The sequence below is a fragment of the Cricetulus griseus genome, chromosome 10 (assembly GCF_003668045.3).
Source record: "Cricetulus griseus strain 17A/GY chromosome 10, alternate assembly CriGri-PICRH-1.0, whole genome shotgun sequence".
NCBI lineage: Eukaryota > Metazoa > Chordata > Mammalia > Rodentia > Cricetidae > Cricetulus > Cricetulus griseus.
Window position 1 is genome coordinate 22,095,993 of NC_048603.1, and position 144,179 is coordinate 22,240,171.

At 45.0% G+C, this 144,179-nt stretch overlaps 1 protein-coding gene across 1 annotated transcript; it reads left to right on the top strand.

Annotated features, from left to right (window-relative positions):
• Positions 1–3,221: 3,221 nt before the first annotated feature.
• LOC113837505 (protein tilB homolog) lies at positions 3,222–88,364 on the top strand. Its single transcript, XM_035449666.1, has 12 exons — positions 3,222–3,399; positions 6,592–6,759; positions 12,633–12,710; positions 25,095–25,267; positions 31,032–31,252; positions 37,110–37,301; positions 38,807–38,884; positions 43,709–43,774; positions 47,139–47,208; positions 47,814–47,909; positions 82,679–82,764; positions 88,187–88,364. Exons 1-12 carry the CDS (start codon positions 3,222–3,224, stop codon positions 88,362–88,364), a joined length of 1,584 nt encoding a protein of 527 aa, XP_035305557.1.
• The last annotated feature ends 55,815 nt before the right edge of the window (positions 88,365–144,179 follow it).

Consider the following 144,179-nt stretch of genomic DNA (forward strand, 5'->3'; position numbering starts at 1 on the left):
CCCTTGCTTCACCCCCGGGGACCCCCGCAGTGTGGGTGTGGCCCGTGGTCCACCCCGGGGACCAAGGGAAGAGGAGGGGAGGGGACGGACCCGCCCCAGGAGAGCCTCCGGTGGGGGACGGGGGCGGGGTCGGCTCGGGATCCACCTCTTTCCCCCCCTCCCCGCTTCTATTGGGGGTCAGGACTTGGCGCCGCCTGACCTCCCGCGGCCACCGTAGAGTCCCTGTTGCCATGGCTCCCGCAGTGCAACCTCCAAGCGTCCAGCGCAGAGGTGGTGCTGGAGGGAAACCCTGCAGCCCGGATTTCCCTGAGCAGAGATCATCATGGGCCTGAGTAAGCGACCCCACCCCACCCCAGCCACGCCCCAGCCCACCCCACCCCATCCCAGCCACACCCCTCGGCACCCCTGCCCACGCCCACCCGAATCCCCCTCCAGACACCCCGGGTCCCTCTCTGGTTCACTGAGGACCCTGAAGTCCCACAGTGACCTCTCATGATCACACAGTTCCCCCAAATCCTGTGTCACACACACAGCTGTTGAGGCCGTGATGTCCTGTGTCACACACATGGCTGTTGAGGCCGTGATGTCCTGTGTCACACGCATGGCTGGTGAGGCTGTGGAGTCCTGTGTCACACACACAGCTGTTGAGGCTGTGATGTCCTGTGTCACACACACGGCTGGTGAGGCCGTGGAGTCCTGTGTCACACGCATGGCTGGTGAGGCCATGGAGTCCTGTGTCACACACACAGCTGTTGAGGCTGTGATGTCCTGGGTCACACACATGGCTGGTGAGGCCGTGATGTCCTGTGTCACACACATGGCTGGTGAGGCCGTGATGTCCTGTGTCACACGCATGGCTGGTGAGGCTGTGGAGTCCTGTGTCACACGCATGGCTGGTGAGGCTGTGATGTCCTGTGTCACACACATGGCTGGTGAGGCCGTGATGTCCTGTGTCACACACATGGCTGGTGAGGCCGTGATGTCCTGTGTCACACGCATGGCTGGTGAGGCCATGGAGTCCTGTGTCACACACACAGCTGTTGAGGCTGTGATGTCCTGGGTCACACACATGGCTGGTGAGGCCGTGATGTCCTGTGTCACACACATGGCTGGTGAGGCCGTGATGTCCTGTGTCACACGCATGGCTGGTGAGGCTGTGGAGTCCTGTGTCACACGCATGGCTGGTGAGGCTGTGATGTCCTGTGTCACACACACGGCTGGTGAGGCAATGATGTCCTGTGTCACACACATGGCTGTTGAGGCTGTGGAGTCCTGTGTCACACACACGGCTGGTGAGGCCGTGGAGTCCTGTGTCACAGGCATGGCTGGTGAGGCCGTGATGTCCTGTGTCACACACATGGCTGGTGAGGCCGTGGAGTCCTGTGTCACAGGCATGGCTGGTGAGGCCGTGATGTCCTGTGTCACACACATGGCTGGTGAGGCCGTGGAGTCCTGTGTCACATACATGGCTGATGAGGCCGTGATGTCCTGTGTCACACACATGGCTGGTGAGGCCGTGGAGTCCTGTGTCACATGGCTGGTGAGGCCATGGAATCCTGTGTCACACACATGGCTGGTGAGGCCGTGATGTCCTGTGTCACACACATGGCTGGTGAGGCTGTGATGTCCTGTGTCACACACATGGCTGGTGAGGCCATGGAGTCCTGTGTCATACACACGGCTGGTGAGGCCTTGGAGTCCTGTGTCACACACACGGCTGGTGAGGCTGTGATGTCCTGTGTCACACACATGGCTGGTGAGGCCGTGGAGTCCTGTGTCACACACATGGCTGGTGAGGCCGTGGAGTCCTGTGTCACACACATGGCTGGTGAGGCCGTGGAGTCCTGTGTCACATACATGGCTGATGAGGCCGTGATGTCCTGTGTCACACACATGGCTGGTGAGGCCTTGGAGTCCTGTGTCACACACACGGCTGGTGAGGCTGTGATGTCCTGTGTCACACACATGGCTGGTGAGGCCGTGGAGTCCTGTGTCACACACACGGCTGGTGAGGCAGTGATGTCCTGTGTCACATACATGGCTGATGAGGCTGTGGAGTCCTGTGTCACACACACGGTTGGTGAGGCAGTGATGTCCTGTGTCACACACATGGCTGGTGAGGCCATGGAGTCCTGTGTCACATACATGGCTGGTGAGGCTGTGATGTCCTGTGTCACACACATGGCTGGTGAGGCCATGGAGTCCTGTGTCACACACATGGCTGGTGAGGCCGTGATGTCCTGTGTCACACACATGGCTGGTGAGGCCATGGAGTCCTGTGTCACACGCATGGCTGGTGAGGCTGTGGAGTCCTGTGTCACACACACGGCTGGTGAGGCCGTGATGTCCTGTGTCACACACATGGCTGGTGAGGCCGTGATGTCCTGTGTCACACGCATGGCTGGTGAGGCCGTGATGTCCTGTGTCACATACATGGCTGGTGAGGCCGTGGAGTCCTGTGTCACATACATGGCTGATGAGGCCGTGATGTCCTGTGTCACACACATGGCTGGTGAGGCCGTGGAGTCCTGTGTCACATGGCTGGTGAGGCCATGGAATCCTGTGTCACACACATGGCTGGTGAGGCCATGGAGTCCTGGGTCACACGCATGGCTGGTGAGGCCATGGAGTCCTGTGTCACACATATGGCTGGTGAGGCTGTGATGTCCTGTGTCACACACATGGCTGGTGAGGCCGTGATGTCCTGTGTCACACACATGGCTGGTGAGGCCGTGATGTCCTGTGTCACACACATGGCTGGTGAGGCTGTGATGTCCTGTGTCACACACATGGCTGGTGAGGCCGTGGAGTCCTGTGTCACACACACGGCTGGTGAGGCCGTGATGTCCTGTGTCACACACATGGCTGGTGAGGCCTTGGAGTCCTGTGTCACACACATGGCTGGTGAGGCTGTGATGTCCTGTGTCACACACATGGCTGGTGAGGCCGTGGAGTCCTGTGTCACACATATGGCTGGTGAGGCAGTGATGTCCTGTGTCACATACATGGCTGATGAGGCTGTGGAGTCCTGTGTCACACACACGGCTGGTGAGGCAGTGATGTCCTGTGTCACACACATGGCTGGTGAGGCCGTGGAGTCCTGTGTCACATACATGGCTGGTGAGGCTGTGATGTCCTGTGTCACACACATGGCTGGTGAGGCTGTGGAGTCCTGTGTCACACACACGGCTGGTGAGGCCGTGATGTCCTGTGTCACACGCATGGCTGTTGAGGCCGTGGAGTCCTGTGTCACACACATGGCTGGTGAGGCTGTGGATTCCTGTGTCACACACATGGCTGATGAAGCCGTGAAGTCCTGTGTCACACCATCTGTGTGTCGCCACCTCACTAGGGCAGACACGGTGCCTGTTGCAGGAGGGCACCGGGTCCAGGGCCGTGGTTAGGCACAGGCACTTCCCCAGGATCACCCCAAGAGCTCCATGTCTGTGCTCTGGGACCTCGTGTGTCAGCCCCGTGCTCCACCTCACTTCACAGCTCAGTTTTATTATACAGACCTCGCAAAGGTGTCTGGGAGGTGATGGGATGAGCAGGCGTGTTTAGGTGAGACGGAAGCGTCCCCGTGATGAAGACACGCTAGAGGCTGACAGATGGCATGTGCATACATACAGTGTCTTAACATGCCAGTTATCATTGTTAAAGTGTCGCAACATTTGTGTGTGTGATGCATGTGTGTGCACGTGTGTGTGTGTGTGTGTGTGTGTGTGTGTGTGTGTGTGTCTGTGTTCACACGTGTGAGTGCGTTTGGGGCCAGGAGGTTGGCATCTGGTGTCTTCCTCAGTTGTTTTCCACTATTTTTTTTTTTAACCCATTTGGCAAAACTGGCTGATAGACAAGCTGGAGGATCTGCCTGCCTCTGCCTCCCGAGTGCCGGGATTAAAGGCCTGCGCCACCAACGCCCCGCTTAGTTGCGTGTTTTCTAAGAGAATTTGTGTAGATGACACTTCAGAGGTGATGATTTTAATTTACACAGCTGGTTTGTTATATTCTCACCTTGGCTGTCACTACTTATACACTGTCCAGTGGTTTAACTTAATTGAACACGACTAAGGGTGTGGTTCCATGGGTAACACGCCTAGTGGCAGGTGCCCCGGGTTTGGTCCCTACCACAAAGGAGAAAACAACAACAACAACAACAACAACAACAACCAAACAAGAAAACGAACCCCAAAATACACAGAAACAAACAAAATAACCCAACTTGGTGCGTGCATGCATGTTTGTGTGTGTGTGTGTGTGTGTGTGTGTGTGGGTGGGTGTGGGTGTGGGTGTGGGTGGGTGGGTGGGTGGTTGTAAGGAGGGTAAGTTTAATATCCCGTTTTAATGTTTAGTTAAAAAGAAGACCTTTTTGTTGCTGTTGCTTTTGTTTCCTGGTCCTTTTTCTTAAACGGCGTGTGTAAGCCAGCCTATACATGCGCAGTGACATTTCACACATAGCAGAGGGATCCAACCAGCTGGGGCCCTGTGTCCTCCCGACTCCCACGGGAAGGGGCAGAGATTCTGCACACTACACACAAGCCCTGGGGGTCACGCCTGTCTGTGTCTGTTAAAGAGGCAAAACCCTGACTCTGAGAATGGAGTGGAGGTGTGAGCTGCCATGAGAGCCAAGACCCGAGCTGGTTGCGGGAACTGCACGCCTCCGTTCCTCTCCCTATGAGGGTAGTCAACTGCTTTAGCTCACTCAAGGCATGTAGACTAGTGCCTGCTACATTAGACATGACAGAAAACACGCCTCCCTTCACACATCCTATGGGAAAATGTAAGGTGGGATCCAGGAAAAGAAACGTGTTTACTGACACTGGAGATGCAGAATGTCTCCCTCACTGTTGCCTGTTCCCTTCCAGCCCAACTTGTAAACACGGTTCACGGTTTTGCTCCTCGATCCCGCAGTGGAGCGTGGCGTTGTCTCTGTCCCCTTGGTGCTGTTGTTACTACGTTCTCCTGACCTGGGTCTTGGCAGTCGATGCTGCACATCATATATATATATATATATATTATATTGAGAGAATGGAACTCTCATTTTTGCTCTCTCTCTCTCTCTCTCTCTCTCTCTCTCTCTCTCTCTCTCTCTCCAGGAAACACAGCAAATAAGAGCTACTTTATAAATCTTCGATACATCTAAAATCTTTTTTTTAATTTCTTGTTTCATTTCAGTTACAAACAAGATTGAATTACATGACAATCCCAGTCCCCTTCTCCCTCCCGTCCTCCCCTACCACCCCCTAACTAAAACCCTACCTATCACATATCTTTTCTTCTAATCTTCCCCTGACTCAACCTTTCTGCTCCCTCAGGACCTCTGCATCCTTCCTCTTCTTCCCTTCTCATTCTCGTAGCTCCCTCCCCCCTCTTCCCATGCTCTCAATTTGCTCAGGGGATCGTGACCCTTTCCCCTTCTCCAGGGGACCATGTATGTCTCTCTTAGGGTCCTCCTTGTTTACTAGTTTCTCTGGCAGTGTGGATTGTAGGCTGGTAATCCTTTACTCTATGTCTAAAATCCACATGTGAGTGAGTACATATCATGTTTGTCTTTTTGTGATTGGGTTACCTCGCTCAGAATGGTTTCTTCCAGTTCCATCCATTTTCCTGCAAATTTTAAGATTCCATTGTTTTTTTCTGCTGAGTAGTACTCCATTGTGTAAATGTACCACATTTTCTCTATCTATTCTTCGGTTGAGGGGCATCTAGGCTGCTTCCAGTTTCTGGCTATTACAAACAATGCTGCTATGAACATGGTTGAACAGATGTCCTTGTTGTATCAATGTGATTCTTTTGAGTATATGCCTAGGAGTGGAATTGCTCTGGCAGATCCAAAATCTTGTAGCAGCATCTTGCCGGTGAACCTGTAAAGGTGGCCACACCCCTTTGGGCGTGGTTTCAGGCTGGCGAAGCAGAAAGAGGGAAGTGTGAGGCGTGGTCTCGCTTGGGCGGTCTCTTTTGTGATAGGAAGGGCGGAGACGAGCTCCCGAGGTTCTTTAGTATTATCTGTGTAAGTGCTTCCCCAATAAACACCCATTTATCATTTATTTTGGGTCCGGTGGACTCATTACACCTTCGCCACCAGAATCCAGGTTGTTCTTTTCTTTCTCTGAAGCTCTGGATGAGCAATGATGGGTTAAATGACGAGTGGCCTTCCCTAGTGGATTGTAGACGTTTGTTATGTTCTGTCCTTTGTCAGGGAGACTGTGACTCAGTTGCTCTGTCTTAAGTCCAATAGTGGATCTCACCAGTTTGGTCTGGTTCCACCAGGAGAGCCTGGGTTCGTATTCTTACAGCGGTCAACTGTCACGTCTTCCCCCATCTATGCAGAAAAACTTACGTAGATCTTGCACATTCAAAGGTAAACCAGACTTGAGGGTTTGTTGTGTCTCTTTTCTTTGCTCACACCATGGCTTTGCAGACTCCATGAAGTGGGCAGCAAGCAGCATTTATCTGCTCTCACTCTGTGAAAATTTCTTGGGCCCGAAAAATCAACACTTAGCTTGCAAAAAAACCCCCAGCCTGTTAATAATGTAATAACTCGACCCTGAACAATGGAAACGGGGACATAACCCGCTGCAAACTTTGTTTCAGTCACTGAAGATCTTATTAGACGGAATGCTGAGCACAATGACTGTGTCATCTTTTCCCTGGAGGAACTCTCCCTGCATCAGCAAGAAATAGAAAGACTGGAACATCTCGACAAATGGTGCCGGGATTTAAAAATTCTCTATCTTCAAAATAACCTCATTGGAAAAATTGGTAAGACTCTTTCATTTGCTTCACGACCTTCTGAGTTGGAGTACTTTGGGAAACAACTGAACACGAAGGCCACAGGGAAAGAGACACACAGCCACCTCTCAGGAGCTGCTGGCAGAATATTGCCCAGGCCTTCCTGTGTGAAGCTGGCCGTGGTACCCAGGGGGATGCTGTCATGGGACCGGAAACAGAGTTATTAAGTGTGCACGTGATCTCCTGCCAGCTTCCCAGGGAGATGGATATGAATCGTGCATTTGCCATAGCTATACATCTCTCTGTGAAACTGGAAAGATCATGTTGGAATTCAAAGGTTCCTGTCACCTATGTATACCAATAGGTTTTTTTTTATTATTTTTTGTTAAAAAAATAAATCTCAGATGCCCAAACTTGAAAGCAACCAAGATATCCTTCAGTTGGTGAGTGGGTCAATCCATAAAATGACGTATCACTCGTAGCTTAAAGAAATGGGTACAGAACCATGAAAACACACAGACAAACCACAACGTACATACTGAGGGAAACCAACCAACGTGGAAAAGCTAAGCCTATGTGAGTCCAACTAAGATGTTCTGGAAAAGGCAGGGCTACAGAAACTGCAAAAAGATCAGTGGTTTCCAGGAGCAAGAAGTAATGAAGGGCAAAGAGTCACAGCCTGGAGTTTGTGGTGGATACACGCAGCTGTATGTTTGTCCAGATATGCAGAATGTCTAACACCAAGAGTGAATGTGTGGGCGGCGACAGATCAAAGCAGGCTTGTCAGTTGTAACGAGTCTACCACCCTGGCATAGGATATCAGTGAAGTGTTGAGGGCAGTAGCTTGGAGTTGGGTAGGGAAGGACTGGGGTATATGGTATCTGTAAGTTTTGACCAATTTTTTTTTCCCCTACGAACATAAATTTGCTCTGAAAACTAAGTCTATGTTTTTAAACGTCACACCACCACAGACTATGTTAGCCAGTTATGCCATATGGCTGAGTACAGGGTATTGTGGTCGGTTTGGTATTTTAAAGGGCTTTTAGTTTGGAATGGCCTTGACAGGTAAATGCAGAAGTCGTGTGAACCAAGATCAAAACGTCAGCATTGTAACTGATTATCTTAGTTGCTTCTGTGATGCCATGAAGAGGCACCGTGACCAAGGCAGCTTCTGGAAGAGACAGTTCACTGGGGGCTCCCTCACAGTTTCAGAGCGTTAGTTCATGACCACCATGGTGAGGAGTATGGCAGCAGGTAGTCACACATGGAGCCAGGGTAGTAGCTGAGTGCATACGTGTTGAGACAATAACTACAAGGTAGAGAGAGACACCGGGAAAGGCATGAGCTTCTGAAGCCTCCGAGTCCATTCCCAGTGACACACCTCCTCCAACAAGACCACACCTCCTTACCTTCCCTCCCATCCTTATCAAATAGTTCCACCAACTGAGGTTATGAGCCTATGGTGTCGGCAGCCATTCTTATTGAAACCACTAAACTGAAAAAGCTCTTTTCCGAGTTGCAGCACAGGCTAGTGAGGAGATAGGCTCGCTCACACTGCCCTCAGAGTAAACCAAACCCCTCAGTTACAGGCCAAGCTGAGTGCCCACAAGTTTCCCCCAGCCAAGCAGTCTTGTGCTTTGTGGCAGGAACTGGGTCATGAGTTCTTTGGCAGGGACATCCCCAAAGGATGGGAGGGGAAAAAGGAGGGAGGGAGGGAGACAGGGAGGGAGGGAGGGAGGGAGGAAGGAAGGAAGGAAGGAAGGAAGGAAGGAAAGAAGGAAGGAAAGAAGGAAGGAAAGAAGGAAAGAAGGAAGGAAGGAAGGAAGGAAGGAAGGAAGGAAGGAAGGAAAGAAGGAAAGAAGGAAGGGAAGAAGGAGAGACTTAGCATGCCCAGTTTCTTCTCTCAATTTACCCGTTGGACAAATTGGTCTTTCCCTGTGCCCCGAATCCCCCCTTGCCCTAACAGTGAATTAAGTGGAAGGTAGAAGGATGTTCCTCAGAGCCATTTAATGCAGTCCTGCCACACAGGGGCCCCACTTCTTGTTGAAGCAGCCCTCCTGCCTTAATGGCAAAAGCACGCATGGGCTCTGGCACCAGGTAAGGTTGTCTTCAAACCTTTCCTCTGTCACTTTTGATCCAGGTAAAGATGAGTCAACTAAGCTGACCAAGACTGACTTGGGTTATTCATTAAAAAAAAAAATGTAAAGACCACCTCCTTATGAGGGGTGCAGGTTGGCATGGGGCTCTGTAGGGATTAATGTGCTTAGCCCAGGCTGACTTGGGTGGCCAACTGAAGCCAGAGGCTGGAGAGAGAATCGGAGGAATAGACGGGGTGAGTTGAGATAGAGAGAGCCTCCACTGGAGTACAGGGGTCAGCGTGGGGGTTACAGTGGTTCTTAGCAGGGACAGACGTGTGTGTGTGTGTGTGTGTGTGTGTGTGTGTGTGTGTGTGTGGTGTTGGAGGTGTGTAAGCCACCGGGCCTACTCGGAGGAGGTCAGGGACATGACTGCACAGGACAAAGAATTATCCAGCTCAAAAGGTGAACGTTGCTGAGGCTGAGAAACTCTAGCAGTGCAGGGGCCTCCGACTCTGTGGGTAATTAAAGATTGGCTCGAGGATTATAAAAAGCCCAGATTTGCATCATTTTGGAAGATTTAGTAAAACTATGTATTTTCTCCACATAAATATCCTTGGCATCCTTGGCCTTATCAGGAGCTGGAAACTCTGGCACACAGTTCAATTAAGAAGGCAGTTGGAGAGAACCGCCAGCCTTTATTATTTGTGGGCTCTTTAAAGAACGGCGCTAATTGTACGGACCTCAAAAGATGCCGAAATTTTCATCTCCACAGCTGGGTCCGTCACAATCACTAATTAGTAGCATAGTATTTCAGGCCTTTTCAGAGCTGTGAGAAAGCTTAATTTTTTTTGCTTCCGAAGTATTCTTAAATTAAACACTTTTAAATTCTAATAATGGGATTTTTCAATGCTGCTCCGCCCGTGGGCATTTAGGCATGTATTTAGCAAGTAAAAGTACTTCTCTAGGATCCACACATGCTGTCCTGCCATTGAGGTGGGAGCTTGCAAAGCAACTGCCTTTCCTGGAGCTCCCTGGCTCACTGGGTGGGACAGATGGACGGTGGGAGGAAGGCTCTGCTCAGCCATGAAGCAAGTGTGAGCCAAGGACCATCTGGGGTTCCACCAAAATGCAGAGCCTGTAGGGGTAGCCGCCAGTGATCCACTCCCCCGACAACTCCCCTGTGGGCCTTGTGAAGATGGAGGCTGGGGTGGCTCACAAGCTTTCTTTCAAGGGTGAAGGGATTTGGTCAACCAGAAGTCTGTGGGCCTGTCTGTGGCAGTTGGTAACAACAGCTCTCAAACCCCCTTCAGGACACTGGAGAGGGCCTACGCAGTTTTTATTTACAGTCTTTGTCTTTCTCCTGGCCAGTTTGATTCCCTGCTCCTTTGGGGTGTTCTTCTTGTATGACTAGCGTGTGGATTTCCGCTGGGAGACTCCACCCTCAGAGGGCTACACAAATAACCAGGGCAGGAAAAAGAGCTCTTTGCAAAGCAGTTATCACCCCCATGGAATGGCAGTTTTAACAGGAATGACTGATCAGTGTCTGTCTGTCCGGGATACAGACAGACTCTGCCTTTCCTGATTCTTGGCCCACAGAAACCTCCCAACATGTTGACGACTTGGATGCTCAGATGTTGCTGGAGACCCTTTTGTAAACATTAGTGCTAGTTGGATAATTTAATTACCGAGAGAAGATTAATTTATCTTCAGAGTCTCATTTTACAAAAGAGTGGACTGGAGGCCCTGGGGGCTAATGCTGCCGTTGTCAGATCTGTGAGGCTATATAAATGATTTCAGTTTAGATGAGCTCAGAGTAGAGTTCAGTGCGATGATAGGAAGTCATGCTTGCTTTTCATAATATCTCCGAGGCTCTGGGAGAGCAGCATCGCTTAGACAAGGCCGCCCAAAATGGGCGTGTTGTCACAGGGATGCTGTCTTTTCTTGTCTTAAAAAAATATTCTTTTAAGGGAAAGTGTAACTATTTAGCGCGCAGCCCCGGAATCAAATTCTTTTGGCTCTACCGTTTTATCTTGGACATGTGTGTGAATTCTCTCTACATATTGGCATTCTCACTTGACAAAAAGGAGACAGCAATAATTTTTACTTCATGTAGTTTTTGTTAGGTTCAAATAAGAAAAATATAGCCCGTAAGATGGCCCAGAGGCTTACAACCTGGGCTCAAACTCCAGGATGCACGTGTTGGAGGAAGAGATCTGACTCCCACAAGTTGTCTTTTGATGCCCACACTCATCCTATGGTACCTTTGCCCACACCCCATACAAATGCACAGAACACTTAAATGCAATTAAATGGCTTTTGAAATGTAATATAGGCGATAAGTCTAGGATATAATATGGCATAGACAAAACAGTTAGCTGTGTCTTGTCTTCAACAGTGACTCCTTGACTAGCTCATACTTATTTTGTGTGAATGGCCTTCCAGATTTATTTAAAAAGATAATCCCATGTCAGGTTAATTTTGGCTTTAAGTAAAGGAAATCCCTTTCCCCATGGCTTAAGGGTCTGGAAACCTATTATTCTGTGGAGATAAAGTGGATTCGAGAAGCTTTTCTCTGCTCCCCCACCACAGGGTCGATATCATTTACAGGCAGTTCCCTCACGGCTCACTGCTACACGGAATATTGCTACCATCTTGTAGTAAAAAGAGACAGGCAGAGAGCACTGAGTTTTTGCCTAACTGACTGAATATTTGTGATGTGTGTCCGTTCCTCCAGCACGTGGCTGCCACGAGACACTCTGGGCTGGTTGGTTTAACCCTGAGCTCTGTTCCTTTGAAACTGAACAGGAGATACTGAGTGTTAAGCACTGGCAAGCATTCCTAAATATATCCCAGTGGAGTTGGAAATGGGTAGAGACATTGGTGCTCTTAAGGAGTCAGGAAGAGAGGAAAATGTTGCAGGCAGCCTAGTGTCTGTTGTACAAGTGTGCTGCCTAGTTTTTTTTTTTTTTTAATTAGAAACAAGATTGTTTTACATGTCAATCCCAGTTACCTCTCCCGCCCCTCCTCCCCGACAACTCCCCCATGCAATTAAAACCCTACCCATCACATATCCCTTCTGCTCCCCCTGGAGGGTGAGGCCTTCCATAGGGTGTCACCAGAGTCTATCATGTCCTTTGGGATAGGGCCTAGGCCCACCGACATACATGGTCCCCTGGAGAAGGGGAAAGGGTCAAGATCTCCTGAGCAAATTGGAAGCATGGGAAGAGGGGGCAGGGAGCTACGAGAATGAGAAGGGGAGAAGAGGAAGGGAAAGGAAGACATGAGCGAGCTGAGTAGTTTTGTGTCAACCTGACACAAGCTAGAGTCATTTGGGAAGAGGGAGCCTCAACTGAGAAAATTTCCCCAGCAGATTGGCCTGTGGGTATGACTTTTGTGCATTTTCTTGACTGGTGATTGATGTGGGGAGGGTCTAGATCACTGTGGGTGGTGGGTGGCGCCACTCCTGGGCTGGTGGGCCTGGATGGCCTAAGATAACAAGCAACGCCAGCCGTGGGGAAGAGTCGGTAGGCAGCCCTCCTCCAGGGCTTCTTCCTTTGCTCCTGCTTCCAGGTTCATGCCTTGTGTCTCTGCCCTGGTTTCCTTCAATGTTGGAGTGTTATCTGGAAGTGTCACCCTTTCCTCCCCAGGTTGCTTTTGGTCCCGGTGTTTTAACACAGCAATAGAAACACCGACTAAGATAGCAACAATCTGAAAAGCCAGCCACTAGCCACATGTCACCCCCTGTTTCTCTGTGTCATTTTCATGATAAGCTATGAAATAGTCTCCTCTCTTGAAGGCCAATTAATTGTATTATTTGTATTTCAGAAAATGTTGGCAAACTCAAGAAACTTGAATATTTGAATTTAGCGTTAAACAACATAGAAAGGATCGAAAACTTGGAAGGTAAGAATTTTCCTGCTTTTGTTCATGTGGTAAATGAAAACTCGAAAGTAGCTTTACTGTACTATAGAGATAAAAAAAGTATGTTTTAAAATTATATTTTATATAACTCTTGCTCATCCCAGTTCTTTCGAAATTCAAACAACAAAGTGATATGTGAATTCAAAGACAGAAATGTATTTCATCCCTTCCTAGCCTGGTCTCCTTGCTAGAGGTAGCTGGGGTCCACATCTTGGAATGTGTGGCATGATTCTCTCTTGTTTTACTTTCTAGAAGACCATATTGTATATATCATTCTTAACATTTTTTGGCGTGCACTTGTGTGTGTGAGAGTGTGTATGACTGTGTGAGTGTGTATGAGTGTGTGAGTGTGTGAGTGTGAGAGTGTGAGAGTGTGTGTGACTGTGTGTATGTGTGAGAGTGTGTATGTGTGAGTGTGTGAGTGTGTGTGTGTGAGTGTGTGAGTGTGTGTGACTGTGTGTGTGAGTGTGTGTGTGAGTGTGTGAGTGTGTGTGTGAGTGTGTGAGTGTGTGTGAGTGTGTGTGTGAGAGTGTGTATGAGTGTGTGAGTGTGTATGGTGTGTGTGAGTCTGAGAGTGTGTGAGACAGAGTGTGAGTGTGTGAGTGAGTGTGTGAGAGAGTATTTGTGTGTGAGTGTGTGTGAGAGTGTGAGTGTGTGTGAGTCTGAGAGTGTGTGAGACAGTGTGAGAATGTGAGTGTGTGTGTGAGAGAGTGTGAGTGTGAGTGAGTGTGTGTGAGTCTGAGAGTGTGTGAGACAGAGTGTGAGAATGTGTGTGTGAGAGTTGTGATAGTGTGAGTGTGAGAGTGTGTGTGAGTGTGTGTGTGAGAGTGTGTGTGAGTGTGTGAGTGAGTGAGTGTGTGTTTGTGACCTCCTGTGGATGTCAGTGAACGACTTATGGGCGTAGATCCTCTCCTCCCACATTGTGGGTTCTGGGGACTCTAACTCGGGTTTGCAGCAGGCACTGAGCACTCTTTCTCCCTAGTCCTTGTGATGAGTATTTTGAAAATTAATTTCTTCCTGGAAATTACCTTATGTCTTGATATCCAGGCAAAGGGACCAGAGGCTGTGCAGGCCATAAATGTGGAGGTGGTTAGCTACGCGTTTGTCTGCAGATGGACGTTTGAGGTTTCATGTGCTTTGCTGGCGACAGACAGTGTGCACTCTTCTTTTTTTCATTTTTTTTATTTTTTTGATTTCATTTTTCATTCCAACCACAGTTCTCCCTCCCACACCTACTCCCATCCCCTACCTTCCCCCAGCCCACCCCCTCTCCACTCCTCCTCACGGGTGAGTGCTCCCATGAGGAATCTGGCACAATAGGTTAGGGCAGGGCCAAGCCCCTCTCCCATGCATTAAGACTGAATATGGTATCCCACCATAGGGATATTCAAAGTATATATTTCTTTTTTAAATTATTTGTTATTTAATTTAAAAACAATCTTATTTTATATATGAATCCCACTTCCCTCTCCCTACCGTCCTTCCACTTTCCCCATTTTTCCATCCCATCCCCCCATCCACTCCGCAGAGAGGGCGAGGCCTCTCATGGGGGATCACCAAAGTCTGTCATATCGTTTGGGGGAGGACCTGGGCCCTCCCCCTGTATGTAGGCTGAGAGAGTATCCCTCCATAGGGAATGGGCTCCAAAGAGCCAGTTCATGCACTAGGAATAAATACTGGTTCCAATGCCAGCAGCCCCACAGATTGATCAAGTCCTCCGACTGACACCCATGTTCAGGGTGCCTGGTTTGTTCCTATGCTGGTTTCCCAGCTATCAGTCTGGGGTCCATGAGCTCCCCCTTGCTCAGGTCAGCTGTTTCTGTGGGTTTCCCCAGCCTGGTCTTGACCCCTTTGCTCATCACTCCTCCCTCTCTACAACTGGATTCTGGGAAGTCAGCACAGTGCTTATCTGTGAGTGTCTGCTTCTGCTTCCATCAGCTACTGGATGAAGGCTCTAGGATATCATTTAAGGTAGTCATCAATCTCATTATAGGGGAAGGGCATTCAAGATAGCTTTTCCACTGTTGCTTAGATTCTTAGGTGGGGTCATCCTTGTGGATTCCTGAAATTTCCCTAGTGCCAGGTTTCTCATTAAGTCCACAATGGCTCCCTCTATCAAGGTATCTCTTTCCGTGCTCTCCTCCTCTTTCCCTCCCCCAACTCAACCTTCCGGATCCCTCGTGTTCTCCTTCTCCCCTCCTTTCTCTCCTTCACCCCTCTTGCCTCTCCCCGCACTCCCAATTTACTTAGGAGATCTTGTCCCTTTCCCCTTCTCAGGAGATCCATGTATGTCTCTCTTATGGTTCTCCGTTTCCTAGCTTCTCTGGGTTTGTGGACTGTAGGTGTTTAGTCTTTGCTCTGTGTCTAATATCCACTTATGAGTGAGCACATACCATGTTTGTCTTTCTGTGTCTGGGTTACCTCACTCAGAATGGTTTCTTCCAATTTCAGCCATTTGCCTGTGAATTTCAAGATGTTATTGTTTTTTTTACCTCTGAGTAGTACTCCATTGTGTAAATGTACCACATTTTCTCCATCCATTCTTCAGTTGAGGGGCATCTAGATTGCTTCCAGGTTCTGGCTACTACAACTAATGCTGCTATGAACATGGTTGAACAGATGTCCTTGTTGTATGAATGTGCTTCTTTTGGGTATATGCCTAAGAGTGGAATTGCTGGATCTTGTGGTAGACTGATTCCCATTTTCTTGAGGAGTCACCATACTGATTTCCAAAGTGGCTGTACAAGTTGGCACTCCCACCAGCAGTGGAGAAGTGTTCCCCTTTCTCCACATCCTCTCCAGCATAAACTGTCATTGGTGTTTTTGATTTTGGCCATTCTGACAGGAGTAAGATGGTATCTCAGAGTTGTTTTGATTTGCATTTCCCTGATGGCCAAGGATGTTGATCACTTTCTTATGTGTCTTTCTGCCATTTTAGATTCCTCTATTGAGAATTGTCTATTTAGTTCTGCACCCCACTTTTTAATTGAATTATTTGGTGTTTTGGTGACTAGCTTCTTGACTTCATTGTATACTTTTGAGATCAGCCCTCTGTCAGATGTGGGGTTGGTGAATATCTTTTCCCAGTCTGTGGGTTGCTGTTTTGTTTTGTTGACTGTGTCCTTTGCCTTACAGAACCTTCTCAGTTTCAGGAGGTCCCATTTATTAATTGTTGATCTCAGTGTCGGTGCTATTGGTGTTATGTTCAGGAAGCAGTTTCCTGTACCAATTAATCCAAGGGTATTTTCCACTTTCTCTTCTAAGAGGTTGAGTGTGGCTGGGTTTATGTTGAGGTCTTTGGTTCATTGGGACTTAGGTTTTGTTCATGGCGATAGACATGGATCTACCTCACACACACTCTTCTTCAGCCCCTTTTCGTGCATGTCCTCCCTCCACCCCTGGTTTTATTTAGACTTGAAATTCCTGGGCTTAAATATGCAGATTTTGAAATATACTGCCAATTTTTCTTCTGAAGGATTGCATCAATTTCTCTTTGCACCTGCTGGTCCACGCCAGTGTCCTTTCTGTTTGTCTCCATGAAAGCCTCCCTCTCACACACTGGGATACACTTGGGAACATTGCACTGCTCATCACTGTCTGTTTTCAAGTTCTGTATTAGTATTGATCTTGACTACAGTGTTCAGACACATGTAGAATGTCCACATTTCTTCTTAGGTGAATTCTAAATGTTTCCTATCGTTTGGTCCATTTTTTGATTGATTTGCCATTTTGGAAAGTGTACTCTTATATATTCTGGCTCTTAAGCCATTGTCACATGGTATAGATAGTTTCCTTTTATATACCATTTTTTTTCATGTATTTCTGTTTTGACACTGCTATGCAGAAGTTTTATGCTGTACTAGCCTAAGCTATCAATCTCTTCTTTTACAGTTTTTAAATACAGTCTATTTTGTGTTGAGTTCTACTTTCAGTGACTTAATCTTTCACACATCCTCTATAATCCACCCCAAGTTTACCGTGAATCAAAAGATAATTTTCTCAAAATGTATCATGGTTGAAATAGTTGGACCACGCTTTAAAATTGAAATGTAAATTACATACCAAAGTACTCACCAGGGTGAATGCACTATCCAACAGTTTTCAGTACACTTCCGTGTTCCGGAATATTTTCATCGTGGAAAAAGAAACCTCGTTTCATTTAGCATTTACTGCACATGCGCCCCTATCTTCCCCACTGAGGACAGCTTTAGGATCAGATCAGTATCATGAACCCACGTGCTTTTATGAATTCAGTTCTTTTCTGCGTTGCCCTCAGCTGGGCTGGCAGCACCACTGTGGATACATTTTCTATCCCTGAACCCTTTCTTCAGGACATCATTGACTTTGATTTCGCAAACCCCAAACATAGACATTTGGGTCCTTGCTTCTTTCAGAGGTGGTGGTGGAGGGAATTCTTCTGTGAGGCCCACACTGCTGGGCCTCCCTGTTGGTTCACACTGTTGACACACATACCTGGTAGACAATGCCGACCCACAATACTGGTCCACACTGCTTGGTTTGCCCTGTCCATGCTTCTCAACTGCCAACCTTGCTATGGCAATAGGCTCTGTGTTGGGGCTGAGTTTCTTGAATGACATTTGCCATCCACTCCCCAGCTCAGGCCCCCCATAGTCCAGTGTCCCAGCCAGTGTGGATCAGGAAGCTCTCTCAGCCTTTTGTCTGTGGCTGCTCCAGCATCGGGAAGACATCTTAGTCAGACGGGATTCCATCTTGTTTCGTACATTTAGCAGTCAGTGCCCCTGGTAGATTGAAATCCTATCTGTCGATGTGGTGGACTCAACTCCCCCTGCCTCCACCAGAAGGGGTGGCTCTCCCCAGTGGCACTTTGGAAGCAAGATTGGAGTAGCTCTTCCATGGAACCAGGTCCCTGGATGACGGGGTCTGAGCACCCAGTGGCTTGTGGCCCTGGAGTTCACTGTTGTGCCTGCAAATGCTCCATCCACAACAGCTCTTGGCCTGGTTCTGATATTTTTATATGAATTTGATCTACTCTCCAGTGTCTCCATTTCAACCCAAATGATGCCACTTAATGGGGTTTTTTTTGTTTTTATTTTTATTTTTTTGTTTTTCTGTGTGGTAGACTGTCTGTTGACAAAATCTCAGTTTTTGTTACTTGCAAAAAATATTTCAAGGGGGTTTTTCCAGATAAAGAGTTCTTAGCATTTTTTTCCTTTCTCCCTCTATCCTTTTTCTCTGTTCCTCTTTCTATCTCATTTTCTGTCATCCTTCTTTTCTCTGTCTCTCTAATCGCCTATATCTCTTTGTCATGGCCTCTAGTCTATTAATTGGATTTGGTTATACTCAGCTGACATCCCATGCCTCTTAAGCTGCACGTCTATTTAAAACGAGTTTGTCTTTTTATTCTGCAGTCTGAGACATCTCACCAGATTTAAATCCCAGAATAATTATGCTATGTTAATTCTTTCCCATTCTAGAATTCATTTCGCTTGCAATTAACCCTTTGCTTTGGCCACAAGTTTTCATCCTTCTCGCTCACTCCTGTGTTGATTGCTGTTTGCCTGCGGCGCTATCGTCATTTGAGGGATGGAGCATCACCTAGCATATGTGTTCATGTAATTAGAATTCTGGTTTTAATCCCTTCCGTCCCCCTAATGCCTTCTCTCCATCCCCTGCTGTGTTCTATTCTGGGCTGTTTTCTTTAGGTGGTAACTCGGTGTCCCACAGTATCCACAGAGGATCTGGTGTGTCCAGTAGCTAGTGTGGGCTTGCAGTTGCGAGCTTCAGTTTCCCCGGCCAGCCTGCCTTCTACATGGCAGGGCTGTGTGCCCTGAGAGTGGGTGGAGCATGTTGACTGGCAGCTTGGCTGCAGAGTGAGGGGCGTGGAGCAGAGGCCGGCAAGCTGCTCTGACACCCCACTCCCATCTGTCAACCGCTAAACTGGGAGGATGTCACTTAGGACACAGTGGGTTCAGTCTCTTTGCCTCCCCACGTAGAACGGGCATTTCAGTGACGTGTCTACAGACATAAATATACACTGCCCTTATCAAAGCCCCAAATCCAGTGTATCAGTGCCGAGATTCAGAACACTGTCGGCGGCTTCCTGTTGTAGAGGAATAGGGCACCACCGTTTCCCTGTACACAGCAGCTCTGTCGCTGTTAGCTTGCGGTCACATAGAGTGACAACAGTTACTCAGCATGTACGTTTATGGTAATACATTTTTAGTGCAAATGTCAGAAAGTTAATGACGGCTCTCTCTCTCCCACCCTCTCTATTTCTCTCTCCCCCCTCTCTCTCTTTTTCTCTCCCCCCCTCTCTCCCTCTCTCTTTAGGGTTATCTAAGGGCTTGTTTTTGTTGAGAAATGGTTATAGGTCTGGGAACTTCCCTTTTAACCGATGTTCTAATCATTCACCACTAGAGGGCAACAACGCAGCTATTGTATGTTGTACTCTGTAAATGCCTCAGTGTGCCACCTGTGCCTTTCACCCATCTGGACAGGTGCTCCCGTCTGTGCTGTGTCTCCCAGCTCTGAGGACGGGTGCTCCCGTCTGTGCTGTGTCTCCCAGCTCTCTGGACGGGTGCTCCCGTCTGTGCTGTGTCTCCCAGCTCTGAGGACAGGTGCTCCCGTCTGTGCTGTGTCTCCCAGCTCTGAGGACGGGTGCTCCCGTCTGTGCTGTGTCTCCCAGCCCTGAGGACGGGTGCTCCCGTCTGTGCTGTGTCTCCCAGTTCTCTGGACAGGTGCTCCCATCTGTGCTGTGTCTCCCAACTCTCTGGACGGGTGCTCCCATCTGTGCTGTGTCTCCCAGCTCTCTGGACGGGTGCTCCCGTCTGTGCTGTGTCTCCCAGCTCTGAGGACGGGTGCTCCCATCTGTGCTGTGTCTCCCAGCTCTCTGGACGGGTGCTCCCGTCTGTGCTGTGTCTCCCAGCTCTGAGGACGGGTGCTCCCATCTGTGCTGTGTCTCCCAACTCTCTGGACGGGTGCTCCCATCTGTGCTGTGTCTCCCAGCTCTCTGGAAGGGTGCTCCCATCTGTGCTGTGTCTCCCAGCTCTGAGGACGGGTGCTCCTGTCTGTGCTGTGTCTCCCAGCTCTGAGGACGGGTGCTCCCGTCTGTGCTGTGTCTCCCAGCTCTCTGGACGGGTGCTCCCGTCTGTGCTGTGTCTCCCAGCTCTGAGGACGGGTGCTCCCGTCTGTGCTGTGTCTCCCAGCTCTGAGGACGGGTGCTCCCGTCTGTGCTGTGTCTCCCAGCTCTGAGGACGGGTGCTCCCGTCTGTGCTGTGTCTCCCAGCTCTCTGGACAGGTGCTCCCATCTGTGCTGTGTCTCCCAACTCTCTGGACGGGTGCTCCCATCTGTGCTGTGTCTCCCAGCTCTCTGGAAGGGTGCTCCCGTCTGTGCTGTGTCTCCCAGCTCTGAGGACGGGTGCTCCCATCTGTGCTGTGTCTCCCAGCTCTCTGGACGGGTGCTCCCGTCTGTGCTGTGTCTCCCAGCTCTGAGGACGGGTGCTCCTGTCTGTGCTGTGTCTCCCAGCTCTCTGGATGGGTGCTCCCGTCTGTGCTGTGTCTCCCAGCTCTCTGGACGGGTGCTCCTGTCTGTGCTGTGTCTCCCAGCTCTCTGGACGGGTGCTCCCGTCTGTGCTGTGTCTCCCAGCTCTGAGGACGGGTGCTCCCGTCTGTGCTGTGTCTCCCAGCTCTGAGGACAGGTGCTCCCATCTGTGCTGTGTCTCCCAGCTCTGAGGACAGGTGCTCCCGTGTGTGCTGTGTCTCCCAGCTCTGAGGACGGGTGCTCCCGTCTGTGCTGTGTCTCCCAGCTCTCTGGACGGGTGCTCCCGTCTGTGCTGTGTCTCCCAGCTCTGAGGACGGGTGCTCCCGTCTGTGCTGTATCTCCCAGCTCTCTGGACGGGTGCTCCCGTCTGTGCTGTGTCTCCCAGCTCTCAGGACAGGTGCTCCCGTCTGTGCTGTGTCTCCCAGCTCTGAGGACAGGTGCTCCCATCTGTGCTGTGTCTCCCAGCTCTGAGGACGGGTGCTCCCGTGTGTGCTGTGTCTCCCAGCTCTGAGGACGGGTGCTCCCGTCTGTGCTGTGTCTCCCAGCTCTGAGGACGGGTGCTCCCGTCTGTGCTGTGTCTCCCAGCTCTCTGGACGGGTGCTCCCGTCTGTGCTGTGTCTCCCAGCTCTCTGGAAGGGTGCTCCCATCTGTGCTGTGTCTCCCAGCTCTGAGGACGGGTGCTCCTGTCTGTGCTGTGTCTCCCAGCCCTGAGGACGGGTGCTCCCGTCTGTGCTGTGTCTCCCAGCTCTCTGGACGGGTGCTCCCGTCTGTGCTGTGTCTCCCAGCTCTCTGGACGGGTGCTCCCGTCTGTGCTGTGTCTCCCAGCTCTCAGGACAGGTGCGCCCGTCTGTGCTGTGTCTCCCAGCTCTGAGGACAGGTGCTCCCATCTGTGCTGTGTCTCCCAGCTCTGAGGACAGGTGCTCCCGTGTGTGCTGTGTCTCCCAGCTCTGAGGACGGGTGCTCCCGTCTGTGCTGTGTCTCCCAGCTCTCTGGACGGGTGCTCCCGTCTGTGCTGTGTCTCCCAGCTCTCTGGACGGGTGCTCCCGTCTGTGCTGTGTCTCCCAGCTCTGAGGACGGGTGCTCCCGTCTGTGCTGTGTCTCCCAGCTCTCTGGACGGGTGCTCCCGTCTGTGCTGTGTCTCCCAGCTCTGAGGACGGGTGCTCCCGGCTGTGCTGTGTCTCCCAGCTCTCTGGACGGGTGCTCCCGTCTGTGCTGTGTCTCCCAGCTCTGAGGACGGGTGCTCCCGGCTGTGCTGTGTCTCCCAGCTCTGAGGACGGGTGCTCCCGGCTGTGCTGTGTCTCCCAGCTCTCTGGACGGGTGCTCCCGTCTGTGCTGTGTCTCCCAGCTCTCTGGGCACTATGGGGAGATGTGGCTGGGGTGGGTGTGGCCTTGCTGGAGGAAGTGTGCCACTGTGGAGGTGGGCTTTGAGGTTTCATAAATGCTCAAAGTACATCCAGTACCTCAGTTTACCTCCTGTTGCCTGAAAAATGTAGGGCTCTGAGCTACTACTCTGGCACCACGTCTGCGTGCACACTGCCATGCCCCACTGTGATGATAATGGACTCAATCTTTGAAAATGTAAGATTAAATATTCCCATTATAAGTGTTACAGTGGTCATGGTGTTTCTTCACAGCAACAGAAACCCTAAGACTTGTTTAAGATGATTTCCCAGTGTCCAAGGAGGTCAGATTATAACAGAAAAAGCTAAGTTATAAACATCCAGTCACAGTGCAAGAAAATATCAGAAAAGACAAAAGTTGGAAAATTAAAACATCAGAGAATGTCTGAATGTCACAACAAGAACCAAAGGACAGTCAGAATTTAATTTGTCAATCTACTGTATAGCTCCTACGTTTTATCTTCTGGTTAATAAGCAATTGATGGGAAGAGATTATGTGACATTATGGGACTATCCTGTCACTTACCATTCTTCTATGTGTTGACTTTAATAAACTCGTTCATGATCCTGCAGTTCTGTTGTTCTCTATTTGTTGGGTGATGTTATACTTTAAACAAGAACTTCACCTTCTACCCACTTATTAGTTCATTATTCCTTGTATCATTCTGGGTACACGGACCCTCACTTTATTCAGTAGATTCTGCTAGTACCATTTTGTTTTTAGTTTGGTGTTCACATTGTTCTAAGCATGGCCACCACAATCCTTCCAAACATACTCCCATGTCTTCCCGGGCTCTTCACAGTCTCTGGACGTGAGCTTGCTCGGTGGCATGTCAAGATGTTGGGTTCTCTCTGTCGTCTATCTACTGTTTCTCATTTTTCCCTTTCACATATCCTTGTTATGGGCAAGTTTAGAAGATTCTCTTTCATGCAAAAGTTAGTAGGAACCAAAATTAGAGTGCTCCTAGCAGGTTTTGTAGAAAGGAAATATTAAAAAAAAAAAAGAGAGAATGGAGCTATTGTCACCAGTGGTCTAGCCCCTGGCAAGCTGCCCTGGCTACAGTAAATGACTTCCTACCCAGGCCAAGATGGAGTCAAGTGCTGAAATCAAGGAAATGTGAAGAGGGGGAGAGGAAAACTACCATGTAATAATTCAGTTCCCTTATACAACTTTGAAAAATGAGGTCACTCCCCAAATGTGACAAGATTGCAGAGCTCTGGACCAATCTGAATTGAGTTCGTTTTGTTGACATAACCAAGTTTACTTCAAGTTAACTATCCATAGGGAAACAGTATAATAAAAATCACAGGGGGGTCACACATCCAGGCCCATTCCTCTGGTGGCAGCCTTCTCTTTCCCCAGAGGCCAGGCCAGCATCTGGGCCCTAGAGGTTCCCAGCAAGATCAGAGGCCATGCACATACATAGCCCAAGTTCATCCACAAACTTGGGCAGTAACCCACTGTTGGCCCCAGGCCCTCAGAAGTTCAGTCCCCAAGATGGATGGAGACCTCTCCTCAAACACAGGCCACAGGATCTAGAAGACCAGAGAGGAAACAGAAACTAAGGGAGAAAATGCTCCCAGACACAGACAAATCCAGAAATTGGCATCTAGACCTATAATCCCTCCAAATCCAGATGCCTAAAGGTGAGAACACAAACAACAACATTCAGGGCAATATGTCACCACTAGAGCCCAGTCATCCCAATACAGCAAGCCTTAAGTATTCCAACACAGCCAAAGCACAAGAAGATGATCTTAAATCCAACTTTATGGTGATGATTGAGATCATTAAAGAGGAGACAAAAAACTTCCTTAAAGAAATGGAGGGAAAAACAACAAAAAACTTGGAGAAAAATCAACAAATCCCTTAAAGAATGCCAAGGAAGCTAAGAATAAAACTAAACAAACATGTGAAGGGAAGTATTGAAGACATGAAAACCAAAATAAAAGCAATAAAGGAAACATAAACTAAGAGAATTCAGGAAATGGAAAATCGGTGTAAGCAAACAGGAACTACAGATGCAAGCATCACCAACAGAATTAAAGAGATGGAGAGAGAATCTTGGGTGCTGAAGATAAAATAGAAGGAATAAGGTCATTATTCAAAGAAAATGTTAGATCTAAAAGACTTCCTACACAAAACTTCCAGGAAATCTGGAACAACATGAAAAAGTAAAATCAAGGTCAGATACACAACTTAAATAGACCAATAACCCCTAAGGGAATAGAAGCCATCATTAAAAGTCTCCCAACCAAAAAAAAAATCCCACATCTACAGACACCCTATTTTTGACAAGAAAAAAAACCAAAATTATACAATGGAAAAAGAAAGCATCTTCAACTAATGGCTCTGGTATAACTGGATGTGAGTATATATAGAAGACTGCAAATAGATCCTCATCTATCACCCTGCACAAAACTTAAGTCCAAGTGGATCAAAGACCTCAAAATAAATCCAGATACACCGAACCTGATAGAAGAAAAAGTGGGGAATAGCCTTGAATGCATTGGAACAAGAGGCAGCTTCCTGAATAGAACACCAATTGTGCAGACACTAAGGTCAACAATTAATAAATGGGGCCTCATGAAACTAGAAATATTCTGTAAGGCAAAGGACACCACCAACAGGACAAAATGGCAGCCCACAGAATGGGAAAAAGATCTTCACCATTCCCACATCTGTCAGAGGGTTGATTTCCAAAATATATAAGGAACTCAAGAAACTAGGCATCAAAAAACGGAATAATTCCATTAAAATGAATTGCAGATCTAAACAGAATTCTCATCAGAAAAAACTCAAATGTATGAAAGACACTTAAGGAATTGCTCACCATCCTTAGCTATCAGGGAAATGCATTCAAAATGACTCACACCTGTTAGAATGGTTAAGATCAAATCTCAAGTGACAGTTAATACTGGAGAGGGTGTGGAGCAAGGGGAATTCTCCTCCATTGCTAATGGGAGTACAAAGTTGTACAACTTTGGAAATCAATATGGCAGCTTCTCGGAAAATTGGTTATCAATCTACCTTAAGACCCAGCTATACTGCTCTTGGGCATATACCAAGAGGTGTTGAGTCATACCACAGGGACACTTGCTCAACTATGATCATAGGAGCCTTATTCCTAACAGCCAGGTCCTGGAAACAACCTAGATGCCCCTCAACTGAAGAATGGGTAAACAAAATGTGGTAATTCACACAATTACTCAGCTGGTAAAAACAACAGCATTATGAAATTCAAAGTCAAATGATAGAACTAGAAAAAAAATCATCTTGAGGGAGGTAACCTAGACCCAGAAAGACAAACTTGGTACCATAAGTGTCATTAGCTATAAAGTGAAGGCTAACCATGCTTGCTACAATCCACAGACCCAGAGAGGCTAGATAACAAGCCATTTCCCTCTGTTTTTTCTTTTCCCTTTTTCTTCTTATCTTGACAGGATGTGAATGGCTGACAAAACTTGACTTGACTGTCAATTTCATTGGGGAGCTGAGCAGTGTTAAAACCCTGAAGCACAACATCCACCTGAAGGAGCTCTTCCTCATGGGCAACCCGTGTGCTGACTTTGATGGCTACAGGCAGTTTGTGGTGGTGACCCTACAACAGCTAAAGGTACGCTTAAAGGTGCAAAAAAATAAAATAAAATAAAATAAAATAAAATAAAATAAAATAAAATAAAAAAAGGAGAAAAAAAAAGAAAGCAGGAAAAGAGGAGAGAGATGAGAAGGACCAACCATGGTAATCCCTGGTTTCTTCCTGGAATTGTTGGCGGAAATTTGTCGCTTCAGAGATGAGGATACTGTAGAGAGGAAAATCTTTTGCGTTCATTGATTTCTAAACCTTGGCCACTGTTTTTGAAACTTTATCAAATGTTGAAAAGGTAAGTCGCGTATTTCTGTCTTCCTCCACTGTCTCATCCAAGCACACAAGGTAGCCATTCTTTGACCAGTTGAGTCATGCTTTGACTCAACCCTCCAACACTACTACCTTGTCACCACTGCAATCCCAGCTCGAGAGAGGCGGAGGAAAAGCAGGACTGGAGTGGGTTCAGGGCCAACCTGTTCTACACGGTGAGTTCGAAGCCAGCCAGGGTTACCCCATGAGACCTGTCCTCAAACAGCAGCAACCAATCAAACCAAAGTAAACAGATTGTCATGCCCTACCCCCGAGACTTCTGAGTTGGGTTTGAATGATGGATGACATGGGGCATGAGGTTTACATATCAGGACACACCTCTTCTGAGGCAAGGTGTCTCCCTGACCTGAAGCTCACCAATCAGGTTACATAGGCTGGTCAGCGAAACCCAGGATCCTCCTTCATCTGCCTCCCTAAAGGGCGGGAGTAAGCATGTGCCACCATGCCTGGCATTTTTATGTGAAGTCTAAGAATCTTTATGCTTGTGAGGCAAGCACTATACCAATTGACTTGCCCCCCAGCACTATACCAATTGAATTGGCCCCCCAGATCTAGAGAATTTTGCCATGATCCCCTAAAGGCAGCAGGACATTATAGATGTTTCAGGACACACTTTGGGGAAGGCCCTATATATAAGTCAGGGACAACAGTTAAAACGAACCGTGTACCGTACTGTGTTCATATTTTGCCACTATATTCCCCAAATCTAATAATGTGAGAACTAACATTATTTAGAATAATTTTTGATACACTATTTAGGAAAAATTGATTCTAGAAAAAGTATGCAACTGAGAATATTAAAGGGAGGGTGTTAGTTTTCACACAAGTCCAAAATTCTCAGCCCTTGTGTGGCTCTAGGCTTCTGCAACAAGAATACTGGAATGCATTGGTTCTGTGACATCGATTGGCTTAGTTCTCAGAGGGCATTTGTTCCTTCATCTTCTCTGTGGTTGAGAAATCACTGACACTCAGAGTCTAGAACACGTTTCTTCTCATGTAAAATTTCTTAGACTATAAAAATGAGCTGAACCTAGAATAAGAGATGAATTATTCAGCATCATCACACGGGGTCTTCCTGGAAAAGGAATGGTGTGAAGACATTTATGCTCGCAATGGATCCTGGAAACTGAGGCTGGAATTCACTAACCTGAAGGAATCAGGGACTGGAGCCACATGGTCTCCACCATTGAGGTTGTCTGTGCTCAATGATCAGGCCAAAGTTGCAAAATGTCACTAGGTACTGAAAATGGCCATGAGTAGGGCAGGGCGCCTTGTATATCATGCCTGTGATGTCCCAGGCCCACGCAGGAGACAGTGAAGTGCATTAGTGACACAATGTTGGTGCCAAAGATTTGCCCCTCCTTGTTTGTTTGGCCTGACACTCCTGGAAAATGGAACAGGAGGTCCCTGCTCTTCCTGTGTCTGACTGTGAGACCCCCATTATCCAACACACACACACACACACACACAATCTCTCTCTCTCTCTCTCTCTCTCTCTCTCTCTCTCTCTCTCTCTCTCTCTCTCTGCTGTTCTCTGAGTTATGTAAACCATTGGATCAAGTCTTTCTGAAGACTGCACTCACACAGCCTCTCCAGAAGGTCACTGGTGCTTGTAGACAAATAGTATTAGGAATTGTGTTTACTGCTGTTTAGAAATGAGCAATGCAAGTTCGAATCTTAGTTACCATGTCACCGAGAGTCTGTGAGGTGTGTTCGGAAGGAACTGTGGCGGCAGATGTGTGCTTCTGCTAGGATTGCAGTGAGAAAATCACAGTCTATCCATGGCTTAAACGACAGGAAGCACTTTTCCCATAGCTCTGGAAAACAGATGGTCCAGATGAAGTTATAGAAAAATACACTGCGTTGGGCCCTTCTCGGGTCCACGAGGGAGACTCCATGCCTATCTTCTACCTAATAGGTCTGGCTGGCACTACTTGGCATTCTTTGCCTTGTATGCTTCTCACTCTAACCTTCGCCTCAGTCTTCTCACACTGTGCTTAGGCCTCTGTTCCTTCATGTGGAGTTCTTTCTGTAATTATACCAGTTGTATGAGATTACTCCAGGATGTTTTATTCCCCCGCCCCAATGAATTATACCTCCCTTGTCCATTTCTCCAAATAGTCAATTTGTGGTCTTGGAGTTAGAACACCAATTCAGCCTCTAAGAACAGAGGCAGTGTGAGGAGACCCAACCTTTGCAAATGTTTTTCTGATGTCTGCAGCACTCCAGATAGTGAGTGGGCACTGGCCACACCAGCACACAGCACAGTGTTACTCAGGATCTGACCTGTGAGCTGCAGAGCCCTTTTATCTTACTCTCCTCTGGCTGGATGTTGATGGTTCCCATAGGGTATCTTAGTGAAGCCCCTACTCAAGCTCAGTTGCTTTCCTCTGCAGTGACCCAGACAGTTATCATCAGCTAACATGCACCAATGAAGGTATCAACAGTAAGTGCGTATCTGTGCATGGGTACCATCAGTGTGGACCCATGGCAGCTATCATCAGTAAGCATGGATACCACTTGTCAATAGGTGTGAACCCAGGCAAAGTAGCACCACCAAGCACGATTACACTGCTGCTCCAGATGCAGGTGCCTAGCCTGGAGGAAGGCCTGCCCAGCTCAGAAGGGGTTGTTCAGACTTGGAAAATACATGGGAGAAGTTTGAACATTGCCTAAGAGAAAGTTTCAAATAAATGAGGTCCCTACACTAGGTGGCTGGGCACAGGGCCAAAAGTAAAGCCAGTCCTTTGTATGAGGTCTCTCATCGGGAAGGTGATAGAGGGGTCTTTTGTCATGTTCTTAGGAACACTACGTGTGATTAAATAAAAATATAAAACAATTATGAAGACATAAGTCAAACAGGCAAATATGCTCCAGACACAACCAAGGACAGCACCTTGCTTCCCCAAGTTCATCAGAACCCTAGGTTAAGAAATTCTATTTAGCTAGACTCTTCCAATCTAATTCAATAATGTCTAATCCATAATTATGTTACTATTTTATGGTCTCATTTACATACATATACTAATATTTACTTACAGATTTGCACATTGTGCTTATTACAGAGTTTTATTTTATTTGTGTCATGAATATATTTCATTTAGAATGTTCCAAGTTGATTAGACCTTAACTCAAGCTTAAACTGAGTTGCTTTTAGAAAGTGCACTGCAACCACTTATTACCTAAAACGATCCCTTCAACTGGAGGTAAATTTGTCACCATGGACTCGGTCTTTGTGGATGGAGGCTGGAGACAAAGAGCCTTTGAAAAGCCTGGAACTCTTCTAATGTATTTCTCCTGATCTCCAAGATGACATTTCACTTTTAAGATACTTTTTAAAGCACGATATTAGATGAAAACCAGAAATTAATAGATATTAAAATTCAAGAAAGTGAAAAATCAAACATCTAATCTCTTTTACTTTGGCTGCCAGGAAGCTTGAAACGAAATCTCTAAACTGTGCAAGGCAGCTGTGTGAGTCTCTTGAAGACAAGTTTCCTCATCTATTCGTTCTCATTTTAATGTATAATATGACTTACCCCAGTGGTTGGAAATTTTATACTTCATTAGAAGCACCTTGTGCTGGTTTCCTATTCCCGTTTCAGCAGATTAACACAGATGTCTAAAGCCTTAGAGCAAGGCAAACTCACCTTAGGGTTCTGAAGGTCAGAGGCCTGAAATGTGAAATGTAGGTGTAGAGGCAGCAATATAGGTGCTGGCAGGGCTATTAGTTGTAGGAGAAAACACGTGCCTTGCTGTTTTCCACCTCTAGAGGGCGACTGTGCCTTTGGATTTATAGCCACTTCCTGAGCTTGCCTTCCTTCTTTTCTTCCTTCCTTCCTTCCTTCCTTCCTTCCTTCCTTCCTTCCTTCCTTCCTTCCTTCCTTCCTTCCTTCCTTCTTTCTTCCAGTTTTATAAAATGAGATTTAGTGATACACGATTTGTCTCTTTACATACGATGAGAAGAGAGACACCCCTAAACTTGTTTTAAAATGGTCAAGAATGGCTTTAAAAAAGAGCTGAGGTGTTGAAAGGAAATCAGTATTTCCGACCCCATTCAATAGGCAATTGTGAGTAGGCAGACGGGTCCAGGAACTAGTCAGACGATGGAATTCACAAGTTCAAGTCCTCTGTCTTCACCTACTTCTGTAACTCTGAGGCTTGCACTTGCTCTTCCAAATTCCTTGCTCATCGGCTCTCCGTGATCCGATGGGGATCCGCCTGCTCACTGAAAATCATTAACTCCATCACATCTAAGTCTCTTTGACCAGGTGAGGTGACATTCACAGTGACTGGATCACAGGCACCCAGGGAAACCATCGTCGGTCAAGCATGTCAATCTACCCCCCCCTCCCGCCCCTGCCCCCGTAGAACCAGGATGGGCTAATAATAGCTCTCTTTGAACTGGAAGCTTTGGCATTTTGTATTTTAGTTGGCATTTTGTTTTACCATTTGCTTATGTGTGTTTGGGGGCGGGGCATGTTGTATATTCATGTGGGAGGCATGTGTACATATCAGTATTGTGTGTATATGCAGATAGTTCTGAGGATTGCTTCAGATATTATGCCTCCCCAGACGCCACCTTGTTCACACTATGTTGTTTGTTTTTACACAGGGACTCTCACTGGGACCTAGGGCTCACCAGTTAGGGTAGGCTAGCTGGCCAAAGAGCCCCAGGGTCTTACCTGTGTTCAGCTCCACTGCTCTGGAATGACAAGTGTCCACCAGCATGTCTGACTTTTTACCTGGGGACGAGGGACAGAGCACAGTCCTTATGCTTGTACAGCAAGCAATTTACTGACCAAGCCACCATCTCACGCTCTACATATACATTTTAACTTGGAAAAATGGTGCAAACATCCAAATACCGTGTAAACGCCGTCTGTAACAAAGGCCACTCTGTCAGCGTCTTCGAGGGTGGCACGTGGGCTGGGCTGAGCTGGAGTTCCTTGTGTTAGGTCCTTTCCATGAAGAGGCTTGCAGGACGCCATTGTTGGAGGAGCTGGGATTTGATTTAAGCATCAGCACGCTTAGCTTAATAGAGTCAGCAGTTAGGAAATTAATAGAAATATTTTGAGAGCTTGTCATCCATTATTTTGACAGAAGACCCACTTATTTCTAGGAAGGGTGCTTTGTAAACTTTATTACTTGTATGAAATAAGCATTGATTCAGACAAATATTCCTGATATTTCCCATTAATTACTTTGTTTTAACTCCCTGTTGCTATGGCATTATTATTTCTAATTTAAAAAATATATCGACCAACATAAACTTAAGGATGGTCCTTCCCATTCTTTCCTTCCTTCCTCCCCCCCCCCATACCTTTGCAGGCTGGCATAGTCTGGCCATGAGCTCCTGGTAGTCCTCCTGTCTCAGTCACCTGAGTTGCCAGCATTACAGGCAGGAATCACTTTGCTTGCTGAATTGAATAATCATACTGTTTATTGCTTTTTGTTTAAGTGGTTGGATGGCAAAGAAATAGAGCGGTCTGAAAGGATCCAGGCATTTCAGAACTACCCTGCCGTTGAACAGCAAATCAGAGAGCAGGAGAAAGCTTACTGCCTTAAACGGGCCAAAGAGAAAGAGGAGGCTCAGAGGAAACTCGAGGAAGAAGACGAGGGCAAGAAGAAAAGCCATCCAGGATCTGACGGGCGGTGGTACACAGACACTCACGCTGCTCGGTGCGTAGATCAGTGGTTTGGTTTCTTGCTAACTCCCATGAAACCAGCAGCAGCATTTCCTCTCCAAGGTGTTGGCAGCATCAATTATGCTCCAGAATATAACATGGCAAGGGGGCGGGGCATCATGAGCATCCCATGATGACAATTCTAGAAGGATTTCTCCCCTTAGAAGAATGGCTTTTCCCAGCCAGCAACTTGTATTTGCATCTGAAATTATCCCAAAAGAAATCTCTCTAAACATGTAGAGGAAAAAATGAACTAACAGGTGTGCCTTGATTTCTAAGGCAGGAATAGTTTAGAAAGTTAAATGCAAATGACACAATTATAACATGAATAATTCTGATTGCATCCTAAAACATTCTATTCTGTGAATTATATAGTGAATACATTTTTAAATGCAATTAATAACCCCCTAATTGATCTTTTATGAATCTGAATTTTTCATGGTATTTATTTTCAGTGAATCCCAAGTACAGTCCTTTGACTCAGTTCCACGTGAGCAAGTTTCAAATAGCTCTTAAAATTGAGAAAATAATAATTATAAAATATTTCAGATGTATACAAGTGCTTTATCAACAACTAAGCAAGAAGCTATTGTTCTGACCCCCTCCCCCCAGGAATGAGTGACAGTCATGTGTACACTTGCAGTGAGTCTTTTAGGAGAAAACGACCTGTCATGTAAGCATTAGACTCCTGCTGAGTGCTTCTGTGGATATATATATGTATATGTATATGTATATATATATATATATGTATATGTATATGTATACGTATACACACACACACACACACACACACACACACACACACACACACACACACACGGTTTTTTGAGACAGGGTTTCTCTGTGGCTTTGGAGGCTATACTGGAACTCGCTCTAGTAGACCAGACTGGTCTCGAACTCACAGAGATCCCCCTGCCTCTGCCTCCCGAGTGCTGGGACTAAAGGCGAGCGCTACCACCACCACCCTGCACCTGCATATATTTTAATGTAGCTGGGTATGGTGGCTCACCCCTTTAACATCAGTATCTGGGAGGCAGAGGCAGACAAATCTTGTGAGTTCCAGGCCAGCCAGGGCCACACAGTGACAAAATGTCTTAATGGAGTTAAACTTACGTCGGTCCTTTCCGTCTTGCTTATGAAACCGCTCCCCCACGACGTGACATCTGTCTGTCTATACTCAAGCTCTGTCAGTGATGTAGACTTTAGGGTGCTTGCTGACCTATTGAGTCATCGGCTTCATTGGGGAGGAAAAGGAAGCACCTCCCCCGGGTTCTTCAGGAAAAAAAAAACAAAAAACAAAAAACAAAAACAAACAAAAAAAAAACATGTCCCTGAGATTCAGCGTCTACAGGAAGGGCCCGTGAATGAATAGTGAGAAAGATGGGTAGTGAGTGGCAGCAGCCTAGCGGACAGTGAACATGAAAGGCTAACCGCCAATGTTTCACATGGTGGTGACCTGGGACTGTCTCACAGGCAAAGTATCGATGTCAGGAGGAACCAGGTCTGAGGTGATGTAAAGGGATGCTACCAAGGTGGTGGCCGCAATAAGAGACTGTGGCCTGAATTGTCTGTGTCAGACACTCGGGAGGTGTCCTCAAAGGATCAACCAAGCATCTTGACCACGTCATCAGGGAACAGTGTGGTTGGAGAACTCTTGTGGTGTCTCTGAAAATGACTGAGCCCCCAGGAAGGGAGAAGCCTCTTGTCTGGACAGAGGGGCAGCACCAGAAGGTTCCAGGGGCAGTGGTCAAGTGGGTGGTGACACTCACCTACTTCTCCTTCCCGTCCTCCCAGGCCAAACTTGCAGCTGGGCGATTTAAGCAGGCATAGTGACCAGCACAGAGGTGAGAAACAGACGAGGCAGGAGAGTGGGAGTAGACTGTGCCTTTCTCCCAGGCAAGAGCAACTGTGAGTTGAGCCAAGACAGATTGGAACTCGGAGAGGGAATACGGGCCTTCAGCTTAGAAGGACGTCTCGAGTTCTATTTAAACTGTAGACATTTTAAGGCCTGGAAGTGCATCTTAGCAGAAATGAATTTATTCTTGAACAGCGATGGTAGGTTCTGCCAGTGGGAGGGGAGAGGGACAGGAGAGCGAATTGAAAGAACTGCTTAAGGTGGAATTTCCTTCGTTCTCTAGAGAGCGCCAACATTTTATCACCAGCCATGTGCATTTGGGTTCAGCCTGGTTTTGAAGACTTGAGTCACTTAGCTAGTGCTTCTGCTGGCTTTTCTTTTCTAAAATCTTTTCTATATTTTATTTATTTATTGAGAATTTCATTTTATGGTTTTTGATGATAGTCTGTCCTCTTCACCAACTCCTTCTATATCTTCCTTTCTCCCTACCTACCCTAACAAGACCAAAAAAACAGTGCTCACAAGCTTGTGTATGAGCACAAGCGTGTACACACACACACACACACACACACACACACACACACACTGTCTGATTTGTATTGACCAACAGCACAGGGCGCACAGCCCACCATGGAGTGTGGTTGTTATATGACACTTTAGCTCTAGGGCAAAGCACTTCCTTTCAGTGATTTGTATTATTTTATTCAGTGACTCCATTGGGGAAAACCAAGTTTCCTTCTCCAACAGGCAAATGGCGACCTGGTTAGGGGTAGGACTTTGTGTCCACCTCCCATTTCCAGTGCTGGGATTTTTGTCTGGCTTGAAACTGCGCAGGTCTTGTGCGTGCTTCCACGGTTGCTATGAGTTCATGAGGTCATCAGTCTTCAGGCATATGGGAGTTTCCTTGGAATCATTCATTACCTCGACCCTTAAAATCTTTCTGCCTCCTCTTCCACATAGATCCCTGAGCCTGGAGGGGAGAGGTTTGATAAGACATCCCATTTAGGACTGAAAGCGCCAAAGTCGCTCACTCTGAGCACATTGTCTAGCTATGGATCCCTGTATTATTTACCATCTGCTGCAAGAAGTGTTTCTGATGTTGGGAGAGCAGTGCACTCATCTGTGGGCAACATGTCACTAGGAGTCATTTATTGCTCTGTTCATGTAGCAGAATAGTAGTATTAGTCTTTCACAAGTAGAGGTTTTTTTTTTTTTTAAAAAAACCATTTTTATTCGTTTATTTATTTTACATCCTGGCTGCAGCCTCCCTTCCCATCCCCCAACCCTCTCCTCTTCCATCTCCATCCAGGAAAGGGCAGGTCTCCTGTGAGTATCAATAAAACATGGCATATCAAGTTGCAGTAAGACTCAGCACTTCCCCGAGTATTCAGACTGGACAAGGTGACCCAGTGTGAGGAGTAGGGTCCCAGTAGCCAGTAAAAGAGTCACAATACGGGAAAACTAGCCCAAAAAGGCCATCTCCTGTGACCAGATTTTGGCCTGGACCAGGGAAAAGGAGTGTAGGTGCCAGACGGCCAGGGCACCACAGGGAGGCTCACACAGTCACCTAACCTGGGCTCACAGGGGCTCTCAGAGACTGAACCAATAACCATCGAGCACTCATGAGAATGACCAGGGCACTCTGCATATATGTGACAGTTGTGTAGTTTGGCCCTCTTCTGGAACTCCTAAAAGTGAGGACAGAGGTTGTCTCTGACGCTTTTGTAAGCATTTTTTAAGTTTTAGATTCTAAAGGGTGAAAGTAAGGCAACTAGTCACTTTATGGGAAAAAGTTATCTTAAGAATGGAGCTAATTGCCAGGCGTTGGTGGCTCATGCTTTTAATCCCAGCACTTGGAAGGCAGAGGCAGGCGGATCTCTGTGAGTTCGAGGCCAGCCTGGTCTACAGAGCGAGTGCCAGGATACACTCCAAAGCTACACAGAGAAACCCTGTCTGGAAAAAACCAAAAAAAAAGAATGGAGCTAATTATTCCAGTGATAATTCACCATTTGTCATAGAATGTTACTGTAGGTTCGATGTTTCAGCTCTAGGGGCAAAGCCCTTCCTTTCAGTTAGTTTCATTGTTTTTTTTTCATTGAAATAGTTGCAGTTTATAACAATGTAGAGAAATCCAAGCGGAACCCTTTTCTATTTTCTGCCTGTAGTATCTAAATTTCAGTAATTTTGTCCCTTCAATGCCTTTATAAAATAGTGTTCTTCCTGGAGATCAACTAAATGAGAATTTTTCATTAACAGCTCCCAAACCTAACAAGTACTGAGCAACATCGTTAGTGTTTTACTCTTTTCTTACTTTTTGTCCTTTTCAGAGGGTCCACCACTCAGCTCCCAGAAAATCACACACGGAGGCATAGTCTCAGTTACGAATGCCCAGCCTTAGCCTGGCGTTTGCCAGCTTTCTGTAACTTAAATTATTCCATCTATGTTTTGCCTCTGGGCTTCTGCATTTCCTTGCTTCTGTATATCTTTCCTTCATTCTTACTCCGTGGCTGGGTGGCTGGGTGGCTGCGTGGCTGACCCCTGCCTGACATCCGCCTCTCCTTGTTCCCTTGCTCAGTTCTGCTTCTATTTATTCTCTCTGCCTGCCAGCCCTGCCTGTCCTGGCTCCTGCCTCACTATTGGCCATTCAGCGCTTTCTTGGACCATCAGGTGTTTCAGACAGGCAAAGAATCACAGCTTCACAGAGTTAAACAGACGCAGCATAAACACAAGTCACACACCTAAAAGTAATGTTCTCCAGCACAGTAATCATTTGTCACACCTAGAACCAATGCCTTTAGATGAGCTCACGTCGAACACAGTTTTCTCTCCCACTGGCGTGGGGAGGAGCCCACGCCAGTGTTTATTGTCTGTTACAGGCATTGTTCTCTCTCTGGTCTCATGGTCTGTCTGGCCCAGGATTCAGTGTAGACGGGGGATGACGTCATAGGGCGGGGCTGTTTGTGGCATGACGTCATGGGGCGGGGCCAGAAGTGGAGTTGATGTGATAGGGGCGGGGCCGGATGTGGGGAAACTGCCAACGGTCTGTGTTGTCCACGCTCAGCTGATGATCAGAACCTCCTACAGGACACCACAGGGAACCACGGGTCCTCTTACTGTGATAAAGAAATTAAAAAGACCCTAACTAAGCAAGAAACCTCTGACGCTAGCCTAGCGTACAAGACAAGACAGGAGGCCACAAGCAGTTCCAAAAAAGAAAAGGGAATGTCAGCACATCACCAACTGTGTAAACACTGTGTCTCTAAGAAAACTGGGAACTAGATGGCCTCTTGATCTGCTGGTCATAAATCCACTAGACCACAGGACATGTTAATCAGCCCCTACCTAAAACAAATGGCAGTTATAGCTTCTTTGCTCAATACCTATTAGCTTTCCATAGCCTTGTATAAAAACTTTGTAACTTTGCATGAAACTTTGAGACATGAGGTCATGGGTCTCATGAACCCCTTCCCTCCTTTGCTCTTTAAAAATACCTTGCATTTGTGGTTCAGGGCTTCATTTCTCCCGACAGAGTGAAGCCCCAGGTAGATGGTTTTCCTTGGAAATAAAAAAAAAAACCTCCTTGTACTTGCATTTGGGTGTTGTGGCTCTTTGAAGCCTTGGGGTCCCTCTCTTGTTGGACACAACACTATAAGACACGGTGGGGACCCCCGGTTTCCCCCGGTTCCCCCCAGGTTCTGTGAACAAGGTCTGGTGATGGCTCAGGAATCTCTGCTGTTTATAGAGCTCCCAAGATGGCTTGCATGCACTGGGCGAGCGTACACTCAGACTGGACACTGCGGTGGTTGAAACACAGAGGAGGAGGATCTGTCTGTCCTGGTGCCGAGGCAATGATCTCCTCCAGCCTGGTTCATGTGAACTCCCAAGGACACTCGTCACTCTCAGACATGATGTTAACAGGGGAAGTACCTGGTTTAAGAGGAAGTTCCTGTGTCCATTCTCGGGCTCACGGGCTCTGCATCTGTTTTCTTTGCCCTAGCCCGTCTTCCATGGAGAATGAAGACCATCTCCAGGTACCAGATACACAAGGAGAGGAACACAGCACAAAGAAACCGGATGAGACTGAGGATGACATGGCGTTCTGGAACAAGCCCTGTCTGTTCACACCTGAATCTAGATTGGAAACTCTGAGACACATGGAAAAACAGCGTGAAGCCGAGGAAAAATCAAGGTATTTTCCCTTTATTCCCCACTGTGATTGAAGAGATGGCACTCTCTCTCCTGGACTGTATGTTCATGATTGTATATGTTTTACCTTGTTGGTCTGTGCCAAACCACTGGTCTGTGTCACCCACAAATCTGGCCTTTCCAAACATCGTGTTTCCATTGAATTTTATGGGTTAACTTCTATTGACGTAAAATACAAGTTTAGAACAGCATGGATCCTGACATTTTGATGGGATTTTGTTTTATCTCTTTTTAGTTGCTTTACACATATCTAGAAATAGCATGGCCTAGGTTAGAAATACAACCTAGGCCTCGAAGGAGAAGACTGTTTAATGGGATGAATGGATTTCTGCAAGTCTGTTCTGTAAAATGAAGAATTAGAGTTAGTTTCATTAGGCTTTTTACTCTCACGGTACAACTTGCCCTGTCATTTCACAGTGTGATGCCACTTTGAAGAGTCTAGATGTCATTTCACAACTTCTTAATTTCTAGGGTCCATAAGCAATGCTCTGTCACCTGCACCTTTTCATAAATAGGCTCTGTTTCTTCCCACTCCATGTCAGTGTTGAACTCTAGTATGTAAAACATGTCACAGTCTTGGGATTTGAGAGCTTGAGAATGTCATCAGTGAGCTCTGAAATAGTTGTCTGCATGGCAATGAGATGAATGAAAAGCAATGTTCCCTGTGCTTGTCAGTAGAAAGCAAGAAACCAAGTAGAGAGACGACTAAAAACACCACGTTTAGTGGTCCAGCATTTTCCTGGCATGCATGCACCCCTTGATTCAATCCCCAGCTCTGCACAAAAAAAGTAAACATCCACGGTGTATCTTTGCTTGCTGAACACACCACCACCATTTTCTTGCATCAGTGTGTAAAAGGCAAATGTGTTTTTAACAGCTGTGAGGTGCTTCTCAACGTTGTGTGCCACCATGGAGCCAATCAGCCCCGCTTTGATAGACGTTCTTAGCAATTCTGGACTTGCCACTGCAAACGATGCCTGCCATAAGAACTGTCAGTTTACACATCCCATATACACTAGTGTTTTTATTTCCGCGGGGTAGATTTCACTTGTATTTCAAAAATTGTAATTTTAACTAAAGCAGCCGTTTCCATACATGCGCGTGGAGAATTGACAGTTATCTGGGTAAATCATGCATAAAATAGACTCATTTAAATATTCATGAGTATTTCATGAAAGGGAATTTACTTCCCCAATTCAAATTCTCTGGCAAATTGTCTTGGTCACATTTTTTTTTTTTTTTTTTTTTTTTTTTTTTTTTTTTTTTTTTTTTTTTTTTGCTTTGGAGACACCACTGTAGCCATGTAAAACTTGGCTCGATTTTAGAATTAAGAGGTCTGACTCTGGAAGTGAGCCGTGAGTATACTGACAAATGCCTGATTAAGTTTCTTAAAGTATTTTACAAAGATGTATCAGTAATTTTTATACTCACTTCGTTTTCCCCGACTGCTGCTGTGCCCTGGTCTCTCCCATCGCCCTCAACCTTAAGTGGAAACAAGAAGAAAGTGAAACCACCCCGGACTTTGGTCACTGAAGATGGGAAAGTGCTGAATGTCAACGAAGCCAAGTATGTGAGGAGAAGTGGGGACCCTGGGGTGGCCCTAGTGCGCACAGCACACACCACTGTGGCCCCCGTGACAGGCTCGCTCTGAGGAGAGCATGTTGACCACTGGGGATGAGTTTGATGAGTGTAACAGGCATGTCATTTTGTGCACGGTTAGGAGCCAGGCATCTCTGATTATTTCTATCGCGTAATTCTCCCGGTTTCTAGAAAACGATCCTGACATATGGAAATCTGAGTTACTTATGCATCCCATGAAATCTTGGACCATATACAGTTTTTATGCCTGAAAACTGTCACCGCATCACTGCCGTGTTTATGAATTTCTGAAATTCTGTCACGAGCAATCTGTCGGAGAACACCGAAGAGTCTCCGTTATGTCTACATTTTCCCCTGGAACACATCTACAGAGCACTCAAAAGCGAAGGAAAGGCACTGCTATAAATACCTCAGTCAGGGAGAGAGGAAAACCTGGAAATCCTCATGTCTCAGAATACCTGAGCCACCCTGTCTGTCTGTCTGTCTGTCTGTCTGAAAGCTGAGAACGAGAAAGCACACCCATAGCGCCTTTTACAATCACAATACAGATGACAAGCCTATGGACTAAATCTCATTAGCTTCATTTCATTACTCAAAACCCGTTTATTGACACCATTTCATTTGCTGTGTCATTACACAGCAAAGACAATCTAGAGTCATTCCAGGCGTCACTCATCTTCATGGAAAGCATGCTGGGCCCACAGAATAGCATCTCTTTATGCCAGCCATAGGGACTTGTACACACTGTCCCAATGTGATGATTTCCATGATGGAGACTCCAGTCTCTCGAGTGGCATGCCCCCTTTTCATCCAGCAGACAGGAATACGGCTCCAGACACGAGACTAGGTACTGCTGGTGTGGCCGTGGACATGACGGGCGCTGCTTTCACAGAGCCTGAAAGCCCCAGGGGAAGCTACTCTGTCTTCAGCTTCAACGGGGACATATTCTTGGACAGAGCACCGATCTTCCCACCACACTAAGTACCCTACCTGCCCCAAAGCCAGTTCTCTATGAAGAGATTACTCCCTACTGCCCTCTAGCCCTCTATTCCGTGGACATCCCTCCTCCTTCGTGGACTGGGTCATCTGTCCTCATGAGAGTTAGATACCCTCAGAGCTATCCCCGTTTCCCTTCCGTCTGTCCTGTCAGCCACCCACCTGCCTTTTCTGGATCTTACAGATCCATCATCAGGACCACCCATTCCTCCAGGCTCTTTGTATCTATGTCCAGTGACTAATACCAGTCTTCCACCATTGACCCCCTTGTTTCTCTCCACCAACCCCAGGTAAAGCTCTAGCCCTCAGCAACTCCCGCAGCCCATCTGACTCCCTTTCCCTAAAATCCCCCAGCCCCTGTGGGATGGTCATCCTTTCTTCTTAGTCTTCTACATAACCCCAGTCAGTCCCCAACTACCCCCCTCTCAGTTCATGGGGGGACTAGCACTTAGACCCCCATTTCTCTGCCTCGCCAACCCCGTCCTCAGTCCTGGTGACTTTTCACGTATCTCTGTCCCCCGAGCTCAGCCACAAGATCCTGGTCACATCCCTCTACTTGGCTGCCATCAGTAGCCCATGTCCTGAGCCTTAACCTCATCAACTCACTGAACGTGGTCTCCAGTGCCGTAGACTCCGTCCACTCCAAGTCACAGGCTCCATTCACACAGGAGCCCACTCGATCTCTAGCTTTGATCCCGACACTGTGTTCTCCTCCTGATCCCTCACAGAAACTCATCGTCAGAAGAGTCTTCAGCTCCCTCTTTTCCCTCTGTCCGTCCTCACCAACTCACACGTCCATCCAGGCGTTGTTTAATCCTGAGCATCCCTCCTGCTCTGTGGGCAGTGAGTGACGTTTCCACCTTTACCTGCTGCTCCTTGTGCACCTGCAAGGCCACAGGGCTCAAGTCCACTGTTTGCCCTGTTCTGTCCTGATGAGCATCCTCTCAGACCCTTGCAGGTAGGGGTCACCCCTCTTCCTCCTCACCTCCAACACTGCCTTATGTTCCCATAGCCCTAACCAAAGACCTTGTTTCTTCACTGAAAATACGGAATCAACCCAGCATCTTCTGTTTACTGCAGTGGACACTATTCTCCTTTTACGATGGCTGAACTCCCTTGCTGGCTCACTGACTCAGCTTCTCTTACCATCAGAGGCTTAGCTTCTCAGCGACTCGTGCTCTCCCACAGAACTTCTCTCCACTGGACCAGTGGCACGAACATAGAGGCAGATTTCAATAACTTTATTCTTAATACAAACACGACTGTCAGCTTCTGCTTCTCTGCCCCAAGCAATAGCCAAATTTCTTAGCAGACTTGTCAGCATACAGTCTCTGACTTTTTACTGTGCATTTCTTCTTCCTCTTTTTTTTTTGGGGGGGGAATGGGTTTCAATGCAGGGTTTCTCTCTGTTGCACTGGAACTCGCTCTGTTCCTGAGCTGACCTGGCTGACCTTGAACTCACTGCCTGGCTCTTTGCTTTTCTTCATGAATATTGCATTATCCAAAGACATCCTTAGCCCCATCATTTGCACAGTGAACATGCAAAGCCCAGGCCTCACCGTACTCTACCTTGGGAATTTGGATCCAGCAGAGAACCCTTCCTTGGAAAAGCAGCTGTTCCTTTTGCTCTTATGCCTGGGTGGATCCTCTGCTTCCATGGGCTTTAGAGGAAGTTTCTCAGCTGTTTTTTTCCCTTATGTTTTCTGGGCCAGGACTTCATCAAATCCTTTTTGATATGCCTTCATCATATGCCTTTTCCCAGCACAGAGAAGGGAAAGTGGGCACAGGGTCCCTCCCCTAATCTTGAAGCTCTGGTATCTGCTGGGAGAGCAGGTGGAGTGACAGGGGGTATATCAGCCTCACCCCAGGAAAGGCCCAAGCACAGGAATACTTAACCTACACAAAATGGACTCCATGCTTTTGCTGCTGTTGTTTGTCTTGTTTTGTTTTGTTTTGTTTGAGATAGAGAGAGAGAACATGAGGTTTGCTAGACAGGGAGGTGGGGAGAATCTGGGAGGACTTAGGGGGAGACAAAAAGAATATAGTAAAAATATATCATATGAACAAACTTTAAATGTGACAAAAATAAATAATTAAAAATAAATCCTGTAGCTTTTACCACAGTGTTCATACCACTCATAACAGGTCCCCGCCTCGCCCCTGAGTCCAAGGCTTCGATATTCAGTCAGCTAGGTGGTGTTGGTACACATGGCTGGAAAAGAACAACTTCTTTCTATTTTCCTGCTTGCTGCTCTCAACTCCCCAGCATGCTCGCCCTCCATGGTCTTCGTCTCAGTGATAGTTATCTACCCGTTGGTGCTAAAGCTCAAATCTCTTGATTCCTGATTCTCCTCTCCTTGGCTTTTATCAATGATCACCATATACTTTTTATTTCCTTAGTATCAGAGACCAGCTACGCATCAACTCCTTCACTTCTGTCTTAGAGTGGGTCAATGTTACCTTTTGCCTAGATGATTATAAGTTTGATAGACAATTAATTACAAGCTTGATAAGTAGTCTCCATGATTCATGCGTGAGCATCACCTGTTATTCTCAGCTGAATAAGGGAATCGGCCAGGGAAGGACTGATTTTTAAGGGAAATTCCTGGGAAGGGCCTACAACACATTCCTTCGTACGTCCTAACCTTGGCTCAAGGGAGGATAGGAAACGGTGTCTTTAGTCTGCGTAGCCACGTGCTTCATGAGGTTCCGTTACTAGAGATCAAGGGAAAGCTGTAGGGACTTTTGTTGTGATCCTCAACCCAGGAAATCAAAGACCCTCTGAAACTAGTTTGAAGTTACACAGGAAGAGAGTTCAAATCAGCTGACTATAGGTCTGTGGGCTAGGCAAGCGAAGCAGAGGGGCCAGCACACAGAAGGCTCCCAAGAGATAAGGCCTGCAGGAAGGGCTTGTTTGAGACCCCGAAGAAACCTTGCACGATTAGATTGTTGGGAACATAAGAGTCCTTGCCACAGCAGACCGGAAGGGAATAACGAAGTTTAGAGGCTAATTTGTGTTTTCCAAACAATCTAGTGTATATTGTTTAATGCTGACGGGTTTTTACCAATTACAGCTCAATAAGTGAGTCACTCAGAGTGAAACCGACCAAGTAATTCTGTGGGTTATGCTGCCTATGTAGCAGTTCTAATGAGGACTCAGCCAGGGAGTGTGGTTGAAGGGTCAGGGTCTTTGGCTCTTGCCCATCCAGGTTCCTGTTCCTCCTCTCTGAGTATCTCTATCATCATGAAACTCCGTACCTTTAGCAGATCTTAAAAAATATGTCCTAAGTCACTGGCTGTGTCTCAGCCTTTCCCAGGATAAAAAGGGGGACGCACAACACGAAAGCAGATGAGAAAATATGGCAAGGAAATAGAAGGAAGGCTGCCAGGGACTTGAGGAATGGGGTGTTGGAAGCACAGCACACAGAGGCAGCATTGCCATCCCCAGAAGGATATCCAGGCTCTCGTTGGGCTCTAGCAAACTCAAAAGTGGAAAAGAGCACTTCAGCCACCAGGTGTCTCCATCCCTGCACCAAACCAAAGGAAGTGCTTTGCATATAATTTACCTCCCAAAACTCTCACGTCAACAAAGTCAGCAAGGGTAGTCTGTCAATAGGCTACCTAGGCTTCTTTTAAAAATTTAAATTAGCACAGATGTCTTATTGTCTAATTAGCAAAGTAAGATTGGCATGGAGGGTTTTTATATACCAGTTGTCTTTTACTTTTGGTTATATGATGGGGTTATCTTCACAATGTACTAAAGCCACCTCCCCCACCCCCATGTGTCCTTTATAGACTTGATTTCTCTTTGAAAGATGATGAGAAAAACAACCAGATCATCCTGGACCTGGCCGTCTATAGGTAAAGTATTTTATTATACATTCATTCCCATGGCCCTCCTATCAGATCTCTTCCTAGGTAGCAACCCCTTGAGTTCTGAAACATAGAAATGGAAGTCAGTTTGCTGTTTTAATGAGAGAGAGTATTCACTGTGGTGTTTTCTAAAAAGATTTCTTTTTATTTTATATGTATGGATGCTTGCCTATATGAATATATGCACACTGTATACATGTCTGGTGCCCACGGAGACAACATAGGTTACTGGAGTCCCTGGAGCTGGAGTCCACAGGTGGTCATGAGCCATTGTTCTGGGAACCTGAACCCAGGTCCTCTGCAAGAGTAACAAGTGCTCTTAGCCACTGAACCATCTCTACATCCATCACTGTAAATTTAAACGCACAAAGGTGAAAAAGGGAAGCCGATGACCCCACAGCCCATGGCTATGGACTCTGGCATCATGCAGGCAGAGCTGAAATGAGTCTCAGTGATATTTCTGATGCTCAGGTCTCAAAAGTGCCCTTTGCTCTAGGACTGTTCCTTTGCTTTCTTTGACAGCCCTCTTTGCTTTACAAAATGTTGTGACATAATAATGATCTGTAGATGGTCAGCCTTCTCCTCCTCATTCTACCTTGGAGCCCTTGATCACCAAGAGACACGATGCTCTGAGCTCCCCATCCCCACACTATGACGGGTTCTTAGTTGTACTTTATCCCAGTGGACAGGAATGACTACAGTGGCAAGGTGACCGATTGCCCCCGTGGCCACAGTAGAGTTGTTAAATCTCTCCTCTAAAGGTACCCTTCCTGTAACACAAATCTGAAGTTATCAAGGTCACTCCACCTCACTGCTTGACAGAGTTAGATGTGGATGGATGCCCCGGTGACCTCTGGTCATTGTGCTGCTCATTCCATCGGATCCCACTGCCCTGTGCCTGTGTCTTCGTCACTGTCTCTGTCCTTCAGCCTCTGATGAGATTTCACCTTATGAGGGAGGACTCTGCCCACGGTCTGAGAACAACAGGCCCTGCCCTTTCCCAGAACTTCCCTCCACTCCTGGCTCTTTGCTTGCGCTGTGGCAAAGTGTAGATTTCCCTGTGTTTTTTAAACTCCGAGGTCAAAGAAGAAACGTTGCTTGGCCTGCATGTCTCCAGTACCGGACACTGTAGCCAGAGCCCATCAGGAGGCCCACAGATGCAGTGAGTGAGTGACAATAACAGAGCCCATGAGCATGTCCCTGAAAGCTCCGGCATAGCCTGTGTATAGTTAGTGGCTTCTTTCATGTTCTGTGTTTCGTTTGATTTTGCAGTAGCTGTGTGAGGGGAGAGAGACTATGCTGATCTAGGAGAAGGTGTGTTTTCAGAGAGTGACTTTTGCCACAGTAAACAATAATTGGAGAAGCCAGAACATAACCAACCCGCTTAGGTCTTCCTCCAACTTTGCTTTTATAATTGCGGCAAAATGCCACACAACGTCACACGACCATGTCAGGACACTTCAGAGTACGCCATTCACTAGCACTGGGTAAATTCACAGCGTTGTTTAACCGTTAGACGTTGTCACCGCAACCCCGAATCTCTGGAGCAGTCCCCACTTCCTCCCCATGGTAACCGCAAAAGTAAGTTCTATTATCTTGAAATGGGCACGCTCTGGAACCTTTGCATAGGTGGAGTCACACAGTGCATGGCCTCCGCGCCTTCACGGTTCACCCGTTTGTGCTGCGTGTTCCAAGTGTTCCGACGTCCTTCCTTTTCATGGCTTCATGCTATTCCATCGGGTGGGTTTACCGTGTATTGGTTACTTTCAGTTTCTGGGCATTTGTGTTGTTTTTGCTGTGGCTGCACCGAGTGGGGTTAGTCTTACAGGCTTTCCTTCTTCTCACGCCGTGCTCTTTCCCACCTTCTCCACTCTCGGCCCGACCCTCCCTGCCTTTGAAGGAAACCCCATCTTTCCCTTACTGATTTCATACCCTCTGTTCTTACAATGCTCCAGCCTCCATTTCTGGTGTTATTGTTTTGGGGGTAAATATTCATCATTTCACCTTTTTCAGTCCTTCTCATTTTTTTTTTTTTGAGTTTGTCAGCACTTGAGACTATGTATGAACTTCAATCCATTCATTATGATTTATTAAAAAGCCACTTACAGCGTGCCCCCCTCCCGCCGTGGGAGGCCTGAGGAGATTGTCACCAGCATGTTCCACATAGTTACAACTCTCTTTTATCTTCAACCCCAGCAGAGGACATGGGGACCAAGCGGTCAGACTCCTCGTGAGTAACTACAGAGGGAGAAAAGGCTCTAGGTAGGAGAGTACCTTAGAAGGGATTACGTAAGGGACACAGAATATCAGGGTGAGACCGGTGGCTGGCAGTGTGGGGTGGCCAGTGGAACTTGTTGCCCCGAGCCATGAAAACTGGGAGGTGAGAAGTAGTTTGCTCTGTAAAGAAACCAGACAAATGCCTTGATGGCAGGAGCGGGAAACCCTTGAGAATCCCAAGCATGGGGAGGACTCAGGTCCTCTTTTTGTCATTATAACGTAGGAGCTGATGACATAATCCGTCATTAACATGAACAGTCTAAGGAACTGTGCCTTCAGAGCCCTTTGAGAGTGCAGGACGCTCTTCACTGTACACAGGGAGAAACAGGCTGGGCAGGAGCTTGGGAATGTGGTCCAAGGCCCTGAAGCCAGAATCAGAGGAGTGAATTCCTCACAAACCTATGTGACTGACTCCAAAGTCCCCACCGCAGCCCCTCCCCCCCACGCCCTCTTAATATTTGTGAGTTTTGAATCATTGTCCTGTTCTTACATTCACAATCAGCTTTTAAAATACAGTTACTTGACTAAACTTATTTTAACATGTGGTGCAGAATCTAGCTGTTCACTCTTGGCCAGGAAAGAAGAACAGCCCGGCCTTAGCCGCTTGTACCTTCCGGGGGGAGAAGCTCCCGTCCCACCAGGGCAGGTCCAATGCACCTGTGGAACAGCTGCAGGGCACCGGAAAAGCAGAGTTGGTGGCCCCGTTGGCCCGGAGTGTGGTGGATGCAGCATTCCGGCTGCTGAAATAGTAGGGGCTTGAAATAAAATATTCATGGAAGAGTATGACAAACCATTTTTGTTTTGCAAACCTCTGGTATTTCAGACCTCAGATATTTTCGGGCTAGGGGCAATCAATGCCAAGTGTACTTGTATGTCTAAAAATGAAATTGCTGATATACTGAATCTCCTCTGGACCAGGAATCTTCAAGGCCAGCATTTTGGGACCAGTTTGGTGTGTCCATTTAAAACTTTCTTCATCTAAAGTGGTCTGGGGTGCACACTTCCATGTTTTACTTCTTTGGGCTGAATGTGTGTTTTTTGACAGTTACTAGATGGTGCATGCTTAATTTTGAAGGTACATGGATACATCGTTGATTGAGGTTGACGTGCAGCCAACTTACGTTCGAGTAATGGTCAAAGGAAAGGTAGGCATAACCATGGAACATTGGTCATTTTAAATATATGTCTTGACCTAAACTGTGTGGTCCATATATATATAATCTCCTAAGGGATGGTAGATGGGAATGGCTGTTACCCTCTTGTATTTCGGGAATACGAATGCTTTAAACCTGCAACTGGTGCACTGTAGTCTTCCAAAGTTCATACCATGGCCATAAAGTTCAAATGGACGCCCATTCTAAGAGGTCAGTGAGTTCATTCATGGAAACCAAAATTTTATCATTTTGAAATCGTATGTTTTTTCTGATTCTGAGCATTCATTTGGGTTAGCTCAGAGAGACATTAAAATAGACATATATTGATGTTTTATCTAAAAATGACCCTTCCACCCTAAATGGACTCCTGGAGATCTCACTGATTGTAGCTGTTGAGTACTCTTTAGATTGTCCATAAACCCAGATAACACAGTTCATGCATACCTAGAACAGCCTATATAGTATATTTTGATGCATCTAAACAGCTCTCTCAATTTAACAGTGCGTGATGAATTTGTAGTGGAAATGCCCCTTGAGATGGGCCTTTGTGTTAACATGCCCGTTTTCTCCACGGCCCCTTGTTCTCTCCTCTCCAGCCATTCCAGCTCGCCCTTTCTGCAGAGGTACAGCCCGACAGCAGCTCTGCTAAACGGTCTCAGACAACAGGACACCTGCTCATCTCCATGCCCAAGGTAGGAAAAAAATGGCATTTGGACAAATCTCCAGTCTGAGTGTGCTGGGCTTTGAAGGACTGTGACTTGTTAGGGATAATGAGGACTTCTTTTGTTGTTGTTGTTTGTTGGTTTGTTTTTTCTTTTTGAGACAGGGTTTCCCTGTGTAACTTTGGAACCTGTCCTGGAACTAGCTCTTGTAGACCAGGCTGGCCTCGAACTCACAGAGATCCACCTGCCTCTGCCTTCCGAGTGCTGGGATTAAAGGTGTGCGCTACCACCACCTGGCCTTAATGATGACTTCTGATTAGGGTGCCCTTAGTTGAGAAAACCAGAAATACTCTCACATCTGCTCAGGTAGGAAAACTTAGGCCTCTCAGGAGAAATTTCTCAGACTGGGGTGTAACTGAGGTCCAAGATGACTGGCCCATCCTTTCAATCTGATCACTTCTGCAGACCAGAGTCTGGGTAGCACTTGGAGTGACAGACCACATGGTCTTTCTAAGTGAGACTGGTCCCAACGATCCTGTCTGCTGCTGTGCAGGACTCTAGCTGGCCTTGGTTCTCTAAAGACACTGCTTTTGCTCTCTAAATGTTCATCTTAATAGTTAACAGCTTTGGAAAAGTTACCACCACTTCCAGGCTTCCAGTTTGTATGAGTTTTAAGAATAAGAAGGAGAACAAAAGTCACGTGATAAATAGCATTCTGTGATGTTGATAATACAGCTTTTTAAAAATAATATAAAACTTGTTATTTCTTCCTTAAACTTTATTCATTAGGGGGAAAGTAGTTGACGTTCTATTTATATTTCCGAATGGCATGGGTCAAGTTGATTCAGTTCAGAACATGTATTGCATTGAATACCTGCCTGCTGTCAGCTGCTGGCTAAAAGATGAATAAGAAACTCTGTATCTCTAATGATTCTAATTGGGAGGCATGATTATGAGTATCTAACTTTGTCACAGCCTGAGAAAAACAACCACGGAGGCACATGCTAGAAATAGTGACGTTACTGACCGATGCAATAAATAAGTTGCGTGGCCAATCTTGAAGGGTCGGTTGGCTGTGATTCATGGCAGACAGAGCCTCTAAATGGCAAGGGGACAAGAAAGGTGAAGCACACATGTGACTGCCAGGTGATTCTGTGTGGCTGCAGCAGAGGATTGACGTCAGAGAGGGGAGGAAAACAGAGCCAGGGCACACAGGAAAGAATCCACCGGTGACCTCAGATGGAAGCATCACTCTTGATGCAGATTTCTTACTGTGGCTGTGTTGGGAAAACCAGGGAAGCAGCTCCTGGGTAAATCCGGGTAGAATACGGGCTCCCCCTGGATTTCCCTTGTCAGGGTGGCGAGTGCATACGGGCAGCCAGGTGATGAACGAAGCAAGAGGCCACAAACAGTTAAACAGAAAAGATTGTCTTCGGTGGAGCTAGGAACCATGCAGAAGACAGAACAGACAATCAGACTGAGAGGGCTGACTGAAGGCGTGTGACGAGCCCTTGCAGATGGAAGGATCAAGAAAGGCAGCCATAAAAACATGGCGTGTGGTGGTCTGGATAAGAACAGCCCCCCAGAGGCTCACATATTTGAACACTTGGTCACCAGGGAGTGTAGCTGTTTGAAAGGACTAACGGGGTTAGAAGGTGTGGTCTTGTTGCAGTAGACATGGCTTTGTGGGAGGAAGTGTGTCACTTGGGGCGCCGGTGGGATTTGAGATTTCAGGAACCCACACCAGGTCCAGTGTCTCTCTTGGCCTAGAGATCAGGAAGTAGCTCTCAGGTACTTCTCCAGTGCCATGTCTGTGCCTGTATGCTGCCACGCTCCCTGCCCTGAGGATGTGGACTAACACTCTGAAACTGTAAGCAAGCTCCCAGTTAAACGCTTCCTTTTATGAGTTGCCTCGGCCATACCGTCTCTTTGAAGTGATAGTAACGCAGACAACATTTAAACTGACACGTCATTGATATGTTTGATCCAGGCATGTAAAGATGATGTGTTAAGTAGACAGGAAAGCAAGTAAAAACAAGCTGATGGGAGTGAGACTACTGCATGAGAGAAAAATCTAGAATAATGAAACATGATGAATGAAGTAGTAAGAAGATGCCAGAAATGCTGGTAGAAGCTGCTTTTGCAGTGTTCTGGGCTATAACAAGGAACACGGGTATTAGTCCAGGAGCCAAGGGAAGCCACCGATAGCTCTTCAACAGGCATTAAAACCTATGTTTTTTTATTTTGTTTTGTTTTGTTTTGTTTTAAATGGTACGAGCTCACACACATACAAAGGCTCACACATGGGTGCAGAGCCCAAAGTGGCCAGAAGAGGGAGTCAGAGCCCCTGGAGTTGCAGGTAATTGTGAGTCTTCAACATGGATTTCTGGCTGAAACCAAGTCCTTTTCGAGAACAGCACACTCTCTGTATAACTAAGCCATTCTCCCAGCCCCACGAACATTTTAAGGAAGTCATTCTGCCTTCTGTGTGGGTTAAGAACCAAAAGGTGGAAAAATTGACTCAGAAAACAAAGAAGTGAGAAGCTTTTGCCGTGAGGGAGCCCCGTTGGGAGGCGCCAGACAGGTGATGAGTCACCTCTGAGGGGATGCCAAAAAAAGATGCAGGAAAGTCAAAGATTCTTTAACTAACAGGCGTATCCCGGCGTCATATCGGAGGGGGGGGACTCTGAAGGAGGGAGGCAGGTCATAGTCTCATGTAGTGGTTTTAAATAATAAATGCCATGGGGCATCTAGCTGAATTCTTAGACAGCCCTGAGCTCTGTGGAAAGAACCGGTCAGAGGCCGGGAACTGAAATTATGAGCCCAGAGATGTAGACAGGAAAGAAGGGTGGTGCGGAAGAGGTGTCTGTCAGGGTACAGACGGAGCAGAGGGGACATAGCCGCACCCTGAGATCACAGCAAAAAGGAGCCAGCACGGAGCACTATTGTGAGTAATCAGTGGACTAGGAAGACCAACAGCAGTTCTAAGTGCCAGAGAAGTCTAGAGAATAAATCTTTTCAAGAAGAAAGCAGAGTCCGAGAAAGACACAGATGTGTTCACTGCGTTTGTCAAAATGGAAGGGGCAGTGGTGAGAGTCAACTCAGCAGCCCTGAGAAGCCTGTCAGGGTTAGAGACACAGAAGAGAGAAACTTCAGACAGCTGGGTTTGGAAATTTTGCTGAACATGGGAATCAAGTAACAGACCAGAGGCCACTCACGGATGGTGAGTCAGGGGCCGGCATTGAGGCCACACATGATTTACCAACGAAAGGCTCACTGAATGTTGGTGGAAATTGAAGATGAAAACACACTCTGCCCTTCTCTGGCAGATGAAAGTCCCGGCATTTATAACTTCTAAAGGCTGGGAGGATTGTCTCTGTTTGCTTTCAGATTTTTATGCAATTTTCCTTTGATCTCAAAGTTGGGCATCAGAGATGGAACTTGATACTACCACAGTCTTAACATAGATGGGAACTCTGAAAAAAAACTAAAGAGGCCTGATTTAAATTTTTTTACTTGTCCCTGTGAAGTATCTGGAATCCCCATTAAAAGCTGCCGAGTGAGCTAAGAAGTCTTCTGCTGTCATCTGACTTTAACCATACACAGTTTTGTCTTTTATATAAAGGCTGAAGAAAGAAGAGAAGCTCGATGCTGGTAGAGCCAGGGGTCTTTCTGAAATGTCAGCTTACCCTCAAACCAACGTCTCCTATCAGATGAGCACAGGAAGTAACAGACATCACACTTCCTGCCCTCCCCCACCTTGCATGAAATAGAAATGGGCAGAAATCAGAGACACAGGGAGAGACTCTCTCATCCATCTCCTTGGAACAACGGCCCCTCTAGAATAAGTGGTCCAGTTAATGAAGAGTCTGCCTAGTGTCTAGTCTTGACTAGCTTCACTCTGAAAGATGAAACCATTTTGGCAAAGGGCTGGTGACAGTGTGACTGGCCTCTCTCATTAGACCTCATCCCTTGAGCTAGGGCAGGGTTACCTTCTTCAGTGCCCCTTAGGTTTCCAGAACAAGAACAGAAAAACCAGTGATGGGTTTCTTTGCCAAGGAAGGAAAGGATAATGGGAAAGAGAATGTCTGCTAGGAAGACTATAAATTTGATTAGCCAATAAGACTTCCACAGTGATTGAATAGTCCTTCATTTTCCATAGCCAATTTTCCAACAGATTGGCTGTAGATAATCAATTATGTATTTTTATTCTGTGGCAAAAAATAGAAAGTGAAATTTGTTGTCAGGCAATAAAATAACAAACAGAACTGTAAGGATCATCTTGTCCTTGGTGAACACAACAACTTAAAGGCCTGTGCCTATATTAACTAGAGCATCTACAGGGAAATCTATGAGAAAGCATAATTTCCTCCCTACTCATAAGAGACATTTGTGTGACACCTCAAGCAGCAAGCCCCTACCCCATTTGTTTGGAAACTTCTAGTGTAACTGACAAGACAGTGGTGTAATGATAACTGCTATATTGGGGGGGGGAGTTTTTAAGACAGAGTTTCTCTGTGTAACAGCTCTGGCTGTCCTGAAACTCACTCTGTAGATGAGGCTGGCCTCAAGCTCACAGAGATCTGCCTGTCTCTGCCTCCCAAGTGCTGGGATTAAAGGTGAGCACCACCACTGTCTGGCTGATAACTGCTATTCTTAAAGGGAAAGTCAGAGACATGACCCGGTGGCTTGTTCAGGGTGGTAGGCAATGGATGCAAAAATTCTTGGTTGTCTGTGCTCACGAGTCTTTTAAATAAACACAGCCTCCTGTTTGCATTTGCCTTTTGCAGTTTTTGTTGTCTTGTTTTGGGGGTAAGTCTTACTTCCATAACCAGATAAAACATAAATCCAGGATTTTTCTTCCTTAGCCTCCTGAGGAATAGGATTTCTTCTTGTTGCCATAGTTGCCTTCATGTCTCATGGTGAAGTGTAAAAACCCATAGCAGATAGCTTATTGAGAATCGAGTAGAGCTGAGATGATACAGGCAGACCATACAGATGATACAGGCAGACCATGTAGAGCCGGCCCTAGTTTGTCTTCAGTACCACATGTTTCTCTTTGAGGGATTATCTCTTAAGATTGTGAAATGGCATCCAGGTAGAGATTAGCCATCCTATATCACTGGTCCTTAAAAGAGGCATCACTAAACTCAGACTTCAGAGAATAAACAACCTCTTCTCCATAAGGAATACTTTTCAATTCATGAGCATAAAACTTGACAACTATTTTTTCCTTAAAAATCATCAAATGTTAATAAATAAAATCAACTTCATTTATGTTATGGTTAAAGTGAATGTTACTGAAAACTAACACCTTCATAATGTTGCTTCTGACTAAAACATTTCAAGTAGTGACACTGAACCCAGTGAGGTATTCCACGCGTCTGGGTTTGCTGACCCTTGGGGAAGTTTCCTGAGTCTGGCCTGCACTGTCATTACTAAGGAAAACCCTTGGGATATTAAAGCATATTGTAAGACTAAACCTCAGTATGTGTTCATGAGTGAATTTTTTGCAAAGCTTTGGTGCATGGAAGTCTGTATGGTAACTGTTGTATATCCATACGCGTGTATAGGCATGTTTGCCATGGGTGGATGAGCCTGGACGACATTAAGCTACGTGAGTCAAGCCAGGCACAAAAAGGACCTGCACAAGCTCCCTTATATGTGGGATGTTTCTGGAAATCAAATATACGGAGACAGAAAACAAACTGATGGTGAAGATAGGAGCAAATATGGGCAAAGGCCAGGAAAGCTTGTTACGGTAAATCTTTCTGCCAAAAGCTGCCGAGCCCCACCGCCACATGTGCGCTCTACGCCAGCTGCCTGCCTGAGTTAGGGTCCCAATTAATGCAGAGAGAGACTTGTATTAGGTACAATGCTGCTTGGCCAATGACTAGGATCTCATCTGTTAGCTCAGTCTGAATTACATAAATCGATATATTTTATAAGACTTATCTTATCGGACACCTTCCACTGGCACCCTCTCTTGCTGGTGGCTCACATGGTGCCGCTGGAGGAGGAGCGGAGGGGAAAAAGGACACTTCCTATTTCTCATTGCTTAAATATGAGTCTCCCTGCTATGTCACTTCCTGACTGGATCACCACTTCTCTACTACATTTCCCAGAATCCTTCTTGACTCCTAGTCCTGCCTAACTTGCCTCATTGGCCAAACAGTATTTTATCAAACACAAACACAGAAGCACTTCCCCCATCAGGACCTGTGTGGTGGGATAAAATAAAAACGCTTTTAAGAGAGTAGGGGAGGGAGCAGGAAAGACAATAGAACAAAACAGAAGAGAGGAAACCATTGGGGAAGATGAATACCAAGAAAGGGGTGAAGGCAGAGAGATGGGACGGGAGAAACAACCAAAACGGGATATGAAAACCCAACATGGGAGCTTAGTCCTTCATAAATTAATTAATTAAATAAATAATAATAATAATAATAATAATAATAATAATAAAATAGTCTAAAAGAAAAACAAAAAACAAAACAAAATGATGGCGATGAAGAGTGATGGGCAGAAATAGGACGATGTAAATGAAATCTGGGGTGATCATGTCTGGAGAGCTAGTGTACAACACGGGAGCCAACAGTAGGAAATTTGCATTTGGTGTCTGCACTACAGGAACAGGCTGTAGTTGTTCCTGCCGAGAAGGGCAACCGGGAGATGACAGTATGCTAATTTTTCCGCGCTGACCTTCTCATTATCTGCTGTGCTCTCTAACATCATGTAAGCCTTAAATATACACAGTACACAGAATCCACTGACAAAGGAAAACAATACAATTAAGATGCCTTTGGCCCCAAGAAACAGTAAACTCTGACTCAAAGCGGTTTACTTAATGAATAAAAATATATTGCCTCACCCCAAAATGAAAAAAAAAATCAATTCAGTCACACACAGCATTTTACTTCATTTGTGGAATAGTAGTGTTAGCATGTGAGCGAAACTAGGATTCCCAGGAGTAGCCAGCATAGTCCTAGTGTCTTATACTGCTTGGCTAGTCTGAATCAGAGCACATCAGGAGTTGATGTTCAGCAAGTCTGTCTGTGGTGTATTTGACCTGCTACATGGAGCCAGGACTGGCAGTGACCGTATCATGTGGATGTGTGGAAATTCAGTGATGAAATTTATGCCCATTTCCCAAGGGCACAAACCTTTTCATTAAGTTAAAACAATCAACACCATATTTCTTTTTTCAGTAGGTGGGAATTGGATGCGGAGCTTGATACACACTAGGCAACTGCTCTACCATTGAACTGCAAGCCCTCATTCCTTATTCTAATTCTTTACACTGAGGCAGAATCTCACTGAGTTCCCTGACCTGTCCTTGGACTCAGGCTACAGCCCAGAAAAGCTTTGAATTTGCAGTCTTTTTGCCTCAGCCTCCCGAGTCACCGGAATACAGAACCTGTGTTCCTAGGCTTGAAGTGTTATGTATTAGGAACTTCTTTTGACTTTTTTTTATGATGTCAAAATTATATTTTTTTCTCTTTTTTTTTTTAACTCATAAAGAAGCCTGGATCTGTACACAGAGCTGATCAGTAGGCACATTCCACCAGTTTAACTCTGCCCCGTCGCATAGGTCAAGGCTAAATTTTCTGTTGCTAACCTCACTGGAAGAGGCTGTCAGAGCCTCCTGGAACTATCCCACACCTGCTACCCAGTCTGTGCCAGTCTGTGAGCTACTCTCTGGATCACGGACGCTGAGGTTACCATCCTGTGTGTGCTACCAGACTCCTGTCTCTGTTCGCCATCTCTGTAGCTTACCTCACGGGCACCATGTTTCCAGCATGTGGCGTCCTACCATCCCTCCTGTGCAAACAAGGGCTGTCTTCTGGTTGGAGGTGGCTCATGGGGTTGCAGGTGATGAAGCCCTCCGGCTGTTCACGAAAGCAGCATCAGACAGCGGAAGGTGGGCGCCGGGGTCAGTGGAGTGGGCAACTCATCGCACAGGCTTTTCTGGCATGCCCACCGCTCGGTGAGATTTCTTACTGGCTTCCAGAACTCTAACTCTGTATTCATTAGCGTTTGCTTTGGGAGTGATGGAAACAGAACCCCGGGCATCAGTGTCTGTGCCTTTATTACACTGGATATACCCAGTCAAGACCAGTGGTGTCTTCTGTCCTTCAAGGGTTGGCTCTTCTTCCATGGAGGAGCTGGAGATTCCTTTTGAGCACAGCAGCCTGAATGACCATTTTATACTAATCGTGGACCAGACCATGCCACTTTCCCCGGGTAGCTCACACCCCCCCACACAACTCATTCCCTACCATTTTCCCTCACATCTGCCCACATGATGGGCTTCCCTGCCTGTGCATTCACAAGTCTGACAAGTGCCCTGTTGGGGGCGGGTCAGGCTTTGCTCCTCATCAAGGCCCTTGTCCTTGAGGTTTCTTCCCAGTCTTGCTTTGATCCAGGAGGTGGTTCCTGATCCGTTCCTTACATCTCATTCTGCTGTCTTTTTCCTTATAGAGTTTATTGCCTGGTGGGCTTTATTTCTCTGTTGCTTTCTCCCTGACAAGAATCTAAGCCTCTAGAGAACAGTTTTGTCTTTTCCGGACCGCCATGTTGTGTGGCCCAGAATAAAGCCTGGTAAGGAATAGATAGATTTTCTTTTTTGAACGAGTGAATACAGTAATTGAATTTGAATATCTAAAATATTAATCTCCCCTAATTATCAACTATCTCCAGCTATTTCACATTTTTTCCCCATTTGTACTATTCAGATCATGTTTAAAATAAGCCTCTCAGACTCTGCCTCCAAAACAAGCCCACTGTGATTCCTGTTGCCATCCATCTAGACTCATTGGAATGCAGCAATTAAAAGCATAGCCTCTGGAGCTAGGGAACCCTCGTCAAATCTTGTTACTTTTACTCGGCATCTGTGTGGCCCCTAGAAAATTATTAATTCCTCCGTGCTTCTGATGCACCATCTATAAAGTGATTATGATAGACCAGGCCTCAAAAAGCTTTTGTAAGCATGATATAAACTGATTTAAAAACAACAACAACAACAAAAACAAAGCACCTAGAACAGTGTTTGGGACATGATACATGTTTTGTATTGAGACATACATAATTTTAATTAATATTTTTTCTTCCTATTCCTTAATAGTTTGCTATACTATCAATTAATGATTGCTTTGTAATTATTATCTTATCCCACGCCCTGTGGCTATCACAGAGTGGCCTGGTGATGGGTAATTTCTGAAAAAACAAGGCTTAGTTGACTCTAGGTCTAGAAGAACAAACAGTCACAGCATATGTCACAACATAACACATGAAGTCACGTGGAGGGTTCACGGGATTGCAGACGAAGAGTGATGGGTGGAGGACCATGTGTTAAGAGAATCAGTAAGGAAGTGGAGAGACCCCAGTCTTGCCCATTTATGACAGACTGCTCTTGGGAACCAATCCCTCCATAAGACTTGCATGATCCCTTCACAAGGGGGCCCTGCCCAAGTCACCCCCAAGAAGGCCCCAGCTCTTAAAGTCTCTCCCACCTTCAGTATCATTACACCAGACAATAAGCTTTGATGGGTACAAACCTCATCCAAGCAGTGGCGATTTCTGAGATTGGCACTGCTTGTAGATTGTGGGAGGGATGGACGGATGAATTTACATTACAAAATACAATAACATGCTTCTCTGTAGTGACACTTCTGTCCCTCGGAAGGTTTTGTGTTCCCCTCATTTTCCCTGGACAGTTGCTGCACACCTGTAACTCCGTCACAGATACATAATCCAGTTGCAATCTATTTTGAGTGAGGCTGGGCTTCACATTTCCTAATTGTGCTCACCCTTCAGCCCGTTTTCCCGGTGTGCCATGAGACTCAGTGATATGTATATGATAGTCTCCTCCCCGTTTGCCCGGGGATGTTGGGCGTGCCACCTCACCACAGTCCAGCTTAACAAGACCTAACTGAAATTCCTCATGCACCAAGAGAGCTCGCTTACTCGAACCAGGTTAAACTGATTCATCAGTTAAACTCCCATGCAGACTCTCAATTGACAAATTATAGGAACATCCGTGTCTCATGATTTCCTTTGGGATTTCTTTTAGAATAATTAGCTGAGATTAAGGAAGTTGCTGTTGGAACTGAACAGCAAAATGCATTTCCATTTTGGTTGGTGACTATGTTGTTTGACTCTGTTTATACCAAAAAAAAAAAAAAAAAAACAGGAGATGAAGGTCACATATTAAGGCCAACAGGACAGACCATAATTGCATAAAACCCGGAGTACTTTCCTCCATTTTACTCGGGCATTTATTTGTGTTTCTACTCAAATGTTCAATGATGTAGCCAACATAGTCTTACTCTTATTCTTGGACTGCTGTGTGGGCCTGGAGTGCTCCCTGGTCGTCTTACTAGGCTTGTCCATTGCATTCACGGCGCTGTTCTTTTATTTCTCGTTTTGAACTCATTCCTGAAACTTCCATCCTGGAGAAAACGGAACCATTGAAAGGTTATCTCCACCAACTCCAACCCTTTGAGTCCTTCCTTTGCCCTCTCCCTTTCTGGTTGTATAAACCTGAGTTCTTTCCAACACCCAGGGGAGTAGGATCCTATCTTCACTCAAGTTTCAAAGAGTGAGTTTTCCCCACCTATGGCAATTTTCTGTACTGTTTCAATGAAGTGCGTTTATCTGGGTGTTATACTAGAAACGTCCTGGAAATATCATCTTTCTAAAAACAAAAATAAATGAAAAATGAAAAACACTTGCCCCTGTATTCATTGCCCCAGTGGTCTGATTTGTTATAAGACTCCTAAAACAGACATCTTTTTATTTATGTACAATATTTTCATTAGTTAAATTTGTTCTCTATGCTGGTTAGTTCTGATTGTCAACTTGATACAATTTAAAGTCACCTGAAAAGATAATCTTTATTGAGGAATTATCTAAGTCAGGTTGGACTGTGGGCATGTCTGGGGGTGGGGGGATGTCTTCCTTGTTAGTTGATACAGGATGACCTAGTCTACCATGGACAGCACCATTCCCTAGGCAGGGGTACTGAACAGCATGAGAAAGGAGGAAAATAGTTGAGAGTAATCAAACAAGCATAGATATATTCTGTCTTAGCTCTTGACTGCAAATGTGATGTGACTAGCCGCTTGTATTCCTGCCTCGGCTTCCCTGAAATGATAGACAGTAAGTTGGGTTTTGAGCCAAACAAATGGCTTCTTCATTTGTGTTGCTTTTCGTCGCAGGATTTTATCACAGCAAACAAAATAGAATTGGAGGATTCTTTGAATGAATGTCTCCAGTGCCTTCTGTTTACACACACCTTCTACCCTCTCTTAACTACTCCCAACCCTGTCAACACCTCCTCCACCCTACGGGTCCAATTTTCATTTCTCTTTTGTTTCGTGACCCACTGGATTTAATCGGGGCCATCTTATGACCCCAGGTGTGGAACTATCGTGTGGAGCTTGGAGGGCTCATCGGTGTGGATATATCTGAAACGAATAACTCCCTTTGCCCCCAGGGTCCCTTAGTAACCAAATCACACACCAGGGTGGGGTTTGCTCCTTTAGCCCTTCCCCTAGCCATTATTGGCTGTTGACAGATACAGTGTTGTGACTTGCCACTGCGTGAAAGAAAGCATAGCTGCTGTGAGTTCACGATTGAGTGCCTGTGCCATGCCTAGAAAATAACATCCCAGCACCCTTCTCCCTTTCTCCTGGCTCTTGAGTTCTGTTGCCCCTTCTCCTGTGATACTCCTGAGGTAGACTCAATGGCATGACTGTCGTGCTCAGGGTTGAACACTTAGTTGTCTCTTCTTCTCAGCGCATTGGACAGCCAAGAGTCTCTGTATTAAGACCAGTCACTGTAAAGACATGGTTTGCTGATTAAGCTAAGAGTAGCAAGTATAGTTTGATGCCATGTACATTTATCCAAATGACAGTGTTCAATTCCCCACTAGGGCTCATGACATCCACAGGCACGGGTTTCACCGGGCTTACAATACCAGACCTGCATTCCTTCCTGCAGTGTGTTTCAATTCCAGTAAGAGAGCTGTTGCTGCCTTAATGGTTGTGGCGCTAGTGTGGAAGTGGACATATCTTGCCTGGGTTGGATTTGTTGTTCACAGTACTCACTGCTAGGTAAGACCTCTGGTACCTTTGCTTCCCTAGTACCACCGTAGCACCCTTCAGCACTCTGAAAGCTAATGAGAAAGGAGGAAGGCTTTTAGCTCAGTTCTGGCATGACTTCTCTGTATCTCATAAGCAAGGTGTGTGGTGTCTTTAGCAGCAGTCTTCCCATCTCATTCCGGTGGACAGCCAAGAAGAATGACAAGAACACGTAGTTTTAAGGACCTCTGGGGACCCTTTGAGCCAAAATAAAACCCTCATAAAAACAACATATCCAGTAATGGGGGTTTGTTTATTAATAATAGTAAGCCACCGTCCCTGCCTTATGGGAGTCGTACTGTCCAGTCAAACAAGATAGGTCTTCCGGATCTGATTTTCTAGTTAATATTTTAATTGGCTTGCAAACAGTAGGACCCAATGAATCCCTTTTATCTTCCATGCCAGCCCTGATCTGCCTAATTCCACTGTCTTAAAGCATTCGCCACTCAATAGCCCTTTCCTGCTTTCCTGGCTTTCTATATGAGCTAGCTCCAAGTTGAACACACAGATCTAAAGAGTTGAAGCTAGGATCCACATAGGACAGAGGACAGAGAACATGTGGCATTTGTCTTTTGGGTCTGAATACCTTACTACTGTACCTTTTCTTTCTTTTCTTTTTTTAGCTCCCTCTGCTGGCCAAGTTTCAATTTTAAGTATAGCCCAACAAAACTCTGTTGTGTATGCACACAGCATTTTCACTATTCAACTATTCACTCGTCCATTGATGGCCAGCCAGGCTGGTTTTATTTCTTAGCTGATGTGCACAGAACAGCAACGAATAAGCAAATATTTTTGTAGTAGGGCATAGAGTCCTTTGGGTATATGCCCAGAAGTGATACAAACGGGTCACATGTTAGTTCTATTTTTAGCTTTTGAAAAACCAGCATACCGATTTCCACAATGACTGAAGCAGTGAACAAAGGTTCTTTTTTTTTTTCCCCCCCATATCCTCACCAGCATTGCTGCCTCTTGATTTGGTGTCTTTCCTCGAGTTCTTTCAAACCATCTCCAGTGAGGGAGGGATAATCTCCCCAGCCGCCCTGCCCTGAAGCATTTCTTTGAGGTCTGTGATCATCACCACTGTTATCTCCTGGGGTCATCTCTCATCCTCGACCCATCTGACATTTGCACAGGGCTCTCATTGGTTTGTTTGCTAGCTTTGTTTCTTGCCATTAATAGCCCCTCTCCTTAACTTTTATTATGCTGCTATCATGGGCTGTCTTCCAGTGTCACTAAAGGCTCCCTGGGTGTATTTGGACAGTGTAAAATTGTATGCATTTTCTCACACATGGCCTGAAAGCGGGACTGTTCAATTCACTGTCTGTATAATTCCATGACTTTAAATGTCACCAGAGCTCCACCATCTGATACTTTCCAACAAGTAACAAAGAGCAACAATTGTAGCCAGGAGAATTAAAATCTTAATAGCATCAGTAACTAAGAATACAGTAAACAATTTATGTTCACTGATATGGTGGACAGGCCGAAGATAAACGTTGTGTTCCAGTAACTACTCAGAAAGCTGCTGAATTTCAGATTCAGTTTATTGGGGGAGGAGCCGTCATATATGACCTCCCCTGCTTGAATTGTGATTCTGAGGGATTATGATTTCAAATCAAAACAAGAAACAAGCCATGCTTCGGGGAGGTCTAGTGGACTATCACAGCATCTTAAAACCATGTTTAGATTGGGCCTTGAATGTGAAGAAAGGGGACATCATATAAACACTACTCATAAATGGAAATCTGTTCTAGAGGAATTATGCATGAGCAGAGATGCCCACCGCCACACACATACTCACATGGTCTTTTATGATGACTGAACCTTTCTTTGTTTCAGAATGATGAGAAACGGATGTATTCAGTTGAAACCATTCTTCAAATGTCGTTGCTGTGTCTTAGATACATGGGATATGATCTTCTCTTGCAGTGCAGTGATGACAGCTCCCAGTTAGTCAGACCGTCACGAGAGCCAACAACTGAGACACTAAAGTATACTATGCTGCTAAGCTGTGATGTGCAGGAGGCCAGGTTTGCTGAGGGCGTCTTCAACTGAGTGCGGTTCATTTCCAATGGTTTTATCAGGACGCAGGCTTCACTGTGAGTTGAACAATTCACTTCCTATGAATATCCAGCACCCAGGGTTAACCCAGACACTCACAGAATATAAGCAACATACAGCCGAAATCCAGGGAGTGTTGTGAATCTGGTCACACCAGATTGTTGCTTTCCTTCCTTGAGAGGAGATTAGAGTTTTGGGCCTATTGTCGTTCCTAAATTCTAAGCCACAGACCGTTTCACACTTTCAAACACATCTAAAAATTTGACGTCCTTAGGAGATGAATAGTAGCTACTTGAATATAGCTGTTTATTTGAAGAGGGAAGGGGCGGGCAGGAACCAAAAGATGGTACTACACATTGGGACAGCCACCCTTGTAAGGCAATTAGAGGGTATTCAACAAAGCACATGTATCAGGACATCTTTGCCTGCAGAACAATGGGAACTAGGGTGTCTGTACACCAGCTGTTACCGACAGCTACCTGGTGTGAGGTGGTAGCTATGTGATAAGCTCCAAGCACTTCAGATGAGCTGGCGCTACAGACCACGCAATCCTGTGTTGCTTCAGGGAAGAGACCCGTGCAGCACAGGTGGAGGTCATGGTGGAGGAGAGCCTGCTAGAGGGGCACTGTAAGTTCAAAGGGTGTGGTTAGGACATAGACAATGTCTCCTTCAGACATTGATGCTAACTAAATTAGCATGAAAAAGTGAAACTTGAAAATGTTTTTAAGAAACCAAAAACTATAAAAATTAAGGAACGGGTACTTGCTTTTTAATCTAAGAGTAGTTTTTTCTTTTCTTTCTTTCTTTTATTTTTTTATTTTATTTATTTATTTATTTATTTATTTATTTATTTATTTATTTATTTTTTCTGGGCGAGACTGGAGGGTGCTTGAGCAGCAGTCTGGTTACCTGCTCACATTATTTCCTGACATGACCGGCACCACCACCGGTAGAGGCAGTGGGCCATGTGTACTTAGCCGCCGATTGGATGCACAGAGGGTTAATTTCATTTCGGTACCTTGTTCTTGTCTGTGGCTTGAAGGCCCCTCAAACAGCTTTGAGATATTTTCCCAGTATAATGCTCACAAGACAACTTGGGATATGCCCTTGTTTATTAGTTGTGTATGGTCCCTTTTATCACCTTGAGGTCCAGTCTCCTGGCAACTGGGAGTGTCATCTGAGTCATGTGATTCTGACTTTCACCATCATTCCAGTTTATAAGCTCCTAGAAAATACCCGTTGCTCTGCCCGTTCCCCTTCCTCTGCCTCCCTCCTCGCCTTCCTGTCTTCTCCTGCTAAGGTTTCATGGTTGCTCCATTCTGGGTCTCTCAAATATGCTCATTCCATTGCCTCAGTTCTATTAACTGAACTTGATCTTTTTTTCTCTGTGAGCCTTTCCCCGACCAGCACTCTCACCCTCAAAAGAATATTGTGCCCATTTGTCGTCTGGACACATCAAATTGCCATCAGTATTTGGCGGCCGGGGAAGATTTCCCTCTATTCAGATAGAAATCACACACAGGCAAAGCACAGCTCCCTTCCTGTTGGTACCCCTGAATTCTTCATCTCCGGAATCTGACAGCCCGGAATTGAAAAACCCAGAAATATGCAGCACTAGGCTTCTAGAAGGTGAGGCTTACGGCTGTGGTCTTTCGAAGCCTGATGTCTGTCTAGGTGCTCAGGTCAGAGCAAGCTCTAGACTTTCAAAATCATTGTCTTAGGGTTCTAGACCCGGAGAACTCAAGGCTCATTTCTCTAATGTTTCAAAACCATAGACCTATAGCTGGAGGTATGGATGTCAGAGGCTATTGCTCTGAGCTTTGAGTGGTAGCCAAGCACACAGCTGTGTTAAAGCTCCCAGGTGCTTCGAATCTTTGCCAGCTGTCTGTGCTGCTGATAGAATGGTGGAGGGCTGAAAGGTGGTTTCTGTACCTTCTTATTTAATTGTATCCTTGATGAAGACTGTAAGTAAGCAATAAAAGATAATTTAGGAGACCCCCCTGTTGTGCTTAATGTTACAACATGAATGATAGGCTATACTGGAGAGGCCTCTTGGACTAACCCCACAAGTTCTAGAAATAGACTCTACATAGCATGTGAAAGGCTCTAAGGCCGCCTGTCACAAGCCTTAAATACTTACTAAGTCATAAGCCTTGCATTGCACCGATCTCAGGCTTTTTGCTGAGTCACCAGGGATGTGCCACTCCCCGCTTCCCAAGTGAGAGCAATGCCATCTTGGGGCCTTCCAAATTCACTGGACTAGCCTGAGTGATTGTGGCTGGGGAAGGCCTCCTGAAGCCAGAGTTGAACTTTGGGCAGCAACTGTGGTTGAGACACCGTTGGTGCTGTTATAATAACAGAAAGGGCATAAAAGCAAGATGCCTGCTAAGGTGGTCCTGTCTTTTTGTATCCAGCCCTCAATTTCCCAGGTAGCCCCTCCTGCCCACAAGGCAGTGCTGAGTGACTAGAAACTCCATCCGAGGAGTTTTCAGACTAAAAAAAAAAAAGATGCCAGTTTCTCTGTGTCGTGCTTATTTCTCAGGCAACACTGACCATAGAGGAGCCTTGTCACTATTAACTCATCAGTCTCATTCTACTTGAGGGGAAAGTGACAGCAGCCCTCATTACAAAGAAAATATATTTTTTTTTGTAGTTACTTGACCTTTCATCAGGCACAATTAAAACAATATGTTTGGGGAAAGCATAAATGCCATTTTCTTTCTTTTGATCTCTGTCTTTCTTGCATTGATGCCAGAGAGCAATTTATGAAATCTTCCACGTAGATGAAAAAGGAACAGAGTAATTAGATGAAAGCATAGTCCAATACTATAGATTTTATGTGCTTATCTTTTGACTTACCTAACATAAAGGAACATAGTCCCCGAACACGAAGCTCAAATATGGGCCACCACAGTAGAGGACACCTTCAGGGTGACAAGGCAGTTGTCCTCTGGTGGGAAAGGGGGACTTTTTCGTCTTGTCTGGGTCCCACTTGGGCCAGTTTCTCTCTGCCCATCAAGTCCCCACCCTTGCTTACAAGATAACCTCTCAGAGACTTAATATATATTTATTATATATTTGGCCAATGGCTTAGGCTTATCACTGGCTAGCTCTCTCTTTTATAAATTAACCCATTTCTACTAATCTGCGTATCACCACGTGGCTGTAGCTTACTGGTAATTCCCTTGCATCTGGCCTCCCTGGTGGCTACACGGCGTCTCCCTGCCTTCATCTTTCTTTTCTCTGCCCCTTTGTTCAGATTTCTGGCCGAGCCAAATTCTGCCTGTCCATTGGTTGAAACAACTTTATCCATCAACCAATAAAAGCAGTGCATGTTCACAGTATACAGAAGGACGCCCCACATCACTCAACAGAAAGGGAGGGTGGAGGGAGAGGAGACACCTGGGAACAAGGTTCTTTAGAGTTCAGGAGAAATATGGGCCACCACAGTAGAGGACACCCTCAGGGTGACAAGGCAGTTGTCCTCTTTTGGGAAAGGGAGAGTGGTTGAGGGCAGGAGCTCTGGAAACTCTCCAGTCAGAAAGGACTGGCACGAGTCCCCCAGGGAGACCCTGCTGTGTTAGAACCAGGTGGGATCCAGACAAGCCTGTGACCAGCATGGTGAGGCTTAAAGGCAGCAGTGTAGACTTCGTAACTCGCACGTCTGACACGCAGCCCCTGCTGGTGCTGTCCACAAGCAGAACCTGACTGTCTGTACCTTCAAAGGCAGTCTCTTGCCAATGTCCCCTTTCCCGGTTGTCTGTGGCCTGCAGACGAGCCTCACCTCCTCTTTACCCCAGCACAACTCTGGAGCTAAGGCGACCTCCGTGTGGAAGTGAGATCATGACATTGTCCCTTTTCTCTGTGCCTGGCCCAGAACAACCAGACTACCGACTACCCAGAGTCCTTTAGGAGAACCGTATTTAACACTGTGACCTACAAGACAGGATATACCGGTGAGGCCTCCTGCACTAACCCCACAAGCTCTAGAAACGGACTCCACACAGATAGAAATCACAGCTGCACGGGTGAAAGGCTTTCAGTGTCATGAGCCTTGCAGTGTCCATCGCAGGCTTTGTGCCCAGCCTGTGACTGAGGTCTCTCTCCTCGGCCGTGCCTCCGAGACCCCCCCCTCACAAGCATTGTTTCCTGCAGCTGACCCGCACTGCGACCCCAACAACATTCTCTGGCCCAACGTGGCCTCTCCTCAGGACAATCTTCTCTGAGACCTTGTAAGGATATAAGTCTTAACCACCGCCACCCCCATTCATGTTTGGAGCACCCAGTCACAATTCTGTGGCACTGTTTTGTGGTACCATTTTGAAGACTTCGGCTCCTTTTACAAAGTGGGGCCTGGCTAGAGGAAAGGGTAATTAGGGGTGGACCTGTGACGTTGGTAGCAAATTCTAGGTCCAGCCCGAATCCTTTGTCTTCTGGTCCGTGCTGTGTGATGCCCACCGCCAAGCACCCATGGAGCCACGTGTACCGCCGTGCTTTCTTTCCCCACCACAACAAACCAACTCCCTCCGAAGCTGTGTGCCAAGATAATTTTTCTTCTTTTAGGTTGTTTCTGTCACATTGCATTACAGCAGCAAGAATGATACCAAATACACAGCCTTTCCCTTGTTGGTCTCCATTCCTTCCAGGTCCCTCGCCGGCTTGTTTACTCTTTAAAGCCTTCCCTCAGTCTCACTGTTTGCTTAAAAAATCAATTTTTAGTGCTGCTTGTCCCACCTCCCGGCCCACCACAGATTTTTTTGTTGTTGTTGCTGCTGCTGCTTTCCTGGTCTCCACAGCACTCATGCTCTGTAGGTTAGGTATTTGTTCCCTGCCACTTGCCCTCCCATAAGCTCATGAGGGCAAAGGATTGCGTGAGTTGTATTCAATGTTCAGTTCCCAAGACCAGGAAAGTTGGCTGGATCATAGCAGATAACTCTACAAATGTTTATTGAGTGAACGAGTGAGTGAGTGAGTGAGTGATGATAATAACTGTGAAGTTTTGGAGTTGAACAGAGTTTTGTTTTGGTTTTGTTTTTTCCATTAAGAATCCCTGGCAGGGGAATACAATGATGTTTTCTTGTGAAACATCACCGTCAATTCTTGGTGTTCGCCCTAACTTAGTAACACCCTCCTTTAACCTGGGCCCGAGTGCAGGAATGCTCTTCTGTGGGGCACAGTCAGGTAGACTACATTTGCCTAGAAGAAAGAGTATAAGGAACCTAGTGATAGTAATATTTGGTCTACTTTTAAAATGGTACATTGCTGTCTTATATAATAGCTAAGAGTCGTGTTTTATATATAGGTATATAACACATATATGGCATACATACATTTATATATGTGCATACACACACACACACACACACACACACACACACACACACACACATAACCACAGCACTTTTAACATTTTTCCTGGGTAGCTTTGGTCAGAGCTACATACCCTCATCCTACTTGCTCTTCTAATGACTCTGGAAACTGAGCTCTCCCTTGCCGTCGCTACACACTGACCTGACATAGAATATACATAAGAAATGTTTGATTTATGCAAGTATTTCTTAGTCTGTTTGAAGATTTTAATATGCCAATGGTCATTTACATATTTTCTAATTATTGTGAATTAATGACTTTCTTTAAATAGAAAGAAAGAGATCTTGCTGTCCCCAAAGGAAGTGGTAAATCACATGCCTTTCTTATCAGTCAGAGCACCATCAAGGAAATCAAAATATTAAATATTTTGTTTAGAAGGCAGTGCTCATCCCCCAGTCCTCGTCAGAGAAGCTTCCCTGTAAGTTGATGGCAAATAGCAGAGACCCAAGGCTGGAAGATGCAGAAAGTGAGAGACTCCAGAGCACTTGCCTTAAACAGGACACACGTCTTCATCAAAGAGGTGTGGGACTTTGGGAGGAGTTCGGGGAGAGGAAGAAAATGACCAAAATATAGAATACAAGAAAAAAAACTTTAAATAAAAATCAGTAATCCTAGGATGTAAAGCTGATACAACAGTGAGCATAGATAAGTGTTTATGAAATCCAAATAAAGTCACCTATATATTGCATATAAATGCTTCATTACATAAGAACATATTTCCTAGGATATTAAAATACATTTGTTAATAAATAAAAGTGGCAATATAGTACAACTAGAGAAAGTTGATTTTGATGTAAAACTCAAGCTGGATATGATGGCTCATGCCTGTAATTTCTTCTTATTCTCATCCAAATTATTTTGGGTATTTTTTTGCAATTTTATAAAATAAAACATCATCACATCTTTCAAATCTTTCTCTTTTTTCTTCCAGTTCTTCCATACCCCTGACTCAATCCCTCCTGTAGCCTCTTTTTCTTTAATTGTTGTTATTTCATATGTAAATTATTGCATAAGTAATAAATGCAAGACAAGGGTGATGGTTAGGTGAGAATATAATCCAAGTTCCTTGTATCACATACAGAAATGTCACAATGAGTCCACTACTTTGTACAAATAACATATACGAACCATGACTCCTTATGTTGAAAAAGTCTTCTTTGAAGGTTGGCTGTGTGTGGTTGTCTTGATAAAGGTTCCAGAGCCACAGACTTGAAAGAAGCAAACTTAGTATTGACAGGTAGTATATTTACAATTTCATCTTAACAGCTCACTATGAACTCTCTCAAGTGGCTTCCTAACAAACGAACCATCTAGAAAGATGCAAAAGGAAAGATAAAAATAAAACCAGAGATTCTCTTAAAAACATGAAATCAAAATATCGACTATATGAATCTATGCATGCTATATATCAATGGGGGTGTCCTTCTGCATATATGTTTCTCTTATTGGTTAATGGATAAAACACCGTTTGGCCAACAGAGGCAGGAAGATAGGTGGGGCGAGGAGCTGAGGCGAATTCTAGGAAGGTAGGCAAAAAGAGCAAGCCTGCCGAAAGGGACACCATGTAGGCTGCCAAAGGAGTAACATGCCAGACTACAGGTAAGCCACATCCTCATGGCAATCTAAACCTAGACTGATAGAAATGGGTTAATAATTAAGACAGAGCTAGCCAATGAGAAGCCCTAGACATTGGCCAATAGATTTATAATTAATACAGAGTCAGTGTGTTTATTTGTGGCTGTCAAGGGCCGCGGGACCTGGCGGGAAAGAAAGCTCAGCAACAATATATGTCTAGGGGAGGCTTATATATACATATAAACACTTAGTGCCAAGGCACAAGTAGGAAATTTTACTTTCATTGTTTAATGAGGGGAATACTACTTCGCAGAAGTCAGAACTGAAACGCTGTACAAGAATATGTATATGTTATAAATGTTATAAATACCAGAAATTATGTAATAAACGAACTGTTTGCAAGCAAAAAAAAAAAAATTCCTCTGCGGTTGACAGAAGGACTTTTAGAAAACAGTTGTCTATTTTAATTACATGACTGGGCCTTATTACTAAGCACTATTAATACAATGTGATTCAACCTACCCCAATTCCCGAGCAGCATAGCTGCCTGCTGTCAAGGCAGGTTCATAGCTAAAGGATGCAGACAGTTTGGAAGTTTTATGCAGAGAAAAATGTGGAGGCATTTCTAGAAATTATTTGCCAGGCCCGGGTGAGGATGTTAAATGTGTGTACTTAAGCAAAACGATGATAGACGGAAGACAAGCAGTCCCCATAAATAACTGATATGGAAGTTATTAATATCAGATGAGGGGGTGATTTATCGCACTGGCCTCTCCAGATGTGGAAGCGAGGTGCTAGAACTCGGCAGCAGAGTGCTGTCTGCTCAATTCTGAAAAAAGTTTAAATCGATGAATTATTAATTAGCCAAGTAAAATATTTATTAAATTCAACTGGCATTTGTTAAGCTTATGGTGCAGATGAAGCTCTCTGAAAATTACTGTGGAAGAGTAAAGAGTCAGGATCTGTGTCCCTCGGCTGCTCCTTCCTGTTCCCTCCCTCTTCAGGCCATAGCCCTCATCCCCGTAGATGTATCATGAGGCAAGCCCCAGTCCCGCAGAGGCTCAGACTCTGGTGGAGACCCTCCCCTCACACTTAAGATTTGAAGTTGCATTGCTGGCTCATAGACTAAAGGCATGACTTCCCGATTGCCCCCCCCCTTCTCGTTATACCCAACACCAGCAGGATCTCCTCTTCCCCCCCCATTCAGAGACACAACAGGAAGGAACGAGTGCCTCTCGAGGTCTTTGCTGTCAGTTCTAGCCTGTAGTCATTTGTTCATTCTGTCACTCGTCCCAGAAATTTTCATCATCATCTGCTATGTGCTGGGCTCATATATTGCATTGTTAGAAACACAAAGGAAACAGGAGTCTCACACAGGCTTAGATTTCCCCCAGGCTATCCTCACAGAGAGCCTGCACGGAGTCTGCAATGCATCCTCTCTCCCATAATTCCTTGAGGGGAAGCCCTGGGGAGTGATTGCAGTTTCTGGTCCTCTCCCTCCCTCCTCTCACTCACCCTCTGCTGCTGAACAACTGCCATACCCCTGGTGCCTCCAGCGGCTTCATGTAGACAGAGGCAATTGTTTTGAATAAATTGTTTTTGCAAAACCACCCGAAAGTGATTACTTTCCCTTGTAGAAACAGTAAAGATGACATTATAAAAAAAGCCATACGATTTAGGGGACTTAGTTTGAAACACGAAACGGGAAAATTACGGCGAAGAAGAACAAATGTAAATACTTTCTCTTTTTTTTTATTACTCCAAATACTTTTATTGCACTTATTCGGGCTGATACTGAACATAAATAGGTCAGGGAAAGCAAGCAGATTTTAATTAAAACATGTAAATTACAAAGCATTAAAGAAATTAATTGCTAGCCAAGCCCAGTGCGGTTAAGTGGTATTTAAAAACCGAGAAAGGTACAGAAAAACGTTAAGCAATGTCACACTGGTAAGCAGGCGGCAGAGAGACACCCTTGGGTCTAAAGGACACGGGGAGTTCTACTGGATGCATCTAAGCAAAGCTGGAGTCACTCCACCTAAGTCCGTATCAGCTGACAGAACTTTAAGCAAAATAGCACGGATTGCATCCGGGGTCTTCCTCTGTGTGGCCCTTGATCTTCGTGGTCCGTTTGACTGGGTTTAGAGACACATCTCTGGGATGTTCTCAAAGAGGCCAACTTGGAGGGGAAGGCCCACCTTGAATGCAGGTGGTACTAGCCCCTGGGCAGGGGTCCTGGACTGAGGGAAAAAAAAGAAAAGAGCTGAAGCCAGCTGAGAGCAAGCATTCCTCTCTGTCTTAGTTCCCGACTGTGACAGTGCGACCAGCTCCTCCGTGCTCCCGCCACCATAGCTGCAACTGCTCTCCCTGCCAGGCCTTCTCGTTTATGAGGGACTCACACTTTAGCTCACAGCACAGTCAGACTGCGCGCTAAAACAAACCATCTATTGGTTTGTAGGTTCTTTTATCGCAGCAATGCAGAAAGTAACTGAAGCACTAAAACGTTCATGTTGCAAAGGTGGTGCAGAGATGACTTCCGAGTGCCCTTGCACGTCGGGCTGCTCACTGATAATAGTGTGCAAACCGTAAGATTTAGGACTCTCGATAGAGCGAGTTGTAGTAGAAGTCTCACCCGCAGTTCTCTCTTTCACGGATATGATCAACAAAATACGAGAAGATTTAGTATTTGAATAATATAGCAAAAAAAAAAAAATCCCTTGCCAGAAGGCTAAATGTCTTCTTATAAAACATCAATGGCTTTACTTCAGAGTAAGCAAAACCTTGGGAAAAATTTTGATTTTCATTCCCAAAGGAAAAAAAAATTATAGACATTACATTTAATAGTCGACAGAAATAAAACTAGCCATAAAATGCAGAGAAAACGGACAAATAAATTTGAGGAAATGGAAGTGTGCTATCCAATGACAAAGGAAGTAACATGTCGTCCCATGCTACTTGGGATATAAAATGCATAAATACCATAAATACTGCAGACATCGGAATAAAGGCCACTCGGTATGCACCTGCCGAGTGACGAGCTCCACATGCATGTCGACAGGGCAGACCTAGTACAGCTCATCCACAGGCCCATGACTTGGTCAGGGAAGACCCAATGATGCTCCATCTCTCACCCCACCCATAGTTTGGTCCAATGAACCATATCCATGCTTGTACCTGCTTCTGCCAGAATCACACCCCTCTTAGAAGATGGCACCAGCCTGTGCCCAAGTGCCCAAGTCACACATTAGGAGGTATGTGTCACTTACTTGTTTGGTTGACACTACCATCTGTCACCTCTGTTAAAACTAGCATCACCCCTCAACCAGACAACCTCCAGGCCTTCTCACTGCTCTTTCAAAATATCCCACTCTTTCTCCGTAGAAGAGCCCGAGTTCCCTTCTAAAAGCGTGGATCATTTCGTCCCCTTGCTAGAGTGCCCTGTCGCCAATGACTTCCATAGCACACAGAATAGTGTTTGCTTCCCTTGTTGTGGTCCAGCTTTGACTAGCTTCGCCCTGCGTTTCTGACAGCCTCTCACTTTCCTCCCCTCTTTATATATTCTGGACACCACCCCCCTCGTTTCTGGGAACACATAATCAGGTCTTAATTCAAATGTTGCCCTTTCACGATCGCTCTTGCTAGCACTATGCTACACTTTGCATCTTGAATGGCCATCCAAGGATAAGGTGTTGAAAGCATCATCTCAAGCCTGGGGTAACTCCGAGGGAGGGCTTTGTAGAGGAACTCGGGGCATAGGAGTGCCCTTGAGAATACTAGGATCCTAACCCCTTTTTTCTTTCCTCTTCCTTCTTTCTCCTCCCCTCCTCACCTCTCCTCCCCCTCCCGTTTCCCTTCTCTCTCTCTCTCTCTCTCTCTCTCTCTCTCTCTCTCTCTCTCTCTCTCTCTCTCTCTCTCCTTGGCTGCCTTCAGAACAGGCTCTTCTACCTCATGCTGCTGTCACGACCTACCCGGCCACCTCAGTCCCAAAACAATCAGGAGAAGAGACAACTGACTGAAACCTCTGAAAAGGCAAAACAAACCTTTATTACTTAGTAGGTTGTTTGATGTGGGTTATTTTTGTCACAGCAAGGGAGACTAATACAGTCACCTTTCCCACCCCTATTGCTTGGTTTATCTTGAGCAATGTGATTAAAACAGGTGATGGAGAGAAGTTCCATGGCAAACGCCTTCCTATCAGGAGCTGGTTCTCGCCAGGCTCACCTGCAGATTCCGTGCTTTCCTAGTGGTATCTCTACAAGGCTCTGGCGTGGACACTGATGTCTTGGTTCTCAAATGTATGTGAAAATACCAAGAATGGCCAGAATAACGATAAAAGCGGCGAAGCTGGAGGAGTTACAGCTTCCCGGCTTCGGTATAGAGCCAGGCAGTCCTAGTGTGGCCCGAGGAGAAGCAGATGTGTGTACAAAATAAAAGAGGCTAAATGCAGGCCTCTGCTTGCAAGGTCATTTTTCCAGTTCCTTCGATGAAATGAAGTACCCTGATAAAAGCCACTTTAATAAATTGCTACTAGCACATAGGTTCTACGATTTATTTCCATTTGGGTGACTGCTTCTCCTACCCTGTTCATGGTGCTTTTAGATATTGTAGAAGCTTCTATCACTTTATCTTTTGCCCTTAGAAACACGACCCATTTCAAGGGGGATTTCTGTACGGCATGAAGCGGTTGCTTGCATGGATGTGCAGTTCTGTTACACACACAACCCGTCCCCCTCCTGGCTTTGCTCTCCCTTTTGAGTTTCTCCGAGCCCTCTGCAAAAAGCAATTGGTCACTGAGATGGTTGGTGATAAATTTCAACTTGGCAAAAGTTAGAATTACCTGGTAGACGGCTGCTGGGGATTATTCTGTTTAAGTTGAAGCAGCTTAAAGAGAAGGGATTCTTTATCTCACATTTCCAGGTGATAGTTCATCTTAGTGATGAAGCCTCAACTGCAGGATGGCGAGGAAGCCAGCGGTCACGTGACACCTGTCGTCAGGACCAGGGAGCAATGATGCCTTTGCTCAGTTTGCTTTCTCCATCCTTACACAGTCAGGATTCCCTGCCAGGGAATATTGCTGCCTCAATACATCCTAACCAAGATGACACTCTAGCATATAGAGAAATAAAAGTAATTAAAACATGCGTTGGCCTTAACAAAAGTTCTTAGTTACTAGACACAACCATCAGTTTTAATTTCTAGAGGTGCCTTTTTTTTCCCTTCAAATTTTGTTTAGGATTTCTTATTTAAGAAAACCAATCTGCTTCCTTCTTTGCATATGTTAGTCCTTATGTACTTAGATGTCTGTCTGTCTGTTTGTTTGTTTGTTTGTTTTCTATTTTAAGCCGGACCGTAGGACTCAGTTCATGTGTCTGCTTCCGCCTGATTGCACTGTTAGACTCTATTCTATGACAGCCGTTTCATTTGTCTTTGCTGTGTTTTCTGGGTGTTTCTAGCCATAGATCAGGTACAGTGCTTTCAGTATGGCCACAATGTCCTTGCCTTTGATGGAGTCTTTCTCTGCATATGGGGTTTGATAATCTTTGCTTTTAAATATAAAGAAATGTAGTCACTCTTTTAAGAAAGCCTTTTTTTTATTTTTGATATTATAGCATAATTACATCATTTCTCCCCTCCAACCCTCCAGTGAGCCCCTCCTTGCATGCAAAAGTATTTTGATCATAGTCACCTCTCACTCCTCGATCCACTCCCTACAGCCCACCCTTTACCAACTTGCTCCCAAATCAAGTCCAATTCATGGCTATGGGGCCATCTGCTGGCACACGGTTGATCTAAAAGGGATTATATACTTAAATTAAATGGTCTCTCTCCCCCTTCTCTCGAAGCCATAAACTGTCAGTTACTCTTCCGGGTGGGACCTCGTGCGTTCTCCTCACTTCTTTGCAGCAGTGCTGAGTGGGATGATTTTCTGCAGACAACCACAGCTGTTTTGGGTTCACAGTTGCAGAGATGCTGGTCCTGTCGTGTCCAGAACACACCATTTTGTAGCAACCATGTGTAACTTCCAGCATGTAGATGTCTGTGCCCTCTCCTTTACCTTGATCACAGGCCTGAGCCTTGCAGGCCTGTGACACAGATGTCACACCTGGCCTTTTCGGTGGCATTCATTAGACTATGTGGTGGTTCTGAGCTGGTCTTAGCTGAAGTCTCTTCTTAGTTTTGTGCTAGTCCTTGCTTTTTTCTGTGTGTCTTGCAGTTTCCACCTTGCAGATGAGTGTGGCAGCAGGTTTCCCTCTTTCTCTGGGAACCTCAGCGGCTTTTGGCAGTAAGATTTATCATAACAGATGAGGATTTAAGTGCCTTTTACATGTCTAACTTGGTGTCCCTTCCTGCGGACTCTTTTTAACACTCTGGTGAGCTCATATTCCAGTTTTTGACTCCCCAGGCCAGTAGGAGTACATTTTTTTTTCTTCTTGAGATCCAGCTGCATTAACTGTCACAGCTCATGAAGAGCCTTGTAGGAAAAATTCATATGAACTTGACCCTTGTTGGCGGCTACCCCTTCCGCTATGGGTCATCCACCCTCTAGTTTCGGCTTCCTATTGCTTGTCTTTACATAATGTATGAATGAATGTCTGCGTGTCATTCTATAAAAATGCCATTTTTATAAGTTCCATAGATTCTTTGTAAGCTGTTTAATCACTCCACTCTGTGAGCTTTTCTGGGGCATCCGTCCTTCCCCAAGCCCTTTCTGTATAGCTCTGTGAAGTCACGGGCTGCTATTTCCCCTCCTGTTTCTCTGGGTATTCTTGTGAGCGTGCCCCACTCTGTTTGCCTATTCCTTTCATCTTTATCTTTCTTCCGGTCCCTTCCTCAGCCAGGTATCCTTTCCTCCTGCCTGATCCTCTCTGATAAATTGGCGGAAGGTACTTGTCCCATGCTAACTTGAGTATGCGTGCCAGGATTCTCAGTTAAAATATGACCTCATTCTCCTCCCGTTCATACCACACCTTCCCAGTCCCTTTTCTTAAGTGAGTCTCTTTGTCATCATCTCCCCCTGCCCTTCCTCCCTGCGTTCCAGCCTGCTGGGTTCCGTCATTTTTACATCTCACCCTGACTTCTCTCTTACCGTTATCATCCTATCTGTCTTAAATCTTATCCTTAAAACATTCTTATGAATGGCATTGCTTTTTTTTTTGTTGTTGTTCAGGTATTTTTTACAGTGCATATATACTGTGCTGTTCAGCAAGCCTCTTAAGCCACCACCTTCATGCTCCCACTGTCCTGTCCTGAAGCATATTGAGAGATAGAGTAAGATGCCAACCAGAGTGGCGGCTAACGAGTCTTCAGGTTAGGTCTGTGAGCTCAGCTTTCACCCCCAGCCCTTCCAGGACTCATGTTTCAGACCTGTGCAGCTTGGAGCTGTCAACAGGTCCGGAACTCTCAATTCTTTCTCGGTTTCAAAGATTTCGCACAGGTTTACCCTCTCTCTGGAAGGCATGTCCTTATGTTTCAACTTGTAATCCCTTTCTAGCACAAAGGACACACACTGTCGTGGGAAGTGACCCTGACACATAAGGAAGTCTGTTGGCACATAGAACTCCTGGAGCACCCTTCCCCCTTCCACTAGACCACAAGCTCCCTAAAAAAAGAGGTGTGTGCCTACTTTAGTGACATGTGAGTGTGAGGAACCAAATCCCCGTTCTCCAGAAGAACAGCAAGAGCTCTCAATGGTTGGGCATTCCCTCTCCTCACCGCTTTTCTTTAACAGCAGCTTATTTAGCGATACACGCCAAAATAAATTTCACGTCAATTTAGTCATTAGCATTATTTTAATGCAGAAATAAAGTTAAATACCGACTTTCATTTTCCAAAGGTGAAATAGTGGTCACGTCCTGTAGTTTTAAATTAAGATTTTAAAGTTATGTTTAAAGCTTCAGTGTTTACTATTTGTTTAAATTTTACCCATTAGTTACTAAAAATTACCGAGGTCCTTGTGTATGCCCAGCACAGATATTCCTGCCCCTATGGCATTTGCATTTTAGTGGGGGTAACACAAACACTAAGTAAATAAGCAACTTAGTATTTGGTTATACTCCACTCCCAGGAAAAACATGCACAAAAGATCAAGTGAGATAATATTCATATACCACAAAACGTCATATTTTATAATAAAGTACTATGCATATTCATCTGATTACAAATTTTTAAGCTCTATTCTTATTTACATAAATATGCCCTGCAGCATAAATTTCATGAGTGTTAAGAAGTCTACAGTGCAAGACATCTTCCCATCTTCCTCAGCAACCTTCTCTCTCAGAGGCAAACACCACTGCCAATTTTCTATCAGAAACATTTTAAAAATTCAGTGCCAGTGAGACTGCGATGGAAGAGTACTCTCATAAATTGCTGGAGGAAACAGGAAGTGATCTAATCTTTTTGGAAATAAAACCTGTCATTATACATCAAGCCTCAAGATGTATGCTATGACTTCATAATTATACTTTTGGACTCCATAGCAAAATAAATCAATGACACAATTTCGTGTAATGGGTAGATACCCTGATATAATTATGAGAAACTGTAAAATATCTTAAGTTTCCATGGATGAAGAGTCTATTACAGAACAGCACGCACACATGACGGAATATTAGACAGTTGTTACTGCTCACCCATGGCGTCATGCTATCCCAGAACCTGCATGAGTTCTGGGATGCTGTCCACCTCCCTTAAATATAGATTCTGTAAGTGAATATGAAGCTATGAGTCTCAGTTCAGTATTAGAGCATTTGCTCAGCATGCAAAAAGATAGCCCCCCCAGCAACACACACACACACACACACACACACACACACACACACACACACACCTACATACATACCCACATGTATACACACACATGCACACACACACACACACACACACATGTATACACACATACACACCACATACACACAGACACAAATATACCACACACATACACACACACACACACACACACACACACACACACACACACACACACGTGTATACACATTCACATATATACACATACATGCACACACATGTATACACACACATGCACACACACACACACGCACACACACACATGCACACACATACATGTATACACACATACACACCACACACACACACATACACACATGTATACACAATCACATATATACACATACATGCACACACACAATATACACATACACACTCACACTCACTCACACAACACACCACTACCACCACCACCACCACCACCACCATCCAGAAAATTCTGAGTGCTATAAAATCAGCCAAGACAAATTCCAAACTTGCCAGCGTCTAAGAATCACCTAGAAAGCATCTGCCCAAAGACTCGACTCTGGGCTGCCATCTGCAGACTCTAATTGAAGGTGTGGAACTTTGTTCCATCAATAATACCTGAACATCTGAGAGACGCAGGGCAGGTGGATTAGCATCTCATGCAGAGCCAGCAAGGATAGACAAGATAGAATAGTAGAATCCTGCTCTAGTGTATGGGGGCCTCTGCCCTGGTGACAACACAGAGAAAGATGCAAGTCGGCAAGTCCTTGCACACTGAAAAAGACTCCAAGTAAACTTTGACAAGTTTTTAACGGAAGTGAAAGTTGAAAGGGAGACACGGTGAACTCTGTAAGGAAATGTAATTTTCACGTACACTGTTACCTTCTCAGGCAGGTTAAATTTATGGGGGTTTTACGGGTGTTCTGCTTGCTATCCCACACTGTGCCTGAGTGAGTTGGGAAGAGAGTTTAAACATTCCCCCTGAGCTGACTTGAACAAACACGGGAAACATCACAAAGCTTCTGAAGGCTCATAGAAGTCTGAACACATCCGGGGCTTGTGGCGCACACTCTTCCCCTCCAGGCATGCGGCACACACTTTCCAGGTCTCTAGCCTTGTCCCCAGGTGTGATGGTCCCAGCCCCGGGTGTGTTATGTGTCCACAGGCTACGCTTCCTTCTCCCCCCACAACATTCTCATTTCTGTCTTCTGGAACATCCAGGCTTGCTCTTTCCAGAATGAAACACCGTGTCCTTTAATAAGCTTACTCAGAACCCTGGCTGTATGTCTGTCACACCCCTCCCACCAGGTATTTCCATGGTTGCGTCTTTTTCCCTTGTGAAATGACCAAAGGGGGTTTCTCGTCTTCCTTCAGTCTCAGTCTACCCCTCAGCCCTGTGCTTGCCCAGTGTGGGTGCTCAGTGAACGTCTCCTTGAGCAAACCTAACATTTGAAGGAGGTAACATTTGAAACCGTGGGGGGAAAAAAGGGAAGTCCCCATGAGGAATTTTATTGTGGATTTTCATGCATATCGTATTTAAGAAACAGGGCTAAATTTCTAAGAAACCGCAAACTGTGGTCACTCATTATCATAAATATATCTCTTACTTTCCCAGAGACTGGCATTTTGCCGAAGCTCACAGCGGGGTTAATAACACACCCTAAGGTCACTTAAGATTTAAGTGGCAACGCTACTGTGTGCACTCAGCCTGCGTGTTTAACCTGCATTTTAGGGAACAATGAGACAGCCAAGCATGCTTGCCTCGGATTTCCCAAACTGTCAACTTTACAACCTGAGCTAAAGTGCAGACGTAATATTGACTTATGTGCTCTTCTACACTCTTGACCCGGAGTAATGCGGGCGTCCTGTGACAATCATTTGCTGAAAACAGCAAAAACAGAGGTTAGAAATAATCTTATAGCAGGGATACCCACCACCCATGTGGAAGACGACATTTGGATACCGCTTGATAAACAATGGTGTTTGTAATACTTTTTGTTATTGGGATCAATTGGCGTCAGTGGTCTGTCTGCTCACTAGGAAAACTGTAAAGCATCCTTCATCCCAACCACGGATGAACCAGGGAGGATGAACAACACAGGGAAAACTAGAGAATTCAACTCTGGGTTTGAACTTGGTTAGGGACACCAAGGGGAAGTGCTGTGAATTCTTTCCTGAATTCCTGATGCTCGCTATTTGGTGACTCAGAGTTTCCTATTAGTGTATTCAACCTTGGATTGTTGACTACTTTTCTCAGCAAACAACTTTAACTACATTTCATTTCCTTTGAATTTACAAGCAAGTTCTCAACTAAAACAGTGGCTTTTCACTCGTGTTTATTTAGATTTATAAAATTATTTGTTGATTTGAATCTTATTTAATTTCTCTCTCCTAAGCATCAGAAATAGTCATAGATTGGCAGTTCTTATGGTTTATGGTAAAAAAAAAAAAAATGGGAATCAAGGGCTCGGTCTCTCTTTTGCAGCTGCTGCACAGCCAGATTCTCAGAGAGAGTGTCATTTACTATCAGTAAAGCAAACATGAACATTTTATTAGTATCGAAACGGACCATCTGAGTGCAGGCTGCTGGCTCAGGAGGTAATGAGACGGCCCCTCAGACTATTAACTAAGTAAAGCCCCTTCACTGCGTCCGTCCGTCCATCCCTACTCTGTACCAGCTCCCCAGAGCAAGTCTCCAAGAGTTAAAAACAATGTAACATCATTAAAATGTTACTTTGTACCTCAGTGCCCGTCCCAGAATTGAATTTTTGAAGACTTAAATTTCATTTCCTTCTGTGGGCTTAGGAAACTGTTAGTCTCATATTATCTAATTTATTGGACACGTTTTGGTCCTTGCCACTTTTCCATTAGTCATCCATCCCTAAAACATACATGGGACAATAATAAGACACCTGCCTAATGAGCACTGTTACCTGGAGGAGGCACAGCCCCAGACTGCATGACAATGGGGGATTGAATAACATGGCTTCCGAACCTTGGCACTCTGAGCCAAGTTAGGTCCCGTCAGACAGGGTCTCCCGTGGTTGGCGCGAATGTTGGTGGGATCGGACTTTCACATTAATAAGAACGTCAATGTCCATACTTTTCCTCGCTGCCAATGTTTTGATTCCCTGTAACTTTCAAACTTAGAAGAACCCCTAGAAACCAACTGGGCTGAAAATACATTGTAAAAAATAAGAAGCACATTTAGATTCTGCTGCACAGCAAATTCCCTGTGAAGAAAACTTCCAAATTTGTGACTCTATTTGCATTTCCATAAACGCAGAGAATCTCTGTGCCTAATATGTGACAAATAGCAGTGTTAGAAGCAGGCATCTTAAGACTCTGATTATGCATAGGTTCTCATTCTTGTTAGTGTGTTTACAATGGGAAGCAGTATAAAATTTGCACTCCCTCCCCGACAAGGCTGATATCTGAATGCATCTTAACTCACAATGATGCCGTTCAAAATGATTCAAGTATTAAATAATAAAAAGATGCTAAGGTTCCCCTGTACCGCCTAAAGCAGATTCTAAGATGTACATAAATATGCAAACCATCAAGGAGTCCCCAAGCCTCAACTCCTGAGAAGGGAGAGAAGGCACCTGGGGTGGGCGAGGAAGGAAGCTGAGCAATGAAGCCGGCTTAACCAAGGCCTGACCCACACTTCTATGAGCTCTGTGGTGCATGCAAAACAAAAATGCCTCAGCCAAATGGCAAAAAATAGCTTCCTGTGCAGGAATTTGGTTATGCATCCAGGTGGACAAACGTAGCATTCTGGCTAAGCCGGGCAACCAACTCCCTTATCAAATGCAAATATGAGTCCAGCATGCCTGGTTGTGCCAGCAGATGACCCAGGTGGTGACAAGCCCTCCAAGTCCAAACCTAAGAATTTTCCTTCATCCATCGTAGGATCATGGGTCGCAGCTGTTAACATACAAAGTATCGGGTAGGACAGAAACAGAACAATGGCCGTCCCTCCTTCCCCCCCTGTTCCTCCCATGCAGATGTGTTCAGGAATGAGTCTCCTTCTGTCAAAAAGAAGGAAATGATGGGGGTAAGCGAGGGATGATATCTCTCCGTGACATTTGAAAGGAAAAGACAAATGACCCTGAGTTGGTCACCGGACCTAAGCAGTACAAAGAGAGGGTTTTATCTTGTGTGCCTACAAGTAATCCCTGTCTCACAGGAACCCTGCCATGGACAGAGCAAAGCATGTAACATAAACAGTAAGGCTAAGATTAGGCTTATTGCACAGCCAGAACATGAGATGGAGCAGTGTGTCCTCTTCCTAGACCACTGGGAGAGTTTGGACTCTTATTGAGGACACAAATTAGATGACCTCTCTTCGCCTTTAAATTGTCTTTGTTTGCTGAATGGAATTAGTCAGCTTTGTTTATTGTGCTCTCAGCATGCTTAGCACTGAAACTTATCTAGTATAAAGGCAGTAATAGGATTACAGAATTCTCAGACCTAGGAGGGATCTTTGAGAGCACAGTCTGTTTCCCTCCCAATTTCAAAACTGAAGCAAGAGGTCTAAGTGGGAATAGGAAGAGCTCCGGCCTAGGGTTCTTTCTTTGGCTGTGTGTTCACTGGGGACACTACATAGGCAGGCAGTCTTCTCAAATCAGCATCCCCAACACTTCCCGTAAGTGGCTGGCACGTTGTTGGCTTTCAGATAAAATACATTCGTTAAATAAATTAATTCACCAAATCTGCATGCTTGTTTTTGGCAATCTTTCTCTAGCTCGAGGCTTTGCAAGTCTACTGTGTTTAAGAGGCTTAAATTAAAACTCTTCCATGGAATGTGTACAGAGAAGAATTGAGATGCTCCAAGGAAGAATGCATCACCCTACACATGTCATATTTTTATTTTAGGTAGGAGAAGTGATTAGAGGAGGACAACGAACACCCATGCCTGTGAAGAGCACCCCGGACCGCAGCAAAGAGCAAGCAAGCCACAGGTATCATGTTTCGGGTTGTTCCCTTCATTATCACATGCTGGCTGGAAAGACGGTAAACATCTAATGCTTAAAAATGCTCAGACCATGCATATGCAAGTTCATTCCAACTCCCTAGACTCGTCGTTTATAGGGCTCTTGATCTTCAAAACTCCAACCTGTGTCCATGCACGTCCCAACTGCTAGTGAAAAAAAGTAGTAAGAATAATAATAATCTACGCTGATTGCCGACATTTCCTGAACACTTGCTTCATACCCACATTAATTTATTCAGGAACTACATTTCAAGGGGGATTTGAGTGTCCCAAAGACCACGTAGCATGTGGAAACAGTTCATGTCTATATAACATTGCTCTTACGCTATCCCTGCATGATTCACTTGTCACCCGACCTTCTGGGTTCCCTAACTATGAGAGCCTAGTCTTCATTTCTCAAGAGATTGTTCACTCATTCCCAGTACTGCACCAAGTTAGAAACCTCTTCCTCAAGATCCTGGCCCATCTCCTGGAAAGCTTCAGAACAAAGCCAATCTCTCCTAAACATGCCAGCACCAAAGTTATTGTACAAAGCTCTCCTACTTCCCAGGTTCTGGATAAGACCTCAGTTTCTTTAGCTAACCTACTTCTCACAACTTCCAGACTCTTAAAATCCAGATGGTAAAATCTATTTTGGACTGAGGTAAATTTATCTCTGTGCTACAAATGTACATGCTGGATTACATCACACACAAAAAAAATTAATACCTGCGCAAGCGCTGTGTTTGTGTTTTGCATCTTAAGGCCTCAGACATTTGTATAGCCAAAGGTGACCAATGAGATCTTGTAGAGATTTCTAAACTTGGGATTTGCTTGAACAACAGGTATGGAATTGAATTTGTACTGAAAACCTGCTTTCTGTTTTTATCCTTGGAAAGCCATTTGTATTTCTCAACCTAATGAATTTTACTACAGATTCAAGATCCTCAGGTATCACGACTTATGTGAATATTAGAGTCAGAGTTAACCCCAATATCCTCAAGCCATGTAAACAACCTGAGCTAATTTGAAATTTTGCAAGCGGTTGCAGGTTAGGAAGGCAAACCAGTACAGTTTGAAGGTCGTGATCAGACCCCAGGAGGACTGTCATTACTCTGATTAGATATGGCAGACGGAAAAGTCTTAGCAAAGTACGTCTAACAAAGCATTTCTTTCTCGGTTTTCACTGTGGAGAAAGCTCACCTCCCAACCCCCCATCTGGGGCTTGTGTGGAGGTTGTTTGTGGGTCTCGACAACTGACAGACTTGAGTGTGCACTTTAGCTCTTCTTTGCATTCACTGCCTCTGGTCTGGGCAACCCCATCTATTGTCTATTAAAGGCGGGCATGGGGATTGAGTTTGGGTGGGCTGCTGGTCTCTAGAGAAGAAGGTTACCAATGCAAGAGGAATCTGGGAGGGCTGGAAGAGGCCTCCACCTTCTCCTAACTGGATCAATCCGCTTCTCAAGCTATGTAGATGGAACAGGTAGAGGGAGAGGAGGGGATGGTTTATCCATCATGGCTGGAGGGGAACACCTGGGGAACACCTGGGGAACAAATGTGGCTCTTAACAGTCTGATGCAGAGGAAAAGCGCAGGTTGCTCAAAAGTGAAAGTATTTATGAATGCAGGTGCTGAGACCCTCGACAAAACAAACTACCTTTCGTCATTGAAATAGCATGGCATGAAATAAGCCTTTCTTACTGAGACGCAGAGAAGTTGAATTCACCCAAGATCACAGAATGAGAGAGAGATGAGTCCAGAACTTTGACCCTTTGAGATTAGCCTTCTTATTGCACTTACTGAACAGAGCAACCTGAGTTGAAATAGCAATGCTTTTCTGGTTGATGCTTCCTTTGCCTTATTCTACGAGTCTTTAGCCTACCCTTGTGTTCTAGAGTTTTGTCGTCTTGCCTTTCTTGTTGGTGTTCTCTGTCAGGAATTGAGTTTTGTTTAAGGTGTGATTCTTTTCCAGTTCCACTGTCTCAAGGTCCCCATGTCACGAATCACGCATTCTGTTTCTGAGTTGTGTCTGTTCCCCTTCCTTAATTTCCATATAATTAGCTTTATAATTTCCAAGTCTTTATAACTGGTACGAAAAGTCGTCCCACCTTCTTGAAGAGGAGTTTGGCTCTTCCTGTGTCTTTATATGCCTACATTAATTTTAGAATCAACTTGTCTGATTTCACATGCAAATTACATCTGTCCTCTTTTCAAACACTACATTGAAAAACCAGAAGCAGGATAACTTTATAAACAGGTGAGGTTTATGTAGCTCACAGTTTTGGAAGTTCAAGGTCTGTCTGGTAATGGCCTCCCAGGCATGGGACTTTTAGTCTGAGGCACATGTGTCAGGAGAATCACATCACCGATCAGGAGGCTAGACAGAAAAATCAGAGCTCAAGTTCAGCTCCGTCTTTACGTAAGTACCTGACCTCAGAACAACTAAGTCCAAGGAGTCCTGCATCCCTTTTTAAAGGCAACATTCTGGATGACTTCAGAAGGATGAGGGAAGAAAGGCGGAGGCCAAATAACAGAGTATGATGAAGTACATGTATGAAAACATCACAGGGAAACCCATGACTTTGTGATAACTACAACCTGAGTTTCACAAAGCACCAATGCCCTTTCCTTGTAGCTCCCACTGTCCACCCATTTGTCATTTCCTTCTTGGTTTTTCCACAGCATTTGTGATGCCAACACCAGAGATCTTGCCAGGTAGCTTGGGGCACAGCAGCTGAGTGTGTGCTTCCTTAGATTGCGGGCGCAAGTCATGTTTAATCTCTAAGTTCCTAGCACTGATCACAGCACAAGGTATCTGAAAGAGGCGTGTCGAAAAACACTAAATGACCAACTCTTACCCTTAGAGCAATGTCTTTGACCTCTGCTCTCTTTTCCGAATGGCTCACACCTTCACTAACTCTCTGCTGAGTTCCTGGCTTTCCTTTCTCTCTTTGACATCCTATGAACTAAGTTGGTCTGGACAGCATCCATATGGATGTTGTCGCCAATCCAGCATTAAAGATGAGTCTGCTGAGGCGTAACGGCTGGGTCACTCCAGTGGGTAATTACCAGGGATGATTAAGAAATGAGTGAGATGGAAAGGAGCATCCAAGTCCAAGGATGAAAATGCTACCGCCTTCTCTTTTCAAAGTGACATATATGTGGTGCTGATGTCATAAACTCAGACCATCTCCCCAGCCTTGATTGCTTATCTCTGAGGCTTTGACTGACATCCTCCCGTCCTGCTGCTTCAGAAGGGGTGGTGGTGGTGGAGGGCATCTGAAGATTCAGAGGGGGAAATAAAATCTGTGTCTGAGGACAGTGTCTGGCATGTCCATGAGGACTCCAGGCTCAGCGGTGTGCTAGGACACAGACTCAGCACAGTCACACTTGTGGGTATTATTTATTATAGAAACAAAACAAAACAAAACCCCACCAAGTAACACCAGCCAAGGGCAAGTCTGGAGATGACTAGGAGAAAGCTCTTAAGGGTCATCTCCTCTAGAGTGACACCAGGCACTCCATTTCTGCAGCAGCGAGAGAAACACCGTCATGGTGCATTAGGCAGGCTCATTAGAGTCTTGGTGCTTGGGGTTTTCACTGGGGGCCAGGGCATGCCAAAATTCTACTCTCATGCTGCTTACATGTGCTGCTGGGTCAGGGAGCATCCTTACTTCAGAGTTTCATGTTGCTGTAGAGAGAAGGAGTGCAGCCAAGCCTTAGCCTTGCGGGTCTTTTTACCTATAGTCACAGCAGAGGAGAGAGTGTGCCCAGGTCTTGCCCTTCTACACAGGTCATTTATCTGAGTCCTGATTTCCTCATCACCTGACCCTACCTCACTCACTTCTTCAGCAAGGGCACAGTCCATTCTGGTCTCTTTTCCTCTAGTATACAGAGTTCATTTACAATAAAGGAGCCGGAGTACAGAACGTACTGTTCTATAGTCTCTTTATTCTTAGTATTCTCCTTTAGCAAGTCTGTGTGCATCACTCAAATCACCGAGAGGAATTCACTCTAATGCCTTCAAGGGCTGAGCAGAGGCCAGGAATGAGGAAGGGGGGGAATTTCAAAAAGAAGAGAAGAGTTTCTACTTCCCCAAGAGAACAGATTTTCCTCTTCTCAACAGACAGCATCTGCTGGGTGCGTTTCACCTGAGGACATTGTTTTGTAACTCCTACAAAACCCAGAGACAGTTTCTCACATAAATTCATTATCTCTCCAGTGAAGGATAATACCCTTTCACTTATAGAATAAGCATTTACTCAATATGCTGTGTGTCAAGGAAAAAGTAAACAACACAAAATCTCTGCCTTGAAGATGCCAGCATTCTATGAAAACAGAACAGTATGATAGAATTCTACAGCGTTGTAATGAATTCCGTGTTTATGCGTTGTACTGCACTGTGAGTCATTGCCAGAAATCTATCATTTTACACAGACCAGGGTGTCCTCAGTTTGTACCACTGTGGCGGGAATATAGAGGTATTGGACGTGTGTCTTTTGAGTCCATAAATGAACAAATGGTACAATGGTTGCAGATAATGTGTCTGGATAACCAGGAGACTCACTGGGAAAGTTAGGGAGGTGTAGATCACTGGTCTGGAGTCCATGTGGGATGAACAAAACTTGCTGTGAAAACAGTTCAGGGATGTGCATTACGGACACAGTTCCTCTGTGAGCGCCACACCCACCGGGGCTCTTTGGCAATGGAGCTTCCTGCTGGTCCTTTGGGGTCATACCACCTATGAGAGTACTGGGCATGGGAAGTCAGAGCAGATGCTTCTAGGAGCAGAAGCTGTGGGCTGAGCTTTGTTACCTAAGCACCTGAACTTGTCTAAACATCACCGCCAAAGCCAAGCCCAGGCAGCTGCAGTCTGGGACTAAACTTGGCTAGTGCCCGGGCTGATCCTGCCTGTGTCGGATCATCTCAATATCTGAGGTAAGAAGATAATTTCCCAGGTCCCTCATCTCCTACTGTTGGTATAGCAGCACAGCTCTCATTTCTCCATGGGTTAACATCTTATTTCTAGAATTCTCTGTAAGCATTCTGTCTCTATGGCAGCAGGACTCAACCTGTGGGTTTCACCCCTATTGGGGTCAGAGAACCCTTTCACAGGGCTCACGTGTCAGATATCCGGCATATGGGATATTTGCATCAAGATTCATACACCAGTAGCAAAATTACAGTTATGAAGTAGCAACCAAAATGATTTTATGGTCAGTAGTCACCACAACATGAGGGACTATATTAAAGGGTCTCAGCGTTAGGAAGGTTGAGAACCACTAACCTACGCCCCGTAGACAGGACTTGCCAAATATTCACTGAGTAAATGAGTTGTATTTCTCTGAAGCTTAATTTTAAAGGATGTAATATTAATATTTATCACCCCCCCTTGTCTTTTTCTGTTGTAGAAGAAAGCAGACAGAAAGATTGGAAGTCGATCCCAGCAAGCATTCCTACCCCGACGTGACTACTATAGTGCAAGAGGAAAAACGCAAACCCAAAAGAATGGGATCCCAACCCCAGACTGCACCCAGTGAGGGAGACCTCGACGTTGACGATCACCCAGAAGTGCCTCCGCTAATTTGAAACACGAGGCTGTGTTGTCCCTGACTGCGACCCAGCCATCCCATGTTCTTGGTGTCAACAGTAGGTGTGTGTCATTCATGGGGCAAACAGATTATTTTGTCTGATGCTGTGTTTCCTACTTTGCATAGTAATATCCTTAAGTGAGTTTAAAATTAAATTGCATGCTTTAAATGTGCTATGACTTATCACTCATCTATAATTAAGGTTAGCTATTGAAAATAGGCGGGCAATGTAATAGAACCATGACATTCAACGTTAAGAATAAATCACCCAGTGCTTGGTTATGCCGTGGGTTGTGTTATATGGAAAAGGACTCGAGAAAATCGGTCAAAACTCAGATGCTAAAGCTGTAGTCTCAGGTCCAGCTGGAACGCTTTGACATGATTTTAAACAGTGTTTCCATTTTTCTTACTGTCGTGCGCGTCTGCTTTCTCTAGCAGCATGATGTAGTGCAAGACTCTGGATGCTGACACTGGGCGGTATATTTGTATTCCTGCTGAGTCGCTGCATAAAGATGTTCAGCTGGTCCTTGCCCTCCTGAGGGCAGAGTGACTCTGTCTCTACTTGGCAAACAGTAATGTTTGCTTCACAGGTTGGTCTCTAGGCCAGCTGTGCAGTGCCGCTCTGGAATTCCCTCACTTGCTCATTTTCCCCCCTCCTTCCTTCAGCTTCTTCCCCCGATTATTCTTCCTACTCTAAGTCATTAGGTGTTTGAACGGTTCATGGGGTTCAATGCAGCGGTTTGTGTCCCGACCTGCAGGACGTCGACCTGGCGCAAGAGAGTCAGGGATAGGGAATGGGGACAAGAGACGCAGAAAGAACGACCACAAGACAGGATTCTGATCAAGTGGCAAATTTTACTTTTCTCAGGCTAGCTTATGTAGTCGGTAGAGCAGGATATGGGGAGGGGAAGAATGGATTGCTTGTGAGCCAGGTGTTAGTGTAGGCAGGATATTAGGAAGCCACAAAGAGAGGATGTTTGGCAGGGTAAAGAGTTCATGAGTAACAGGTCTGGGAAGGGTTGCCTAGGTGACTGAGCCTGTGGGTGGAGGACTGGTCAAGTTGTTTCTTTTCCTTAGAACCTCCTGAGCTGAGGTTCTAAGGAGCTGCTATGTAAAGGTTAACTACTATGTGGCCAGCCAAGAATGGCCTAGGATCTCATGCCAAGACCTGAGATTTGGCTCCCAACAGGTTTGGACATAGTTAGACTATGTGTGTTGTGTTGCCTTAAAGATTCATGCACTAAGAACATGGTCCTTTGGGTGGTGGTCTAGGAAAACAGTGGAACCTTTTGGGAAACGGAACTTCGTAGGAGGTCTTCAGGTCCACGGGAGCACGGCCTTTGGAAGGGAATGCTAGAGAAGCTTCTTCTTGGTCACCCCACGAATGAGAAGATCCAAGATTCGGGATAACTAAGTAGAGATCTCCATGTCAGAGAGAGAGGATGAAGGGGGGTCAGAGGGGAGAGGGAGAGATGGGGCAAGAGGCGGAATTGGGGAACAAAGGTGGAGAGTGGGGAGAGGAGAGGGGGGATGGGTGGAGAGGCAGTGAGAGGCGGAGAGCGTCGGCATTCGTGAACGAGGCACTGGGAGACCCGAGTGGCATCGAAGATGCCATTGTATTCATTACTCTTTGCATCTCTGTGACCAAATACCTGATGCTCAGCAACCTAAGGACCCTGGTTGGAGGAGATACAGCCCATCATAGTGAGGAAGACATGGTAGCAGGTGGCTGTCTCTTGGCAGGCAAGTGGCAGCCGCCTTCCCAGATTCCAGCGGAACAGGAAGCAGAGGAAGGGTAACATCAAAACTCAGCCGGGTTCCTCCTTTTCTCTTGTTTATTTACTTAGGGATCTCAGCGTGTGGATTGCGCCACTCACATTCAGGGCAGAGCATCCCCTGTCAGTGAGTCTCCTCTGGGACATCACCATAGACACACCTAAGGGTGTGCCTCATTAACGCTCCAGGTGTTTCTTTTCTTAAGGTTTATTTTTATTTGTGTGTGGGGTACCCAAGGAGGCCAAAAGAGGGTATCAGATCTCCTAGAGCTGGAGTCACAGGTAGTCGTGAGTTACACAGACTAGGAGCCAAACTTGGAACTCTACGAGATGGCGGTAGTTTGAATGAGATGCCTCCCATAAGGCTGGGACATTTAATACTTGGTACCCAGATTGTGATTATTTGGAGAGGATTATAAGATGTGGCCTTACTGGAGGAAGTTTGTCACTGGGTTCTGGGGTTTTAAAATTCACATGCTCTCCTGGGTTTCTCTCTCTGCTTCCTGTTTGAATTTTGAGATTTGAAGTCTTGGCTGCCGCTCCAGGTTTCTGATGGCCTGCCAACTGTCCATCTGCAACTGTAAAACAGATAAACCCTGTCTTCTATAAGTTGTATTGGCCTTGGTGTTTTATCACAGCAAAAGAGATGTAACTAATATGGAGGCCGGTGAGTGCTCTTAACAACTGAGTCATGTCTCTAGTCCCTGCTGTATTTCTTAATCCATTCGTGGTGACCATAGAATTTATCACCACAACTATGCAGAAAAAATTAGGAAATGATCCTGGCACAGGTGGATTTTTTGTTGATGAAAGTTTTCTTGTCCCACCAGGTCCCACCCATTCAGCCCCAAATGAACACACAGAGACACTATATTAATTATAAAATTGTTGGCCGATGGAAAGGGCTTTTTATTGGCTAGCTCTGTCTTAATTACTAACCCATTTTTATAAATTTATGTATTTCCACGTGGTCTTGGCTTGCTGGAGAATGCCCAGAACTGTATCTCTTTTGGCGGCTACATGTCTGTCTCTGGCGGGCTCTCTCTGCCTACCTTTCCCAGAATTCTCATCATCTCCTAGTCTTGCCTATCTTCCTGCCTCATTGGCCAAACAGTGTTTTATTCATCAACCAATAAGAGACACAAATATACAAAAGGACATCCCCCCTCATCTCCTCTTTTCTGTCTAAATAGGATTGGAAGCCACAACTACAAGGTAAATCAGGCCACCAGATGACAGCAGATTAGCTACACCAGTCATGTGACACCATAATTCTTGCAGTCCTTGAATCAAGTGGCTAATGTGGGGTACAGAATTTGTTGAGAGTATGTGTTTATGTCTTTTCTGATATTGTTACAATCACCATAACAAAAAACTTGAGGGAAAAGGGGTTTATTTGGTCTACAGTACCAGAGGGCAAGAACTCATCTTGGAGGCCGGAACAGTGGAGCAATGATTTTTTCTGTTTTTCATCTACAGGTTTATTTAGCTAGCTTTCTTATGCAGCTCAGGACTACATGACTAGAGATGGGGTCCCACGCCATTGGCTGGACCCTCCTAAAGGAGTCAATAATGAAGAAAAGCTCTCACAGAAATGATCCCAGGCCACTCTGATCCAGGCGTTTCCTCAGTGAAGGCCTTCCTCTCAATAACTGTAGAGTTGTGTCAAGTTGGCAATCAATGCCAGTGAGGAAACCCTACTCCCTGTCAACTCGACACACAAACACACCACACTAGGTTCTAACTGCTCATTCTTGGTACACAGTATCTCATGTTAATATGACAATGTACATCACACTTCAACTTCTTAAAGTCAACTGCTTCTTTAAGAAACCAAATTTGCTTGAGAGCACGGGAAGAGGGCAGAGAGAGCTACGAGAATGAGAAGGGAAGAAGAGGAAGGATGCAGAGGTCATGAGGGAGCAGAAAGGTTGAGTCAGGTGTAGATTTGAAGAAAGGATATGGGATAGGTAGGGTTTTAGTGGGGGGGTGGTAGGGGAGGACGGGAGGGAGAAGGGAACTGGGATTGTCATGTAATTCAATCGTGTTTATAACTCAAATAAAAAAAGAAAAAGAAAAAAAAAGAAACCAATTTTGCTCAACTGTGGAGACTCATGTAAAATAAAATGATGGGTAATGTTCTTCTGTGTATATGTTTCTCTTATTGGTTCTTGAATAAAGCACTGTTGACTAATAGGGAAGCAAGAGAGGTGGGACTAGGAGTCGAGGAGGATTCTGGGAAATGTAGTAAAGAGAAGTCACCATGTGATTCAGGCAGGAAGTGACATAGCAGCAGTATCAGTATATAAGCAGGGACAAGCAGGAAATCGCTCTCTCTTCTCTTCTCTTCTCTTCTCTTCTCTTCTCTTCTCTTCTCTTCTCTTCTCTTCTCTTCTCTTCTCTTCTCTCTTCGGAGACATTGTACAGACATGATGTTGGCCCCAATGGAGTAAGGGGCCCGGACCCTTTCTTCCATAAGAAAAGACCACGTGGTAATACTTAGATTATTAGAAATGGGTTAATTTAGACAGAGCTAGCCGATAAGAAACCATAGCCAACAGCTTATAACTAATATAGCATCTGCGTGTTTCTTTGGGGCGGAGAAGGGCAGTGGGACCTAGCCAGGCCAGAGAAAACCTCACGTTACAATAAAAATCTTACACTCTTTCATCTTTAAAAAGGAAAATTGAGGCATAAAAAGTCAAATCAAAATGAAATAAAAAACCAACAGTGAAAATCCAAATGCCGTAGCTCAATACCTGACATCTGGGACTCACTGACGATCTTCTGAGCTACCGAGTGCTTGGGCAGGTTCCTTCTCCAGCTCTGTAAGCCACAACACACATGCATCCAACTTGCATTGCAAGCTTAGACCGGATCCACTTCACACCTGCCTGTGCCATTGGCAGCCATTCCATTGCTCACATCCCCAGTATCCTGGGGATCTTCACTGAAACTAGGGCTCCATCTGTGCCATAGGCATCTACTGGCCTCTCCACGTGGACTCCAATCCTGCTACATAGGGCCAAGTCTCATCTTCTCCCCATGGTTCCTTAAGTCTTGCAACGTTCATGCTTTTAAAACCAGGTCCATGTGGGAGAGACTCTTCCACACGCCCAAGTTGAGCTGCCAGCATGACTGACAGTTTTGTTCGCCTTGGTCCACAGCGTCCGTGCACTCATCCTGGGGAAAGTAGTTCCCTTTTGTAGAAGTGGAACACAGAAGATTTTGCTCAGTGGTGCTGACCTCTTATTAATGACAGCTGATTATTCTATATTATCTGACCATCAATCAGAGATTTCTTTTTTAACAAATAAAAATATCACACAAATGCTCCCAGTAGAGTCTTGGCTTCCCTCTGTGATCTCAAAAGCCAGGCCTCCATTGTCTGCCTTCTCTCAGAATTCTTCTCTTGGAAACCCTCACAATAGCTCATTAAGCTGGGAGCACTCAGTGGCTTTTCTTCCACAAAGTTCTAAACACTTTGAGAACCCTCCCACAAAACAATATGGTAAGATTCATTATAGCAACGCCCTACCCTGGTACCAATCTCTGTTCTATTTTGTTTCCTATTGCTGTAGCAAACACCATGACCAAAAGCAACTTTAGGAGGAAGGGGTGTGTTGGGCTTATACTTCCAGGTTTTAATCGATCCTTATAGGAGAGTCAGGATGAGAACTCAAGACAAGAAGCACATTACTCATTGTTTAGCTGTCTCTCTTACATAGTCAGGCCCACCTGCTTAAGGATGGTTATACCCCAGGGAACTGGGCCCTCTTAGGTCTTTTAATAAAAATAGTTCCTCACAGATATGCCCACTGTCCAACCCCATCTAGGCAGTTCCTTCACAAAGGGCCAACTTTTAGATGACCCTAGGCTATATAAAGTTGATAAGGAAAGCCACCTAGGAGAGATAGTAACTCATTCTTCATGTCAGATCAGAATCGCAAAAGAAATTATCATTGTCATTGCCCGTATCTGTGAGGGCCATCTTGAGATGGTGTCATCTTGAGAGGGAGCCTACTGTTGGAGATGCTGATGCCCTGGAGACCTGAAAACAAGGGATAATGACAACGTGGAGTGCCCAGGTATCGGCCACAGAATCTCAGAGAATCTGGGAACATCCTGCCTTACTTTTTGGTGGCAGATGCACATAAGTACAAAGAACCTACGGACAAGTGCAGGCAACAGTGAGTGACCCTGCAATAGTGGGCAAGGCCCAAAGATTGCCGTGGAGCTCTGAGACATGACCGATGGTTGACCAGCCTGTGGAGCTTCCTCCCTGTCGTACATACATACTTTGCTGCCGGCCAAGAATGAGAACTCCAACAGAAAGACTTCCCAGCAGGGATTGCAATCATATTTTTATTTGTAGAGAAGACAAAATATGTAAGTCAGTGTTCAGTTAAGAAAATTGTGCCTCTCTAGGTATGATGGGAATAAGGGGCTGGTTATAGGGATGCAGTCCAACATGGTTATGAGGGGATCTGGAAGGGAGGTGGAGAATGAAGAGAGAAGTGCAGGTGCAGACAGATGACCAGAATCTGCATCAGATGCCGAAACAGAACTGGAGTTAGGGCGGTGGTGGGGAGGTCTGTGGAAACCACCCCTTCTACTGAAAGTACTGATGGTGTTGAGTTTCTATGTCATAGGCTCATGGCCAAGTTCCTGCGGCAGTTTTGTAGCCAGTTTTTTCTGGTTCTCACATGTTCCTAACTGGCATGTATGGTTTCTGTCTTCCACTACCTGTTACCTGATCTTTTTCTTAGCAAGCTTTTCCTCTGGTAGTAGTCCATGCTCTGGGGAAATATATAGCCTTCATTTTCACTCTCTCTCTCTCTCTCTCTCTCTCTCTCTCTCTCTCTCTCTCTGTCTCTCTCTCCCCCTCTCCCTCTCCTCTCTCTCTGTCTCTCTGTCTCTCTCTGTCTCTGTCTCTCTGTGTCTCTCTCTCTCTGTCTCTGTCTCTCTCTGTCTCTGTCTCTCCCTCTCTCTCTCTCTCTCTCTCTCTCTCTCACACACACACACACACACACACACACACACACACACACACAGAGGGAGAGAGAAGGGGAAGGAGGGAGTTTGATTACCCATCTACTGGTTCCTTAGAAAATCCCTGGGAATCTGCCTCATTTTAGCTACCATCCTCCAGTCTCAAACAACCTTCAGGTAGCAATGCTCCATTGTCCTGGGAGCCTTCTAGGATCATAGTCAGCCAGTCTATCAGCTTCTCCGTGGCTTGCTCGTTGGCTGGCACAAGGACGCCAAACGACCAGATTGTTTCAGCGTCTAGTGAGAAGTCAGAATTGTACTCACAGAAGGGTGCTGTATGTTCTTCGAAACCAGCCAAGTCAGTATCTCTCTCAAACATAGGCTGTTTGAACATTTGGTATAATGATGAGGGGAATCTCTCCATTTTGACCTCTTGGTCCCAGAACTATGCATCTGGTGCTGGCATTAAATTATCAACCGGGCACGTTGTATCACTCATGCTAATCCAGAATGGCGAAGAACACAGGACATCCACAGACTGCCGTGACGTCATTGCATCAGCACACTTTAGTTACTGCAACTTGGATTTCCTGACCTAAGTGTTGTTCCATGAAACATTAGGCAGTGAAGATGCTGTTTGTAATTTAAATCTCCAGATGGTGGGTTCGGGGGAAACTCTGAACAGGAGGAAGGTCCACTCATTCAGACTGAGGGAATCATCCAGGGAGACACAGGGCCTGCCACTCTGACAGAAGTGTGCCAATGCAATCAGTTAGCGGTCGCCTGCCCCTGAATTAGTTACTTTTCTGTTGTTGTGATCGGATAGTTTACTTGGGCTTACAGAGTCCATAATGGTGGAGGAGGCATGGCAACGGGTGAACAGGGCAGGAATCTTAGAAATCGCATGATGGGGGAGGTCCTTCTGTATATATGCTTCTCTTATTGGTTGATGAATAAAACACGGATTGGCCAGTAGCCAAGCAGAAAGTATAGGCAGGGGTATCAGACAAGGAGAATTCTGGGGAGAGGAGGCAGAGAGGAGCCTCGAGAGAGACACCGTGTAGCTGTTGGTAAGATAAGACACCAGACGTTCTCCGGTAAAGATAAGGCCATGTAGAAATGCATAGATTAGTAGTTATGGGCTAATAATTAAGAGAGAGCTAGCCAGTAAGAAGCCTGACCAAACAGTTTCTAATTAATATAAGCCTCTGTGTGTTTATTTGGGACTAAGGGCAGTGGGACCAGGCAGAACAGAAACTCTGTCTACAATCACATCTTCAGACACAAACAGGATGCAAACACAGGGAGGGAACTGGGAGTAGATCAAAGTTCTAGATGCTGAAAGCCCACCCCCAGTAATGTCCTTCTTTCTGCAAGGCTGGCCACAGTTTTATTCACTCCTCAACTAGCACAGCCAATCAAAGACCAGGGATGGAAACACACGAGCCTATAAAGTAGATCTCTTTTTCAAACCACTACATCCCCCGACACCTTCAAGAGACCATATAATATAATGGACTCTTATTGCCTCCTGCTGCTGCCATATTGGTCAGAGTGGAAAGGCTCTGGGATCTGCCTAAATCTTCATCCAATACCAAGATGTACCACCTCAGTGAAAAAAGAAGACAACACTCTTATATTCTAGAGATGATGCATGCAACGACCAGTGAGTTCCAAACCCAGCACTCAAGAGTATTTCCAAATCCACCCCCACATTCCCTTTCCTCATCAATTTCTCTTGGTTTCTTGGTGTTTTGCTTCCTGAAGCCACTTTTGTTGATGTCCCTCACATCCATTGTCACTGCCAGGGACAGAAGGCCTTCAGTCCTCCCTGCAGCCAGGAGAAAGTCTCACCATGTGTGCCACACCCCTACTCCCTACCTACACTCTTACCTCCTCCTGCCTTTGTTCCTGGGTTCCTCCCTAGCTGCCTGAGAGGGTCGTTCCTCTTTATAGCTCGTCACTAATTGTTCATGGTCTCTAGCTCAGCCACTCACAATCCTTCCTTGCACTCTCAGGAGCCACTATGAGACATGTAATCGACCCCTCTACATGTGCATGGCCAGCAAAGGTCAAGACAAGGTCACCAGCTTGGAGAGAGTGTGAGGCCCCAGACAGCAGGCTGGAATTCAGGTTCCAGTGCTCATTCCACGGGAAAGAAAGACTGCCCTGTGTTTGGCAGCTGGGGCTGTGACACGCAGCGTGTGTCTGTCACTGTTGACAGCTTCTCACAGCCTTTCTGACACATTTTGATGGGAAAGTGCTCCCCCATCTGCAATTGAGGCCTGTCAGGCCAGTGCGTCTGCCATTCTCGAGGGCCTAAGCTAAAATGAGCTTTTCTTCTGTGCGTCTTCCCCTTGACTCTTCTTTCTCCTTCAGTCTGGTGTCTCATTGTGGCAGAGACTTCTTTGCATTTCCTGCCGCAGTGTCTCTTCAATCAGTACACACATAAGGAGTACCCATTAGATTTGAGGAACGCTATTAGATGCCTGGACAGATTCTCTTCTCAGAACCCATTTTTCTTTCTGTTGTCTGTCTACTGAGGTTTTTGCCATAAGCAGTCAGCAGAAGACAATCCCCCAGGCTGGCCCATGCTTCTCACCTTTTCTAGGGGCACAGAGACCCTGTTTTCATGCATGGTTTCTGCTTCCAGCTAGATAAGCTTACCTCTGGAGTTTCCCAGCCATAGGTTGAGCCTAAATTAAGTCCCCTCAGAGGTCACACCTCTGGCTTAGCACATCTCCTTCTGATTTCTTGCTACCTTACCTTACCTTCTGACTTTTGTCTTAGGGATTCATATTTTAATTATCCAGATTAAAACACTCACTGTTGCCTCCTATGTTCAGCATTCAGGCAGCAACTCATTCCTTTCAATTCTACATCAGGAAGGCCATTTCTGTCTTTCTCCCAACCCATTTCCCTAGTCTGCTTTAATCCCCCAATGTCCGGTTGTCAGGGCTCTCCCTTTGTACACATCTCCCTATAAACACTTTCTTTGACCATCACCTTGAGGACAGCTCTGAAGAGGCCTCCTCATATACCAACATCTCCAAGGATCCTGCCACTTTGAACACCCACAGAGTCATTGAGTGTTTCCTGACCCTTATGATTATGAAGACTGATCAGAGGACGGATGCAGACACATCTGAGATATAAACTCAGCTAAGGGGTTGTACAAGAGGGTGGTAGGACTCCATGGGCATAGTGGAGAGCCCAGTGGTAGAGAAGAAATCTGGATAAAGTACACAAAGATCACTCACTTGACAAAAGCCACCATTGTTGGAATAATTGTGACCAAAGGAGCACTCACTTGACAAAAGCCACCATTGTTGGAATAATTGTGACCAAAGGAGCACTCACTTAACAAAAGCTACCATTGTTGGAATAACTGTGACCAAAGGAGCACTCACTTGACAAAAGCCACCATTGTTGGAATAATTGTGACCAAATGGAATCCTTTTCAGGAAGAAACTAATTCTGGCATGGTAAACTACCATACTATGACAGCTATGTTGGGTCAGTACACTATGATGGTACTGTCAGAGCAGAAAACACTGACCATAGTCATCTATGAACTCCCAAACACCCAGGGCTACAGAGAATCTTGTTGTTCACCTGCTGAATTCCACCATCAAAGGAAAGAACTTTGCATATTCATCTGGTGGCTACCTAACAACCATTCTGTGCTTCATAATAAACCCACCAGTTTTATTACGCGTATGGCTTTCCTAGGTCAAAAAGACAGGCATGTACAGTGGAGACAACGGGTCTTTTTTCCAGGTGATAGCCAAGTAGGAGTTACAGGGAGGATGTGTAGGAAGGTAGAACCTTGACAACCAACATGGAGCCTCAGCTTGGAAGACCCAGAAACCAGTGCAAACCTGAAGTCAGGAGATTGGTGTCTTCACCCACACCTCATAGCTGAGGCCGATCTTGAACAGACTTCAGCTGGCTTGATAGGAAGAGCACCTGCATGTGTCCACTGGGCTTATTCTCAGTGTCTTTGGACCACAGTGGGATGGTCCCAAAAAGAACTGAAGTTGTGTATGGCATTTGTGTGATCTAGATTTTAAGGCTCCACAGCTCCCTTCTGTTACATCAGATCAAGTCAACTGTATTCCCAGATCCAGTGGGAGAAGACACCATTTCTACCTCTCACTCATCAAGGGAAAGCACTCCAGCAGAACCCATGGAAGAAGAGAGACTGTGAGAAGTTTGTAAACATGGCGCCTCTCAAGGCTGCTTTTCCTTCGAGAAACTCAGGTCTGCAGAAGTGACATCAAGACATTCCTTCCATGAGGAGAAAAGGAGAGTCTGTGGCTGCTGTCTTGACCTTGTGTGAGTGAAATATTGGGGAGAGAAAGGCACTTTCAATTTTAGCCCGGAATCATTTTTATAACCCACACCACTCCTTCCCACTCCCTCCCTCCAATTATAGAGGAGTCTATAATTGGAAATCTGCAAATCAATGCAAGTAAAACTCCCCACAGGCATTTTAGGTTGTTTAGAATTACGAATTAGACCCCCTCTAATGATTCTTAGATTATTCGGGTGAAACAGCCTTCTGACTGTGTACCCTTAAGGGTAACACTCAACCATGTGGCTGCAGTTACCTATTAATTGGTTGACATTTTTTTTTTCGGGTAGTCTTTACATTATCTCTCCTATGATCCAAGTTCCCCAAGGCTTCATCTGTGAGTTTGTGCGTTTATCTGAAATGACTGTTAAGGCCTTCACTCAGACTCGCCCAGCTCCTGCACCACCTGTTGATGGAGGAATGCCAGTCTGCTTCCTGATGTTCCTGGGGAAATTCCTCATATATAGGCACTCAGATACCACAGCGGCAAGCTCCTCTGGGGAGGAGGGACCCTCTCTCTTCTGACCTATACTCCCCGTGCTGGTTCTTGGGCCACCATCAACATCCCAGCCTTTGAACATCCTAGGAGATCAACTCATTTATTAGGGGGCCCTACAACATTTGAGTTTAGACATGAGACCTCAGGAGACGGCCTAATTCTGTGTGAATTGAGACCATCCTCCATGTACTGAGTGTTGGGCCGTGAAAAGCCATACTGGGGTGCAGCATGGTACTCTGAGTATCTTTTCCCTCTCCTCAAGTGAAAGGCATTGCATCGTAGAACTTGTGGAATCCCCCAATCCTCTATTCCTTTTTCATAATCTCTTTCACCTTCCTTATTCCTCTCAAGTACATTAAGTTTCTTTATTACGTGCATACATGTGTGTCTACAGGGGGCATGTGCCCACTAGTACTATGTTTAGGTGGCCCAGAAGAAGGTAGATGCCATGGAGCTGTATCTATGGAATTTGTGAACCAGTTGACATGGTTTCTGGATACTGAACTCAAGTCCTCAGTGAAAATAATATGTTCTTTTGACCTCTGATCTATCTCTCTGGCCTGTCAAGTTCTTTCTTCTCCAATGTGATCCCATTTGCCCCATTCCTTTGGAAGTGCTAGAGTTCTCTACAAAAATGACCATGTCTGAATCTTATAATAAATCTATGCCATCGAGTGAACATTTAGATTCTTAAACCCTTATTTGGGCTCTATATGAGAGTCACATTCTTTCAGATAAGTTTTGCCTTATTTTTCTGAACAGTCCAAGACTTGTTATGTTTAGGGATCATTCACATGGATTGTTTCCATCAATGGCTAAGACACACCCCTAGAGAGGCATATTATACACCCAGTCACTACCAAACACTTACAGCCACCCCAACCAGATCATAAAGAGAGTTTGGATTTTAATGAAAGAGTCAGTATTCCACAAAACCATTTTTGCTAGGACTCAGCCAGTTTCCCCTAAAAACTCTTAAACTGTTCCAGCAGAGTTGGGAGTAGTCTCCAGGCTATACTCAGTGCTATTGCTGTTCTAGAAGTTTAAAATCTGTTCTTGAAACAGTTTTAAAACCCAGTATCTAGCCCCAGCATGATCTCTTCTCTCCCAGGTCACTCTTAACACACAAGTGAGTGACCAGAAGAAGCCTGAGACCCCTGTTAGCAGAAAATCCAGCTTGCATGGTTGATAGTTGGAACCTGGAATTTCAGGAGAGTTACAAACATTCTCAGAACTAACAAGATGTCTTGGGGTTTCTAAACACGTTGTGCAAACAAGATGGTATATAGCAAACACCTGGTTTCATGCTGGGTGTCTGCAATTTGGGTCCTTGTCAAGGAGATGCAAACAATAAAACCTTGGGAACTGAGTACAGAATGTGCCTAGTAGATAATGCGTGTCACCGCTCACCTTTGGAGAAATTTGTACTTTCAATAAAAACAGTAGGAGAACACTAACGTCTGCAGCAGAAAAGAGGGAGAGGGACTTATGCCTGGTATTAAGGGAAGTGGCTATTTGTCATGATGTGTACCTCAAACGGTGCTCTTTGTAGGATCAAACATCACAGGCTAGAGGTGTGCACAAAAAGAGCCTAGATCTTTAAAAGTGGTTTTACATGAAAGTAAGAGATGGGGTGAAAATTAAAGTGCATACAATAAAAGTATTTATAAAATTGCAAAACAACTTGCTTCATGAAATTTAATTTTCTAAAAGTTTGTGTGCGTATGTGTGTGTGTGTGTGTGTGTGTGTGTGTGTGTGTGTGTGTGTATGTGTGTGTGTGTGTGTGTGTGTGTGTGTGTGTGTATGTGTGTGTGTGTGTATGTGTGTGTGCGTGTGTGTGTGTGTGTGTGTGTGTGTGTGTGTGTGTGTGTGTGTGTGTTTGTGTGTGTGTGTGTGTATGTGTGTGTGTGCGTGCGTGCGTGCGTGCGTGCGTGCGTGTGTGTGTGTGTGTGTGTGTGTACAGTGACTGCGGAGCCCAGAGGAGAGTGTTGAATCCACTGGAGTTGAGTTAGGGGCATCTGGGAAGCTTCCTGGTGTGGGTTCTGGGAAACAAGCATGGATACCCTGGAAGAGTAGCAAGTTCTCTTAACCATTGAACCACCTCTCCAGGCTTCAGAGCATATACATATGTATAGCGGAATAAATGGAAGCCAACAATTTGAAGGAGAGAAAATAATGCAGCTCAGATGTTTGGGGGCAGTGGAATGGGAGGGCAAACAGGGTGATAGAGAAAATAATGGAATCATATATATCCACACACACAGATAAAATAAACCACACAGCAGCTACATGAAGCAAGGAAGGTGATGCCAAGTGAATTTAAAGATTGTGGACAACTCCGTTAAAGTTTACACCATGAGTCAGAGCAAAGGAGAGTCAGTAAAGCTCAGTGTTTTTGTCTCTAATTCTCTGCTTAGGAAATCTGAGAAATCTTTTATGCAACTCAGAACAGGTTCCGATTGCTAGGCACCTATTTATGGCTGCCTGACCCTGTCTTCCCCACCCTTGTATACTGTCACGTTTCTTCTCAGGGTGTCCAGTTAGAATTAATTGCTCCCCTTCCTTGTACCTACAGCGTCTGATTCCCAGCTCGATTGCAGTTTGCTACAAACCAGCCTCAGATTCAGTCTCCAGGGTAGCATGAAAACCTTCCCCCGCCCCGAGACTGGGCTATCTGAAACAGCCCTTTCGTCTGCTCTACCTATCTCAGACCCTTGGACTTAAGTCTGGGCCTCACTCCCCTAGACTAAGGTTAAGAGCCAATAGTACCAACTAGTACATTAGCTCTGTTAATTAAGAGCTATGTATTTTAGTTCTGCTCTATTTGGTTACGCACGACAGGAAACAAAAGAAATGGATCCGGCAACAGCAGAGGAAGCTTCATCGAGGAGCAATGCTCTAACTTCCTATTCCTTTATTCAACAACAGAATTCTCTACTGGACGTGGCTTCAGAGTGTCTCGTGGCTAGAGTTCCAGCCATTACACTCATGGGCCATCTAGACAAAGGAAAAAAGAACTCGTCTGTAGTGGCCTCTGGCCTTGCCAGTGAACTTGGAGTGGTGGCCACACGCTTCGGGCGTGATCTTGGGGTGCAGATGCGACCCATTGTAAGGTGGGGGAGGGGCTGGCTGGCTCAAGCTCTCTTGGGTTACGGAGAACATTGAAAGAGCACAGACTGCATCTCCTGGAACAGGAAAGCCACGGCGGTTATTTACTCTTATCTGTGTAGGTGCTTCCCTAATAAACACCTACTTATCGTTTTTCTTGGGTCTGGTGGACTCATTTAAACCCCGCCTTCATTTGCCCATGGTTCACTGGCCTCCCAGAATCTCTCTTGAAAATCTTAAATGTCTATGTGTTCCTCACCGGCCAAAGTTTGGATACCTGGCATCACTGGACTCCCAGTTGGGTGAGGGATGCAGTCTCTGCATGACAACGTGCCCAGCTCAAAACTCATTCACAGATTCAGGCTGTCAGTCTCCACCAAACCTGGCAGATAGCATGAGGTCACAAGGAACTGAGTTGACTTAAAATCAGAGAGGACTCTGTCTCCGCTCCCACACAATTGCTGCTTACAGGCTTATCCGGTCACTAACTTCTCTGTTAGGATGTAGGATCACTCTCTCTACCCTGCTTAAACAAGCACAACTGTCTATTTCACACAGGTGTGAGAGAGAAACAAGGTAATAGCCACAGCAAAAGGCCACAGTGCCAGAGTCCTGTGAGTGACTTCCACCTCCTCACAGTCAGAGGTCCAGCTCTAGGAGACGGCTTTACATGGTCCAGAATGAAGACCTTCCCTTGCCAGGCTGGTTCCTGGCCCATTTTACAGAGAAAGAAACTGAGTCCTTGGAGCCGCACGACTCATGACTCGTTACATGGAAGTACTGCAGCCTGAATTGCATTCTTTCCAGTTCTCACATTCACGCTCTGTAGGGCTTTGTTCCTGAGGTTTGGGTCTTTAGAGTTGCAGAAGGTTGGAATAAATTCTCTTCTTCCTGTTCAGATCCCTCATGACTTGCTTTATGTGTGAATGAATCTTGCAAACTGTCAGGGCTATCAGTTCAGTGGGATCATTCCGTCATTAAGCTCTGACCCTGTAACGATAACGCTTTCCACCAGCCACCTGAGTTCCACCATCACTTTAGGGCCCCCAAATAACACACAGAGATTAATCTTAGTTACAATGCTGCTGGCCGATGACTGGGATTTCTTATTTGCCAGCTCTATCTGAAGTATCAACCATAACCATTAATCTATATATTTTATAAAGAATTATCGAGGATGCCAGCAGCATGTGTCCTCTTCCCGGGATCACATGGCGACTCTTCCTTACTACATTTCCCAGAATCCTCTTTCTCTCTTAGTCCTGCCTATCTTGCTTTTCTATTGGCCAACAGCGCTTTATTCCTCAACCAATAAGACAGACACATACACAGAAGGCCCTCCCCCATCATCAACCTCAGCTTTTCTACTTAGTATGTCCCTTGTGCCAGTTCATAGCTTATCACCCTATCTTAATCTGTGCCCTATAAACTAAGCAATGAAGGTCTATCGCTTCATCTAGCATAATCCGAATCTTCAAAGTTACACCAATGAGGCTAGTGAGAAGGCTCTGTCAGTAAGCATGTGTGCCTGGATTGGGCTCTCCAGGACCCACATAAAAAACACAGACACAGCTTCATGCTCCCGGTGCTGGGAAGACAGAGATGGGGATCCAGACACCAGTCTGGCCAAGTTGGTGTGATTCAGGTTCCATGAAAGACCCTGTCTCAATCTGATGTCCACTTCTAGCCTCTACATGTGCAACACAGGTTTGCAAACACTGGTTAATATGTCTAATGTAGAAGTTCAGGGCCACTTTGATGAGTCTAAACCATCGGCTCTTCCTATCTTCCCACTACACTGCCATGGACATTCAACTTTTATCTTCATGGTAACAAAACTGCTGCTGTACCTTCAAGTATCAACATTTTAGGCAGAAGAAAACTCGTAAAGGAACAAAGTAAGCAAGTGTGCTCACCATGCACTGGGTGATATATTATGCAAATACCATTAATATCCCATTAAAGACTGGCATACGGCCATGACTTGCTGCAGATGAAACAGGGAATCCTGTAGTTTAAGTGTAGCATTGTGCCAAGCCTGGTCTGTCATCCTGCATACACACATGACCTGCACTGGAAAACTCCCCTTGATCAAGCGCACACACCCTTAAACTCTAGATCATCCAATTTCTTACATGGTAACATGAGAACTTTGTGAACACTGAATTCAGTGTTCGTAGAACCCACTTCAAGGACGCTTTTGCCAGTTGAAAACAGTTTTGTGATTGACTCTGATTTATAACCTATAGTAGTTTTACAAACCATAGTAGATTTATAAACAGCAGTAGGGCCAATACGATACAGCACACATTCCTATTTCATATTCCCAGGATAAACCAAAATGTTGACATAATTTCTGATTAATGGGTGGCAGATGTTTCCTTTACTGGATTTTCTGCATTATTTTAGAGGGAGAAAAAAAAAAGAGTTTGATTTCAAGGTAACATCCATCTTATTTCAGACCTGTGTAATTCTTCACTATGTACATTCTTTTAGATATATGCATTCTATCATACTGGTTTATAAATAAAACACAAAATTCTATAGATGTGTGTCAACATGCCCATAGCCTCATCACCGACATACACAGATCCCAGACAGCCTCATTTTATACAAATATTACAAAGACCGCTTCTCATTATGATGTCTCTTAAAATAAACTCTTTATTCGTTTTGCCCTATTAATTAGCCAGCTTGCTAAGCTGCCACCATGAAGTGGTGTTAAAGTGTCCCCAAATTAATAGTGCCTCATCAGCACTGAGGTGGGGCGTGAAATTACCTTCTGAAGCTTTGCCTGAATGTAGTTAGCACCCGCTCCGCTGCTGACTTTAGCCAAGAACAGCAGAAACAGCTGCTCAATCTCAGGGTCAGAGGAGGCCAAGCCCTCTCTGGCTCCCACTGTCCTTCCCGTCTCTCTGCCCGCCACGACTGTCCTGCGCTCTGCACCTGCAGTTCTCAGAGCTCAGGGCCCTTGGCAACCAAGCCTGTTTGGTCTAGTCTGGAATCCTGCTGTCTCTGGCTCCTGCTTTTGTTTGCTCTTGCTGCTGTTATAGAATCTCTCTTTTAAAATTTTCATTGACACAAATTGTTTGTATGAGGCAGAGGGTTTCATTATGGCATTTCCATACAAGCTGATAAGGTACCTTGAGTCAGCCCCTTGTTTCTCTTCCTGGTTCCCATCCTGTCTCTTCCTTTTCCTTTGACGTCCACTCTTCTAGTAACCCATCTTCAGTCTTAAGACCTTGTTCTTTTCCCAGCTTCTATACATGAGACAAAACACCTATTGTAGCTTTCTGGGACCAGCTTGTTTCACTTAGCATGGTGTTCTGTAGTCCTGGCCATTTCCCTTCAAATGGTGTGATTTCCTCTCTGCAGCTGAAAGAAATTCCATCACATATATGCAACATATTCTCTTTATCTTCTCCGCTGATGGGCAGTGGGGCTGACTCCAAATCCCGGCTATTGTGAATGTGTGGCAATAGATGCTCTGACACATCTCTGTAATAACTTGACTTAGATGATTTGGGGGTGGGCACTCATTATGTATCCAGAGGTGGCACACCTAGATCTGATGGAACTTCCAGTTTTAATTGCCTGAAGAGCCTCCATACGGATTTTCACAGTCCCTGCAATAATTTACATTTCTAACAGACGCAAGTGTTCCTGCTTTCTGGACTCAGCAGCATCTTCATTTGTCTGTTTGTTTTCTTGACAATAGCCAACAGGACTTGTGTGAAATGGAATTTCAATGTCCTTTTTGGTCTACGCGTCTGTTTTTGTTAGCAACGCTGTCTTTGAAGTGACTACTGTGTTGCCCTGTTGCTCAGGATTCCTTTGGCTATTTGGGGTCTTTTGTGTTTCCATATGAATCTTACGATTGCTTTTCTTGTTTTGTGAAAAATTTCATTGGAATTTGGATGAGGATTTTATAAAATTGGTATTTTTCTTTGCTTCTGAAGCATTTTCACACTATTAATAATACTGCAGATTGGTGTTTATGGGAGAAATATGTTTGTAATTTCTTTCTTTGGTGCTTTATAGTTTTAATTGTTGAAATCTACACTTTTTTGGTTAAGTTCATACCTTGATCTTCTAGGTTTCTGAAGCCATTAAGAATGGGATTGCTTTTCTGGATTGTTTTTCAGCTAATCTATTGTTACTATGTAGAAAAGCTACTGATTTTTTTTATTTTTAAATTTTTGTATATATTTATCTGTGTGTGTGTGTGTGTGTGTGTGTGTGTGTGTGTGTGTGTGTGTGTTTGTGTGTGTTTATACACCACAGAGTGCATAACAGAGGCCAAAAGACATTTGAGTAAGCTCTTTCTATGCCAATCTCGGGGATCAAACACAGTTTTTTAAGCTTGGTGGCAAACACCTTTGTCACTTTATCACTAAACCATCTCTCCAGCCCAAGCTACTTGTTTTGTGTGCTGATTTTGTAGCCCACTCCTTGAGAAAACTGTTATTCAGATCCAACAGCTCTGGGAGAATCGTCATGGTCTTCTAAATGTAGAGCAGCTTAATCTTCAAACAAAGATGATTTGACTTCTTCCTTTCCTATTTCTATCACTTATTTCTTCCTCTTGCCTTTTAAGGTCTGGCTAAAAGCACTACATTGAATAAGAGGGTAATAGTGGACAACCTTGTCTCAATTCTGGTCCATAGGATATTCTCTCAGTTTCGCCACACTCAATATTGCCGAATACAGTTGTATTGTATGTAGCCAACTTATGTTAAGGTATGATCTCCTGTTCTTAGTGTTTTAGGAATTTTGTTATGAAAGGACCTTGGGTTAGGGCAAATGCTTTTTTCTGTACGTGTTGAGATGATTATTTGATTTTCGTTCTTGTCCCTGTTCATATGATGTCTTGTATTTATTGATTTGTATATGTTACACAGTTACATTTCTGGAGAGAATCCAAGTTGGTGATGATATATGGTTTCTTAATGTATTGTTGAGTACAGTTAGCAAGTATTTCATTGAGGATTTTTACATTCATGTGATCAAGGAAATTGGCTTGTAATTCTTTTTGTGTGTGTCTACACTCTGGATTTGTATCAGGGTAATCCTGACTTTCTAGAAAGAGATTTCAGCTATTTTCCCTCTTCTATTCTGCACAATAATTTGAGCAAACTATGTCAGTTTCTTTGAAGGTCAGAGAATTCAACAGTAAATTCAACCCATCTTGGGATATTTTTTATTAGTCTTTCAGAGTGTTATCCATTATTGATAGATTTAGTTGTGTCAATTTTCTTGCTTTAATATTGCTAGGTTCTATGTATCTAGAACTCTATCATCTTCTAAACTTCCTAACTTGTAGAGTATCAAGTTTAAATATATTGCCTAATGAACTTCTGGATTCTCCTTGTATATGTACCATGTTCTTATTTCTAGTTTAGTAATTAGTGTCTTCTCTGTCTTTCTTTTGATTGTTTTGGGTAAAGTTTGACTGTTTTTTCTGTCAGAGAATCATCACATTGATTCATTGAGGCCCTGTATTTTTTTCTGGTTTCCATTTCATTCTTTCAGCTCTGATTTTTATCATTAATCCCACTTGTCCATTTTGAAATTGACTTGTTCTTGTTTATCTAAGACTATGGGAGGTATTATTAGCTATTGACTTAAGATCTTTCTGACTGTTTAATGTAGACCTTACCTTTATAACTACAAACTATCCCTTGTTGCTTTTATTACTATATCTCACATATTCTTTTAAAATATCTTATTAATTCATTTATAATGCTATACAATGTAGTTTTGTTTAATTCACTCCACCTTCTTCCTCTAATTCCTCCCAGATCTACAACCTTCTTTCCCCACAAACTTCACGGCCTGTAAGACCATCTACTGGAGCATGCTTGACCTAATAGTGGTCACACCCCTAGAAAAAACTGACTTTCCCTCCCCTTTAAGCCATTAGCTGTCTATACCTCCTTAGTTAGGGGTGGAAGTTCATGAACACCTTTCTGCCTTATGTTAGAATGTTGACTGGCTTTACCTTGTGTAGTCAACCATGACTCTCATTAATTCCTGAATACAGTTGTCCTGTAACACCCAGGAGACACTGGTGGTTTTTTTTGCTCTGGTCCTCCAGGGCCTCTAGTTCTTATACACTACATTTTCCATCCCTGTTCTATGATGGTCCCAGAACCTGGAGGTAGAGGCAATGCAGATGTCCTATTTGTGGACGAGCACTCCACTGCCCCTTATTCTCCATACTTTGACCAGTTGTAAGGTTTCTGTCCCCATTAATCATTTTCCACTGCACACAAAACTTCTCTGATGAGGTATGAGAGCTTTACCCATACAGATACAACATTTTGGGGGGTAGTTTAATGCTGTGTCTATTTAGCAGAAATGTTTAACAGTAATATGTTCACATCTGTTAACTGTGAGCTCCTAAGCTTCATGGTCAGATTTACAGTAGCAGGCAAGTGTTTCCTCCCGTGGAGCAGGCCTTTAATACAATCAGAAAGAGGTTGGTTACCCCTGTAACACTCATGCCACTATTTCACTCATGGGCATCTTGCTATACCATCATTATTGCATCACACGAGGTTCGTAGTTGGATAAGATTGTTGGTGAACCACCCCCCCCCACAGCCTACATAGTATCTTCCAGTACCATGGAAACTAGAAACAGTGAGACACCTTTTTTTTTGTCAGTACCAATTTGATTTCTTGATGTTCTGTGACATTTTGTGAATCATGCTCTATTATTTTTTACCACCTTTTTTTTTTTTAATTACACTGGGACATGGACAGCTGGAGCTCAATTCATTGGTTTTAACTTTTGATTTCTCCCATTCTTTAAGTTTGATGTATTACTGAAGTTTAGGTGAGACTGGGTTGTGGCAGAGATGAGACACAGTTTCTCACAACTGGACTGGTAAGTGTAGTTCAAAGCCAAGTGACCACCCAGCCTGCTCCAAGTAATACCACTGCAAAAATAAAACTCACTGCAGAAGCAACCGCAGATAAATCCACCATAAAAATACATTAATATCAAATTGTAAAAAAATCAACATAACTCCATTAACTTCAGGGGAATAAAGTAACAAATATAATACTGTATAGAAAGAAGGTATTAGTTGGTTTTGATAGGAACAGAAAAAGAAATAATTATAGTCAATAGTATTAGTAAAAATAGAAGAGGATGAGGATGAGGAGGAAACACTAAATAGAAAGGGAAATGCAGAATGAAAGAAATTACTTCAATCAAGCTAAAGGTAAAATATGAGGAGAAAAACACAAAATAGCAAAAAAGATTGTAGATAGGTGAGTTAGATGAAGAAGGAAGGCAGAAAAATCCATTTATCTGAAGACAGAGGATAGATAGATAGATAGATAGATAGATAGATAGATAGATAGATAGATACTAAATTTAAAAAATAAATATTACGACCAGGGTGTGAGAGCATACATGTAACACCCTGGCACTCAGGAGCCTAAGTCTGGGAGATTACAAGCCCCAGACAGCCTATATCCTATAGTAAGAGCTTGCCCAAAGCAAAACCTAATCTCCAAACCAAACCAACATAGGTGAAAAACAAAACAAAGATAAAACTAAAACAATACCTCAGACAAGACAAGACAAGACAAAGAAAGTCAAAGAAATTGAGTATTAAACACACATAAATATGTCAACTACTCAGTCTAACTTAAACTGTCTCTACAGAAAAAAAGAACAAAAGAAATAAGCAATGATATTAATTTTCTTATTTTCTAAAAAATATGGCATGTGTTCTAACCTCTATGGATATCAACTGAGCAGCCAGTAGTGTGGATTCTGGGTCTATGCAGAGTACCTTCTATTTGGCCACTTTTGTCTATCCACCTGGTGAGAGCAGTCTCTGTGCTATTTGGCTCTCTCTGTTTTCCTTTGTGTTGTTTGCCTAGCAACCAGAGGGAATGGCTCAGGGGTGAGCTGTCAGTTCTTCCTGCCAGTTGGATGCCATCACATCTCTCAGGACTGGATGGGACAGACTGTAAGCTTCCCACCCACAGGTCCTGGCTCACCGTACTTTCACGTACATGTTGCTGTAGTGGGGAAGCCTGTGTAGATATGCTGACTACTGCTGCAGACACAACTTATCTCCTGCAGGCAGTCAGTTATCAACACTCATTCCCCCTTCCCCAGGATCTCAGAAAGCTAGTTTTCCTCCTCCATGATCCTAAAAGAAAGATTCCCATTTCTCTCGACCAGTTTTCACCACCATGTGGAGCTCTCCAAGGTCCTGGTTCAAAAATCTTTCTTTCTTTCTTTCTTTCTTTCTTTCTTTCTTTCTTTCTTTCTTCTCTCTCTCTCTCTCTCTCTCTCTCTCTCTCTCTCTCTCTCTCTCTCTCTCTCTCTCTCTTCCTTCCTCTCTTCCTTCTTTTCTTTTTTGTTGTTTAGCTTGTTTTCTCCCTGAACTGGACCAGTATTTCATGCCCGAACACAGTGAAAGGACAACCGGACTTCGCTAGAGGGTCCTGGCATGGGAGAAAGCAGAGGACTTAACTCCTAAAACTCTATACTCAGGATCAAATCAAACTGGTTTCCCACCATGCACTGTGATCAAATACCATTAAGAAAAGTATTTCCTACAGCTTGTATGCTATGTATATCCCAGGACCACTGTCTGGTTACAATGCAGATATACTGAAAGGGTCCCATGTGTTTTTGTCAGTATGTCTGTATCTTTCTTCCTTTCTTCTTTCCTTCCTTCCTTTCTTTTTTCTGATTAACCCTTTTTTTTACCAACTCCCTCCTGTCATCATTCGTTTCATTTCTTTTCTTTTTTGGTTTAGGTCAGGGTATTTCATCACAGCAACAGAAAGGTTATTAATATAACTATAAAGATGATGGTGCTGATAACAATCAGATGGTGTTTGATGATGTTGATGATGATGGTGGTGGTGGTGATGACTCTTTATCAATTAATGTGAATATACAGTGTGTATAAAGAATTAAACAGTGTGAATTGAATTAAATAGAATACAGAAATGAAATAACCCCACTGAGACACTCAGCCTACAACAAAGGGAGAGCAAGAAAGCAACAGAAGAATACGCTGGTATGAGTGTATTTGTGTGGGGGATTCTCTGAATGTGATCTCTTCAATAAACGATACTGAGTCAAGTGTATGTCTGTATGGAGAAAATTAAATTTAATTCCAACCATGTGCAAAAATTTACACCCAAAACATGACTGGTATAGGTGAAAAATGGTCACAAAATTGAAAGATCTTCCCCATATTCTTGAGTTAATTTGATCTAAAATGGCTAAAAGGCACCATTAAGGTATGTTTTAATAGGGAATAAGACAAGGTGTCTTGTTAACATGTTCAGTATGGCTACTTAGTCTTATTTCCCTCAGTCCATGCAGTACAATCTCCTGTCCCCTTATTTCTATTTGAAGTACTTCCTGGGCAACTCTGGGATAAACCTTAGCAAGAAAGTCATCCTCCCTGCCACATACCTGACTCCCTGGGTTGGATGCGTGGCAGGTCTTCTTGTCAGTCTGCATATGCAGGGACTGTAGAGCTTCAATGTGTGCAATGCAGGCCACTCCCACTTCCAACTGCAACTGATGGCCTCATCCTCGAGTTAGGGCACAGTCCATTGCCATATATGGCCCTTCTTCAGAGAAAGAGTATTCATGGAGATGTAGAGATTATTTTCCATCCCACATGGCTACGATGATTCTTATGTAGCCCCATATGTTAGGACCTGGAATTACAGGGGCTGAGTTGAATTCTCACCTGGCCCCAAGTCCCGGACCACCTCCTTTCCATTGAGGATTGAGTTTGCACCACTCAATATAGCCCTTTCTAACAATTTCACGCACTGCTGAGTTTCTTATTTTACAGATAAACAAACTGGGCAGAAAAGGCACGTCATTGACCTGGAAATCACCCAGGGGACAGTCACAGAAGCCGAGATTTCAGTGCACAGGCCACATGTGAGACACATAATATGAAACATGGTTATCACTGCACGAGTAGAAAAATGTCCAGGTCTTTCCTACACAGCTAAGGGTAGAACAGAAACTTCTCAGAAGCCTAGATGACTGGGCTCATGTAGGGAGACACTGTAACCACGCCTCCTAAGGACTGGCTATGGGTGTGGTCAAGGTGATATCAGGGTGATGTGAGAGAGGTTTTAAAGGGACAGACAAGGCACATGGGGGCTCTCTTGCCTTGCTGCTTTGGCACGCTCTGGCTTGCTGTTGGCTGGCGTTTATCTGTTAAAAGTTATCCTAACCTTATGGATTTCGTATCAGTTATTCACCTCATTAGGCTCATCTGACCTCCCCCTCCCCCCATGCCCTCTCCATCCTTAGGTCTTCTCAGAGCTTCTGAGAAGGAGCACTCTCCAGAAATGGCCTGTAATTATGCCTAGCTTTTTAATTAGACCAGATGATGGCTATTCCATGAGCCAACGGTGTTAACTAAGCTAAGAACGTTGCTTTAATTTGCCTTTCTTTTTTAGGGAAAAGGTGTTAAAATGACTTTAAATATGTTCTTCTATTAAAAATGACAACTCACAGAAAAATGGAAAATGGCTTGCTGCTGAATATGTGTTTACTCTCTGAAGATGTGTCTCTGCCAAGTGACCTTCTGATCGGTTTAATAAAGCTTCGAATGGCCAACGGCCAGGCAGGAAGAGGTTAGGCAGGACTTCCCGGGACAGAGAGGACTCCAGGGATACCATCGACACACAGGATGGAAGAGAGGTAAAAACCACGTGGTAAGGCGTAGATTAGTAAAACTATGGGTGAATTTAAGTTATAAGAGCTAGTGGGACAAGCCTAAGCTGATGGTCAAGTTTTCATAATTAATGAGTCTCCATGTTGTTATTTGTGAACTGGTGACCCAAAAGAAATCCCGACTACAATGGATCTCATCAGCACTGCTTCCATGATACATTTAGTTAAGTAAGGCTAATCTAATTCTGTGCATTGCTAATAACGATAACCAGCTTGTGCTGTGTATCTACTGCACGGCCTTTCTTATTTCAAGCCAACACTGAGGACTTACTAGCTTTCAGACTCTGGGTACAAGCAATCAGGAAAAATGACCAGAGCCTCTTCTTATGAATGTGTGTTCTAATGTAAGAGAAAAATAAGCAAGCAGATGAATAAACAAAGCAACCATGTGCTTATGCTATGTAAAGAAAGAATAAAAGAGAGAAAGCAAGAGGGGCCGTGCTACTTCTGTGGTTAGGAAGGCTACCATTTGGACATCAAGCATAGACTATCGTGGTCAAAGAGACTTCCTGGGAAGAGGTCTCTAATAATATTGAGAGGCAGATAGATGCAAAGACCCTGCACAGAGAATGAACTTAAATACTTAGACCAAGAGGAGAGGAAGAAACAAGGAGGGGGAAAGGAGGGAGAAAAGGAGAGAGAGGGAGAGAGAGAGAGAGGGAGAAAGAGAGAGGGAGAGAGAGAGAGAGAGAGAGAGAGAGAGAGATAGAGGGAGAGAGAGAGAGAGGGAGGGAGAGGGAGAGAGAGGGAGAGAGAAGGAGAGAGAGGTAGCCAGGGTTGATGGGGCCATATCTCTCACTTCAAGCTCTTCATCTCTGTTGCAAGAAACCCAAGGTCAATGAGAGAAGCCACTAAAAGACAGAAAGGGTGGAAACTATAAATGAGACTTTTCTGAAAGGTCTATCACAAAGTGAGGGGGAAAAGCCAAGGACACATGAAATGATTGGTGGTGACAATGCACAAGAGTGTGGGCTTGGAGGTGAGTGTGAAGGCTGGGAGCAGAAAGTGGATTCTGGATTTCTTTTTCTTTTCTTCCTTTTAGGAAAAAATTCATGAAGCATGCATGTGTCCTTAAAGGGGAAAAAAAATCAAGGATGACAATGAAGCATTTGATGAACTGTGGGAATGTGTTCTTCACAGTGATCTGGAAGCTTGGGTTAGGGCAAGGTTGGGTTAGATCTGTAGTCTAGGGCAGAAGAAGCTGGCATGTTGAGTCTTGGGCATAGAAGGAAATGGGTTGTTCTGCAGATGGGGTCCAGAATTCAGAGCAGAGGACTGGGTGGGTGGTATTAGACTGTCGCTAATCCTTCCCAACACTTAGTGACCTCACTAACAGAGAGAGAAACTGTGCTGCAGGGGAGTTAAGTACAGCACTTGGCGACTACCCCGCCAATGAGTCAGCATCAGAGTCAGTTTGGAAGGCATCTTTTTGTGAGCGGTGCACGCCACTTAGACTGCAGAAGGTTTCAGATGTAAGGAGAAAATCCTCATATGAATCTCTGATTTAAGAGCGAAAGCAATTGTAGCTCAGTTGGGTTTTTTTCCCCCTCTGTCTAAACTCGGATCTAGAGCCAGCTGGCCTCCCACTCATTTGGAAAAAAATTAAAATCCCATTTTCAGACAGCCTTTCCTTGGCTTTAAAAAAAAAGTCACGCTTCACGGTCCACCCAACAGAGAGTTGGTTTTGGCAGACATGCCAAGAAATGATGTCATTCTCTGAGGACAGGGAAAGCCCTGTGTGCCTTTGATTTCCCCTTCAAACCTGGTGCATCTGGGTGACTCTACCTACTGCTGGGTGCAGCATAAATGGCGCAGCATTTTTGGAAAGATTTTTGAAGTGAAGCAAGATAATGGTGTTTGTTTATGCTCTATGAAAATACCTCAGTGTGGGGGTGGTCTTCCTGGCTCTAATTATAATGCTGCAATCTTTTAGATCATCTAATATCTCAAGGGAGAAATTATTAATTAGATTTTACACATCAACAATTATTTTTGGGAAAAAATTGATTTCATGGGAAATAGTCCTTTAAAAATGTTAGGCTTCCTCCCTGTTCCTCCCTGAGGAACGTCCTTCATAATTGCCAGAGGTGCCGTGCAAGCTTCCGAAGTAGAGAAGCAACCAGTTATCCTACAAGATAGGATATCTATGAACCACCACCACAACCACAACAACCAGTGTGGCACAATACCTCTAAGGGTTTAGAGGTAGCAGATATAACTTATATCGTAGCACTTATACCTCGATGGTAGTCAGCAACTCTCTAATCGGACTCAGGCTCATCCAACAAGAGGGAAATCATGACTGTTAACTGGAAACCTAGCTAACTCCCCAGGGTTAGTGAGGTCATGGATCCTGTAGGAGAACCTACAACTGTCACTGTACTAAACCAGTATAACCCCTAACTACATGCGTAGATAAGGATCGTTCACCCCTCTCATCAAAGTGATAGTCCCTTTACAACAGATGGAGACCATAACAGAAAACCACAGCTGATCAAAGCACAGAGTTGTGGAGCGTAGTCTCAACAGACACGAACACAACACAACTCCAGTACTTGAGGCTCAGGTGTCATCGTGGAAGAGAGGAGGAAAGGTTGTGAGAGCCAGAGGAGTGTCAAGCTTGTTGTGAGGTTGTGTCCCCTAGAAATGTCAGAAGCTTCACCCTCATCAAGTCTAACCAACATGGCTGCATAAACGTAAGTTGAACTGATAGGACATTAATAGACAGGATAATGTGAATGGGGAAACTTTACAACCCTAGACAAAGAACTGCAGACAACTAAGGATTGCTGAGATCCAGGCCAGTGAGAGACCCTATCTCAAAAAAACAAAAACAAAACCAAAAACGGTAGGAAGGAATAGATAGCAATTGAGAAAAAGAACAATACCCCAGGGTTCCCTTTGATTTCATGACCTTCACAAATACATCTATCCACATCTATGCACACACACACACACACACACACACACACACACACACACACACACAGTGGGGCGGCAGCTTCACAGAAGTTATAGTCCTTCATTTCGATCCTATTCATGTCCATCTGCTAGGGACATTAGTAGTTGGTCTGCCCCTAAATGACCAAAGTCAGACACCATGAGAGGCCATTTAATGGGGTTTGTGAATCCAAGGTCCCCAAGACTGACAGGATAGGGCTTGACCATGCCTGTTCAGCTGACAGCTCAGCTCAGTGGTCAGAGAGGGAGGCGTATCCCACAATCCAATGGAAGGAGTGTCAAAGAATGCGTGGGCATCTTTACTAAAGTCCATCTTCTGCTCACAGACTGTCCCTATACAGAGTATGGCCATCCTTTCCGCATGGTGAATCCTTAGCGTGCGTCTTGGATTCTCATCTCCCAAGCCAACTATAGATTCAAACAGGGCACAGGTGTGGTCTTTCCACGTGTGGTCTTTAAAAGGAAGCTTTTTTTTTTTTTTAAAGGCTGGTTAGGTTGCTCTCTGCCCCAGCACACAACAAAGGTGATGGGACAAAGAAATAAACACAGACAAAATGTCCTTCTGGGTGTCACCTAAGTGATGCCGTGTGCCGTGTGTCCTCTAGGCCCCCAGCTAGTTGAATGCTTATGCCCCCCTGCACTAACATGAACTTCAGAATGTCTTCTCAGCTTATTGCCCCTCTGTGGTCAGTTTCTGTTAGTCACTTTCTCTGTAAACATGGCTACTCTTTGTTTTAAAATGTGAGCAGTCGCATGCGTGTCTCCGGAGCTCTTTTTCTGTTTGGCTCCTTGTTTCTTGACCTCCATCTCCACAAGCCCCAGCCCTTAGCTGATCCCCACTCTGAACTGTGTCTCCTGGTTGCCAGAAGCATTTCACAATGTTTGGGCTTCTCTGTCTCTGTCACACCATCAAAAGTCCTTCTGTGCGGAAAACTGGAGCATTCATCCAACTTGCCACATTTCCTTTCTATCAGGATCGGACTTACACAATGCCTTTTGTCATTTGACATAGTTTTTCACATATAGTTCATGAAATTCAATGGAATAAACCAGTACATAAGGAGACGAGCGGGTGTGTATAGAGAACAAAACAAGCCCATGACACAGAATCATAGATGGCTGACACAGAGTTGTCCACATCAGATAACAAAACAAACATGCCCAAGACGTAATTCAAGGGCAAAGAAAGCAAGAGGGATTTGCCTGTGAATAAGACACTATACAATTTTTAGAAATGAAATTTTCAGCAAATGAATTTGAAAGCACAATGGGTCCTTCAACAGTTTATTAAAACAAATTGAAAGAAGAATTTTTAAAGTGAAACACGCCGAGTAAGAGAAAAAGGCGAGGGGAGCAAGGAAGAGCAACATACCAGAGAGGATAATGGAACCCACAAAGTAAAGAAGGCAACAAATAAATCAAAACCAACATTAACCGATATGGGGGGATGGGTGGAGATTTTCTAAGCCTGAGGGGAAAAATGCTAAGATAAAGATTTAAGAAACTACAAATCCTAATCAGGACAAAGGAAAGGTAAACTCCATTGGCACATCACCTTTAAAAGGAAGAAAATAAAAAATGTGTAGCATCCTACAAACTAGAGGGGAAAATATCCATGTGTGAAGGCAATCCACACTATTGAAGGAAGGCAGGAGGCCAAGGAAGAGCATGACTGTGTCCAGGGGATGATACCTAAGTTAGACCCGAACCTTTGGTGGCTTTTGCTTGATGGAGCAAAAGGGCAAAGAGATTGTGGGGGTGGAGGCAATATCTACCCAGAGCTCACATCTCAGGACCTGTGGTTCTGGAGCAATAGAATACAACTGGAAGGCAGATTATAAGTGATTATCTGGAAGGTATCCTTGTGAATTTGGATTTTCTGCTAATGGTTCTGAAGAAGTAGAGTTGAAGGGTTAGCTCTGGGTCTAAGAGTGCCTTCTGCTCTTGCAGAGGACCCAAGTTGGGTCCCCAGTGGTCAGATCAGTGTTCAGTGCTCCACAACTGGCTGTTTATCTCCAGGAGATCAGACACCATCTTCTGGGCCCTGTGGGTAGCTCTGTGTGTGTGTGTGTGTGTGCTCGAGCGTGCACAGGCACAATCACACACGTAATTAAAAATAGAAATATTTTAAAATTTTATAAAGATGGTGAAGAACCACCAACACTTTTAAGTCAAGGCAGAGACTCAAAATGTTACTGCTTATTTTTCAAGGCAGGAAGTGTGGTAGTGAGCAAAAGAGACCCAGGTCTCTTTGTAGAACTGTTTCGCAGGGTGTGGCATAGTCCTTATTTCCATCCTCAAAACCATCATAGGTTATCATGGGCTTGGTGTCTGCGCATCTGGTGATGCACTGTATTTCACTTGTTAACTTGTATTTGTTGAACTAAATGTTTTGTTACATTGTGTGTGTGTGTGTGTGTGTGTGTGTGTGTGTGTGTGTGTGTGTATGCGTGGTACATGAACATAGAAAGGGGACTTTGAGAGAAGACAAAGAGGTCTGAAGAGAGCATGGAGAGGCAAGAGGGGACCTATATGGATATATATGGCATGACAGCAGAAGGAGGGACTATTTCAAGGAATGAAGGGGTACCAGGAGGGGGCAAGGATAAGGGTAAGTAATGGGAATAGGGAATAAGAACATAATGGCCTCTCTCTCTCTCTCTCTCTCTCTCTCTCTCTCTCTCTCTGTGTGTGTGTGTGTGTGTGTGTGTGTTTGATGTATGTATGAAAATGTCAAATGTCACAATGAAATGCATTATCAGTATGCTAACTAAAACAATGTCAAACCAGGGAGCTGATGGGCTCATCAATAAAAGCACCCCCTCATATTCCTGAGTTCAGTCCCCAGAACTCACATACAAAGCCAGACTCTGTGATACACATCTGCATTTCTAGCCCTGCTCTGGAGAGACAGGACACAGAGACAGGAGAAAACCTCAGAAGCTCATGGACCAGTAGTCTGGAGTACTCAGAGTGACAGAAACAAGAGAGACCTTGTCTTTACAAGCTAGAAGGTGAGAACTGACTCCCCAAACTTGTCCTCTGACCTCCACAGGTTTACCATGGCACACAGGCACATGCCCCATTCACATGAAAATAAAAAAGTAGATAAAAAAAAGAACCCTCAGAGTTTCACCCAGGGAGACAGATGGGACGGGCCTCTCCCCTTCCCCACACCTCCCCTCTCTCTGAATACACTCATACTAACACATACTCACCTTCTGGGAAACCACTCAGAGGTGATAATTCCCATTAATTTCTCTGGGAAAATTTATGACCTGTTTCCCACATACCTAGACTATCTTGAAAATCATTTCACAACAGTTCGGACTTCATTTTATCACAGTCCCCCATGCAACAACACCAGCAATGTTCCATGCATTGTGTTAGCACCTTGTACTTGCCCATGGAAATCCACAGGTGGGACTACACTTACCCATTGCCTAGCAGACTATCCAGTCAGAAACACTGCTCCATCCTCATCGCAGGAACACAACGATGGATCAGGGCTTGGGAGATGGCTCACTGGACAAAATACTTATTGCACAAGTATGAAGACTAGAGGTCAGACTCTCAACACCCAGGTAAATGCCAAGTGGTGTATGGTAGCCTGCCTACCAGCACCTGAGAGATTGAAACAGAGCATCTCTGGAACAAGCTAGCTAGATCAATAGCTGAACCCACGGGCCTTGTTTGTGTCCAAGTGAGAGATCCTGCCTTAACATATGAAGTGGGAATCAGCCCAAGAAAACTTCGACATCAACCTCTGGCCTTCACATGCAGACACACTCACATACATGTGAACATGCAGACACATGCAACAAAACATAAAATGAAGGACCAAATGTGCTTTTACCTTTAAAGCCCTGACTAAGAGGTGATGGTGTGTCAGTTATGGGCTTTGGCAAAGGCAACTCCAAATTTCAAAAGGTCAGGAAAGGGTAGCACTATGTAGCACCAAAAGGATACTGGGGTAGCCTTATGATAAACATGGGGTAGAATTATTTGAGGGTTAAATAACATGAGTGTAAAACACTTTGAGAAAAATGTGGACAATTCCAGAGGCATTATTTCTTGGCTATAGTAGAAGTGTAACGATTTGGATGTTCATGATAGGGGAATGTCCTTCTGTGTATATGTTTGCCTTATTAGTTGATAAAGAAATCACTGTTGGTCAATGGGGAATCACGATAGGTGGGGGTAGGAGTCGAGGAGGATTATGGGAAATGTAGTAAAGAGGAGAGTTGCCATGTGATCCCTAGAAGAAACGACACATGCCATTGGCATCCTCGATAAGTCTTTATAAATGGTTATGGTTGATACTTAAGATAGAGCTAGCAAATAAGAAATCTTAAGTCATTGGCCAGCAACATTTTAACTAGTATAAGACTCTGTGTGTTGTTTGGGGGCCCTAACGTGTGGGTGGAACTCAGATGGCTGGCGGAAGGACTTATAATTACATGGTGACAGTAAACCCAACATGAGAAATTAGGAGATGGGTGTCTCCACACGGATGATGTCAGTAAAATAAGCAGGAACTGGGCATGGTTGAGGCAGGCATCCCGGGTCCCGGCATGGCAAGTGTCAGGACCATATAGCAAAAGGCACATCTGAGAAGTGATGTGTGCAGTGGACCTTGAGAAGAAAGCAAATGCTCAACAGAGAACCTCCCTGAAGAGGTGCCAGCTGGTGAAGAACATGCCAGTGGTGCCAGGTACAGAAGCAATGATGCCTCCCTTGCAAGAGCGCAGAGATTTCCTGGATACACAGGAGCCAGGCCCTATGAGCACAGTCATGCCAGCAGTCGGGTAGTAGGATGAGTCTCCACTCTCTCAAGAGCTCAGAGCACAGCCTGGATCCTGCGTTCTTTTGTCACTCAGACAGAGCCCCAGAGATGAGCTCATCTCCACCATTTAGACACCAGAAATGCTCAGTCTCATGCTGTCAGGGAAGCTGTCACCATGGAACAGAGAGGGAGAACGTCCCCAAATTAGTATTGAATCCCATCCAAGAACTGTCAATATTTTTGGAAGCCCCCAGAGAACAAATGTTTTCTTGGTCCTGGCAAGATCTGGGGTGCTGAAAAGAGACTACCTCCAGGCTGATTGATGGTGGCCATTCAGTGGATGACATTAAAGACAGGCAGTTGGTCGCTGGGGAAGGAAACAAAATGCACCATGTATGAGCTGATAAGAACGCAAGGGAAACCTTCTAGAAAATTCAAAGCAGATTACATGTGGCATGTGTCTGTGTGTTTATGTCTGTGTTCTCCTAACTTTTGCACTAACTTGTTACACAGAGTGGGATCTTAAACTCTTATCTCTTCCCAATCACCTCATTGTGGGAATTCCCAAAGGTATGCCAGTCTTGGTTACTGTGGTTTCAGCTGGATTCATGTCATTCAACTCAAGATTAGGAAGACCTATCTAAAGGTGTGGAAAACCTATAGGGAAGACACAATAACTAGTAATTAAAGGATGATATTGCCCTCTCTCTGGGCCGCTAGCTGCCCCAGGAAAGCATTTTATTTCATCAAATCTTGAAGGCAGAAATTTCAGGTTGTGTACTGACTGTACCCTTTCCTCTGCAGCAAGTTCCTCTTATTGATGGGATCTAGACAGCACGTCTGGCACTGCTCAGATCTACTCTTTCAGCTGCACCAGGGGAGTTGGGTTCCCAAGGCTTGACTCTTTTTCTAAGGGGAAATAAGGTGAGAAAGTCAGTCACACAGAACTCAATTTCCGCTACTGCCTGGATAATCATACCTGAAGATATGGCAATGAGGTATTCCCTTAATAGGCTCATGTTCTGAAGGCTTGTGCCCCAGTTTATGGCACAGTTTAGAAAGATGCAGGAAACCATAAGAGGAAGGACCTAGCAGGAGGAAATGGGCCACTGGGGGCCAGGCCTTTGGGGGATTCATCTGTCTGTCTGTCTGTCTGTCTGTCTGTCTGTCTGTCTGTCTACCTATGTATCCATCCATCCATCCATCCATCATCTCTATTTCTTTCTCTCTCTCTCTCTCTCTCTCTCTCTCTCTCTCTCTCTCTCTCTCTCTCTCTGTGTGTGTGTGTGTGTGTGTGTGTGTGTTTCTCAGCTGTTGTCAGGTGAAACCTCCTCTGCCATGTACCTGTTACCAAGCAATCATAGCCCCAAATTGAGACCAGATAGATACATTTTTCCTTTTGTGAGTTGTCTCATCTGGAATCTTGCTCCAATGGAAAAAAATCTGACTATCATATAACTCATGCTTGATTTCCTTTGTTTGTATGAGCTGCTCCTCACCTGAGCCCCCTCCATCTATCTTCTTCTCACGGACATTGTATTTTACCAACCTGCTCTGTATCCCTCTGTGTAGAAGGCCTCTTTGCCTTACAGCTGTTGCCCTAACGATGACCTAACATCTGTTGTTCTAGTACTACTATCCTCATTTCTGTCCTTATTTAGATACTTTAAGGGTCTCTCCAATCTGCAGAGGTGATCTTCCTCCAGTTCCCTCTCACTAGAGAATTCCCTACTAATGTCCTGTGTGAATTATCAGACAGGTCTTCCCAATATCATCCTGGTCTATCAACCTGTCACCCTTGCTTCCTGAAGGCTTTCCACCCCTTCCTTACCCCCTGGCAGAGTGAAAATAGCATTGTGAGTAATACTATTGTGTTGGTTAGTTTTATGTCAACTTGACAAAAGCTAATCACTTGGGAAAATGGACTCCCAACAGAGAAAAATGCCTCCATAAAACTGCCCTATAAGGAAGTCTTTAGATTAGTGACTGACAATTGACGTGGGATAGCCCAGCCCACTGTGGGTGGTACCACCTGTAAGCGGGCGGTCCTCAGTTGTTTAAGAAAGCAGTCCTAGCAAGCCTTAAGCATCAAGCCCTAAGCAGCATTCTTCAAAGGGCCCTCCTTCAGTTTATGCCTACAGGTTCATGGTTTGAACACCAACTTTGGTTTCTCTCGGTGCTACTGTATGACCTGAGAGCCATACGATGAAATAAACCCTTTCTTCCTTAAGCTTTTTTTTTTTTTTTTTGGTCGTGCTATTTATCAAAGCAATACAAACCTAAGACAAACGTAGTATTGTTTGCTTTGTGCTTCCTGGGCCATGGGGTCTTTCCAGCTCCTGGAGACTTGGCAAGATATTAAAATCCTATGTCTGAAATGTTCCCAGGAGCCCATAAATGATACCCAATTCTGTTCTATGCCCCTTGATCAAGCATCCTTCAAGTTCATAGTCCTGAATATTCTCCAGCTTTAGTGGAGGAGTGACAGCTGGCTCAGATAACATCTCATTATCTGTCTGTTGATAGACTTCCCTATGGACACATCACTGCAAGCCTCCTGTCTCACGCCATTGCCTTTGGTGTGTTACAGTCACCAGTGACATTATTAGAACTAGTGAAATAAATGGTCATGTGATAAAGCAGGATTTGGTGAAACACAAATAATTAAAAGACCCAGAGACTGGTATTGGTATTCATACTTCAAGCTGAATAACAGAAAAAAGCAAAGCAGCTGGCCACTAGCTTCTTACCTCTACTTCAGACTGAATGGGCTGATCCTGTCTCCACGAGCTCTCACCAAGCCTCAGACTGTAACCTCCCCTCAGCATGGCTGGAGACTTAATACCTCCCTGACTACTTGCTCCTGTATTTTATACCCCTGTAGTACTGGGATTAAGGTGCAAGCCAAAATTCTCTTTTAGCCTTATTCAATCTTGGGTGGCCTTGGACTCACAGAGATCGGTCCACCTCTTAATCCCGAGTCCTAGGATTAAAGGTGTGTGCCTCCACCTCCTAGCTTCTGGCTGCTGGGATTAAAGGTGTGTGTCACCACTGCCTGATCTCTATAGCTTGAGTCTGACTTTGTTTTTCTGAATCCTCAATCAAGCTTTAATAAACCATGAATAATATATTACTACATCCTGGAGAGTTCTTTCTTCTATAAAGTGAGGTTTTTCCTCTGGGAGGCATGAGCATCACAACAGAATTGAGTGAAAACAAGTAAGACTCAAAAAGCGGTAGAGAATAAAGAAAAGACACAGCGGAAACACCTGCAGAAGGTGACCGGTCACATCTCAGTGACCACTTAGCTGAGACCTGCAAGGCCACGGGGATGTGGCCAGCAGGAGGGTTCAAGTGAGCCAGAAGAGGAAGAAGGAACAGCAGGGACAGTTCCATCCTGCCTTTCTAAACACAGCGCTGACACAGAAGGGCTGAACCACAGGGAGGCATAAAGAAGACCAAGTACAATGGATGACTTGGGAGGAAACAATCTTTCACTTTTCTGTATATCTACAGGTCACCATCAACATCATTTCCCAGCATGCTTAGATCTTAATCTCTGTCTTTCACCGAACGGTCGGCTTTCTGAGTAGAAATTCCGTATTACCTTAGTGTAAGGTCTTTAACATATTAGGCATTCACTGAGCATCCGTTTCATGAATGAAAAGGAGGAGTGATTAAACGAATGTAACGCAAATTGTATTCCCTTTATGTGTCAGTTTTCTAAAGAAATATACTGTATGGAGTATACAGTTAAGTCAATATAAATGCATGTAGAGGGTTAAGGAGACGCTAAATATTAGCTGCTAACGACATTGATCCATTCGATTATATTGCTGAAGGTGTTTTGAAAAAGGGAGTTCAGCAAACCAAACTTTTCTCCCACCTCTTGTTTCTTATTCAGCCACAGGTTATCCCAGATTTCCGTTTAAATATTGTTAATGCGTCTGCTGAAATTACCTATTGATTGACACAACAAGTAACACGGCAGGTCTCATGCTGCAAACCCAGCTAGCTAGATGCTTTCACACTTTTCAGCTAATTTCAGAAGTGAGACTCAGAACACAGGTCTGTGAATATCTGAGACAGTTAAAATTATCTGAGATTTTTTTTTTCCAGGCTACACCTGCCTGAAGTTCCCATAGGGTTCCTATAATGATCCCCGTTCTGGGGGAACAGGTTGTGTGCACGTTTCATGCCTTAGCCTTCCCTGCCCCTGATGTAGTTAGCATGAATAACAAACTATGTTTCAAATAAAGCAGAAAGTTGATTGTAGAAAAATTAGCATGTGATGCAGCCGTAGACGGCATTGGGCTTGTGTTGGACCCAGTGAGAAGCTGGCCCTGAAGATCAGAGAAGAGTGATTGAACTTTCTCATAGCTGGGTGTTTGAAGAGCAGGACTGAGTGTCCCTGGCAGGGATGTGTGTCCTGCAGTTGATCTGAGAGGAGCAGGGGCTATGCGTGTTCAGGGTGGTTTGGCAAAGGTATAGAAGCATTGTACGTGCTCTATGGAGCACCGTTTAGGCTGTCAGCACTCGTGTGTGTGTGTGTGTGTGTGTGTGTGTGTGTGTGTGTGTATGAGATAGAGAGTGTATGTAAGAGAGACAGTGTGTGTATTGAGTGTGTGTGAGTGTGTGTGAGTGTGTGTGAGTGTGTGTGTGTGATATAGAGTGTGTGTAAGAGAGACAGTGTGTGTATTGAGTGTGTGTGAGTGTGTGTGAGTGTGTATATTGAGCATGTGTGTATGAGTGTGTGTGAGTGTGTGTGTGTATGAGATAGAGAATGTGTGTAAGAGAGACAGTGTGTGTATTGAGTGTGTGTGAGTGTGTGTGAGTATGTGTGAGTGTGTATATTGAGTATGTGTGTATGAGCGTGTGTGAGTGTGTGGATGTGGATGTGTGTGCATGTGTGAGAGTGTGAGTGTAGGTGTATGAGTGTGTGTGTGTGTGATAGAGAGTGTGTGTGAGAGAAACAGTGTGTGTGTATTGAGTGTGTATGAGTGTGTGTGAGTGTGTGTGTGCATGAGACAGAGAGTGTGTGTAAGAGAGACAGTGTGTGTATTGAGTGTGTGTGTGTGAGAGAGAGTGTGTGTGTGAGTGTGTGTGAGAGAGAGTGTATGGATGTGTGTGTGGATGTGTCTGTGTGTGTGTGTGTGTGAGACAGAGATCTTCACGTGCTCAATTTAGCTGTATGTAGTTTGTCCCCAAGAGCAACACGTTAATAGTATTAGAAATCATTCTTGGAATTAACATGTTGCAGGTTTTCCTCTTCTTTAGCTGGAGACATCTCTAGGGCAGTAAATAGCAAAACAGTGAGTGAGCAGAGCCTTTGCCATCACAGACTTTACAGGGTGGCCTGTGATTAGAGGATAATAAACAAACCTATCTTTCTTGGGCAGAGAATACACTTTGTGTTGGTGTTTAGAAATGTTAGTGGACTTGGAACATCAGTTCCACTAATGTTCCTGTGACTAAAACCACACTCAGACCAGCACATACATACACATAGGTACTCACTTGACTGTGCATCCAGTATGTGTATGAACACACGTGTGCACACACACACACACACACACACACACACACGCATGTACACACCCATGCACTTGACTCATACATACCACAGGGGCAGTTCTGGTCTCTGTTCCCATGCTAACATTTTCTTTCTTTTTCTCCCTCCCTCTGTTTCTCTCTCACTGTCTCTCCTCTGACATGTAGGTACTCAAACTTGGTATTTTTGGCCACTTGGTCCAAGCTGATTCACCAACGCTAATTGCAAATTGCAGCTTGGGGGATAGTAGAAAACTGATACAAAGATCAATGAGGTCCTGAGCCATATAATGGAGGATCATGATCTGGGCTTTGTCTGTCTTTGACTCAAACTCTTAAGGATTTATTGAGACAGTTGTGAAAACTCCAATTCCTAGACTCACTAGTCCAAGACTCATAGCCATGTGTGGGTACATGCCATGCTTGAAAATATAGCTGGTTTGCCACAGGGCCAATGAAACTCAGAGATGCTATGCTAAAAAGGATAGAGATAGTCTATAATGGGAGATGATGAAGTGGTCTCCTCGCTAAGGTTGGCTTGACTTTTATTCCAGTCATAATCATAAGCACCATGGAAGCACAAAGCCTAGGTGAGAAATCCTGGGAGTTTCCAGAAAAGCTTTAGTTCCCTTGTTATCTTGAATTCTAGACTCTTCATGCTATCCTATTCTCTGCCAGGTGTTATAGCCAGTGAAATATCCTTCCACAAAACCCACTTATACACGGCCTTGGGGAGAATCCAGAAGATAGGAAAGATATGTAACAAGAAAGGGGACTCAAACTATGGCATTGCTCCTTAACGTGCTGTCACTAGGGACACTACAAAGTAGAGAAACAGTAGACCAACTCATCAGCAGGGAATTGCTTTCTGTGCGGGCTGGGCTTCTGCCTGATAATCCCACAGAGGCGTGTGGAGAGGTGGGAATGGCTTCTGATTGGCTTCTATGAGACAGGGGCACTTTAGTGGTTATTACCTTCTTAAAGATTATTTCTAGGGGCTGGAGAGATGGCTTAGCGAGTAAGAGCACTGAATGCTCTTCCAGATGACTTGGGCTCAGTTCCCAGCATCCACACTATAGCTCACTCCAATTCTAGGGGCTCTGACACCCCCTTTCTGGTCTCAGTAGACACCGGCTACTGCACATGGCACACAGACAGACATGTAGACAAAACATCCATACATAAAAGTAATTTTTTAACTTAAAGTGTTCTTTTCATTTGAGAGGCTCTGGAGCTACTGCTTAAAATGTTATTTTTGTCCCATTCTAATAATATACAAACAATTGCACCCACCTACAAAGCACTTGTGAATGTACAGTCTATTCAAGAAAGATGGGCTCTCTTTCAGCTCTAAAACCGGATGGTCTGCATAGCAGATTTCTCAGTGCTCAGGCAAGTATCCCTAAACTCCATGTCCTGTTTCTGTGAGCCTCTCCATGCCATCTGAGTACTTCCTGCATTGGCTCCTATTGGTCTATAGCCGTAACTCTCTGTGCCCTTAGCCTTCAAGGGGAACATTCAGTAAGCAGAGGAGGATCTGGGAGCTCAGTCTTCCTGGTTGGTCCTAGATAAAAGTTGGGGGTGATTTCAGGTATTTGCAAGCACAGTTTCCTCATTTGAGGTGGAACAAACCATCTGGAGCACCCTTTACTCCCCTGGAGATTCCTGTAAGACCAAGCTAGAGAGAGGGTCCAATGTTACAACCATCTTGGTTCCTTCCCTCTACCCATCTGCTCCCTTTTCCTGGGAACAGCCCCCTAAAATTAACTGCCCATAAACCTCTGTGTCAGTATCTGCTTCTGGAGAAACAAATCCACAAATTCATCTTGTTAGAATATGCCCTTACTGGGTGGGCCTAGGCCCTGTCCCAAAGGATATGATAGACTCTGATGACCCCCCTATGGAAGGCCTCACCCTCCCTGGGGAGCAGAAAGGATATGTGATAGGTAGAGTATTATTTGGGGGGTGGGTGGTAGGGGGAGGGAGTGGGAACTGGGATTGACATGTAAAACAATCTTCTTTCTAATTCAAATAAAAAAATATGCCCTTACTAAAAGCAAAAGGCTTACTAAGGATACAGGAAGGCCAAAGTAGACTGTTGCATTAAGTATAAATTCTAGCACATGTGAATCTGAATGAGAATAGTAACAGAGAAGGAAAAGAGAGCTGCTCTACAGGAAGCCCGCGGCCCAAAGAACCAATTCCCAAATGGAGGAAAGGATGGGGGAGGAGCCCAAAGCAGCTTTGTGCTCATGGATTGGGAGATTAGAAACAGAAATAGACCTAGACGTGAGGCGGAACACGAGACAAAGGTGGGTTTGGATTTGAGTGTGTTACTCTTCTGGGCCATCCAGGTGGAAATCCTGCCACTCACATGGTGACATGGATCAGGGAAGCTCCGGTACCGAAAGCTGCGCGTGAAGCACAGGCGCTAAGTGTATGTATCTAGGCTACGGAACTGTTAAAAGTAGCAAATCCAAAAACCCAAGGGGAGGTAGTTACTGGAGCCATATGAAGCTAACACTCAGGCAGAAACCGGGTGAAACCCTTCATGTGGCTTCCAATTCTCTTCTTATACCTTTCCATACAAAATAGCCCCCCCGCTGGTTGGACCAATGGATTCCCTTTCATCTTTATGTCATTTTAATTGGTTTTATCTGCCTAGTTTATAAATGTTTCTGGTCGACTCTTCATTTATTGTGGTCTCATTTTCCTCATCTCCAAGATGAGTGTCTTTGCCACCTAGGGTGACAATGATGAACAGTGAAGCCGTTCCTGTGACCTACCCATCACAGTGTTTTGAGTGCAATACGTTTCTAATAAACATCATTATCCTATTCACTTACTCTAGGGCTTCCTGCAATGTACTGGGAGTGACAGACGGGCAGAATTAGCAATGCTGCTCCACAATGTTGCACCTAAGCCCATGGCAGATTTTCCCACACTTTAGGAAGCTTGAGCCTCCCAGAATACAAATGCACTTGACCCCAGACCCCTTATCATCTCCTTTTGTGTGTAGACCCAAGACCCTCTCAAACGCTCTCCTGCAAGCCATGTGTCTCTCTGCCTGTGAGTTCGGTGCATCTTTTGCAAGTTATATTTTCTTGCTGTTATCAACAGAAAGACGGATCCTGTCAACAAAGATAACATAGAGGTCCAGTGCCAACTGGAGCCCCCTCTTCACACAGGGCAATCCCAAGTCCCTTCCCAGGAATGAGAACTAATATCTAGGAAGCATCCATTATGTGTCTCACTCTTGTGAGCACAAAAAGATCTATTTCTCCACATCCCTATCTTAGGATGATGCCCAACTGCCCTGGAAAATATTAACAATATATTTCAACTCTACAAAATAAATCTGTTATGCTGTTTGGTTCTAAAATGAGTAAATTCCCTCTGATCAGTTCCGCTGGACATACTGCTAACCAGAGCTGTCTCTCATCCTCGTTGTTGAGGCAATCACTAAGAGTCCATACACAATAAAAGATTCAGAATTAGGATGACTTAAGAGTTACTTAGGAAGATAAAGCGATCATGGAAGCACTTCAAGGGACTAAGAACCCATTTATTGAGCATCATACATGTGTCTGGCACTCTGCTCAATACATAGCCTCTAATCCTTGTGACTATTGTAGCAGGCAGTTGTTATTAGACTAATTGCATAGATGAGGAAACTTCACTTGAACCTCTTCCTTTCCAGAATTTTAGACAATGGTTGGGTTTGTGTCAGTTAAGTGCATTAGTAATAACCTCAGAATACCTGAAATGCATCAGTGTTACATTAAGAAAATGGGATCAAAAGCTTCTTTTTGGAATACTTTTACCACTAGCAAGCCCCTGTTTGACTGATTTACTTCTTTCTCCCTCCCTGTGTTTTTTGTCATCTCCTGTCTGTCTGTTGAATGTGTCTGAATCTGTATCCCTATGCTTGCCAAATGTCTAGCTGTCCCTGTATTGTCTGTGTCCCTAACATAGAGTTTTTCTCTCTTTCATTGAACAATACAGAGAGTATCAAATGGGGAAGGAATGAGGAATACTTTACATACATCTTGGACAGAGTTCTACAAGGGAATGAACTTTACTGATTCCAGTTGACTCAGCTAACAAACAATACTTTAAATACTTACCAATAGTCATAGTGAATATTTGTTTTATAATGTTGCTTTCAACCGACTTGCTGTTGTACCATTTTTAAACATAGCATGCATTCCCACATGCCTTAGTCATGGGTCATGAGCATGGAAGATTACATAACTTAAGATTAATGCTATGCATTATTTTAGGGAAATCCAAGGTAACTAAGGCTAGTTGTTACATTGTTCTTTCAAAGGCAGGTTAACTAAATAAGCCTAGTAGGAATCTATCTGTCTGTCTGTCTGTCTGTCTGTCTATCTATCTATCTATCTATCTATCTATCTATCTCTCCCTATTGGTTTCAAGACAGGATATCTCTGTACAACAGCCCTAACTGTCCTAGAACTGGCTCTGTAGACCAGGCTGGCCTCTGACTCACGGAGACCCGCCTGTCTCTGCCTCCCAGGTTCTGGGATTAAAGGCATGTGCCTGGCCGTGGGATAGTAGTCTTAAGTCTTAAGTGACCTCACAGTGAATCGTTATCTCAGATGTGAGTTCCAGCAAGAGTTCAGGTCCCTTGGATGTAAGAGATACTTTCATAATAACCTATCACCACAGGGCTAAGGGTTGTGTCTCGGAGGAGCTGGCATGACTTTGTTTCACCATCTGTACAAGAGAATCTAGCATCACTCGTGCTTTGAAAGCAGAAGCTAGTGACAAGGAAGCTTGTTCAGAAACCAAGCACAGCAGCAGAGAACTCCAATTCCCTGGCTCACAAGCCAAGGCTTTGGACCCTGCTCAGAGCAAAGATGTAAATTCCCAAGGAAACCAAAAGCCACAGGCTTATGTGATCATTATGAAGTCTTTTGTGGTGGCTAATGGAATATACAGATAAACTCCTGAATTGATCAATAATAATTCAAAGTATTGAAAAAATTAAAAATTGATATAAATTCACCAGACTGGGGAATTTAATTATTCTTAAGAACTTCCTCCTGCAATCTCAAGATGTCCCCACTGATATTCATATATTTATGACCCCATGTCTATAAAATTTCACACACACACACACACACACACACACACACACACACACAAGCACACATGTACACATGTACACAAACATACAGACACATGTACTCAGGAGTGACTCTTGGGTTCTATTTTTTTTTTCTTAGCAGTGAAACAAATGACTATTATCCTGGCATATGACTTCTTTGGGAAAAAACAGTTTCAAGCTTTCCTTACACTAAGAGAACTATTCAGGTCAAAGAGATATAAAGAGAAGGTTTGAGTGGATCACTGAATAAATGCACTTAATGAGAAAGGAATGCACCTTTTGAAAGCCCTTCTTCCTTCTGTTGGAAGGCAAAGCTATGATTAGATCTTGGGCAGCCATTTTGGACCTTGAGGCAGGATGATATGTCAGAATGCCAGAAAAAAAAATACTGGAACCCTGGGAATAATGAATTCACCACACCAGCCCCATGTGGTCCATTGCTGAGCAGCCCATATCTGGACCTCATTTAAAGGATGGAACATAAACCTCAGTCTTACTTATACATGTATCTTAATTGCAGCCAAATGGGTAATTTAGTGTGTGTGTGTGTGTATGTGTCTTTGTGGATGTTGATATTTTGTATATGCACACACATAAAGAAAATACTTGGATTAGATGGGTTTCTTCCGTAGATTTATAGAGGTATTCATAATATATTTCAAAGTGAAAAAGTAAGTCACCAACCTGTGCGTATATGATTTCAGTTTGCAAAAAATCGAGATAAACCCTCTGTGGTTTTAAATATTTGTAAGAATTATGAAAAAGATATGCTCATAGTAACTGTTGCCTCCGGGAGATGGGGAATACGATTATCTTTGCCACTATAAATCTCCGTAATCTGTGGTTTAATCTGCTGTAAGGAGTCTATACACACCTCGTCAGTGTGGAGCCTTGAAAAGACCCACAAAAATGAAGTTGAGGGTTCCAGTTGGAAAGTTAATTGAATTAGGTTGTTGCTTGCCTCACATGGCTTTGCTGGTGAAGTGTGAGTTTGATGAACTGTTGGGAGGTTGGAAGAAAAGATTTCAGAACTTAGGTCACCCTGGGAGAAGCACACTAAACAGAAGCAGCCTGTAATTTTATAAGGAAATGCTAATGAACACTCAGAGAGAGAGAGGGAGAGAGACAGACAGAGACACAGAGAGAGTGAGACACCACAGCTTTCTCAATGTGTAAAGAAGGTCAAGCCATTTCTCCCATTTTTCACGTAATACTTTTTTTATTTATTCCCTGGAAATTTTATATATGTTGTAGCATCTTCCTTGCCAGTGTATTTGTGTTAGTGGCCACACCCCTTTGGGCGTGGCTTCAGATGTGGACCAAACCGGAAAGAGGGAAGCCTGAGGCTGGGCTCCCTCCCTCCTTCTGTCTGTCTCTGTCTCTCTGTCTCTCTCTCTCTGTCACTCTCTCTCTCTGTCTCTCTGTCTCTCTCTCTCTCTCTCTCTCTCTCTCTCTCTCTCTCTCTCTCTCTCTCTCTCTCTCTCTCTCGGGTCGCAGATTGGATCGGATCTGAAGGGCAGAGAAAAAGGGCAGAGAAAAGGCTACGGTGGTTCTGTGTAAGTTGTTCTGTGTAAGTTGTTCCCCAATAAAACACCCATTTATCATTTTATCTTGGTATTGAGAGCAGTGAAGATGACTGAGGCCTGGCTAGTGATGCTTCAGAGGGAAGCAGTATCTATAGAACCTCTTCGGGCCTGAAGAATCAGCTGTGATGAACAAGAGACCAGACTCGCTAAAGTAAAATCTTTGTCTTACTAGGACAATTAACGCTGGTCGTCTGGCGCTGAGAAATTAGTAGTGGTTAAGAAAAGACCAGCATCCTTGAGGTGAAGCCTTTAGGGTCAGCACACAGAAGCTGTGTTCCAGAGGCGGCCTAGGTTATACTTCATGCTGGCAGCCAGACTTGGTAACCAGGGAGTGTCACACAGGTGGTACTGGTTTTGGAGTCATGAAGGCGTCATAAAGAACAGCTGAGGAACTATGAGAGGTCAGGAGGGACCACTGGTGAAGGCGCAGCCTCAGTAGCAGTTGAAGACCCAGGATTGAAGGGGCCATGCAGAGAAGTTGAGGCCTGGCACCATGAAAAGAGCCTAGGCCAGGCTGCTGGTGAAAGTGCAGCCCAGTTGCATCAGAAGACCCCAGCATTTTGGAGTACCCTGGGATGACCACCAAGAACAGCAGTGGAGCGGAGTGGCACCTGCCCAAGCTTAGAAGATGAGCTGTGTGTGCTGCAAAGGACTGAGCTGGAGAAGTGACCCAAACCCTTAGGAGGAGTCCAGAGGACCGTGGGAGGATCCCAGACATTGGACAATGAGTTAGTTATACTGTTGGAGTTTGGTTTTACTTTGTTCAGGTTGGGGCTGAACCCTGGTTCTTCCCTCTTGAAGTAAAGAAGTATTTAACTTATGTTTTACTTTTACAAGATCTCACAATTGAGAGACTAAATTATAAAGAGATTTCAGGTCTTTAAAAGAGACCTTGGGTTGTTTTAAAGAGACTGAGTTTGAAAGAGTTGGAATTAGTAAAGACTGCGCGACTTTTAAGGTTTGTAAAATGTTTTCTATCCTAATATTAATGTTACGACCTTGGGGATGAGCAATAGGGAAAGACGTGGATTAACAGGATTATGTTTGTGTGTCAAGTTGACAAGGGGTCAGCTGTGCTGGCCCGTTTTTATTGTCAACTTGACACAAGCTAGAGTCTCCTGAAAGGAGGGAATCTTACTTGAGAAAATGCGTCCACAAGCTCCAGCTGTAAGTCATTTTTCCAATTAGTGTTTAATGCAGAGAGAACCCTGCTGGGCTGGCGGGTTCTAGATTCTATAAGAAAGCAGGCTGAACAAGCCACGAGGAGCTAGCCAGTACACAGCATCCCTCCATGGCCTCTGCATCAGCTCCTGCTTCCAGGTCCCTAATCTGCTGGAGTTCCTGTCCTGACTTCTTCTGATGAACAGTGATTTGGAAATGTAAGCTAAAGAAACCCATCCTTCCACAAGCTGCTTTGGTCATGGTTATTTCAACACAACAGTAGCAACTATAACTAAGACTGATAATAATAGTAATAATTATTATTAATAATGATACTATAGTAATAATAGTAATAAACAATGAAAAAGCACAAAAAAACACACCACCTCCTAAAGATGCAAGTTATGTCATTTCTCCCTGAAAAGTATGGCTAAAATCTTGCTTCATTAGGGTTCCTTGTCTTTCAGTGAGCTCAGTAAGAAAGCAAATACCTCCTTTAACCCATGCTCCCCAGTGAGAATTCATTCTCATCTCTGCAGAAGCCTTTCAGCTCACCTTGCAAGGCCTGTGGAACTGGACATTCATGCTCAAAAAGCATTCCACTTTATGTCTGATTTTAAAACTTCTGCTGTGGGCTCACAATGCTGCCTCTGCCTCCTCCAGCTTGCTAGTGGAGATAAAGATGGCTAAACATCTGATTTAGTAAGTGTCTCATTTGCCATTCTATCGCTGTGAAGAGACACTATGAGCAAGGCAACCTATAAAAGAAAGCATTTGAGTGGGAGCTTACGTTTTCAGAGGGTGAGACCATGACCATAGTGTCAGGGAGCATGGCAGTAGGCAGCCATTACAATGAAACAACGCCTGAGAGCTTGTATCTGATCCATAAGTTGCAGGCACAGACAGACAGACAGACAGACAGACAGACAGACAGACAGACAGACAGACACACACACACACACACACACACACACACACACACACAGTGGGGGAACCAGAGTGTGGTATGGGCTATTGAAACATCAAAGCCCACCCACCCCCCAGTGACTCGCCAACTTCAACAAGGTTAGTTCGTGTCTGAAGTCCAAGACTAAACAAATGACCCTCTCTCAGCCCATCCAAATGGACTGAAAATAATCCTAAACACCAGTGACAGATACATGGATGTTGGCTTTTAGAGATACAATTTCTTTTTTTTAATAGACTTACTCATTATATGTTCGTAAATCTTTTATCTCTTAGTGACTAATTAAATCGCATGCACACGTCTCATTATTGCTAATTGCTTGTGTCTCTGTTTTTCTTTTGTGTAATAATGTCATGTTACAAATAAGCGGTGAGGACCTAAGCATTGGTCTGGAGCAGTCTTAGTCCATCCAGACAGCAATTATGAAACACCATGAACTACAGTGGCTAGTAAATGTTATAAATATATTTGTCTAAGGTATATATGGCAGTAAAGTTCTTGCCTGCCAAAGCCCGTGCTCAGGGTTGCCTTGACCTTGTGGCTGCAACTATGTCCTCTCTGGTCACTATCTCAACAAGGTTCCATCTAGAGGAGGAAGACAAGATCACCATGGGGTTCATTAAAAAGGGAGAGCAAACCATTTCTTACAAGCCACACAGAAGCTTTCCTTCCCCAGTCTCAGTTCCTTGTGTTACGGAAAACATTTCTTCTTGAATGAGTCACTGGCAGCAAGGTTGCAATTACACAGTGGCTTGGACCTGAGCCTGTCAGATGCAGCACCATCAAGAGTGACTTCATTCTATAACTTTTCCTTGTCATATCATACATCCTGCTTATAAACTTATATGCACGTAGAGCCCTCAGATTACAATTTATATGAGCACATTTTAAGTCTGTGTGTTTAGATCCATTTCTCCACTCCCATGTATACACTGGTAGTGTGTTTTAACTATCAGAAGAAATCTAAACCTAGTACAGTTCCTTCTGAACCCCTCAAGACCTGAAGAATAAGGGGTCAGCTAACATCTTGGTCCCCAAATTGATGGAGATAATAATTCCTATTCCATAGGATGATTGAGAGATGGAACTAAATACATAACACATGTACAGACCAAATAATTGCACCACTCATCGGTTGGTTCCTCCAATTCTGGGACGGCAGTGCCTTGAGTAAGGTGCCCAGGACAGGCCCGTGACTGGTTGTACTGCCATTCTGCTTGTGTTATCAATACCCTCAGTCAAAGGCTCCCGGGTTACACACAGAGATGAGCACATTAGGCTCATCACTTATTACACCAATAGGGAATGTATGCTGTAGGAAGGGTCTAAAGAATACCATTTAGCAGACTGGTTGGCGGTCAGAAACAATTCTAAAGAAGCAAAGGTTTATTCCAGGCTTGGAATCGTCAAGCAGTGGGGGTGCTTGCATTGCTTGGTATCTCAGTGAGTTCATCTATACAGGCTGCAGACTAGAGAGCGGAGCACACCTCGGATGGTGGGGAGGGAGCAATCGATCATTTGGATCATGAAAAGGGGACATTTGCTATTTTTTTTTTTTTTAAGGATCCACACGGTAGCCTTGTTCTCGTCTGCGCCCAGATAAACTCACGAAACAGTCTCCTGTTTGGTCTCATTTCTCACGGTGTGACTTGCTAAACCAGTGTCGCTATTTGTGAGGCTGTTTGTGTCTGATTGGAGAAAGGGATGGCTCTGCTTGTAATGGTCCAGCCAGCTTCTGGGTTAGCATGGGATGCAGCAATCTAAGGATGAGTCTTTGCCTTCAGGGAGATCACAGTCTGGGGCCGATATTGTCAAGGCCGTGTAGGAATCACAGTAAGTGAGCTGCTGAATCTAGAGACAGGAAGGCTGCCAGTGGCAGCATCAGAGACAAACACACAGACTGTGAATACGTATGGTCTGGACAAAGGTAAGCGTGAGTGTGTGTGTGTGTGTGTGTGTGTGTGTGTGTGTGTGTGTGTGTGTGACTGGCCTCCTCGTGTGCATGCAGTCTGCCTGTTCCAAATTACACATTCCGTCCAAGCCCCAGCAACTCTGCAACTACAGACGTTTTCGTCCCTCTCTTTCCAGGAAGAAAAATAGCCTTTCTATTTTCATCCCTGAAATCGCCATTTGTCATTCTCAAGGTGCCTCGGCGCCTTTGTCTCTGCTGTCAGCTGGCGGCAACGGTGCTAAAAATAGCTGGCAGAGGGAACCGCGCTCCACGCCGAACATTAAAAATAGAAAGGGAAGCACTGGTGTGAATAATGCATGGGAGAGAATCCCCCTCACGTTGGCCTCCAGCCCCTCCAGCAGCCTGGCAGCTGGACACAGACTGCAGGGCGAGAGAGGATTAAGGCGTTTGTATGGCTCATGCTACAGCAAAAGGGCAGCCTGCAAATTATAGCTTCCCTCCCGTGCCATGGTTAGGGAGAGGTGGGAGGAACTGCAGGCTTAGCTAGCAAGACAAGCCAAGAGGCTTGTTTGCAGACATCAACTGGAATGTCCCCCTGCCATTATGACTAGGAGCTAAGGCAAAGCAGGAGAGCAGACCTGTGATATGCCAGCAAGGCCATGTCCTGTGTAAGGCACTCTAACTCTGTTTCTGGTCATACACAATGCCAGCTAGTCAGAACCAGTCTATAAGTGAGACTTGGGTAACAACCAGACTACAATCCGCACAAGATCTAATTGCCACTGACAAGTCAGATTCATATTAGACCAGCTGTGGGATCTCTCTTCCCACATCTGAGAACACTTAGTTCTCTGTTATTGTCCTGCAGCACTGAATTCCCCAGATAATGGCTTGTGCCTCATAACTTGATGCTTGTTTTAATCCTGGCATTCCAACACAGAACAGCTAAAGCTACTCAAGAGACTAGTAGATGAATTAGGGGGTGACATTGGAAAGAAAGCTGACTGAGGTCTCACAGCACCCCAGGCTGAGTCACGGCTCACCCGACTCTTCATCTGCCCTGGCCATGCTTCTCCCCCTAACCCCGCCCCCCCAGTCATCTCTTCAGGTCCCTGCTGCAATAGGAACCTTGCCTCCAAATACAGACTGTATCTGTTTATTTGTGTGACTATGCACACAGCTTCCAGCCTTTCTAAACCCATTCTCACACGGTTGATGGGGAGCTGCTTGTTAGCCTGGAGGTGTGAACCGGAACAGGCCTGGGGTGCCAATGTTGGCCCTGAACTTTGTGTCTCCGGTTACACCTATGGAGGCATCATTGATTTGATTTATTACAGTTTTACTCTCGGTGTCCAATTAGGTCTTCTAGAATGATAATAATAATAGAAAAAAAGGCCACCTCTGGTGCTAAAGAGATTGACTGTAACTCCTCGGAGGTGGGGTTACAACCTACACCTTAGTTCAGTATCCTTGGCTAGTAAGTGAAAACCGAGCTCCACATACCAGAGCTCGAATCTGGGTTTCTGCCCTTTCCTGTCCTTTGGGTAGGACACCTGATCTCTCCTGGCTCTGGCTTCCTCATCCTGACCCACAAGATATTGCTCTAACAGGATGGGTGAATGAGAAATGATGACCGCAGTGACCCACTGGGCACAGCGGCTGTCAGCAACGGGGAGTCAAGCCTCCTTTCCAGAGCTTCTTGTTTTTCTGCTTGCACCTTGATTTCCCAACTGGGGGTGGGTTCGAGCCTCCGGTCTTTGACACAGTCCCTCAGTAGCCTCTGGTATTCTTTGAGACTCGGGGTGGAGTGTTTAGCTTCTTAGCTGTAAGGAAGGAAGATAGGAACCTTCTGTTCTGGCTGCAGATGTCAGTGAGGAGTACATGAAGCCGCTCACACAGGATGTACCCAGAAAAGGAGGTCAGTGCTTAACATCATTTCCCAGGGCCTATCCCCAGGTAAGGAGGGGGTGGTGATGCTCTAGCCCACCGGAGCTTGTTGTTCAAATAATCAGGTCACAGGTACTCACACATGCCAAGTTCACATGGTGCTAGAGGCTGGCTGGGGCTTCTGCTTCCTGGTGAACTCCTGTTGTGTACTCTGAGGCTAGGCTGTGACTTCTAGTTACTCCCCAGTCCATCTCCTGAGGTCTGAAGTCCTGAGCAAGGAGCCAATTAGCCCCACGCCCTCAGCACATCTGGACATGTGTTCTCCTGACTGTCCCTTCCTCCATGCTTCTATAAAAGAAAATAAGCCATTTCCCTGCAGGTCTTGAAGAAGACACAGGAGGGCCATACTTGATGTAAGTCCTTTTCGAATGTTAAGCTTCTGGTATTCTATGTATTTCCTTCTGGCAGGCATTTTTTTTTTTTAAAGAAAAATGAGCTACAGAGATGGCTCTTCAGCTAAGAGTGCTTGCTAAGGACTAGAATTTGGTTCCCTGAACATCAGGCAGCCCACAACTATAACTCCAGGTCCAGGGGATCAATTTCCCTCTTTTGACCTCCGCAAGCACACATGTACATACACACACAAATAGAAAGATACATATGATTATATATATATATATATATATATATATATATATATATATATATATATACTTTAAAGAATGAAAAGTGACTCGGGAAAGAGTGATGCTCTGTCTTCTAAAGATATAAAGAATATCTTCATTGTATGGGGAGCCATGGGGTCAGCATGGGATATGCTTGATTTTCTGACAAATCTGTGGTGGTTTGAATAAAAATGTCCCCCATAAGCCCACAGAGTATGGCCTTGTCAGAGTAGGTGTGGCCTTTTTAGAGGGAGTGTCTCACTGGAGGCAGGCTTTGAGGTCTCAAAAGCTTAAGCCAGGCCGAGTGGTTCAGTCCTGCTTCCTTCTGCCTGCTGATCTGGTTGTGGAATTCTCAGCCGCGTCTCCAGCGTGCCATCACACTTCCTACCGTGATGGTAATGGGTTGAGCCTCTGAACTGGAAACCAACCCCAATTAACTGTTTTCCTTGATAAGAGTTGCCCTGGTCATGGCGTCTCTTCACAGCACTAAAACCCAAAGACAAAATCTTTCCACCACAGTCATTTATCCAGTGATAAATGAGCTTTTATCATGTATATCCATCAAGCCCCGAAAACTTACGCAGCCTGGGGCCTGTACCAGTCAGTCTGATGGTAGAGGGTAAAATAGTGTCTTAGCCTCGAGGAGAGCAGATGCCCGGAGAAGCCACTCAGCCGCTTGTCCAGAAACTTACAGATGCCCTTTCTCCCTGCCATGCCTTGCCATCTTCAATTCGGTCCTCTTAGTGGCCTGGCAAAATGGGCCTTAATGACTTCTCCCCTGTTCACACATGAGCAGAAACAGAGCCTCAGAATCCCATGAGGCAACTAGTACATAAAACTTTCCCACAGACTTACACCCCATTGATGAGTTAATCACTTATTCTGTGGGAAAAACAAATGCTCTGTTCTTTCTAATTTTCTAGATATATGAGCACCCAGTCTTCCTCCTGATAATTAAGATTCAAAAGTGCAGATGGAAAAAAATAAAAGAACAAGAATAGTAGTCCAGGCTTGTAATCCTGCAATGGGGAGGCAGAGACAGGTAGATCCCTGGTGAATGAATGCTGGCAGGCCCGTCTAGCTTAACTTGTTACATCGTTGTGTATATGAGTCATAATATGGGTTTGCTTAATGGGCTTCCTACTCACTAGAGAAGAAAAGGCACCGCTGAGCCTTGAAAGAGATGAGTTTGGGATAAACACAGACAGTCCCGCTGTCCCATTAGGAAGTGTTCAGCTGTAAATAGATTCCCCTATCACAGCAACCCATGCACCAAACACGGTTTACTTTTCTCACTTGGTGTGGGTTTCAGAAATATGTGCAGTTTTTGCATGGTGCTGTTAGGCCTTGTGTGAGAGGGTTCTCCAAAAGTTCCATGTGTGAAAAGACTTCGTTGGTAGATCATGGGCCTCTGAGAGCTCAATCAGTCCTGATGGTCTTTAAGTTCACAAATGGCTTAATTCATTAATGCGTTCACAGCCCAAGGGATCACTATAAGGTGGTGACTGGGGACATGCTTTTGAAGGGTCTGCCTTTTCCTTCTGTCCTTCTCACTCCCTGCCTCCTGTTCACAGTGAGATGAGCCATTTACTACAGGTGTGGTTCCTACCTCGGTATTCTGCTCCACCATTCATGGGCGCAGAAGCCCCCATGGGCTTGGGTTGAAATCATTAAACAACTTCCTTGAGTTGTTTCTTTACGTATTTTGTTACATTGATGAAAAGTGACTGACACAGATTCCCCCAAAGAGCCAGGACCCTTATCCATGGCTGTTGTGCTTTTTTTTTTACTATGCTGTTTTTCATGGATTCACAGACAAGAAGATGATATTTACTTTCCAGAGTAGACACAGTTTAATAAATAAGGCTTAAGACGCCTGTTGGATAAGATTATTTTCAATGTTTGCCTAAACGCCGCCCATCAGAATAATTTCTAGTTAGCAAACTTGCATGGTGCATACAGAGAACACAGGGAATTGAAAGAGCAGACATAAACAGATAGGGACATCTGAACTGGTTTGGCTGCTGTATGGGGAAGGAAATACTCCCAGTTTTGGGTTCTTTCTACTTTAATCATTTATTTTCCTTGGATCAAGAAAGCATTACATCAAGTGTGCTTATACCTCCTAGGACATTAGTGGCTAGTTGCATGTGGCTAGTTGCATGTAGGGTCCTGTGGGAACATTAAGGGCTCAAAACTGATGGACAGTTTCTTTTTGATCTTACAGCTTCTCCATCATATAGGCTCACCCTAACAGGAGGGAAACCGCAGTGACATTTGACTTCCATGACATAGAGATCCAAGTAGTATTGGTGTTCTACACTCAACAGCCTGAAAGGATTAGAATACTTCCCCTTCCCTGATGGGCATTTACTCCGGTCAATAGACTTGTCACTTCTCAGGAAGCACGGATGGAGTATTTATAGTCCACGTTTATGCTGACTTTCCAGGGTCCTTCCTCAAAGGAGCCTGGTTTCTCCTTTAATCAATTAGATGGTGTCTGTAACTAAGTTTGGAAACTTTGTGGGGACCTCAGATTTCCACTGAGGTGGCTGACATCAGCTTACTGCTTGCCGGCTCTTATTTGTTATTATAAATAGTAACCACTACTTCTGGCATGCTATTTATTATTCTACAAAGTAAGCAATCCATCTGTATTGCCCATAAAATCACCATGATGTCTTCTTTGTCAGGGCCAAGGATTACTGTGGGTCACAGTAGCTGGATCACAACCCTTGCTACCAGAGTAAACAATTATGGTCCTTTTCTCCCTAGAAACTAAGATCAATCCTTTAACCACTACTATAATAAACCCACCATTTCCGTCGATGTCAGCCAAGTTAGGTCCATGGCAGTATCTTCAACTGTCAACCTTGTCCTGTAGATAGCCACTGGGACTTCTATGTGGCCCCCATAGACTCCTGTGTATGAATGCTTGACCCATAGGAAGTGGCATTATTAGGAGGTGTGGCCTTGTTAGAGAAAGTGTGTCACTGTGGGGGCAGGCTTTGTGGTCTCATATGCTCAAGCTATTCGTAGTACACGGACTCATTCTGCAGCCTGCAGATCAAGACATGGAACTCTCAGCTCCTTCTCCAGCACCATGTCTGCCTGCTCGCCAACATGTCCCGACATGATGATAATGGGCTAACCCTGAAACTGTAAGCCAGCCCCAGTGAAATGTTTTCCTTTAGAAGAGTTGCCGTGGTCTCTTCATGGCACTAGAAAGCCTACCTAAGATAAAGCCCTTTAATGAAAATGACTCATGAACAGAGGTTTTCAACTAAGGTTTTATGTAGTGCAACAGTCACAGTGGCCTACCTTTCTGAGCCTTCTGACGCTTTCCTTATAATTTTATTGTTGGGTTGACTGGTTTGCTAAAGGATATTGGTGTATCTCAAGCTTCAAGGAGCCAACCCAGCTTTAGTACAGCAAAATGTTTCCTTATCAGTTCTGTCCCCACTCCCAATGTCCATGTTCTAATCCAAGAAACTTGCGCATTGCCTCCCTTGACAGAAGGTCATTGTGTATGTGATTAACTCAAAGGTTTGTGAAAGATAGAATACCATCGATCACCTGGGCTGATCCAATGTAAACACCGGGGTCTTTGTAGACAATGTCAAGAAGGTCAGAGTCTGAAGGAGATGTGGCAGTAGGAACAAAGAACTAAAGTGACCTGGGGACAGACACAACCAAGAAAGGGGGGAGCCTGTAGAAACT

Bases quoted from the DNA above. Each gene is read 5' to 3' on its own strand.
- LOC113837505 (XM_035449666.1), top strand. From the start codon at position 3,222: ATGGCTGTTGAGGCCGTGGAGTCCTGTGTCACACACATGGCTGGTGAG. The intron at 12,711-25,094 runs GTAAGAATTTTC...TTATCTTGACAG, and splicing joins AAGGATCGAAAACTTGGAAG to GATGTGAATGGCTGACAAAA. The intron at 25,268-31,031 runs GTACGCTTAAAG...TTTTTGTTTAAG, and splicing joins TGACCCTACAACAGCTAAAG to TGGTTGGATGGCAAAGAAAT.